We start from the raw sequence: 124,985 nt of genomic DNA, 5'->3' as shown, positions 1-124,985 counted from the left end.
ATACAGAATAAGGTGATAATTTATACTTTACAGACAAAACAGAAGGAGGACAACACAAGGATTAACCTTCAACTGAGAGGTAACACATTAAAATACCTTACACTTAAACAAGATTTAAGCTCTTCTGTGTTTAAATAAATTATGTTACAGCTGTAATGCTGCTAGAATCAGATATCTAGTTAAAATATCAGTAATGAACAAATTATGTCATTAAGGAAAAGATGGAATAGTAACTTGATCGATACATGTGTGGGAAATGATCCCACGTTTTTAGGTTTAAAAAAAGGATCTTACTCTTTAACAGAAAGGCCAACCTCCTTAAAGATCCTTTCTGTAATGCTGTCAAGACACTTAGAATATTCATATGAGCCGGTCAACGGCAAAACAAGCACTTTTGTGAAGGTAAATACAAGCTGTGCAATCGCCCCATTAACTTACATTGTAGCTTGTTTGTCCACTGCCGACTGCAGCGATCTCGCTTAATACTGGACCAATGTCAGAAATTGTTGTTCCCATCAGTCACTTAGACACAGAAACATGGGGACATAGGGGTTGAAAAAAACAGTAGTTACCCTTTAACCCTTTTCACTATCTGCAAAACCACGTGGCAAACTAGTCATCCCTGTGTCTGTACTTAGGTTTACTTCTAACTGTTTTGAACGTGTATAGAGACTAGTGCCAACTACTCACAAAAAGCAGAGCTTTAGCTCCAGTCATGTGATCATGTGTGCCTTCATATTTGGCCTGTTGTTGAATCTTTTCCCACACTGATAGCAGCTATATTTCAGACTACCAACACACTTGTCTTCAGTCTGGTTGTGAAAGTTCCCGAGCAGGTAAGGTGTTCAGCATAAGTTACCACAGCGATTTAACTCGGTAACAAGGGATCCACCATCGTGATACACAAAACCCTGGGTTGAACCTGAAGTTACGTGCTGAGTGCTGAGCTCCGGACGCAGTGATGATGGCTCTGCTAAATAGTCTCAGGAAAGAACTTGTTTTGGTGGAACATTTGCAACCCGCAAAATAAGACGCCATATACAATATTAAATTAAGTTAACTGTTGACACAATACAGTGAACATGAACTTCTCTGTATAATAACAGGAAACTAGTGGTCTGCTTATAACTTAAGTGCTTTCAAATCAACTCTTCTCTGTGCTTGGACCTTAGCCAATATATTATCCTTATTCCAACTATTCTTACTACTTCACCTTCTGTTTTTACATTGAAGACAGCAATCCAGTTTAGCTTTTCAGCATTCACACTTATTTTCTGCAGGATATCTATTTTCTACTTCAGTAACTTCATGCAGCCAAATTAACTGGATTCCATTTACATGAATGTTTACTTCAGACTCCCTGAAAGCAGTACAGAAACTATTCTTGTAGAAATATGGAGATATTTTTCTCAATTCCCGTCCATTATACTCCAATTATCAAGCATCCAATCTTTCAGCATTCACACGCATTATCTGCAGGGAATGCATTTTGATTTTGCATTTTGACATTGTCATTTATTATCATGTGCACAACAATCACAAAGTAGCAGTCATTATATCATAGGCTCCAACAATGCTTATTAAATATGTACTAAAACAAATTCATAGTAAAAATCCTAGGACAGTAAATAGTACAGAAGTTAAATATATGTACAAAATAAAATATATATATTTGTGGTAATGATAAGTGACTTCTGGAAATTCAAAACAAAACTGAGGTGAATAGATAATTATTACATAAAAAAGCTGTATGGCCCCAATCACAGAACGTGCATCCGTTAATCACACGTCAAAAATTTGTTCTATATAAAGAAATTTGCCTTCTCAGATTAGTGAGTAGAAAAGAAGATCCTTTTTGTATTCCCAAAAGCATCTCGTCTTGATCTGAAAAACCTGAACAACGTTTCATGTGATAAAATAAGTTTTTCCTCTCCGAATATCGGCTCCCGCAAAGCAGGCAGCAGAACAACTTCTCGGTGTGAATGATCATGTGCACCATCAGATTTGGCCTGTTGTTGAACATTTTCCAACACTCAGAGCCTCTTAACACTTTTTTCCCAGCGGTATCAGTCATATGACTTACCGGGACTTCAGTATTTTTTAGAGAGTTTAAAGCTGACTGAGGTTCTCTGGTCTCCTTCCAATCAGCACTGTCATCAGTCTCAGGATCAGAAGAGTCTCCAGTCTGGTCTTCAGTCTCTGGTTGTAAAAGTGGATGCGAGTTCCTGGCTGGTTCTGGTCCTCCACAGTCCTCTCCATCAGCTTCTGTTTCCATGTGTTGAGTTTGTCTCTGATGAAGTTGTGAGGACTGAGCTTCCTCTTCATCATCTTCACTCTTCACAGGGACAGGAGTGAATGGGAACTTGGTGATATCAGCCTCCTCCAGCCCTTGAAGCTGCTCTTCCTCCTGTTCCTCTTTAATGTGGGGGCTCTGGCTCCTGCTGGTCCACACTGGAGCTACACTCCTGCTGCTCAGGGGGAACCTCTTCTTTAACCACCAACAGCTGCTCAACATCTGCAGGAAACAAAATCAAATACAGACAACTGTTTAGTCAATACTTGTAGCTAACCATTTCAACCATTTAGACATTACTTTTAGCTAACTATTTCAACTGTTTAGTCAGTACTTTTAGCCCACTAGGGAGTAGAGTTTCTGCTAGGAAAAAATCTGAGTTTTACTCCTCGAGGCAGAGGGTTGCGGCCCTTTGCTGCGTGTCATTCCCCCTCTCGTTCCCCTTTCATGTCTTCAGCTGTTCTATATAAAAAAAGGCCCCAAATGCCCCAAAAATAACCTTTAAAAAAAACAAAACACAGAGCTGGAAAATAGGCAGTTTTACAAAAATGTATAGTGGTAGAAAAGCCTGTCCACTTCCTCCACAGGTGGACGGCGACACTGCAGTCTGATGTCGGTTGAGTGCGTGGCACGTGCGCTTTGATGTCTGTCTAGAGAGCCAGCGGACTATTTTTTTTTTAAATTCCTTTTCTAAGTCCATATCTGCCGCCTCAACCAGTTAAATTGTGGGAAGTCACATCCCTCAGTTTCATGGTCCTTCGAGCCGGATTGAGTGCACACCCTTAGCCAATATGGACGACATACAAGCAGAGAACAAGGAACATCCCCACCTCATCCACCTGCTAACTTGGATACTTTCCCCGACTGGATCTCCCTCCAAATTTTACTTAACATTTTTACTTACAAAATGTTCAGTATATTATCATACACACATATACATACATATATATATATATATATATATATATATATATATATATATATATATACACACACACACATACATATATATATGTATATATGTGTGTGTGTGTGTGTGTATGAGCATATACTGAACATTTTGTAAGTAAAAATGTTAAGTAAAATTTTATGCTCAAACTGAACAAAAAAGGTGGCACAACAAACTTAAATATCAATATCACACATTCATAATGAACACACACACACACACACATACACACACATATATATATATATACACACATACATACAGTACAGGCCAAAAGTTTGGACACAACTTCTCATTCAATGTGTTTCTTTATTTTCATGACTATTTACATTTTAGATTCTCACTGAAGACATCAAAACTATGAATGAACACATATGGAATTATGTACTTAACAAAAAAGTGTGAAATAACTGAAAACATGTCTTATATTCTAGTTTCTTCAAAGTAGCCACCCTTTGCTCGGATTACTGCTTTGCACACCCTTGGCATTCTTTTGATGAGCTTCAAGAGGTAGATAGTCATTTATTTTCATGACTATAAATAGAAAACGCATTGAATGAGAAGGTATGTCCAAACTTTTGGCCTGTACAACAACCTTCTCTGGAGTATTTTGTGATACATTTCTCTATGTAATTATAACATATTTCTTGAGATAAATATAAGCAAAAATTATGCATGTTTATTTTTGCAAAGTAATCGTTATAGTTCAACCATTAGGTGAGCAGTTATAGTGAGGTAAGTATGGAAACACTTCTCTTTGTATAAAAGTATTAAATGTTTTTAGCAAAAGAATATTCCCTAAAATTATGCATATGATTATTTTTTCAAACTACGTGTTGTAGTCCAACCAGCAGGGGGCTTCTACGTGTGGAGTAGTTTTGGAGACATGACTCTTTGTAACATACAATCAATATTTTTGGCAAAACATATTTACCAAAATTATGAATACATGTTATTTTTTTTATTTTTTTTTAACTAAGTGCTGTAGTACAACTGGCAGGAGACAAGTTATAATTGAGGTAAGTTTGGAGACATTACCTTATATAAATCATTCAATTAATAAATATTTTTGTTGTATCTCTTTTGGTGTTGTAGTTTGTAGACAGTCCCTAAGCACTCGTCTGCATGGGTTATGCTAGATGCACATTGCAAAAAGTGTGTATGTATCTGGAATTGTTTATTAGCTGTGTGTGATATCTGTAAAGCTGAACGGACTCACAGTAGTAACATCAGGCTAAACGACTCTTTCTGTGAGAGAGGACAGAGAAGAGACACTAACATTAAATTCTGGCTTGTAATGGAAGACATATGATGCTTTTGATAACCGATTGCAAATAAAGCAAACTGTTGCAAAAAAGAACCGTTACTGTTGTCGTTTGTTTGTTTATACCATCACCAAACCCACCAGACTCCATGTAAATAATCAGGACTTTTAGCGTGTATAGAGCCAGCATATCTCCACCAGACTCCATGTAAATAATCAGGACTTTTAGCGTGTATAGAGCCAGCATATATCCACCAGACTCCATGTAAATAATCAGGACTTTTAGCGTGTATAGAGCCAGCATATCTCCACATTTAAATGGCTGCATTAAGAGTTTATTTCAACCAAACCAGAGTGTTGATTGTTGGAACAGTGGAAAGACGAACCAAGACGGATTTTGATAGTTTTATTTAGTTTCTGTCCACTTTGAATGCAGTGTGTTTTACGATGATACAAGTACGGATTATTTACATGGAGTCTGGTAGGTTTGGCGAAGGCCTGTTAAAGAGCGAAGATTACAATAGATCTTATGAACAAATGCTTATTTCCATACGTCCTATCGTCATATCGCTGCTGAGAGAAGAGATCCCAGGAAGGAGAGAAAGATCAACTGAAGGTTTAATGACCAAACCTGCTCTGTGTAGCCGAAGCTGAGGGTTGTAAACAGCGTCCGGTGTTAACTGGTGATATTTGCATGAAATCGGTGAATATTCAACAAGGCCCTGCCCTGCTTTCTGCCCTGCCTCCGCCCCTCGAGTGGCAGAGGTTCACATTTTCACAAAGTGTTTGCAAGTAAGACCAAATAATGGATATCACTGAAACCATCGTCAGTTGATTAGTAATACATGTCCGTTTAAGCATTATCCACACAAATACGACACATACTGTATTAACGGAAAAAAATAAAACGAAAGAAAAACGCACCAGAGATCTAGCTTTTTTTTTTTTTTAGGCTAATTTGAAGGAAAAAAAAACAGGAAAATAAAGGATTAAAATACACGTTTGAAGAAAGACAAATATTTCAATGTATTTTCAGAGCTCTGAGAAAACCAAACTAAAGACGATGGTAGTTTGTTTCCCTTTTTCTTTTAAAGTGTCAAACAGAAGATAAGGTTTAATCTTAGAGTGTAAATGTAAGTTGTCTGTTTTTGTTGCTCGTCTAAAGGTGAAGTTAATGTTTACATTTATATTATACTGATTATTATCATATAAAGTCAAACCACTTTAAAAACAAATTTACTGACCAAAGAACCAAAAGTAAAAAGAAATTGTTTCTAAAACTTAGTCTATGTGCAATCTATCTATCTATCTATCTATCTATCTATTTCACAAACATACAAAACACACATTTTGTCCCTCAAGTTATTCATTTATTATTATTTATATATATGTGAATAGAAATCAAATCGATTAAGAACATCATTGGCACCCCACACGTGCATTAACAGCTGTGAAAAAACAATAACTCAAGAGTGCAATAACATAAAGCCCGATGTCGCTGTGACTGAGCTGGTCGATTCTCCAGAGGCTGGTTTTAGAACGTAAGACACGTCTCATGTTTCAACAGGCCATAGAGAAGGCGGCTACAAACTATTAAAACAAAAAAAAAAAATCCAGAATCCATTTTGTTTCTATGTTACAAACTGTCAGCTGGTGGAAATGACAAGTTTGTATGAGGCGCCATCAGGGACATTATTCCCAATTACCTTACACACGCACAAGTGAAATGCTCTCACACACACTACTGAGCTACTCTTATCATATCATGTGCAAAAAGAAAATAAAACTAGGTCATTTATATAAATAAGAGGCCAAGAGGGCCTATGATTGACCCCAGTGGGACCCCACACAAAAGGTTTGCTTTGTGAAAAAAGATCTTTCGATTGTGTTTACGATTACATAAAGGTCCTATGACAATGCTGCTTTTTGAATGCTTTTATATAGGCCTTAGTGGTCCCCTAATACTGTATCTGAAGTCTCTTACATGAAATTAAGCCTTGGTGCAGAATTTCAGCTACTAGAGCCAGTCCCACAACAGGGCTCCAGACTGCGACCAAATGGTCAAAAATTTGAGTGTGCGACCAGTAAATTTGCCCCCTTCTTTTACACGTTAAATGTCGGTACCTGAGCACGTAAGCGCAAGCTTATATGTCCTCTCTGAAAATTGACAGAGAGCAGAGCTCTGACACAAACACACACACACACACACTTGCACACACGCAGAGGTGCAGACGGAGCAAACTACGTCGGCTCTGCAGTTTGGTTGAAGTCACAGTGAGTCACGGCAATGCCGATCAAGCGGAAGCGGTTGCAAGTATGGTTACAGTTTTTAAAAACTTCACGCAGGCAGCGCTTGCTGCGATACGATATTTATGGCGAGCCGAAAGCAGTCACGGTGCTGTTGACGTTACACTTCCTCTGAGACAATCAGCAGGCACAGTACTTTCTGTGCCCTGGTGACTGACTGACAGGCTGAGGTTGAAAGGCAAGGCAACTTTATTTCTACAGCACCTTTCAGCAACAAGGCAACTCAAAGAGCTTTACATGAAATATTAAAGAGCAATTGAAAACGGTCATAAAAATAAAATAGGTTAAAAAAGTTACAGTGAGTAAGAAATGAATAATTATTCAATTAAATAGGTTGCAGGGACGGGTTTGGGAGGGGTTTTATTTTTATTTTTGTTTAATTTCTTTAGAGTGTAACATATTCTAATAAAATATCAATGTCCTAAGTACATAGGATAAATAGGTTTGGAATTATTTTTACAACTGAAATCATTGTTTTGTAATTACACAGGCAAAGTACCGAAAAAATGTACCATTGGGTACTGGAACCGAATTTTAGGTACCTGTACCAATATTGGTTCAGATGCGAAAAGGTACCCAACCCTAAGGCTAGTAGCCTAAACAATGCATGTTTAATTTTAAGTTGAATTCATTGTAGTTGTAGACTAGAGCTGGTATATTTTTTAATAGTTTGTTTACTGTCATGACAGCGATGGTGCCTTCTATGTTGAATCTTCAAAAGTGACTCTGAATTTGAAACATCACATTGTAATTTCTGCATCTATTATCAAAGTATTTATTAGTAATACAGTGGAAATTAGTAGAAATGTGAATATTTGGTTAGCATGTTGATTTATGGTGTGTGCCCCTAAATTTTCTGGTTGCGTCCCTAAAATTTTCAGTTGGAGCCCTGCACAATGAGCTTTACGTAGGACGTGCCATTTCTGTGTCTGTAGTTTTAAATGCAATTGGGAAGGAGAGGGGGGGCAAGGTGGAGGGTGGGGGGTAATGCCATTTCGAGCCGCTGGGGGACCACAGGCAGGCTGGGGGAACTCATGTTAATGTTAAAAAACCCTCATAAAGTGACATTTTCATGCCATGGGACCTTAGGCTTGGGACACATGTAACCATTGAATAACTGAAACTTGAAAACCGCAGGAACTTAGCAAAGTAAGTTTATGATTAACTATATCAATGCTGATTTAATCCGATCAATAAGTTGTAAAATAGCCCCGAAAATAATGTTGTTGCCCGTATAAGATGATGTATTCTCTTTTCAGTTCAACTGCTGACTGAAACTCCTTCCAATCAGCACTGTCATCAGTCTCAGGATCAGAAGAGTCTCCAGTCTGGTCTTCAGTCTCTGGTTGTAAAAGTGGATGTGAGTTCCTGGCTGGTTCTGGTCCTCCACAGTCCTCTCCATCAGCTTCTGTTTCCATGTGTTGAGTTTGTCTCTGATGAAGCTGTGAGGACTGAGCTTCCTCTTCATCATCTTCACTCTTCACAGGAACAGGAGTGAATGGGAACTTGGTGATATCAGCCTCCTCCAGCCCTTGAAGCTGCTCTCCCTCCTGACTGCTCCACAGTTCCTCCTGTTCCTCTTTAATGTGTGGGGGGGGCTCTGGCTCCTGCTGGTCCACACTGGAGCTACACTCCTGCTGCTCAGGGGGAACCTCTTCTTTAACCACCAACAGCTGCTCAACATCTGCAGGAAACACAAATTGAGGAAAACTGGGATGTCAGACAAAACCAAGACAACTGCACCATTCAACAACTTGCCTCCATTAGTCAGTCCCTCCAGGATTTCGCGATGTCGCAATTGCAACAATTCACGCAAATTCAACCAATCACCGTGAATCTGGCGGGCAATTTTGACCAATCATTGCAACGATTCCGCAAATTTGACCAATAACTGGAGTTTCCCGCGACTTCAACCAATCCCAGCAGTCCCACGTGTCAGACTTTGTATCAGTATGTGACTCTGAGAGCCACTGACCAAGCGAGGGTGAAAACGGGTTGACGAAACACACGTACGTCGCCAAATTCATTTCCTTGTTTCTGATATGATGACGAAACACGTGTGACTCGAACATCTCACAATTACCAACATGGGCTCAAATAGGTATAAATGGGATTGGGACAGCACTTCACACGAGATCACATGTTACCTTGGCGACGTTTAATAAAAAAGATGTTGCTGACACTTGCCGGTTTGGAAATTTTCATTTTAAGTTTGTTGCTTTCCACACGGCCAAGGCACAGGAGACGGCTGCGTGATTCCTTTAGTTTGCTGGCTCACTAGCTAACTGGTCAGCTACAAATAAAAATCTAATCAAGAAAAAAAAAATTTATGTTGGGGAAACTGCAGATATTTTATTAGAATAACATGAATAAACGTAACGTGAATAAACTTGAATGGGTAAACTCGTCCGTGAACTGATGCATTCTAACCGGCAGCGAAGGTGTTTAACACTAAAAACTCCCATAATTCCACGCAACTTCACAACGTCATCAAAAGTCCAGTTTTACCGTCCATTGTTTTGGTTGAGAGACCCCTAGCGGCAGAAAGTTACATATTGTACGTTTAAACTTAACAGGAAGATCTGGAGGTCATTGAAAGCGGACTGTAGCCTGGAGAAGGCCTGGCTGGTTTGTGGTGAACAGAATGCTATCATCTGCATAAAAATGAGCATTACAACAATGAGCCGGAACATATATATGATTTCAAGGGATGTAAAATTGAACCGTTACAATCAATCAATCAATCAACCATCAACCCGTGGTTGATGGTTGATTGATTGCTCTCAGTTTGAGGTGAACGGCAGAGAAGATTTTCAAATTTATTCAAACCTCTGTTTTTTTAGAAAGAATATTCAAACGCCATTTTTGGCCAATTTTGACAGCACTAAGATAAACCAACATAACCTTATCACGCTCTTGCCGACAGGGCTACCCTTTAAAATGGTCAGTGCTCCCTGAAAATTCTATCGCCCCCATCAATTTTAATAACACCACTCATGTCATAGTGTTGTATGCTGATTAGGGTTGTCTCTAACGATTATTTTTGTCATCAATAACCCTAACCCATTTGAATATTATTCTAAAGATTTTTTATTATTATTACTTGATAAATATAACAATTAAACCAAAATGAATATAAAAAACATCATTCATATATTTCAATATTTTATTATTAAAGTTCTAATGACTGTGACCGGCACACACAAGACCCCCTTCATTTTTCATTTCATCTGATCAATCACGTAGAGCTGTCAAAACTGGTCAAAATGACGTTTAAATGTTCCTTCTAAAAAACAGGTTTGAACTATTAGAATAACTATTTTTGCACATTATGTCCTGTAACAGTAGGGGGTAATGGTCGTAAATCACTCAAATTAATTTTGAGTCACTTTGTGCATACGCAAAGACAATGTCGGACTCAGTAGTGTTCTCTGGACCCCTGCCAAACCTGACCAATGATGAAATGTACAGCCGTACGTCATCCTTCCACCGCTGGTTGTCGGGGTGGTGTCCAGCTAATGATGTGGGCTATGTGAATAACTGGGGGGCGTTCTGGGGAAAGCCTGGTCTGATGGAGAGAGACGGCATTCATCCCACCTGGGACGGTGCCGCTCTCATATCAAAAGATCTGACCGAGTTTATCAGACATAAACCATGACAACCCAAGTTTGATATTAGTAATCAGGGGTGCAGTACTACGCGCCCCTCTGTGCTTCCGTTGGAGCAGTCACCCACTCATAGTCTAATAAGCACGGTGTCTGTTCCCCGGATCAGATCGGTTAAATCAAAGGTAAACAAAAGATGCGCTATACTTAACAACCTAATTGGAATTAAAACGACTGCAACGATAGAACAAAATAGGAAAATTAGATGTGGACTATTAAATATTAGATCTGTCTTCTAAAGAAGTATTGGTAAATGATTTGATATCAGATAATAAAATTCATTTATTTTGTCTTACTGAAACCTGGCTGGGCCATGAAGACTATGTTAGTCTAAATGAAGCCACTCCTCCCAGTCATATTAATACTCAAATTCCTAGAGGCTCAGGCCGAGGAGGGGGAGTTGCAGGCATCTTTGATTCAAGCCTGTTAATTAATCCTAAACTAAATTATAACTCGTTTGAAAGTCTTGTTCTTAATCTTCAACATTCGAAATGGCAAAACATTACAGCCAATTATATTTGTTGTTATTTACAGGGCTCCAGGTCCGTATTCTGAATTTTTATCTGAATTCTCAGAGTTTTTATCATGTTTAGTCCTTAAATCAGACCAAGTACTTATTGTAGGTGATTTTAATATCGATGTGGACATTGACAATGATAGCCTTAGTACTGCTTTCAACTCATTACTGGATTCAATCGGTTTCAGTCAGAGTGTGCACAAGGCGACGCACTGTTTTAACCACACCCTCGACCTTGTGCTGGCATATGGTATTGAAATTGAGGATTTAATAATATTTCCGCAGAATTCGGTATTATCAGATCATTCTTTAATTACTTTTGAATTCTTACTACCTAACTATACTAAATTAGATAAAAGCTTCTACAATAGATGCCTATCTGACAGTGCTATAGCTAAATTTAAGGAAGATATTCCAATAGCATTCGACTCTATGTCATGCCTTAACACAGTGGTTCCCAACCTTTTTTCCTTGGCGCCCCCCCTACTCATGTCTAAGAAAAGCTGAGCCCCCCCCCCACCCGAAACCGAAGTTGAGGTAACTCTCGAGATAGAGCCTCTCTTTCTTTTTTGATACAGAGGAGTTATCAGCACTGTTTCTCCGCCATGTTTCATTCATAAAATAGTGATGCCGTGGCGGCAGAAAAATTGAGGATACAACAAAATATAGTTTTCATACAGACTTTTGTATACATTAGATATTCTAGTGTATTATAATTTGTTTAACATGTGCAAAACATTTTTTTTTTACCTCAACCTCAAACCAGATAAAGACTCGCGCCCCCCCTGTGATCTTTGCCGCCCCCCCTGGGGGTGCCCGGACCCCAGGTTGGGAACCACTGCCTTAACATAACAGAGGACCTCTATGTTAACCTCAGTCCCTCTCAAATTGATACTTTTGTAGACGGTGCTACGACTTGCCTACGGACGACCTTAGACTCCGTTGCTCCCCTGAAAAAGAAGATGATGAAGCAAAGGAAATTAGCACCTTGGTATAACTCCCAAACTCGCAAATTAAAACAAATCTCGCGAAACCTCGAAAGTAAGTGGCGTGTCACCAAAGTGGAAGAATCCCGTTTGGATTGGCAAGAAAGTCTCAAAACCTATAGGAAGGCCCTAAGAAAGGCCAGATCAGACTATTACTCATCACTAATAGAAGAAAACAAGAACAACCCAAGGTTTCTTTTCAGCACTGTAGCCAGGCTGACAGATAGCCACAGCTCTACTGAGCCATCTATTCCTCTAGCTCTGAGTAGTGATGACTTCATGAGATTCTTTAATGATAAAAATATAACAATTAGAGATAAAATTCATCACCTTTTGCCCTCAACTTCTAACGGTTCACCTTTCAACCCCGATGCTGTGCCATGTAATGTGTGTGAATGTTTACCTGATGAGCAGGTGGCACCTTGTACGGCAGCCACGGTTCACAGTGTGTGTGAATGGTTCCTGTACAATGTTAAAGCGCTTTGAGTAGTCGTTAAGACTAGAAAACTGCTATATAAGAACATGCCATTTACATGTCTCTTAGACCCTATCCCAACGAGGTTACCCTCGTTCATTACTAGATCAGTCATTTAAAGTAGCTCTTCTGACAAAATCCACCCTCGATCCTGAGGTCTTAGACCTATATCTAACCTTCCCTTTCTCTCCAAGGAAAGGGAAGGTGAGAAGGTGGTTGCTAATCAGTTATGTGATTTTTTTTACATAGCAATAGTTTATTTGATGACTTTCAGTCATGATTTAGAAAGCATCATAGCACAGAGACGGCACTGGAGAAAATTACTAATGACCTTTTAACTGCTGCAGACAAAGGACTTGTCTCCGTACTTGTCTTAGTAGATCTTAGTTCTGCTTTTGACACTATTGACCATACAATCCTGTTGCAGAGATTGGAACACTTAGTTGGCATTAAAGGAATTGCTCTAAGCTGGTCCTATTTCTCTGATCGATCTCAATTTGTTAATGTTAATGATAAATCCTCAAAGCACGCTAAAGTTAGCCATGGCGTTCCACAAGGCTCAGTGTTTGGACCAATTCTATTCTCCTTATACAGTATATGCTTCCTCTTGGTAATATGATTAGGAAACACTCAATTAACTTTCACGGTTATGCGGATGACACCCAATTATACTATATATACTATACTAGTCAGCTAGCTAAACTTCAAGCGTGCATTAAAGATATAAAATCCTGGATGACCTATAATTTTCTGATGTTAAACTCAAACAAAACTGAAGTTATTGTGCTGGGACCTAAACACCTCCGAACTTCATTATCTAAAGATATAGCTACTCTGGATGGTGTTGTCCTGGCCTCCAGCACTACTGTCAGAAATCTAGGGGTTATTTTTGATCAGGATATATCCTTTAAACGAACACTTAAAACAAACCTCAAGAACAGCCTTTTTTCATCTTCGTAACATTGCCAAAAAGTAGTCCATGCATTCGTTACTTCCAGGCTGGACTATTGTAACTCCCTACTGTCAGGTTGCTCAAATAAGTCCCTTAAGACTCTCCAGCTGATCCAGAATGCTGAAGCGCGTGTTCTCACCAGAACTAAGAAAAGAGATCATATTTCTCCTGTATTAGCTTCTCTGCACTGGCTTCCTGTAAAATACAGGATTGATTTTAAAATCATTCTCCTGATCTACAAAGCTCTAAATGGTCAAGCACCATCATATCTTGAAAGGCTCCTAATACCTTATTGTCCCACTAGAGCACTGCAATGTAGAGTTACTGGTCGTACCTAGAGTCTCTAAAAGTAGACTGGGAGCCAGAGCCTTCAGTTATCAAGCTCCTCTCCTATGGAACCAGCTCCCGATCTGGGTTCAGGGGGCAGAAACTGTCACCTCATTCAAGAATGAACTTAAAACTCTTCTATTTGATAAAGGTTATAGTTAGGGAGTGAGGAGTTGCAGTGTCCACCTATCTGGCCCACTGCTTCTCTTCATAATTGTTGGATTAATAACATATAACAAAAGTAGAGGGAGGCAGGCCAGCAAAGCCCGATCCAGCAGGGGGAGAGTTCTAAGCCCGAACAGGCTACCTCTCCTTATGTCCTGTCTCTCTTACGCTGTTATAGTTTTAAACTGCCGGGGGACTTCCTTCCTTCCTTTGACACACTGAGCTGCTCTCTCTCCCTTTCTATTACCATTTGTGTGCATCCCGTCCCAGAAATGCTTGTTACTAATCCTAGCTAATGTTTTTTCCCCCAGCGTATTTCCATGGAGAACATTGGCACCAAGATCCTGGTTCCAGCTGTCGCCGTGGTCCTGCTGCACTCCCTGCTGAGCTCAGCGGTGCCCTGCAATGTCATGCTGCTTCCTGCTGAACCCTGCTGCTTCCTGCTGAACCCTGCAGCCTCCTGCTGCTTCCTTCCTGCTGAACCCTGGGCCTGCTTCCTGCAGCACCCTGATATTTGTTTATTTGAACCCTGCTGCTTCCTGCTAGTCTTCCTGGGGCTGAACCCTGCTGCTTCCTGCTAAAAAACCCTGATTAGAATTCCTGCTGAACCCATAGCTGCTTCCTGCAGCTTCCCAATATTATGATGTTGAATGAACCCTTAGCTTTTTTAAAACCAGTTTTTCCTGCTGAACTGGAAGATTGTTGCTTCCTGCTGAACCCTGTCCTCTTGCTTCCCTATTCGCCCTCTTGTGTAATGTGAGTGCATATCTGAATAGTAAATTATATAGTCATAAAGAAATTTTGGAATCGAGTGTTAATAATTCTATGAAAATATCCCATCCATGTCTCTGCTGGACCACCAGCCAAGCAACGCTCACATTTCTCCACTAGTTCTCAAAGAACAACCAAGGACCCTGCAGCAGCCCTTGTAATTTTTAAATGACATGATGAACTACAACAGAACTAACCATTTGACACAAAACCAAGTCAAACTGTTCCATTATTAATTTGACTATTATTGCCACTGTTCATCACAGCAACAACTTTGCTGATGTGATCAGACCAGACACCGCCAAACCAAGAGCCTTTTTTGGGTCTGTCCGAGGTTTCTTCCCAAGAGGGATTTTTTTCAGATAATCCACTGAACCAAATATTATACTTGCTTTTGAAAGATTTAATTATTGGATTTGTTTGATCCAATTATACAATTTGCTAATTTACAAATTTTAGAGTGTGGTCTAGACCTACTCTATCTGTAAAGTGTCTCGAGATAACTCTTGTTATGATTTGATACTATAAATAAAACTGAATTGAAATTAATAGGAAATCACATTTGTCTTTAAACACATCTTAATATTGACTTGTTTTTTTAGTTTTTAGCAGCATGAACTCTTTACCCCTATGTTGTTATATGGATCCTGATATCCAAACTTTACGTTCTTCTGTTTGTCTAAAGTGCAGAGACTGTTTTTTTTCTACTTCCCATTTCGATCCCTGATTTGGAAGTCAGAGGTCAGATGGAATGATAGTCAGGGCTAGTAATTCACCCCCTCCCATGTGCTGTCAGCTGGTCAGGGCTGTTCATTTTATGCCCCTACCCTATCTGCCAGCTTGTGAGAGGGTTTTTAAGTGAGTGATTCTTCTGTATCTTTGTTCATTCTTCCAGACCTTGTGCTGTGATGTAGCAATGGAGCAATCCCGTAAGTGGAAAGTCGAGGATATAGACTCTGGGGTTGGACATTTTTCCCTCATTAATTAGTATTTATTTTTTTATAATAAAAACTTCCAGGACATCTATAATTTAATATAACCTGATCTTGATTGATGGTCTTACCTCCCAAAATCACTACAAGCTATAGAGTGTAATTTAGCATACCCACACAGATTGGACAATGCATTCTTTGTTCGTATGATACCACATGAAATACGCTGGTCCCGTGACGCCGGGTACTGAGCACCGGGAGGTGACAGTCCTCTTGGAGGCCGTTTAAATTTAAGTTTAGCCGACAAAAGGTGAGCATCATGCAGTGAAGACAGTTAAGTTTAGACACCAATACAACTTGTTAAAAACGACCAATTAGTCGACTAATCCACTCAGAGGGGGCAGCCCTAGACTTCTGCAGAGTGTTTACCCCTTCCCCTAAAAACACGTCCACATTGCTCCTACCTTTCTCTTCATCATCTTCACTCTTCACAGGGACAGGAATGAATGACAACTTGGTGATATCAGCCTCCTCCAGCCCTTGAAGCTGCTCTCCCTCCTGATTGCTCCACAGTTCCTCTTTAATGTGTATGGGCGGTTCTGGCTCCTGCTGGTCCACACTGGAGCTACACTCCTGCTGCTCAGGGGGAACCTCTTCTTTAACCACCAACAGCTGCTGCACATCTGCAGGAAACAGGGAAACACACATTGAGGAAACCGGAACTACATGCTTCTGCATACTAACTTCCAGAGTGTTCAAGCTGTAAAGACCATGGATGTATTAAGATAACTGGATACACTGTTCAACGCGAAGACCCGTTCATTTTAGCTATAACATTGCATCCAGGTTACAGGCTTTATAGCATACAGTGCTCGGATGTATCATTAGATAATACACATGATGAATTACAGCCATTATATCCATTTTTACAGCTATAGGATCTCAGGAGAACCATCATGGGCCTGCAATGCAGGGCGACGTGGGCGCAGTCCCGCGAGTCCGCTTGCGTTCTATATGTGCGTTAAATAATTCTGGATTTGGCTATTAGTGCAATTTAAAACATGATGGTTTGAACAAGGACCATTTAAGTGTTTGGACTGTGGCTCAGATTATGGACAACAACAAAAAAAAGTCACCATATTATGCAGACACACATTTACATAATCACATTACCAGGGGACTATGGTTCAATACAAACACTGAGGAAGTGCATTGAACAAATCAACGATTATCCCCCAGGGTTCAACGTTAAGATTTTTTTTTTCATATTCTAGGTCCAGTCCACAGAAAAAAAACTTGAAAAACAATTTGAAAAACCCATCAAAAGCGTCAAAAATGTAAAAAAGAAAACATCAGTGAGGGGCAGTGAAGAGGGCGCAATTGGTTGTGGGATGTCAGAGTAGGAGCGGGTGAGGGGTGTGAATGTGGGCTTATTCATCCTTCAGTTGACTGATATTTTTGTTGGTCGAATACAGCCCTTATGTACACAGTACTTTAACGTTTATGTCTGTCTTTGTTCAACTTTGTTTTCCTCAAACAGAGTCAGATTCATTGTACGTGTTTAGATACTTGACCATTAAATAGGCCTGTAACAATTATTCAATAATTGTCTAAACGCAATTTCTTTAGGTAATCACAATTTATTTTGTTTAACCGCAATTAAAGCAGTTCCTCCTCGCGTTGGACACATTCACTCCCACAGTTAGCTCATGTTCGTTACATCTTTAGATGCACCTGAACTGGTGATTTTTTTACTTCTAAAAGTCCTGTCTTCCTTTCCTTAAGTACACCTAGGTCGTTGTAATCCAGACAATAACTACTAATGTACATGCTAGTCAACAGATGGTTTACTTAAAATTAATTTTACTTAAATTTCATCCTGGAGGGTACTGAGCATGTCCTTGTGTACCACACCGGTCATATCAAACCATTATATTTCTTTAGTTTTTTAGCTTTACCATGGCCTAATTAGTGGCATAGGAGACACCATACATGTCAAAAGACCTTAATCATTTTGGAAAGAGAGAGGAGCTCAGTGTTTCAAAGGAAGAAAGTCCCCCAGCAGTCTAAACCTATAACAGCATAATTAAGAGCTGGTGCAAGGCAAACCTGAGCCAGTTCTATAATGGTTGGTAGATGAATCTGACGACTATGAAGAGAAGCAGAGAAGAGAAGGGGTGTTGTGTCTGAAGCTATACACGCTCCCCCGGCAGTCTAGGCAGACGCTGCAACTCCTCACTCCCTAACTATAAGTTTTATCAAAGAGGAGAGTTTTAAGTTTACTCTTAAATGCTGCGACGGTCTCTTGACCATTTAGAGCTTTGTAGGTCAGGAGAAGGATTTTAAATTCACTCCTGGATTTTACAGGGAGCCAGTGCAGAGAAGCTAATACAGAAATATGATCTCTTTTCTTAGTTCTGCGTGCGCTGCAGCATTCTGGATCAGCTGGAGAGTCTTAAGGGACTTATTTGATCAACCTGATAGTAGGGAATTACAGTAGTCCAGCCTGGAAGTAACGAATGCATGGACTAGTTTTTCAGCATCGTTTTGAGACAGGATTTTCCTAATTTTGGCAATGTTACGAAGGTGAAAAAAGGCTGTTCTTGAGGTTTCTTTTAAGTGGGCATTAAAGGATATATCCTGATCAAAAATAACTCCTAGATTTCTGACAGTAGTGCTGGAGGCCAGGGGCCATCCAGAGTAGCTATATCTTTGGATAATGAGGTTTGTAGGTGTTTAGGGCCCAGCACAATTACTTCGGTTTTGTTTGAGTTTAACAACAGGAAATTGTAGGTCATCCAGGATTTTATATCTTTAATGCATGCTTGAAGTTTAGCTAACTGACTGGTGTCATCAGGCTTGATTGATAAGTATAATTGTGTGTCATCCGCATAAGAGTGAAAGTTAATTTAATATATATATCTAAGGAGAATAGAATTGAGCCTTGTGGTATACCATGGCTTAGCGTAGAGCTGTGCTCGACTGAAGAAATTCTTAGTCGACTAACACTCATTCAGTTGTATCGACTAATCGATTAGTTGATTTAATCGACAGATCTGTAAATCTGAGTTTCTCCGCAAAGAGTCATGCAAAAGGAAAAAAAGCACCACTTTAATTCTTGTGTTTACCAGAGATGTGCTCGTACGTTTCTTAGAAATTAGTCATTCAGCATGAAAAAAAGCATCAAACATGACTAATCGACTAAAGAAATCTAAGTTGACTAAGACCAAAACGACCGATTAGTCGACTAATCAACTAAGAGGGAGCAGCCCTACTTTAGCGTGCCTGGAGAATTCATCGTTAACATTAACAAATGTAGATCGATCAGAGAAATGGGACTTAAACCAGCTTAGTGCGATTCCTTTAATGCCAACTAAATGTTCCAGTCTCTATAACAGGATGGTGTGGTCAATAGTGTCGAAGTCGGCACTAAGATCTACTAAGACAAGTATGGAGACAAGTCCTTTGTCTGAAGCAGTAAGAAGGTCATTAGTAATTTTCACCAGTGCCGTCTCTGTGCTATGATGCTTTCTAAATCATGACTGAAAGTCCTCAAATAAACCTTCCTTCCTTTGTAGAAAATCACATAACTGATTAGTGACCACCTTCTCAAGGATCTTGGAGAGAAAGGGGAGATTAGATATAGGTCTATAGTTTGCTAAGACCTCAGGATCGAGGGTGGGTTTTTTCAGAAGAGGTTTTAACACAGCTACTTTAAATGACTGCAGTACATATCCTGTTAATAGAGACATATTGATCATATCTAGTAATGAAGTGTTAACCACGGGTAACGCTTCTTTAAGTAGCCTCGTTGGGTTGGGCTCCAAGAGACAGGTAGATGGCTTAGCTGAAGAGACCTTTAACATTAATTGTTGCAGGTCTACAAGATAAAAACAGTCTAAGTATATGTCATGTCTAGTCTTTCTTTCTAGCGGTCCTGTGTTTAAAGGTGAACCGTTAGAAGTTGAGGGCAAGAGGTGATGAATTTTATCTCTAATTGTTATAATTTCTAATTGTTATAATTTGGGTTGGGTTGTATAACCTTGGGTTGTTCTTATTTTCTTCTATTAGTGATGAGTAATAGTCTGATCTGGCATTTCTGAGGGCCTTCCTATGCGTTTTCAGACGGTCATGCCAATCTAAACGTGATTCATCCAGTTTGGTGGAATGCCGTTTACTTTCAAGTTTTCGCGAGGTTTGTTTTAATTTGCGAGTTTGCGAGTTATACCAAGGTGCAAGTTTCCTTTGCTTCATCGTCTTCTTTTTGAGGGGAGCAACAGAGTCTAAAGTCTTCCGTAGCAAGGCCGTAGCACCATCTACAAAATTATCAATTTGGGAGGGACTAAAGTTAACATAAGAGTCCCCTTTTATATTAAGGCACAACATTGAGTTAAATGCTATTGGAATATCTTCCTTAAATTTAGCTATAGCACTGTCAGATAGGCATCTAGTGTAGAAGCTTTTATCTAATTTCGTCTAGTCGGGTAGTAGGAATTCGAAAGTTATTAACGGATGGTCAGATAACAATAGATTCTGCAGAAATCAGGCATGAAAACGGGTCAGAGGTGAAAAAGGTGAGAAGGATATTACCCCTCTAGGGGGGTCTGGGGGCATGCTCCCCCGGAAGAAAATTTTAAATATTCCATATTTTAAAGCATCAATCTGATGCATTTTGGGATGCATTTTTTGCCACCCAACAGTGTGATATATCAATATGCACTCGGTTAATTTGACTGGAAAAAACAGTTAAAGTCCTTCTGACATTACACAATAATAAGTCATAATTTTTAAAAACTAAAAAGTTTTGGATCAATTTTTACTTCTTCCAACCATATGTTAAATAAAGATTCAATGTGGATTTACATATTGCAATAATATCATAATCCTAAAATGAATCATTGTGAAACATGAAAGTTGGCCCAATGATTAGAAATTATGTGCATTAGGTTCCCAAGAAATATGAGCCCAATCGGCCACATAATGGCGCTATAATGAAGGCTTAAAATACGCAATTTTTGAAAAGCCACGCCACTCACACCATAAGTCCGACTGACTTGAAATTTCTAACATAGGTAGCTCAATGTGCTCTACAAAAAAGCCTCTTGGACCGTCCGCCAGGATGTATTTTTTGCTAATTTGCATAATGCAGAGATGGGGACTCGAGTCCGAGACTTGGACTTGAGTCGCAATATCATAGATGTTCTTTTGAACGTACATGTTCCACCAAAACAAGTTCTTTCCCAGACTAATTAGCAGAGGGACCGTGGCACCTTAGCACCGCCCAAGACGACTGTGATTGGTTTAAATAAATGCCAATAAACCAGAGCACGTTTTTCTATCATCCATGAATGCTGTGTGGATAAGGCAGACCTTCCTCTGCAGCGCGGTGGAGGAAGCTCTGGACATGCGAGACTAGTGTGAAAGTAACCCTACTTCTAAAATAAAATAAATAAGGTTCTCTTGAACTTTTAAAACTCTTGACTTCTGTGGATTTTTCCCACTTTATTTCCCCTTAAAACCCTGTTAACGTTGTTCCTACCTTCCTCTTCATCATCTTCACTCTTCACAGGGACAGGAGTGAATGGGAACTTGGTGATATCAGCCTCCTCCAGCCCTTGAAGCTGCTCTCCCTCCTGTCTGCTCCACAGTTCCTCTTTAATGTGTGGGGGGGGCTCTGGCTCCTGCTGGTCCACACTGGAGCTACACTCCTGCTGCTCCTCTTTAATAACAATCCGGCTTTTGTCGTCTGGAGGCAAAACTGAAACACAGACAGAAGTTAATGTCAAATAATGCTTAGAGGTTGCAGGCTTTCCCCCAGAAAAGTTGGTTAGCTCGGTGGCCAGCGCTCCCTACTATGGCCATGCCAAGACCCGAACTTTGGGCGGGTCTTGGCATGGCCATAGTAGGATTCGTAATATCGCGAGCGGGGGCGCCTTGTTGTCTATGGAAAAAGATGGATGAAGCAAAAAAGCTGTCGGGGGCTAGAAATAGAAAAAAAAGGGAAAAGGAGATAGCATGTCAATGGATGCAACAGCAGTTACATAAGTGGATGGTGAAAGGCAACAGGTAGGATTTAAAGTGCAACGTCTGTGCTTGGAGGCTTGCAAATATTACGGCTTAGCTAAGCTTAGAATATGCAAAACCCAGGTTGCTGAGCTGAAAACTGGAAAATATAGGGTAGCGTAGCATGTACAATAAATGACAATAATCTGGAAAACATAACTAATGCAATAACTCTGGTTTACCATGGAATCATTAATAGATTGTGTTTTACCATTAGCTGTCAGACATAGACAGGGTATAGTTACATCTGTTGGGTGACATGGAAGCTGTAATTACAGGGGCACATATCTCTCTCTCTCTCTCTTTAAAAGGTCTGTGCTAAGTGGCTCTCCATATTTGTACTTTCTAAAATCCAAAATGTGAATGTAATTTCAATAGCAGCACAACCTTACTGCATAATAGTTGTCTTATCTGATGCCATCACTAGGCTGATTTAAGAATTGAATTTAAGCTGCTATATTTAACAGTGAGTTCATTTCATTCAGGTGTGAGGATGGTGGATCAGGAAAGACAGGGGAAGGCAACAGGGAGGTCTAACATTAGGTGGAAGTGTAGGGGGAGCCACTTGATACCAACAGATTAATTTCCTAATATTATTAATATGGAAAATCAATTACATAATGTTTGTTTGACAATATGTCTTAGTGGAGAAGAACACAGGCAAGGAGCGAATGAGACAGACATGAGGTCGGCGATGACATCAGGTAGAGCTGAGACCAGTGATGACATCAGGTAGAGCTGAGACCAGTGATGACATCAGGTAGAGCTGAGACCAGCAATGACATCAGGTAGAGCTGAGACCAGCAATGACATCAGGTAGAGCTGAGACCAGCAATGACATCAGGTAGAGCTGAGACCAGTGATGACATCAGGTAGGAGTTCTAGACCACACAAAACTAAATGTCCAGTATGGTTTGAAGGTTCGTTGACCAACCTATTCACGGTGTCCTTTTTGGGGGGAAAATAGTGCAGACAGAGATGGAAAATATAACAATTAGCCTATGTCTGACAGCGGGGGCGTAGTAAACAAATCAGAACGCAAATTTAAACATCTGCAACGCATATGCTCGAATGCCATCAATGATGATTTATTTATTGTAATAAAAAAGTACAGTACAAGAAAAAAGTGGGCTACAATAATGTGGTTACCACGGGGGCAACCAGGGGTGATGATTAGGTTGCCACTTATCACAATATGGTTGTCAAGGGCAACAGTTACTGTCGAGTCCGTATTTATTTATTTATATATGCACATATATACCATATAATTATTTATAATTATGGTAGGCCTACAGTGACTGATATACTTTAAAATAAACCTTTATTATTTAAAGCCCATACATGATGATGTCCGGCACACTTATGTTTGTTTTTTGTGGGGGTGGCACCAAAATTGTTGCTGCATACCCCTCGGACACTGGGTAGTTGCGCCCCTGACTACTATGTAACCATCACCTATACAGTCCTAAGGAATACCTCTTAAATAAGAACCTTTGTTTATTTACGTACACGTTGGCACAGGAAAAGGAGTTGCTTTTAATGTGTATAGCGACAATAAAGGCATTCTATTCTATCTAGAAAACAGCCCCAAAATCACCATGACCAAACCCACCAGACTACATGTAAATAATCAGGACTTTTAGCGTGTATAGAGCCAGCATATCTCCACCAGACTCCATGTAAATAATCAGGACTTTTAGCGTGTATAGAGCCAGCATATCTCCACCAGACTCCATGTAAATAATCAGGACTTTTAGCGTGTATAGAGCCAGCATATCTCCACCAGACTCCATGTAAATAATCAGGACTTTAAGCGTGTATAGAGCCAGCATATCTCCACCAGACTCCATGTAAATAATCAGGACTTTTAGCGTGTATAGAGCCAGCATATTTCCACATTTAAATGGGTGAATTAAGGGTTAATTTCAACCAAACCAGAGTGGTGATTGTTGGAACAGTGGACAGATGAACCAACACGGATTTTGATAGTTTTATTTAGTTTCTGTTCACTTTGAATGCGGTGTGTTTTACGATGATACAAGTACGGATTATTTACATGGAGTCTGGTAGGTTTGGCGAAGGCCTGTTAAAGAGCGAAGATTACAATAGATCTTATGAACAAATGCTTATTTCCATACGTCCTATCGTTGCTGAGAGAAGAGATCCCAGGAAGGAGAGAAAGATCAAGTGAAGGTTTAATGACCAAACCTGCTCTGTGTAGCCGAAGCTGAGGGTTGTAAACAGCGTCCAGTAGCTCCCGTTGTCGCTCGTTCTCCTCTTTTGAACGACAAAGTTCCTCCTCGTACTCTGCTATCGTTCTTTCAAACAGCCCAAATATCTCTTCAGCAGCCGCAGTTAGTCGCTGCTCCACCAACGCTCTCAGCATCTGGACTTTACACATTTTACCTCTTTCTCTACACAGCAAAGACACTCTGCTAACACTCCTTTCTGCTAGACGCCATCTTGTTCAACGTGTGAAGTTAGCCGCAGTAAATACTACAGCTTCCGGTGCAGATAATTTGCAGAGCTTCAAAATAAAGGTCCGGAAGTGTTCCAGTTGCTGAGCTTCAAAATAAAAACCCGGAAGTGTTCAAGACTTCCTCAGAAATACACACAAAAAAGATTAATGATTAAAACACACTTATGAAGAAAGACAAATACTTCATTAAATTTTCAGAGCTCTGAGAAAACAATGAACCAAATTAAAGATTATGGTATTTTGTTTCCCTTTCCTTTCAATGTGTCAAACAGAAGATACAAGTTTTGATCTTACATTGTAATTTCCTCTGATTTGGTTGTTTGTCTGAAGTTGAACATTAACTTCACCTTCATAAAGCAGGAAACACCCAACCAATCAGGTTTTGCATAGGCGTGGGAAGTCCCTGGTGGCGAAGCTTTAAAACTGCGATGACAATAAAATGATAGCTTAAAATGTATTTACAGTATTGAATCAATACTGTAAATACATTTTACTATTTATTCTCTTTACTTATATGTGTTTATTGTTTGTTTAATTTTAGAGTGTCTTGTACTTTTCCCCCTATCCCTTGCTGAAGCAACAGTGTGAATTTCCCCGTTGTGAGAGTAATAAAGCATTTATCACATCACATGTAGCTCTGTGCAGGTCGGACCATATACCATATACTGTGTGTGTGTGTGTGTGTGTGTTTATACAGTATATATATATATATATATATCAGTGGCGTATTTAGATATATATGTATATAAATGTGTGTATATATATACACATTTATATACATATATATCTAAATACGCCACTGATATATATATATATATATATATATATATATATATATATATATATATATATGCGGCTGCTGGTCATTCAAAGAGGCAAAGCTCATTTTTGGCAAAACAATTGTCCATTTATTTATGTTAATATTATAAAATATATATATACTGTATATATATAATAGTAATGCAATAATTTAATTATATAATAATAATAAATAATAATATAATTATTTAATTATATAATAATAATAATTAATAATAATGAATAAAAAAACAATATTAGCATTGTCTGCCATCGTGTGCAGTTTGATAGCTGGCTAGCTCACCCCCACAACACTAGCTTAGCCTACTGTATGAATGAATGAATGAATGAATGAACAAAAGATCTAACAAAACGATATTAAACTCAAAGGAGGAAATGTGGGAATTAGGTTAAACTGAAACAAGGAATATGGTGTATAATTGTATGAAATGTATGATGAAAATTGGCTAGCAATTTCGCCAGGCAAGAAACAGGTTGCAGCAGTTTGTCTTTCAACTAGACTTGTGAAATCCGCGATGGGACTGAGCTGAGCTCTGCTTGTGCTTGAAGTTGAACAGCTTCGGCGACTTTTTATAGTATAAAATCGCTGTCAATCCAAAGGAGATACAAGGTGTTTCTCAATGTCAAGGATCCTTCCTTGGTAGGATCCTTCAGAGGCTAGGCCAGGCTCCTCCTGAGCATTCGGAGAGCGTGTACATTGGAACAGGCTAGCAAGTGCATGCTGCATTTCAAAACACTGGACAAAATGGAGGTGGAACTGTGAAGTTCAATTTTTTTTGTTACGATGGAGAATATGAATCAGCGTCAGTCTGCTTGCAGGAGAATATTCTGTCGGCAACTTTGCCGCAACGTGCCAAGGTAGGTAACGTTACCGACACTGATAGGCTTTAATGTAAGCAATAGTCGTTTTCTCTTATTTATCCCATGTCAATAAAATAAAGAATTCGTGGGAGTTCATGTTTGTAGTTGTCATAACACTTAACTGGTAAGGAGAATTGCATTAATTAATCTTAATTACATTAAGCTGTATACAGTAGTTGTTTACAATAGCTTGTAGTTTACTGCATGTAACATTAGCTCATTGTCCAGTAGCTTCTAGCTTTCAAACAAATGCGGTGCAAAATATGATCAGCAACTACAAGGTAAACACTACCAGCTAATGAGCTACCACAGGCAGTATGATATGCAGTAAACTGCAAGTGAGAAAGGTTAAATAGTACTATAGACACACAAGCTACAAGGCTACAACCAACATATAAAAAGTCATAACAACACCATTGATAAACACCCACTAAGACAGTAAAGGTAGCTAGGTGTAAGTGTGTTAAATGGTCAACAGTTGTCAGTTAAGACTATAATGGAGACCACTACACAGTTACATTAAGTACCTTAATGTTACAGTATGCTTACATATATTTGTGATACAATTCTAATCTTACCAGGACAGGTTGGATAACTACTGGACTAACCTAAAGCTTTCTCCTTCTGTCTGCAGTCTGGAAACACCATCGTATACTACATTTATACAATATACTTGTGTACAGTATAAAGTAATATTTGAATAAATGTTATAATGAAAGATACACGTTTCGTTAATGTCTTTTTAGAGCTTCTATACCTTACAAGTTATTGAAACAGGTACCATCTGAATATAATTATTCAGTTAGAAATAGACATTGAAAAACAGTTTATATTACATACACACCCAAAAACGTAATGACACAGACAAACCAGTTCATTTAATGCATTTATTTTCAGAATGCCAATCTCTAAAAGGCTTTAGCAAATAATCTAGCTATTCATCTGTCTTTGGCCTCTGTCTCCCTGCTTGTCTTTTGCTTTCCCATCCTCAGTGACCTCCGTTTGTCCCTGTTAAAAGACAGCAAACACAAGAACAATATGTTTACCATTATGAATGCTATAACGTAACGTTATATGAAACGTTATACTTTTTACATGGGAAACTACTCATACATTTTAGCCTTCATGTAACGTTGATAGTGAAGTAAATAAGGTGCAGCGTTACCTAGCTACCACCCTGCAGCTACAACTGATAAACACACACATTTCTAAATCTAAACGACACACTAAAGATACTTATGTTTAAATGTTTATTTCGCCGTCAGCGATGCCGCTCCAACTCCCGCTTAGGTCCGCCATTTAATTTTTTTAAACGAGCCGGCAAAGCCGCGCGCAAAGGATTGTGGGTGATATGGGAGTGCGAAGGATACACATACCACATATGCATCCTTTGCCGTCTATGGGGATTTCTCCGAACGAAGGACTCGGTCTTTGGTAGAATTCGGAGGATCCTCGACATCGGAACGGTCCTTCGACAGACGTCGATGACGTAGCATCCTCCAAATTCTGGCTTCGAAGGATCCTTCCTTTACATTGAGAAACACTCAGAGTCCTTCGACAGACCCTCCAATCATCACGCAGAAGCCCAGCGTCCTGGCCAGCCCCCTGCTCCATTGACCCCCAGGACAATTGGGCATTGTGAAATACAGAATTTATCGACCACAGCATGAGTTAACGGGAAATGTGCAATCATCAAAACGAAGTGCAATACGAGGGGGAGGATGTGTTGTGGGTTCTCTTCTGTTCTTCTGTGAATGTGAGGTTCAGTAGGGGGGTATTGTGTGTGGTTATTAGATGTTCATTGAAGTATAGGATGAGATAATGTAGGATTGTGTTCTATGTAGGTTAAAGGGGTACTTCTCCAATTTAGCATTAAGCTTTGTATCCGTATAAACCCGGTAGTATTTTTGAATGAACGTGCTTCCCTGAGACGAGAGATCTCTGTATTGTGGGTCTGGAAAAAAATTTCCGATGACGTAAAATGACGATTTTTGCATCATTGGAAGATTTTTTTTTTGCCCAGAGGCAATGGACTACAGCCATTGACATATATAAAATAGACCAACAGAGCCTGTTGCTCTGGATGGAGACCAGTGAAGGATATTAGAAGCACTTTTCCGGTGATCACTTGCGTTACTGGGCAGCCTCCAACTGACAGAGACAACGTAGATGTGACGTGAGCAACGTGTCTGAAAGTGTGAAGTCTTCTGGTAGCTGTGCCGAGAGAAATCTCAATCATTCCCAATCTCACAGAGACGGAGAGTGTAGGTATATGTAAGGAGATAACATAGACACAGGCTAATTACTGATCACTAACATGCTAGTTAACATTAGTAATTAAACCTAAACAGATAATGGAAGTCCAAACTGCCTGTGAGCTTCTCCTGTACTATACGGTAATTCCTCTACTGTGTGACAGTAAGTCTCGTGGTTATGACCCAATCGTTAGCCTATTTTTATAAAAGCGTCTGCTACGGAGCCATAACGTGAGCTACAAGGTAATGGAGTCTTTTATACATTGTCGTGTTTCTTTAGAAATAAACATGGGATCATGGGGGTCATCCTCAGCGGTGAAACGCGAACGGGGGCTGCGTATAACCTAGCTAGGTGGAAAGCTAACACTAGCCGGCCACCTGTTCCATCAATCCTGCTTGCAAGGTGTCCCGCTCATTAAACAACAAACTGGACTACATCCAACTTCAACGAAACTCCCAACGCGAGCTCAGAGCCTGCTGTGTTTTTGTTGTTGTGGAAACATGGCTGAACACCAGCGTACCGGACTATCCAGCCTGCTGCTCCGTCTGGAGGTGGGCTGTGTTAACACGAACTGGTGCAGAAACCAGCTGCTTGTATCCAACTAACTGCTGGCGGAGTTTGTGACTATTAAATGCCGACCATTCTACTCCACGCAAATTTACCACTGTGTTTATTAATTGGTTTACAGCCCACCAAGCGCTAATGCTAATATGCGTTAGCTGAACCTTACGGCGCATATGTGCGTGCACTAAATGTAGCCTGTTTCGTATGTCGTTTTTATATATTTTAAATGTGTAACACCACTTGAGTCACGGTGAAACGTTGCTTCGTGTATATGGTTGAAATGACAATAAAACATGCCCAAGACAAATTTCTCCAACAGGAGACAATAAAGGCTTAGCTTATCTCACGATGTCATGTTGTCCAACGCGTCTAACGTCACCAGTCCGCTAACCCACTATCTGTTGTATACCCATCAAATGACCATGGCCTTTCTATTCATTTAATTTCTATGCAAGGACACGATGAAGACTCCAGAGACTGTTGATACTCACTCCATGGAGATTTATTTGTTACATTTTAACAAACAATCCGAGCTGCCTCGGACACATCAACTGACCACCGGCGATAGCCAGTCGAATAGACAACTGAATCTAAGTTTCATATGACCTTCTTCTTATACAGCGTTTTGGGCAGTATCATTTGGACACATTCATGCCCAAAGTTACCTTATGTTCGGTACATCTTTAGATGGACCTGAACAGGTGATATTTTTACTTTTAAGTACTCTCATCTTCCTTTTCTGAAGTACACCAAGGTCCTTGTGACCCAGACAATAACTACTAACGTACATGCTAGTCAACAGATGGTTTACTTAAAATGATTTCACTTTATTTCATCCTGGAGGGTACTCAGTATGTCCTGGTGTACCACACCGGTCATATCAAACCATTAAATTTCTTTACTTTACTAGCTTTACTGTGGCCTAATTAGTGGCATAGGACATGTCAAAAGACCTTAAGTAAACAGAAGGCAGCACTTCAAAATTGGGAAAAACAACCAGAACTACTTTATTTACAGTTTTTTTCGATTGGTTAAGCACTATTTTGAAAACAGGGACCGGTTTTTGAAAACTCAACACAATCAGCCGAACACCCCAGACCTTTGCAAAATGAACCACTCTTACAAAAACTATACACTAATTTATAAAAAACGTTTTGTTGCTGTTTGAACCAGTTACACACTGCTGTTGCTAACCTAAAATACTTTTAGCAATTCTACTTGTCAGTAATTAGAGTACTGTAAATGAAGTACACAGAGAAAGTGCAAATATATAATAAGTTCAACACTACACAAGACCAATGCTGCAGACTGAGGAAAATATGATGCATTTCTCTCCATATACACAAATCAGTCAACATGTCAATATGGAGAATCAACAACAACGTACCAGTTTTCATACTACTACAGTAGTGTGTAGGCTATAACACTGTTGACAAACCGTAAAATACTGTATCCAGTACAGGTTACAATTACAGTAAAAATCAGTAAATCCACCAATGTTTTAGGTCTCTTACCCCCGTTGTTGTCCACAAAACCTCAGTGCCGACAAGGAAAGCAAAAAAAAAAGCCATTGCTAACATCACATCCAGCAAGCCAACTCCGTTTCGCATAACAAGAGCGGGGAAAGCCCCGGTGTATCTTTGCCCTCGGACACTGTCACTGGCCTGCTTCTGATCATTTATTTTACTTGTGAAGAGCGTTGTAGAGAAGCATCCATGTTATTTTCTTGACTATTTTGGTTGAAATAAACCCCAAATTTTAGAAACCTTTTGTACAACACAATATAATGTCTTCTATCTAGATGTTGATACATGCAGATTTTTGTTTGATACTTGAGAAGTTTTACTTGGATTTTAAAAGGCACAAACGTTAGTCCATGTCACCAGTCTCAGGTTCAGAAGAGTCTCCAGTCTGGTCTTCAGTCTCTGGTTGTAAAAGTGGATGTGAGTTCCTGGCTGGTTCTGGTCCTCCACAGTCCTCTCCATCAGCTTCTGTTTCCATCCGACCAACACATTTATGTGTTTTGACATGAGAACGCCAAGCAAATCTTTTGTTACAAACACTGCAGCTGAATCTTTTCTCTCCTGTGTGGACTGCCATGTGTGAACGTAAATGTCCTCTCTGTGAAAAATATTTCTTACAAACTGAGCAGCTAAAAGGTTTTTCTCCTGTGTGGACAATGGCCATGTGTGACCGTAAACCTCCTCTACGTGTAAAATATTTCTTACAAACTGAGCAGCTGAAAGGTTTTTCTCCTGTGTGAGTTTTCATGTGTGTCCGTAAATCTCCACTCTGTGTAAAAGATTTCTTACAGACTGAGCAACTGAAAGGTTTTTCTCCTGTGTGAGTTCTCATGTGATTCTTCAGGGTTCCACGTTCAGTGAAAGCTCTACCACACTCAGGGCAGCTGAAAGGCTTCTCTCCTGTATGAGTTCTCATGTGTGTCTGTAAACCTCCTCTCTGTGTAAAAGATTTCTTACACACTGAGCAGCTGAAAGGTTTTTCTCCTGTGTGGATTATCATGTGTAACCGTAAATTTCTAGACATTAAAAACGTTTTTTTACAAACTAAACAGCTGAAAGGTTTTTCTCCTGTGTGGATTCTCATGTGTCTCTTCAGGTGTGGCTTTGTGCTAAATCCTTTCCCACACTCGGAGCAGCTGAATGTTTTCTTACATCTTGATTCATGTTTCAGAGAGTTTAAAGCTGACTGAGGTTCTCTGGTCTCCTTCCAATCAGCACTGTCATCAGTCTCAGGATCAGAAGAGTCTCCAGTCTGGTCTTCAGTCTCTGGTTGTAAAAGTGGATGTGAGTTCCTGGCTGGTTCTGGTCCTCCACAGTCCTCTCCATCAGCTTCTGTTTCCATGTGTTGAGTTTGTCTCTGATGAAGCTGTGAGGACTGAGCTTCCTCTTCATCATCTTCACTCTTCACAGGGACAGGAGTGAATGGGAACTTGGTGATATCAGCCTCCTCCAGCCCTTGAAGCTGCTCTCCCTCCTGACTGCTCCACAGTTCCTCCTGTTCCTCTTTAATGTGTGGGGGGGGCTCTGGCTCCTGCTGGTCCACACTGGAGCTACACTCCTGCTGCTCAGGGGGAACCTCTTCTTTAACCACCAACAGCTGCTCAACATCTGCAGGAAACACATACAGAGAAATGTTGTGGAACTGTATCTTATCACCTGGATTGTGATTGTTATAAAGAAATACTGGTTGCTCAGTCAGTTACTTAGGTTACATCTACACTACTAGTTTTCCTTTTCAGCCTTGGAAAACTGTTGGAAAGGCTGTTGACTGACATTTTAGGGACCTTTTGTGGTGAAATAATGCAACTGCGCTGTTGAGCACAAAGTGGCACAGTCGGTAATTAAAGGGACACTTCCTTCCCAGCTTGTGTATGGCGTAACTTTGACGCTTGAGTCACAGTTACAGCCTCAACAATGCCTTTTTACATCTCTCAGCCCCTTGTCAGTTGAGTTGTACATAAATGTTGAGAAGCATACTGTTGAGAAGCATACTGTTTATCAGACCCCAGATGAGACAAGAAGCTAACGTTAGCGAAACCTGCATTCCCTCTGCCTTTGTATTCCCCCAACTGACACACCGTATTAAGTTACCGTTTAAAACGTTTTCCAGGTTAGGTGGAATGCATATCACTCAAAACCAACATGAAAAATCGTAGTAATATTTCCTCAGCGTTTTGTTGCTAAACTGTTTGTAAAACGAGCGGTGATGTTAAATCACCTGTTTCAGGTAATGGCGCGCACGCACACACACACACACACACACACACACACACACACACACACGTATTTTTCATAGATGTTCTTTTGAACGTACACATGTTCCACCAAAACAAGTTCCTTCACGAGACTATTTTGCAGAGGCACCCGGGCTCCGTCCGGCGCTTGGCACCGCCCAAGACGATTGTGTTTGGTTTAAAGAAATGCCGATAAACCAGAGCATGTTTTTCTCCCATCCAGGAATGCTGTGTGGACTAGCCAGACCTTGGTCGGCAGCGCTGTGGAGGAAGGTCTGGACATGTGAGATTAGTGTGAAAGGAACCCTACTCCTAAAACAAAATAAACCAGGTTCTCTTGAACTTTTATGCTCTTGACTTCGGCAGATCCCTCCCACCCCCCCTAAAAACCATGTTAACATTGTTCCTGCCTTCCTCTTCATCATCTTCACTCTTCACAGGGACAGGAGTGAATGGGAACTTGGTGATATCAGCCTCCTCCAGCCCTTGAAGCTGCTCTCCCTCCTGACTGCTCCACAGTTCCTCCTGTTCCTCTTTAATGTGTGGGGGGGGCTCTGGCTCCTGCTGGTCCACACTGGAGCTACACTCCTGCTGCTCCTCTTCACTAACAATCACTTCCAGAACGTCTGGAGGTAAAACTGAAACACAGACAGACATACATTAAATATCAGTCCCAACAATACTTTGCTAATTAGCGGATTTCACCGTGATAAGGACGCAGCTTCATAATGAAATCGTCCGATTTATTAGCCTGGATGCAAGCTGAACTTAAGGCAAGGCAGCTTTATTTGTATAGCACATTTCAGCAACGGGGCAATTCAAAGTGCTTTACATAAAACAATTTAAAAAAAAAAATTTAAAAACATAAAATATGAGAATAAAAGTTACAGTGTAGTAAAGAAAATAAACAATAAAGAGCAGTTAAAAACAGTTAAACACATAAAAGGCAGATATAGGCCAAACATTTAATGGTTAACTATTTTCAGGAAACCGAAAATTGGATGATCAATATTTTAAACATTGGAGACATCCAGGCCCATATTTTTGTGTCATTATATCCACTATTGGTCCCTCTGGGACGTGTGTCTTACTGTCTTGTTTGCCACCCATTCTGGCGTAGAGAGTACTTTATTTGTGTCTTAAAACAGTGGTTCCCAACATGGGGTCCGGGCACCCCTCAGGGGGGCGGCTAAGATCACAGGGGGGGCGCAAGTCTTTATCTGGTTTGAGGTTGATGTAATTGGTAGTTGGGAACCACTGTCTTAAAATATAGTCGTCACTGTAAGTTTCTTTCTTGGAAAAAATTTGCAAAAACCGTTTAGCTATTACCATCAGGCTACCGATTTATCCCAGTACCCCAAAGATCATCATACAAAACTGAGCTTCCAAAACCCTTAAAAAAAAAACTTGGTGGAGGTTTGAGGGTTTGGTGCGCAAAGGATAGCATCTGCGTGTGTGAAATGATATAATATAATTTGCTGATATAATTTGGGAAATGAAGCTGCCTTCAAGTGCACTCGAAAACATCCAGATCTATAAACCATCTGACGGAAAACATGAACTGTGAAGTATTCATTTAAAGTCTACTTGTGCTACGTTGGGGGTTTAAGGGACACAACAGGAGGTCACACAGATGGGACAATTAAGGACATGTCCCTCCGCCGCACAACCCTGCGGAGAATAACACAATCACTTTTTTCGTGTGAATGCACACTTAAAGTGATGGTTCGGAGTAATTTCACCCCAGGGTCCTTTGCACCATGACCTCGAGCCAAACAACCCTCCAGAAGCTTATTTCACCTGGGTCGAACATTGGGTTGCGTGAATAGCTTAGTGCAGGCGCTAATGGATCCAACTGTGTATTTCCTAAGTTACCCCACTAATAATGCCCAAAATGATACCAAACTTCTACAGTAGTACAAATAGGTTATGTACTCATAAAACGATGGATTGGAAAGTTTATAAGTACACAGGGAGTTTATTTAAATAACACTTGCCTGCTGGATTCTGCTCTCTGCTGCTACTGGCAGTAAGACGAGTGCTTAGGGACCGTCTACAAATTACAACACCGAAAAGAGATGCAACAAAAATATTTATTAATTTAATGATTAAATAAGGTAGTGTCTCCAAACTTACCTCAATTACAACTTCTCTCTTGCTATTTCTACTATAGCACTTGCTTTTAAAAAAGTTAAATGAATAAATATTTTACAGAAAAACGTAGTAGTTGATTCATAATTTCCGATCTAGATTCAAGATTTTAACTGACCAAGTTTTGTTGTTCTCACCTCTGTATTCTGAGGATATTGCGGTTGGAAATATTCGTGCTTTGTGTCATAGTGGCATTTAACATTTCCACTCTTCCCAACGGTCTCGGTGCAAATCAAACACAAGGGGTTCATGCTGGATTGGGGAAAAATGAACGCATATTTTTCAGTCCACTCATCTTTGAAAACTCTGTCAACTTTTCTTTTCTTCACAGATTTGGAAAATGACATCCTCACCGCGACGTAGCCTTCACTGACAGAATACGCCAAAGTCTCACTTTCTGGTGGCCGCAGGACACTTGTGAACACCAGTTAGCCGACCCTGAACTCTCCATGAAAGTTTGGTTTCGCTAATATTGAATGTCTAGCATCGACTTTTATCTATGGCTGTAGCTATCGATTATTTTAGTAATTGAGTATTCTACCTGATATCTGGGAATATCTGGAAATGAGATGGAGACTGAACAAATGCTGAGTACAATGAGTTCAGACTAATGCAGCTTTATTCACACAACAAACAAACATACTTTCATGAAAGAGAGAACAGTTGACATGCACCAAATGTATATGCCAAGGTTTCTCCTAGAAAGGAAGATAACCACGTGTACACCCTCCTAAGAGCATGTACCCATAGTGTCTCTACAAACATCAGAATAACTCCTCCTTTATACTTTTTGTCCTCACAAACTTCAAGCTATCTATTTCAGTGCAACAGTTTACTCTTAAACTACACCTTTTATGGCACGTGCTCCTAATAGATTCCCACATTCCTGGCTCCAATTCCTCTGTGTGAAAGTTGTACCCAAACTCATAATAGATTCTACACATTCCTGTGGGTGAAGGTTGTCCCCAGACTAACCTTCTTGTGTAGTACACTACATACAAGATATAAAATACATTTGAAACATGTAGGCATGTAGACACACACAAACAGAGACACACTCAGACCAGAGATGTTCACAAGTCATTTTTTGGAAGTCCAAGTCAAGTCTCAAGTCTCTGACCATCTGATCTGTCCCTAACACTGTATGGTTGAATCCTATGAATTCAAAGCATGTCCTGTAGCTACCATCCATACAGTACAGTATCAAAATCAGTTGTAGGATAACTTTATGGGGTCTACTTAACACATCCCTCTAGCCCTCGGACCTGGTGAAATAATAACCTAAGTCTGTCACATCATATGGATACAACTATAAATATACAATTAGCTTTTTCCCAGCATTAGCACAACACTTTGCGATGGTTACTTTGTTACCTGTGACAATATATGCTAAATATAACGTCTCTTTCACTCAAAAAAATGTCTAATGTCGAAGTGGAAATCAAGAGAATAGTGGCAGCGCCTCACCAGTTACAGAACAACATGCATCTCACCGTCAGTCCAAATTACACACAATAAGCAGATTGAACTCAGTGATGTAATTAGAGATGTTCCGATACTGCCTAAAACGCTGGTATCGGTATCGGGAAGTACTGGAGTTTATGCACCGATCCGATACCACATAATAAAGCCTTAAAGAAAATCTACGTTAAAGTAGTTTATTTATGTTCTTTTTCCGTTATAACTGACTGGAGACTCCAAACTGGAGAATAAAAGAAAGTTGTGGGGCATTCATTCATGTGTTTGTTCATGTTTCACAAAGAGTTTAACCTGAGCCAGACAGACAACAAAGATAGAAATAATATCACATCCATACAGGGATAGTAGTATACTACAGTAGTACAGCTGTTAAAACATAATGAAATATATGACACACTGGTATCGGATCGGTACTCGGTATCGGCCGATACGCAAGTTCAGGTATCGGAATCAGGAAGCAAAAAAGTGGTATCGGGCCATCTCTAGATGTAATGCCATTTATTTTCTAAGTGTTAGTACGCTCAGTGAAACTGCGAGGCAGACCTGACTCAGAGGAGGAGAGGTTAGTGAGGCAAGCGTCTCCACGGTGACGGCTGCGCCACGCATGGATGAAATCATGAAATAGGAAATAGGATTACAGCAACAGAAATATGTGCAAAATTAATACAATCAAGACGGCCCAGTGTTTGGTGGACCGGGTACACCTTGATCACTTAATAGCCTACAAATCATCCACGGGATCAATTACGCATCACATGAGTTTGACACACACAATCACACACACACACACACACACACACACACACACACACACACACACACACACCTCCAATTTCCTGTTCCTAAAAGTTACAAATCAACCATTTGGACTACTGATGGACTGATTTATTTTTATTTATGAATGATACGTATGGATATATTTTATGTTATTATAACATGTGACAACCCCTCCCCCCTTTGAAGTTGAGTCATTTCTTTGATCATCAACATCACAGATTAAGCCTTCAACTTTTCTAAAACATATATTTCAGCTCGTAGCTTCTTATGTAGCCTGGCAGAGTCAGACTCAGTCTGGAACCTCCCAGTCAACAACTTAGAAAGCTGTGTGTTACTGGATGTACTGGCCCTTTAAAAAGGTATTTCAACAGGTATAAAGTTCAGCATGGGGTATAATCTGTCAGATAAAAGCCTCATTAATAAAATTTAGTCATTTTGAGCCAGAAACAACCTTTTTAAATAGAGATGTTCCAATACCAGTATCGGTATCGGCTCCGATACTGTCTAAAACGCTGGTATCGGTATCGGGAAGTACTGGAGTTTATGCACCGATCCAATACCACATAATAAAGCCCTGAAGAAAATCTACGTTAAAGTAGATTATTTTTGTTCTTTTTCCGTTATAACTGACTGTCAAACTGGACAATAAAAGAAAGTTCTGTGGCGTTCATCGTTTGTGTTTGTTCATGTTTCACAAAAATAGAAAAAATATCACATCCATACAGGGATAGTAGTATACAGCTGTTAAAACATAATAAAATATATGACACACTGGTATCGGATCGGTACTCGGTATCGGGCGATACACAAGTTCAGGTATTGGAATCGGTATCGGGAAGCAAAAAATGGTATCGAGCCATCTCTATTTTTAAACACAAGGCAGAAGCTGCAATCACTTTTTGGCCAGTGGAAAAAAGACTGGATGGTCATAATGTAGGCAGCGCTGGAATGTAACTAAGTACATTTACTCCAGTACTTGTACTTCAGTCCAAATGTTGAGGTACTTGTACTTTACTCGAGGCTTTTCTTTTCATGCCACAGGTATTAGTACTTTAACAGCAGTAAAGGGTCTGAATACTTCTTCCAGAAGTGAATCTAGGACAGCGGATGGTTTTCTTGCAGCTGAAGGACTGGGAGGAGAAAGTTAGCACGCTGATGTAAAAACACGTTAGCTTCAGGAGCTAGCTGCATGCGGCTAACAGGCTAACGTTAGCTTAGCGTGACTATGAGAGCAGTTAGCCTGTCAGACTAACCTTCTCCCCGCAGCTTGGTCTCCTCCGTGTGTTCCCGGTGCCGCTCCATCTCTGATGAACAGACTAAGAAACGCTGTTTGGGATTCCCTGATCTGGATTCAGCTAACGGCTTCCCTCCTCACTGCTCCCGCTGCTCAGCACGGGCTAACAACAACAAACACCACTTCCGGGGGGACCGCTGTCAAAATAAAAGCCCCGTTATTCTATTTTCACTTTTTGTTTTGTTTTGAGTTGTTTCATGAGGATATATTTTGTTACATTTAGGAACCCTGTTTTACTGGTTTACATATCTGTCTATATGGTTCATACTGAATATCCATATTTATTCTGTTTCTCTTATAATATATTCTGTTCCCTCCCTCCCTTCTGACAAACTTTGCACCCTGATTTTGGACATTTAATGTTCCAGGGCTTTGAAATGAACAGCTCTAATGCCCTCTAGTCTCGACTCTTTATTTCATCCTGGAGGGTACTCAGCATGTCCTGGTGTACCACACCGGTCATATCATACCATTATATTTCTTTACTTTATTAGCTTTACCATGGCCTAATTAGTGGCATAGTTAACACTACACATGTCACAAGACTAATCATTTTGGTGTCACTGATCATATTAACTTGGAACATAGCAATGCACAAGTGAGTTTTTATAGTTTTATAGAGATCATATGTCCATCTCAGCTTTGCTTTAACCCAATGTGTATTGAATAAACTCCCATATTGATACATGATTAATAGTGAATCTTGCTAAACATACATTACTTTGAAAGAAGTGAATATATGTGTGGGCCCTATAAAATACTGATTGATTGATTCTAATAGAAAGAAGAAGAAACTGTATTATGAATCTAGGATTGATTGTATAAAACATGATGGAAAAAAAGCTTTGGAGCACCTTAAATAATATCACGGGTAGGAAAAGTAATTTGACCCCATCATGGATTGAAGTGGATGGATCGTTTATAACTAAACCTGTAGACATTGCAAATTATTTTAATGATTATTTCATTGATAAAGTTTGTAAATTAAGGCAGAAAATGCCAACATCATACTGTAAGTCAAATTATTAATGTATATCACAAGAAATAATGAATGATAAGAACTGTTCATTTAAATTTCAAGAAGTGTCAAGAGAAGAAGTAAAACAACTATTATTGTCCATTAATAATGACAAGCCATCTGGGACGAACAACCTTGATGGAAAGCTATTAAGGATGGCAGCAGACCACATTGCCACTTCCATATGTCATATTTTTAATCTGAGTCTTGAGAATAGAGTGTGTCCACAAGTGTGGAAAGAAGCAAAGGTAATCCCCTTAACGAAAAATGCTCGTGCAATTTTTTCTGGCTCTAATAGTCGACCAATTAGTTTGTTACCTTCTATAAGTAAACTTTTAGAAAAAATTGTATTTAACCAGATACAAGGTTATTTCATCAAAAATGAATTGTTAAGTAAATACCAGCATGCTTATAGAGAAGGACATTCAACTTGTACCGCTCTGCTACAAATGACAGATGATTGGTTAAAGTATAATGATCACCAAAATATTGTCGGAGCAGTATTATTAGATTTTAGTGCTTTGACATAATTGACCATAGTCTTTTATTGGGGAAACTCAAATGTTATGGTTTATTACTTTAGTTACTCCACTACATTCATCTGTTACAGCTTTAGTTACTAGTTACTTTAGTTACTCTGCTACATTCACCTGTTACAGCTTTAGTTACTAGTTACTTTAGTTACTCTGCTACATTCACCTGTTACAGCTTTAGTTACTAGTTACTTTAGTTACTCCGCTACATTCACCTGTTACAGCTTTAGTTACTAGTTACTTTAGTTACTCCGCTACATTCACCTGTTACAGCTTTAGTTACTAGTTACTTTAGTTACTCCGCTACATTCATCTGTTCCAGCTTTAGTTACTAGTTACTTTAGTTACTCTGCTACATTCACCTGTTACAGCTTTAGTTACTAGTTACTTTAGTTACTCCGCTACATTCACCTGTTACAGCTTTAGTTACTAGTTACTTTAGTTACTCCGCTACATTCATCTGTTACAGCTTTAGTTACTAGTTACTTTAGTTACTCCGCTACATTCATCTGTTACAGCTTTAGTTACTAGTTACTTTAGTTACTCCGCTACATTCATCTGTTACAGCTTTAGTTACTAGTTACTTTAGTTACTCCGCTACATTCATCTGTTACAGCTTTAGTTACTAGTTACTTTAGTTACTCCGCTACATTCATCTGTTCCAGCTTTAGTTATGTGGCGCGATGTGACAGTTATCGAGGCTTCGTATCACTTTTTCTTTTAAAGCCAACCCCTTTTTGCCTTCCCCTCGATAACCCCCGCTTCTATGCCCTCTTCTGCCGTACAGCAACACCAGTTACTGTCAGCGAGGCGGATGGTTATGCCTATATTGAAAGGAGTTATTTCAGATACTTTCCTATATTTTAGTTTATTTTTAGAGAGACACACACACCCGTTTTAAAGGGCTCTCGCCTCGGCAGGAAACCCGGTGGCGAGACAAGAGGCTTTGATTAAAATCCCCCGTATGTGAAATACACAGCACCCATGAGATCTTTACAACCAAATGATTTCAATTGATTACTCACGTTCTGACAGCCACTTCTGCCTTGGTCACAGAAGGTTCAGCTCAGCTGGAGGATCAAAGGTCTGCTTATCAAGTCGGTCCCCGGGGTTGCTGCAAACCACAAGCAGTTAAAGAGGAGTCCCCGCTCCCCCCAACATGAACATGGGTGTTTTTATTTTAGTTAAAGCAAAAAGAAGAAAGAAAATATATGAATATATGAAAAAGTGAACTGAGTTCAATCACTCAAAATGCTCTTAAGCACGGGATGCCCCAAAAAAAGCAAGAGAGAGGTCGAGAAAGCTCCCTGTTGGCGAAGCACCTATATTTATTTGTACATTTCATAGGGTTCAACCCCCATCGCAGTGAGGTGTGTTTTACCATTTTGTTATGACTTTACATGGCAATACAGTCTTAATGCAAGTATCAGGCTGGACATACATAAAAACATCTCATGTGACGATGTTTCCTCTCTTATGCATATGCATTACTCTATCTAACATACAAGCTAACGGACCAGTTCATCACTAGGTCTATGCAGCCACCTTTCTCTCTCCTATGTGGACTCAAGGTCTCAACCCCAAACGTATACGCACCCAGGGCCCCCACAGACACTTCCTCTCTACGGCTGCAGGGTCAGGCAGACAATTACACAAAGTAATTCACACTAAGATGTCTCTAAACATGTTTAGAATAATATCAGTAACACAACGTTTTAGCAGGATTATATTTCTAAGCAATCATATAGTCAAGAACCAAAATCAAAAGCAAAAGTCTAGTTTTAGCTGTTTTTGGGTTAATACACTTCAAAAAGCAGTAATACATTTCAAGCTGTTTTGGGGTTTTCAACAAATCGAAAGTCAAAAACCAAAATCAAAAGCAAGAGTATAGTTTTAGCTGTTTTTGGATTTTCAACCCAACCTCATTCAACAGTTACTAGTTACTTTACACATTAAGATTCCTGCACACAAAACACATGTAGTTTATAACATCTGATGTTTGATTCTAAAGTAAACTAGCCGACAATATAACGGCTACAAGTCACGCTGAGAGGATGAGACCATTAAACACACAGCTGGTTGGATCCTTTACTCTTTCTACAATGGTTTAATACTTTAAATACATTTTCCTGATGATTCTTACTGACTTTTACTGAAGTAACATTTTCACTGCAGGACTTTAACTTGTAACAGAGTATTTTTACAGTGTGGTATAAGTACTTTTACTGCAGTAATCTGAATACTTCCTTCAGCGCTGGTGGATCTTAAGAAAGAGAGAAGAAGTTTTAACAGAGTAACTTTAACTAAATTTAATAAAACGTTTCTGTGAAGTGTGTTTGTACTTTAATAACATAATTAAGTTAAAATATTTGTTGCATTTAGAGCTCTACTAACTAAACATACAATATACATTTCTCATCAATCCGGTGAACTTTGAGAGCAAAAAAAAAAAAGAGGCTAAATCTACGTAGAATCTGTCATCTTGTAAACAATGCTGTGTTCTTGTAAGCGATTTACCCATAAACACATTTTGGTGTAGTATAGATTTGAGTCATCAAAAGGACAAGCTTTGCACGCCAAATTTGGACATTTAGTTTCATAAATACTTATTACATATAGAGCATCCAATCTGTACATTTGATATTCATTTTGTGAAACGAGGACCTTAAGCACTCATTCTTTGAAAAGTGCACAACAGGTGTCAGAGGATGAAAATGTCATGCTGAAGGAAAGCATTTCATTCTCACGTTATTAGATCGTTCTGAGAGACAGCAAAGGCAAGATGATCTGCAGCTTAAGTCCAAAGCATCACTTAAACCTAACTTACCGGCCTGCTGACCCACTGCCACCGAGTCTGACATTAGCAAATCGTGGGTGAATCTTGCTAAACATACGTTACTTTGAAAGAAGTGAACATATGTGTGGGCCCCATAAAATATTGGGTGGTTACATTTTTCTGATTTCTTGATTATAATTGATTATATGACAGACATTATAAGACAAAACAATATCTAATAAAATATTTTAAGTAAGAGTGTACTTTTTCCTACCAGACAATATCATGTTTTCTATCTAGATACATAACATAACATAATCATTGATACATAAAGATTTTTGTTTGATAAGTTTAGCTCGGACTTAAAGGCACAAATGTTAGTCCATGTCATCAGTCTCAGGATCAGAAGAGTCTCCAGTCTGGTCTTCAGTCTCTGGTTGTAAAAGTGGATGTGAGTTCCTGGCTGGTTCTGGTCCTCCACAGTCCTCTCCATCATCTTCTGTTACCATCGGACCAACACATTTATGGGTTTTGATCTGTAGACGCCAGGCAAATCTTTTGTTACAAACACTGCAGCTGAATCTTTTCTCTCCTGCGTGGACTGTCATGTGTGACCGTAAATGTCCTCTCTGTGTAAAAGATTTATTACAGACTGAGCAGCTGAAAGGTTTTTCTCCTGAGTGGATTCTCATGTGTTGTTGTAAATATTCACTCAGTGTAAAAGATTTATTACAAACAGAGCAGCTAAAAGGTCTTTTCCCTGTGTGGGTCATCATGTGTGTCTTCAGATCTTTCTTATGGACAAATCTTTTATCACAAAGTGAGCAGCTGAAAGGCTTCTCTCCTGTGTGCACTGCCATGTGTGACTGTAAATTTGCCTTCTGTGTAAAAAATGTCATACAGACTGAGCAGCTAAAAGGTTTTTCTCCTGTGTGAATCATCATGTGTCTCTTCAGATCTCCTTTCTGGATAAATCTCCTCCCACACTCAGAGCAGCAGAATGTTTTCTTACGTCTTGAATCATGTTTCAGAGAGTTTAAAGCTGACTGAGGTTCTCTGGTCTCCTTCCAATCAGCACTGTCATCAGTCTCAGGATCAGAAGAGTCTCCAGTCTGGTCTTCAGTCTCTGGTTGTAAAAGTGGATGTGAGTTCCTGGCTGGTTCTGGTCCTCCACAGTCCTCTCCATCAGCTTCTGTTTCCATGTGTTGAGTTTGTCTCTGATGAAGCTGTGAGGACTGAGCTTCCTCTTCATCATCTTCACTCTTCACAGGGACAGGAGTGAATGGGAACTTGGTGATATCAGCCTCCTCCAGCCCTTGAAGCTGCTCTCCCTCCTGACTGCTCCACAGTTCCTCCTGTTCCTCTTTAATGTGTGGGGGGGGCTCTGGCTCCTGCTGGTCCACACTGGAGCTACACACCTGCTGCTCCTCTTTAATAACAATCTGGCTTTTGTTGTCTGGAGGCAAAGCTGAAACACAGACAGAAGTTAATGTCAGCTATAGCTTAGAGATTGCAGGATTTCCTCCAGAAAAGTAGTTTAGCTCGGTGGCCAGTGTGAAACTGAGACTCTAAAAAAGCTACAAGACTCCATAGGGCCCTACATGAAGTCAGTACTAGAAGCTAACTGGAGATTTTAAAATATTACTACGTCTAAGTACCAGTTAAGATGACTTGAATTGTCATTATGTTTTTGTATCTTGTATTTGTTCTTGTTATAGACACACACACACACACACACACAGTGGTTACAATACCGTGCTGTTGTGTTCCAGGGTGACCATCACTACTATGTAAACATCACCTACATAGTCCTAAGGGCTTACCTATTAAACGGTGCTGTATGTGATGCATTTTTTAGGCTACAACATTTTTCGTCATATACGGCAAACATCTCCTCACTATCTGCCAATTGCCTGTCCCCTGAACACACTGTAAAAAAACAAACGCGGTCTCTGTACACAGCCCAGGCTCCCCAAACGGCAACAAAAACAAACTGCACCAACCTGCACCACGAACCATAACAAACAGAGTTCCAGCCAATAACCGACAAGAAGGAGCTGGTTGAGTCATCACTGCAGCAGCGTTAGCACGTAGGCTACTTCCACAATGTGTATTCATGACTCAACCAGCTCCTTCTTGTCGGTTATTGGCTGGAACAGTGTTTGTTATGGTTCGTGGTGCAGGTTGGCGCAGTTTGTTTTTGTTGCCTTTTGGGGAGCCTGGGCTGTCTACAGAGACCGCAGGTTTTTTTTTTTTACAGTGTGTTCAGGGGACAGGCAGCTATATGTATGTGACAAAAAATGTTGTAGCCTAAAAAAACGCGTCACATCACTTAGAGCACCTTTAAATAAGAACGTTTGTTTATCTAGAAAACAACACCGAAATTGCCATCACCAAACCCACCAGACTCCATGTAAATAATCAGGACTTTTAGCGTGTATAGAGCCAGCATATCTCCACCAGACTCCATGTAAATAATCAGGACTTTTAGTGTGTATAGAGCCAGCATATCTCCACCAGACTCCATGTAAATAATCAGGACTTTTAGTGTGTATAGAGCCAGCATATCTCCACCAGACTCCATGTAAATAATCAGGACTTTTAGTGTGTATAGAGCCAGCATATCTCCACCAGACTCCATGTAAATAATCAGGACATTTAGCGTGTATAGAGCCAGCATATCTCCACCAGACTCCATGTAAATAATCAGGACTTTTAGCGTGTATAGAGCCAGCATATCTCCACATGTAAATGGGTGAATTAAGGGTTTATTTCAACCAAACCAGAGCGGTGATTGTTTGAACAGTGGAAAGACGAACCAAGACGGCTTTCGGTAGTTTTATTTGGTTTCTGTCCACTTTGAATGCAGTGTGTTTTACGATGATAAAAGTACTGATTATTTACATGGAGTCTGGTGGGTTTGGCAAAGGCCTGCTAAAGAGCGAAGATTTAAATAGAGCTTATGACTTATGGTAACCAGTGTTGCCAAGTCCGCTTATTTTAAGCGACTTTGGGCTTGCGGGTCGCGTCTTTTTTGGGCTTGTTTCTAAAGTGTAGTTGCTTATTTGGGCTCCATAATAAGTTGTCAAGCGGTCTTGATTGTTCCCTCTGTCCCTCCCCTTTCCCCATACACACAGGAGACAGCAGAGTTTTTTCCCCACCCACATCCTGCTTCTAATTGGCTCTGACCCAGATTGCAACGAGTGCTAGCCAATCAGAGGCACAGCAGGTCAATCCGTTTTTCTGATCTTCATAACCACTAAAAACTGTCAAAAAAATGTAACCCAAAGTCCAATTATTATGGACGTTAACTGACTGATAACTAACTGATATATATATATATATAAAAAACGTTCATGGTTTACTTAAAATTATTTCACTTTAATTCATCCTGGAGGGTACTCAGCATGTCCTGGTGTACCACACCGGTCATATCAAACCATTATATTTCTTTACTTTATTAGCTTTACCGTGGCCTAATTAATGGCATAGTTAACACTACACATGTCAAAAGACCTTAATCATGTTGGGGTCACTGATCATATTACCTTGGAACATAGCAATGCACAAGTGAGTTTTTATAGTTTTATAGAGATCCTAATATGTCCATCTCAGCTTTACTTCAAAGAGAAAACTCCTCCTCTCCCTGACAGGAAACACCATGCTAGGCTAACTTCCCGATGCTACCTCCATCACATCTCCCTTGTTTAAACTAAAGATAGATTCAACCTGCACTTCCTGTCTCCCTGACACAGAGAGAAAAGTCTCCTCTCAGAGACTGCTGGGCCTAAATTGTGCTTAAACATGAGACATCAAATTAAAACATGAACCCAATGTGTATTGAATAAACTCCCATATTGATACATGATTAATAGTGAATCTTGCTAAACATACGTTACTTAGAAAGAAGTGAATATATGTGTGGGACCTATAAAATATCGGGTGGTTACATTTTTCTTCTTTCTTGATTATAATTATTGCTACCACACAATATAATGTCTTCTATCTAGATGTTGATACATAAAGATTTTTGTTTAGTACTTGAGAAGTTTAGCTTAGACTTGAATGCACAAACGTTATTCCATGTCACCAGTCTCAGGTTTAGAAGAGTCACCAGTCTGACCAACACATTTATGTATTATGACATCAGAACGCCAGGCAAATCTTTTATTACAAACACTGCAGCTGTATCTTTTCTCTCCTGTGTGGACTGCCATGTGTGACCATAAACCTCCTCTCTGTGTAAAAGATTTCTTACAGACTAAACAGCTGAAAGGCTTTTCTCCTGTGTGGATTCTCGTGTGTTTCTGTAAATCTGCTTTCCGTGTAAAAGATTTATTACAACCCGAGCAGCTGAAAGGCTTTTCTCTTGTGTGGATTATCAGGTGTTCTTGTAAAGATCCACTCTGCGAAAAAGATTTCTTACAGACTGAGCAGCTGAAAGGTTTTTCTCCTGTGTGAGTTATCATGTGTCTCTTCAGGGTTCCACTTTCAGTGAAAGCTTTACCACACTCAGAGCAGCTGAAAGGTTTTTCTCCTGTGTGAGTTCTCATGTGTTTTTGTAAACTTCCACTATGTGTAAATGATGTATTACAAACTGAGCAGCTAAAAGGTTTTTCTCCTGTGTGGATTCTCATATGTATCTTCAGACGTGACATGAAGCCAAATCTTCTCCCACACTCGGAGCAGCTGAATGTTTTCTTACATCTTGAATCATGTTTCAGAGAGTTTAAAGCTGACTGAGGTTCTCTGGTCTCCTTCCAATCAGCACTGTCATCAGTCTCAGGACCAGAAGAGTCTCCAGTCTGGTCTTCAGTCTCTGGTTGTAAAAGTGGATGTGAGTTCCTGGCTGGTTCTGGTCCTCCACAGTCCTCTCCATCAGCTTCTGTTTCCATGTGTTGAGTTTGTCTCTGATGAAGCTGTGAGGACTGAGCTTCCTCTTCATCATCTTCACTCTTCACAGGGACAGGAGTGAATGGGAACTTGGTGATATCAGCCTCCTCCAGCCCTTGAAGCTGCTCTCCCTCCTGACTGCTCCACAGTTCCTCCTGTTCCTCTTTAATGTGTGGGGGGGGCTCTGGCTCCTGCTGGTCCACACTGGAGCTACACTCCTGCTGCTCAGGGGGAACCTCTTCTTTAACCACCAACAGCTGCTCAACATCTGCAGGAAACACATACAGAGAAATGTTGTGGAACTGTATCTTATCACCTGGATTGTGATTGTTATAAAGAAATACTGGTTCCAGTTCAGTCTAGTTTTCTGGACTGAAGACTGAGGGTGTTTGTTTGCAGATGTGTGTGTTCAATAGAGCTAATGTTATATTTCTGGCCAAACAGTGGGTGAAATATAGTGTGACAGACTAGATTTAAGTAGCTATAACACAAGAACAAGATGTGACTTATTTATTTGCTCTGTGATTTTAGGGCTGTTAAGAGAATAGTTATGAAGAGAAGCAGAGATATTCAGAGTTTTTTCATCAGTCATGGTTATTGTTTTTACTACTTCAGGTACTCTAGTGAGCAAAGTGATGGTGACACCGATGACCGAGAGGCTCCTCATGTTGCACAAAGTACATGCTGCCCCACCTGGACCTCACGGTGTGTTGTGACATTTTATCTTTCAGTTTACACGACATTATGAGTGCCTTCCATTTAAATAACATGGAAGTTGTTATACTGACCACAAATTCACTTTGTAACTAATCATTTTCAATGAAACTTCATAAAAACTGAAATAAGGACTGATCATGATTATTTATAATTTACAGATGTTTCACAGTCCAGAGCAGCAGGTCATACACAGCCTCAACTTTAAGGTATTTCCGTGAACCATGCTAGGCAACAAGAAGAGGTCCTTCAACACGAGTGGTATAAACAACATCCATGGCTCGAGTACTCCCAAAGACAAAACTCTGCCTATTGTTTGGCATGTTGACACTTCTCTTTGCCAAACACCCCAGCATCTTAACCATTTATGATTCTAAGTCTTAACTGTTTGATTTAAATAAACTTTCTAATGTATGCCGAATCAAAGCCAACGTTTCAATTTATACCTTCATCAGGGCCTTGGACATGAATACTGTCTGGGTTGAAAACCACTTTTTGCACATTTTCATACATCACAAGGCATCCTATAGAATGACATTCAGTCATCAGGACATCGTCTGTGTTACCTGTATTGTTACCTATGTTTGCTTTACTAATTTAAGTGCCATCTTGTGGTTAAATAAAAACACACCTGGCAAAGAACAAACCAAAAACTTCAAATTCCAGTATCTCCAACAAATTATATTTAAGCTTAAAATAAGAACATAAACTAAGCATGTAAAGAACAACAAATATTTCAGTTTTATTCCTTACAAGCTTAGTTTATCTTTTGCTTACAGATACACTTTTTAATAAGGTCTGTTCTGTTGCCTGGATTGCTGTTTTTAATGTAACCACAAGATGGTGCCTCAATTAGTAAAGCAAACACAGGTAATACAGGTGACACAGATGATGAGCTGATGAATGATAAATGTTATTCTATAGAATGAGTGATGAGCAGTTGGATTTTGCTACTCTAACTTGTGAAGAGACGAGGACTTTAATCCACTACAAGGAAAAAGCTCTTAGAAAATGTGTGCCCTATCATGAACATAATTAATAACCAGAGATATTTGAGGACTGTGATAGGTGGAAATGGAATAAAAAAAATGACTTTTAACAGCATAGACACCTTTATTTGACAGTTACAAGACAGAAAATCATGGGAGAGAGAAGGGATGGGACATGCAGCAAAAGACCAGGATTCGAACCGGCGTCGTAGGTATACGCATTAAACTTCGCTATGCCGTGGCCACCCCAGTAAAAATGTCCTGGATACGCCACTGGAAACACCAGAGCAGGGGGAATGAGAAGGGGAAACGCCAGAGCAGGGGGAATGAGAGGGGGAGGGAGGGATGCCAGAGCAGGGGGAATGAGAGGGGGAGGGAGGGATGCCAGAGCAGGGGGAATGAGAGGGGGAAATGACAGAGCAGGGGGGGAATGAGAGGGGGAGGGAGGGATGCCAGAGCAGGGGGAATGAGAGGGGGAAATGACAGAGCAGGGGGGGAATGAGAGGGGGAGGGGGAAACACCAGCGCAGGGGGAATGAGAGGGGGAAACACCAGTTTTATGATGATAAAAGTATTGATTATTTACATGGAGTCTGGTGGGTTTGGCAAAAGGCCTGTTAAAGGGGTGATAGAATGCAAAACCGATTTTACCTCGTCATAGTTGAATAATGAGCGTTTAGTGGTTAACTAGGACATTCATAGAACCTTAAAGTCCCATTGACACCTCTTTCCTCTGCAAATCTCACAATTTGAAACTCTGAAAACAGGCAAATCTCAACGAGCCGCCTAGTTGACGTCAACTATTGCGGCTCCTCCTCATTTGGCTCTAGTCTCTGTGTTTGTCACGCCCCAACATTTACACAGTCTACACAACTGACCTGAGATCTTTAAACAATCTTTTTAAACAAAAATTAAAACAAATCTCGCGAAACCTCGAAAGTAAGTGGCGCTCCACCAAAGTGGAAGAATCCCGTTTGGATTGGCAAGAAAGTCTGAAAACCTATAGGAAGGCTCTAAGAAAGGCCAGATCAGACTATTACTCTTCACTAATAGAAGAAAATAAGAACAACCCAAGGTTTCTTTTCAGCACTGTAGCCAGGCTGACAGATAGTCACAGCTCTACTGAGCCATCTATTCCTCTAGCTCTGAGTAGTGATGACTTCATGAGCTTCTTTAATGATAAAATTACAAAAATTAGAGATAAAATTCATCACCTTTTGCCCTCAACTTCTAACGGTTCATCTTTAAACGCAGAGTCGCTAGAAATAACGACTAGCCTCGACATATACTTAGACTGATTTTATCCTATAGACCTTCAACAATTAATGTTAAAGATATCCTCAGCTAAGCCATCTACCTGTCTCTTAGACCCCATCCCAACGAGATTACTCAAAGAAGCGTTACCCGTGGTAAACACTTCATTATTAGATATGATCAATATGTCCTTAATAACAGGTTATGTACCGCAGTCATTTAAAGTAGCTGTGATAAAACCTCTTCTGAAAAAACCCACCCTCGATCCTGAGGTCTTAGCAAACTATAGACCTATATCTAACCTTCCCTTTCTCTCCAAGATCCTTGAGAAGGTGGTTGCTAATCAGTTATGTGATTTTCTACATAGCAACAGTTTATTTGATGACTTTCAATCAGGATTTAGAAAGCATCATAGCACAGAGACGGCACTGGTGAAAATTACTAACAACCTTTTAACTGCTGCAGACAAAGGACTTGTCTCCATTCTTGTTTTACTAGATCTTAGTGCTGCTTTTGACACTATTGACCATTCAATCCTGTTACAGAGATTGGAACACTTGGTTGGCATTAAAGGAGTTGCTCTGGGCTGGTTTAAGTCCTATTTCTCTGATCGATCTCAATTTGTTAATGTTAATGATAAATCCTCCAAGTACGCTAAAGTTAGCCATGGGGTTCCTCAAGGCTCAGTGCTTGGACCAATTCTATTCTCCTTATATATGCTTCCTCTAGGCAATATTATTAGGAAACACTCAATTAACTTTCACTGTTATGCGGATGACACCCAATTATACTTGTCAATCAAACCAGACGAAACTAGTCAGCTAGCTAAATTTCAAGCGTGCATTAAAGATATAAAATCCTGGATGACCTATAATTTTCTGATGTTAAACCCTAACAAAACTAAAGTTATTGTACTGGGACCTAAACACCTCAGAACCTCATTATCTAAAGACATAGCTACTCTGGATGGTATTGCCCTGGCATCCAGCACTACTGTCAGAAATTTAGGAGTTATTTTTGATCAGGATATATCCTTTAATGCCAATCTAAAACAAACCTCAAGAACAGCCTTTTTTCATCTTCGTAACATTGCCAAAATTAGGAATATCCTGTCTCAAAACGATGCTGAAAAACTAGTCTATGCATTTGTTACTTCCAGGCTGGACTATTGTAATTCCCTACTGTCAGGTTGCTCAAATAAGTCCCTTAAGACTCTCCAGCTGATCCAGAATGTTGCAGCTCGTGTTCTCACAAGAACTAAGAAAAGAGATCATATTTCTCCTGTATTAGCTTCTCTGCACTGGCTTCCTGTTGAATCCAGGATTGAGTTTAAAATCCTTCTCTTGACCTACAAAGCTCTAAATGGTCTAGCACCATCATATCTAGAAGAGCTCCTAATACCCTATTGTCCCACTAGAGCACTGCGCTCCCAGAATGCAGAGTTACTGGTGGTACCTAGAGTCTCTAAAAGTAGAATGGGAGCAAGAGCCTTCAGTTATCAGGCTCCTCTGCTATGGAACCAGCTCCCGATCTGGGTTCGGGGGGCAGAAACTGTAATCGCTTTCAAGAATGAACTTAAAACTCTTCTATTTGATAAAGCTCATAGTTAGGGAGTGAGGAGTTGCAGTGTCCACCTAACTGGCCCACCTGCTTCTCTTCATAATTGTTAGATTAATAATACATAACAAAGTAGAGGGAGGCAGGCCAGCCAAGCCCGATCCGGCAGGGGGAGAGTTCTAAGCCCGAACAAGCTACCTCTCCTTATGACCTGTCTCTCTTAGTTACGCTGTTATAGTTACGCTGTTATAGTTCTAGACTGCCGGGGGACTTCCTTCCTTCCTTTGACACACTGAGCTGCTCTCTCCTCTCCCTTTCTATTACTATTACTATTTGTGTGTATCCAGTCCCAGAAATGCTGGTTACTAATCCTAGCTTCTGGGGAGTTTCCTCCCTGGAGTCCTTATGTTTTTTCCCCCAGCGTATTTCCTTGGAGAACGTTGGCACCAAGATCCTGGTTCCAGCTCTCGCCGTGGTCCTGCTGCACTCCCTGCTGAGCTCAGTGGTGCCCTGCAATGTCATGCTGCTTCCTGCTGAACCCTGCAGCTTCCTGCTGAACCCTGCAGCTTCCTGCTGAACCCTGCAGCTTCCTGCTGAACCCTGCTGAACCCTGCTGCTTCCTGCTGAACCCTGCTGCTTCCAGTCACTGTTCCATAATTAATGTGACTATTATCGCCACTGTTCATCACACCCCCAACCGGCCCGTCAGACACCGCCTACCAAGAGCCTGGGTCTGTCCGAGGTTTCTTCCCAAGAGGGAGTTTTTCCTCGCCACTGTCGCACTGCTTGCTCTTGAGGGAATTACTGTAATTGTTGGAATTGTTGGGGCTTTGTAAATTATAGAGTGTGGTCTAGACCTACTCTATCTGTAAAGTGTCTCGAGATAACTCTTGTTATGATTTGATACTATAAATAAAATTAAATTGAAATTGAAATAGATCAGTTAGTCTTCTGAATCTAGGTCGTGCAGATCTCAGAAATTGTATACATTGTTCATCTGCTATTTTACCATTAAATTCACTTCTGAGACTTTTTTAGGCGAGAAATCAACTATGTAGAGGTCAAATATATAAGGTCTAACTGCAAATTATTGGCAGCCCACGGCACTCCATACCCGCGCAAAGTCACCGTTTTTTGGGTTAGTGGACTACCAAACGACAGAGCTCCAGGGCCTGCAGCTCCCCTCTTCCTGCTAAATGGCCGGTGTGTGAGAGTGAGAGCTTGTTACGCCAGCAATCTCTTACCAAAAGTTACAGTTAATAAGTTACTTATAATGTGTGTAATTATAATGTGTTGAGTTATTTAAACAAATGATCGGTGAAATAAACGCATCTTGTCCGCGAGTCTCATTGATAGAGCCTGCGGCTGGATGGAGCTCTATCAATGAGAGCTAGCTAGCAAACTGTAAATATACTCTAATTACGCCGAAAATGAAGCTAACTAGCTGCAATCTGTACACATAGGATTGAAGGGAGAGTCACAGCTAACCAGTGTTACCACAGTTACTTTGAAAAAGTAACTTAGTTACTTTACAGATTACTTGATTTTAAAAGTAGTTTAGTTACTTTACAGATTACTTGATTTTAAAAGTAGTTTAGTTACTTTACAGATTACTTGATTTTAAAAGTAATAAGTTAGATTACAAGTTACTTTATTAGTTACACTAAGCAGCTGCCGACAACCCCCCCACAGCCTCAACATAAACATGACCCCCTGTTTACTGTGAGGCAGCTCAGCATTACCAGTAGTAGGATCTGGTTTATTATGGCACCAAAGAGAGCCAGTCAGCCGTGTTTAAGGGCAGCATTTCCTCTACAACATACTGCCAGACCAACTTCTTCAACTCTCCCCCACTTACTGGTTTAGCACCAAAGTCCAGCTTTAGTTGTTTGGGTGGTGGGGGGGCCTCCTCTCTGCTTCCCACCACCTGCTGGGAATTGCTCTGTAGGTTTGACTGCAGCGCTGCGACTCCAAATGTTTCTTCAGATGTGACGTAGTCGCCACCAGCACAGAGTGTACAACCAACCTTAATATTGCCGTCTTTAGCTGACACAAACTCTAAATAGTGACTGGATTTCCATCTCTCTCCTCCCTCCATTGTTGTTTACGTTTGTGTCGCTGCGTGGTAAACGTGACCTGTCCTCACGCTGAAAACGTGACTTGTCGCATGCGTGACTTCACTCCCCGAGACGCAAGAAGAAAGCTAAAATATATATTTTTACTAAGGAAAATGACAAATAGTAACGCACAGTGACTTGGATAAGTAACTTTAATCTGATTACTGGTTTGGAAATAGTAACGCGTTAGATTACTCGTTACTAGTAACGCGTTACGTGGCATCACTGCAGCTAACGAAACCCCTAGTGTTCACAAAAATTCATTAAATTGAAATCTGACCATTGTTAGCTGTATAAGACCTTGGGGTAGATGTTATATAAGTGGCGTGACGAAATTCAAACTGTAAATATACTATAGTTATGCCGAAAGTGTAGCTAGCTAGCCGCGATATTTTCCCATTGTATTGAATGGGACACATAGCTAGCTAGCTGCTCCTCCTAACAAGTCCCCTCACATTCATAAAAATGCCTTAAATTCAAATCAGACTGTTAGCTTTTGTTAGCTTTGTAAGACCTTGGGGTAGCTGTGATATAAGTGTTGTGACAAAATTAAAACTGTAAATATATTATAGTTATGCCGGCAGCCGGCCGCGGAGCCCCGGTAGTGCAGTGATCCACAAAGGGTGACTTTGGGTATGGAGCCCAGCAGGCTGCCGCTTTCTCGTCAGACTGTGTGGAGCTCCTAAAGTCCGACACGTCTTACCAAATTTTCAATTAGCCATCAATTTTCGTAAAAAGGGCCCATATTTGAGCTTTATATAGTTGATTTATCACATATTAAAAGTCTCAGAAGTGAATTGGTAATGAAACATTGCAGTGTCTGGAATATGAGATTCTGTCACGTCTCTAATGTGTGTGTATGGGGATTCACTCAACAACCAATCAGCGCGCAGCTCATCTAAATATTCATGAGCATAACATATTTGGAAGAAAAGCTCTTGTTACAAATAGGGCCAAAACACAGGGATGCATAAGGGCCCATACAATATCAACCAGGCCATTTTCAGCCCAACCAATGTTACATACCCCATTAGGAGACCATAAGGAACAATGTGAAATACTCTATATAATCATTCTATCACCACTTCAAAGAGCGAAGATTACAATAGATCTTATGAACAGACGCTTATTTCCATACGTCCTATCGTCATATCGTTGCTGAGAGAAGAGATCCCAGGAAGGAGAGAAAGATCAACTGAAGGTTTAATGACCAAACCTGCTCTGTGTAGCCGAAGCTGAGGGTTGTAAACAGCGTCCAGTAGCTCCCGTTGTCGCTCGTTCTCCTCTTTTGAACGACAAAGTTCCTCCTCGTACTCTGCTATCGTTCTTTCAAACAGCCCAAATATCTCTTCAGCAGCCGCAGTTAGTCGCTGCTCCACCAACGCTCTCAGCATCTGGACTTTACACATTTTACCTCTTTCTCAACACAACAAAGACACTCTGCTCACACACCTTTCTGCTAGACGCCATCTTGTTCAAAGTGTGAAGTTACCTGCAGTGAAGACTACAGCTTCCGGTGCAGATAATTTGCTAAGCTTCAAAATAAAAGTCCGGAAGTGTTTCCAGATTTCCTCTGAAAAACACACAGGCATATAAATGATTAAAACACAAGTTTGAAGAAAAGACAAATACTTCATTAAATTTCCAGAGCTCTGAGAAAACAATGAACCAAATTAAAGATGATGGTAGCAGTGGCGGTTTCTCTAGGAGGCCAAAGGTTGCTCTTCCCATAAAAATATAAAACATAATTTAAAATATAAAATAAATTTAATTTTTAAGGCTGCTGAAGTCCAAGGCTGGTACTCCATAAAATGTGATGAAAGAGTCAACAGCACTGTTAAGGCACTGAAAGCTACCCAAAGTAGCAAAACATTCAACCGGCTGTTTGAGAACATGCTGGAGACTGTTGGAGCACCAAACCGATTCCAAGACATGAAGAATCTGAGTTTTTTTCATGTCCTGGATAATGCATTGTTCAAGACGTACTCCCAGCCTTGCAGGATTCCCGAGCCGTGAGATCACTCAGCTGGTTGAGACGTAGCCACTGTTTGATGAACAGAGACTGAGAAATTAACTATCTGCACTATCTATGCAGATGCCCTCTTTCACAAGCCACCAGCTGAGCTGCTGGATACGCATCAATGGAAGCCACTGTAACACAAGGCCTGAAGTCCCGTGGAGAGCTATATGACAGAGTCATTGAGCATTTTGCCAAAATGAAGGATAGGAGAATGTCTTTCCTCTACAAGTAGAGGTGAGTTAAAAAAAAAAAAAGTGGACTCACACAGTGACTGTCTGTCCCGTGTCTACAGTCAGCACCGCGGACAGCGACATGGCCAGCTGCGTAAAATAATATGCTCCTCCATCTATTGTTTTATTGCTATTTTGCAAAAAGTTATACAGTATACATTGTTTTATATACTGTATGTGGAGCATAATCACTTGTTGTCTTAATGAGGCTATTTCACTTTAAGACTGCACATAAATGGCATTCTCTCGTATGCAGTCCGTAGCTTGTGTAGCCTATAGTGCCACCTATGTAGTCTGCTGTCATGCTTCAAACAGCCAGTTTGTTGATTATGTTTAATGTTTAGCCTGTATAGATCGAACAAAATTGTTGTTTCTTGTTGACTGCAGTTATATTGTTGTATGTCCCTCATATAGGCACATACTTTCATTTTTCCTACGTGTTGTTGTACAGTATTTTGGAGAGCGAAAATTAATCGCACTTTTTGTTGTTTTGTAGGCTTTGCATTGTTCCCTACGAATGGGATACAGGGGCGAATGCAGGTTCTTGATATTTAAATCTCCTTTTTCTGTAGCCTAATCATATGTCCTGATATTTCATTATTTCATTGTCATCAATTTTTTTATTTAACCAAATTGAGTAATTATTTTTGTTTTAGTTATTTTATGTCGTATTTTTTATCGTAAATTAATTTCTAGTGACCTAGAGGTTTCCCACGGATTTCTGACCTCTCCAGCACACACACTCTCTTTCCATGTGAAGGACATTTGATTTGTTATGTATTGTTTTCTTTGAATGTGTGCCAATCAACCTTCCTGCACATTGTTGCTTTTACGTCCACAAACAAAACACAAAATGAACAGACAAGAAAACAAACAAACAAAAAACAACAATACTAATAAAGTTTTATATATATATATATATATATATATATATATATATATATATATATATACCGAAAAGGTGTAGGCTGAAGCCTGAGTTTATTACACCTAACCTTTTTATATGAATTATAGTCTTTCATACGAAGATGAAAGTTACAGAAACTAAGGATACACTATATAACTCAGTACAACACAAAAAATCCCATTCGTTTTGTGTACCTTTTGGAATTCACATTTCTGTTTTATATAAGATAAGATAATGCTTTATTGTCTGTTACACAAGCTCTGCTATGTGCATGTACTATATTCTGTGTGTTTACCACTGCACTTTAGCCTAGCAGCTAGCGGATATTCCTTCTGCTTATAGCTTTATCCCAACAAAACTGCACGGTTGAATTTCAGCCTGCATGCACGTTTTGTAGCCTATATTGTTTCTATTAGAGAGGGCAACAAGTTAGCGGACTGCCGTCTGTCGAGTCACCCTCTTTGCTATCTGTCTGCTCAGCTGTTCTGGCTCGATAGTGTTTTAAGCCCCCAACTAAGCCTTCAAGGCAACGCTGCGACCGTTGTCTTCAACCATAACCATTGCTAATCCTAGTGCCGCCTGGAAGACGACGTCGGGGGCTTCAAACAACAAACTCTGTGGTGCAAAGCATCTTCCCTCAGGACTGTCAGTAAACTTTTTTTTTCTTTTTACTTTGACAAATTCAAGTCAAGTTTCCAATTACCTAAAGATATGTTATTGTTGATATGTTATGTTGTTAATAAATGTTTTAAATTTGACAATGTAATGTGGTATATTGTGAACAAAGGTCAGATATTATATTACATATAAGTCTAGTCTAAAAAGGGCATAGCAACCTGTAACCTTTAAAAAAAAGTACAAATCGAGAATCGAATCGAATCGTGACATTAGAATCGAAAATGTTATCGAATCTAGAATTTGGAGAATCGTGACACCCCTACTTTGTACATTATTGATGCTATTGTAAGGTTGACAAGTTCACTAAATTGAATTGAATTGTACCTTTAAGTTTATAAATAACCGATTTGTCGGTTCACGATAATTTGCCCCATTTATGATTCTGATTGCTCTTTTGAAGTAAGAAAATTGGATTTGTGATTGTTTCATATGTTGTCCCCCAAACTTCCATAAGTTAAATATGGCAGTATGAAAGATTGATTTCATAAATGTAATGAATTTGTATTAAGAATGTCTTTGGATTTGTTCAGAATTGCTATGGACTTTGTTATTTTAGTTTTAATATGATTAACATGTGGTTTCTAGCATACTTTTTGTGATCTATGACAACTCCCAGAAATCTGTTTTCATACACTCTATTTCAATATTATCTAACATAATATGTCAAAAATTCTTGAAATTCTGATGTCCAAATATTATGTATTTAGTTTTATTTATGTTCAGTGACACCTTGTTAGGATCAAACCATTGTTTTAAAGAGTCTAGTTCAATTTCCACTGTATCCAAAAGCTGCTCAAGGTTTTTGCCAGGACAAAACCAAGTTGGTGTCATGAGCAAACAAAGCCCAATTTTATATTTTAGACACATTACAAATGTCATTTATGTACAAAAGAAACAATTTTGCACTGACCCTTTTGGGACCCCACATGTAACCCTCAATAAATCAGACTTCTTGTTGTTTAATTGGACATATTGATATCTATTTTCCAGGTAACTACTGAGCCATCGGTGTGCTACTCCCCTAATCCCACATTTTTCCAGTTTGTTCATTAACAATTTATGGTTAATTGTATCAAAGGCTTTTTTTTTTTTAGATCTTTGAAAACGCCTACAGTGAATTCCTTATGATCCATAGCTGTAGATATTTGTTCTATTAGCTCCATCACTGCCATTGTAGTGGACCGGTTTGATCTGAAGCCATATTGATGTTCACTCAGTAAATTGTGTTTTTCTATGAAATGATCAAATCTATGGATAAAATTCAATTCAATTTTCAATTCAATTTTATTTATAGTATGAAATCCTAATAGATTTATCTCGAGACACTTTACAGATAGAGTAGGTCTAGACCACACTCTATAAATTCCAAAACCCCAACAATTACAGTAATTCCCTCAAGAGCAAGCATTAGCAGTGGCTATTGCGACAGTGGCGAGGAGAAACTCCCTTTTAGGAAGAAACCTCGGACGGACCCAGACTCTTGGTAGGCGGTGTCTGATGGGGCCGGTTGGGGGTGTGATGAACAGTGGCGATAATAGTCACATAACAGACAATGGAACAGTGACTTCGAGATAGTCCTGGAAGTTCATGTCATAGCAGGGCACATCGTGTCGTACTGTAGCAGTCTCCTATACCGGATCCTGACTACTCTGTGCGTATGAACATCACAGCAGGGCGTAGCGGATGTAACGTGGCGCTGCAGAGCACGGGTGGATGCAGCAGGACGCGGCAGGACTCCCCAGAGCTAGGTTAGTAACAAACACTTCTGGGACAGGATGCACACACAAGGAAACAAGTGTAAACAGAGATGAGAGAGCAGCTCAGTGTGTCGTAGGAAGGAAGGAACTTCCCCGGCAGTCTAGAATTATAATAGTATAGCTAAGAGAGGCAGGTTAGCTTACTTGCTAGGCTAACTTCCCGATGCTACCTCCATCACATCTCCCTTGTTTAAACTAAAGATAGCTTTCAACCTGCACTTCCTGTCTCCCTGACACAGAGAGAAAAGTCTCCTCTCAGAGACAGCTGGGCCTAAATTGTGCTTAAACATGAGTCATCAAATTAAAACATGAACCCAATGTGTACTGAATAAACTCCCATATTGATACATGATTAATAGTGAATCTTGCTAAACATATGTTACTAAGAAAGAAGTGAATATATGTGTGGGCCCTATAAAATATTGGGTGGCTACATTTTTTTGCTTTCTTGATGAGAATTGATTATCTGACAAACATTAAAAGACAAAACAATATCTAATAAAATATTAAAATAAGAGTGTACTTTTTGCTACCACACAATATAATGTCTTCTATCTAGATAAGGACCACAATGGAAACAGGCCTTTGGGCTTTATTGTGTTTTTATCCTTTTGAACACCTCTTGTTAATTGTTGTTCAATCAAGTTTTCAATTCAATTCAAAGATGTTGATACATAAAGATTTTTGTTTAATACTTGAGAAGTTTAGCTTGGACTTAAAGGCACAAACATTATTCCAGGTCACCAGTCTCAGGATCAGAAGAGTCTCCAGTCTGGTCTTCAGTCTCTGGTTGTAAAAGTGGATGTGAGTTCCTGGCTGGTTCTGGTCCTCCACAGTCCTCTCCATCAGCTTCTGTTTCCATCGGACCAACACATTTATGTGTTTTGACATCAGAACGCCAAGAAAATCGTTTGTTACAAACACTGCAGCTGTATCTTCTTTCTCCTGTGTGGACTGCCATGTGTGACCATAAACCTCCACTCTGTGTAAAAGATTTCTTACAGACTGAGCAGCTGAAAGGTTTTTCTCCAGAATGAGTCATCATGTGATTCTTCAGGGTTCCACTTACAGTGAAAGCTCTACCACAGACTGCGCAGCTAAAAGGCTTCTCTCCTGTGTGGATTCTAATGTGTTTCTGTAAATCTCCTCTCCATGTGAAATATTTATTACAAACTGAGCAGCTAAAAGGTTTTTCTCCTGTGTGGATTCTCATGTGTGAACGTAAATCTCCATTATGTGTAAAATATTTATTACAAACTGAGCAGCTATAAGGCTTCTCTCCTGTGTGGATTCTCATGTGTTCCTGTAAAGATCCACTCTGTGAAAAACATTTCTTACAGACTGAGCAGCTGAAAGGTTTTTCTCTTGTGTGAGTTATCATGTGTCTCTTCAGGGTTCCACTATCAGAAAAGGCTTTACCACAGACTGAGCAGCTATAAGGCTTCTCTCCTGTGTGGATTCTCATGTGTTTTTGTAAATGTCCACCTCGTGTAAACGATTTATTACAAACACTGCAGCTAAAAGGTTTTTCTCCTGTGTGGATTCTCATATGCATCTTCAGACGTGACTTGAAGCCAAATGTTTTCCCACACTCGGAGCAGCTGAATGTTTTCTTACGTCTTGAATCATGTTTCAGAGAGTTTAAAGCTGACTGAGGTTCTCTGGTCTCCTTCCAATCAGCACTGTCATCAGTCTCAGGTTCAGAAGAGTCTCCAGTCTGGTCTTCAGTCTCTGGTTGTAAAAGTGGATGTGAGTTCCTGGCTGGTTCTGGTCCTCCACAGTCCTCTCCATCAGCTTCTGTTTCCATGTGTTGAGTTTGTCTCTGATGAAGCTGTGAGGACTGAGCTTCCTCTTCATCATCTTCACTCTTCACAGGGACAGGAGTGAATGGGAACTTGGTGATATCAGCCTCCTCCAGCCCTTGAAGCTGCTCTCCCTCCTGACTGCTCCACAGGTCCTCCTGTTCCTCTTTAATGTGTGGGGGGGGCTCTGGCTCCTGCTGGTCCACACTGGAGCTACACTCCTGCTGGTCCACACTGGAGCTACACTCCTGCTGGTCCACACTGGAGCTACACTCCTGCTGCTCAGGTGGAACCTCTTCTTTAACCACCAACTGCTGCTCAACATCTGCAGGAAACACATACAGAGAAATGTTGTGGAACTGTATCTTATCACCTGGATTGTGATTGTTTTAAAGAAATACTGGTTGTTCAGTCAGTTACTACAGGTTACATCTACACTATTAGTTTTTCTTTTCAGCCTTGGAAAACTGTTGGAAAGGCTGTTGACTGACATATTAGGGCGGAAGAGGTTGTGGTGAAATAATACAACTGTGCCGTTAAGCACAAAGTGGCGCAGTCGGTAATTAAAGTGACTATGTAACTTTTTAGTCTTTCTGTAACTGTAATTTTTCATATTATGATCTGAAATGAGCTGTAACAGCAAATGAGACTAACAGTGCACAGAACGCTATATTTAGGTAGTTTTTATATTAGTGCCATTGCTAGGGTTCAATTTTTACTGCATAGTCACAGAATGATTTATGGCAGGTAGACAGCGCAACAGTAACACATTCTGAATGGTCAAAGATTTCTTTGTAACACCGGAAAAGTCTGTGTTAGTGTATCCAGCCAGCTATAACGTAGCGGAAGATTTATTTTTATAGGCTAGGTGTAGTTGTATTTTAATGTTATTTAAGAAGTTATCTGCTTTAGTGATGACTGATACTGGGGCAGGACCATCACAGAAAAGAAGGAAATTAAATGAAGAACAACTAAAAGCTAAAAGGGAAAGTGACGACAGGCCAAAACGCGAGTCAACTTCGGTGGGGCTTTCAACAGATGGAGACAATTACGGGATTGTATAGGATTACATAAATACCCCGAATAGGCCCTCAGGTAAGTAGGCTAAGTTACCGTAAACAACACTTGAAATGCAGCGATGCAACTGTAATGTATTCTCTTATTGCAAATGAATGATTTTCTGTCTGAGCAAAACATTCATCGCGACTATATGAACTCCCGTTAACGCTAACTCAGTAATACAGTGGGCAATAAAGCAGTGGAAATAAAAGACCTTTACGGCAGGTAAAACACTACCACTTGTGTCCAAAGCGGCCGCTATAATCAACACAAACAAAGTTACAAATAGCCACATTAAGAGGCATAACAAGAGACAGGTCAGAATCACAGAGTGTGACGTGGACTTTACTGCATTCAAATGGTTCAAGTAGTGTGCGTCTCTGATGAACCGTGAGTAAAACCTGTCATTTTTGTCTGACCTGGACATTACTTGAGTCTTTCACTGTGTTTTTGTGAGACTTTTGCTGATGCAGAGCTAATCGAATCACCATGTGGCTTCTTAATGCTAGGTTAGCTGTACATTTCTAGTTAGAGTAAGACTGTTGTATTTGGACAATGTTGACATTCTCCTATGTAAATGACATGGATGTCTGTTTTTATTGCAAATTAATGGACCAATCAGTGTTATTTCTTTCCCCAAGCAGTACACCCCTAAATGTAACCATCACCTATACAGTCTTAAGTGAATACCTATTCAATAATAATTGGTCCTCCGAGCTCGAATTGAAGTTTTCCTCGGTTCTCAGGATGCAGCCTAGTTTCAAATACAGTGGGGCCTTGCGAGAATCAACACCTCCAAAGAGGCAGTTACAACATCCTATACCTATATCCTCTACAAATCTATAAGCGGACCACCACCAATAATTGGTCCTTCGAGTCGGAAGCCTCTGTGCCTCTAACCTGTTAACAGAGAACAACTGGAAATGCATGGAAACGCGCTGTGTGTGTGTACTGTATGTGTGTGTGTTAATCATACACTCTAAGAAGTAACTGTGTAATAACAGTTGTACGACAGTATATTTTAACAGAATTGTCCATAGAACATGTTTCACAGTTGTATTTCTGTTTATTTGCATAATGGCACAAAGCGTCATACGTCAAAAAAGCCTTTAAAGCATCAAAATAAGCGTCAAACGTCAAAGCATAAAAAAGCGCTGAAGCAGGGGGAAAAAGGCTTTCTACAAAAAAAAGCTTTTCTGAAAAAAAACGTTTCTGTTTTTAATTACGGGACAAAGTGCGGGTAACGAACTGCCACAACATTCTGTTATTCTACAGATTTATTTCTTAGAGTGTAGCTGTGGAGCAAAAAGTTTCATTTTAAACCGTAATCTGATGTAACATAAAATGAAAGTTAGAACAACAAGTTAGACATTTTCAGCGATAGTGGAGACTCTGCTGGTAAACGTTGGCGTCAGTGTCGGTGTTGCCAAAAGTCTCCGTTTGGAGCTGTTGAGACTGAAACACAACTCTGCAGATTCCAAACCAAAACGGGTCAGAAGTGTTTCCAAATGTCTCTGGTTTAGTGGCTCAGAAAAGCCAGAGCAAGGGGAAATGAGAGGGGGAAACACCAGCACAGGAGGAATGAGAGGGGGAAACACCAGCACAGGAGGAATGAGAGGGGGAAACACCAGAGCAGGGGAAATGAGAGGGGGAAACACCAGAGCAGGGGAAATGAGAGGGGGAAACACCAGCACAGGGGGAATGAGAGGGGGAAACACCAGAGCAGGGGGAATGAGAGGGTGAAACACCAGCACACAAGGAATGAGAGGGGGAAACACCAGCACAGGAGGAATGAGAGGGGGAAACACCAGAGCAGGGGGAATGAGAGGGGGAAACACCAGCACAGGAGGAATGAGAGGGGGAAACACCAGAGCAGGGGGAATGAGAGGGGGAAACACCAGCACAGGAGGAATGAGAAGGGGAAACACCAGCACAGGAGGAATGAGAGGGGGAAACACCAGAGCAGGGGAAATGAGAGGGGGAAACACCAGAGCAGGGGAAATGAGATGGGGAAACACCAGCACAGGAGGAATGAGAGGGGGAAAACACCAGCACAGGAGGAATGAGAGGGGGAAACACCAGAGCAGGGGGAATGAGAGGGGGAAACACCAGCACAGGGGGAATGAGAGGGGGAAACACCAGAGTAGGGGGAATGAGAGGGGAAACACCAGCACAGGAGGAATGAGAGGGGGAAACAGCACAGGAGGAATGAGAGGGGGAAACACCAGAGCAGGGGGAATGAGAGGGGGAAACACCAGCGCAGGGGGAATGAGAGGGGGAAACACCAGAGCAGGGGGAATGAGAGGGGAAAACACCAGAGCAGGGGGAATGAGAGGGGGAAACGCCAGCACAGGGGGAATGAGAGGGGGAAACACCAGAGCAGGGGGAATGAGAGGGGGAAACACCAACACACGGGGGAATGAGAGGGGGAAACACCAGAGCAGGGGGAATGAGAGGGGGAAACACCAACACACGGGGGAATGAGAGGGGGAAACACCAGCACACAGGGAATGAGAGGGGGAAACACCAGAGCAGGGGAAATGAGAGGGGGAAACACCAGCACACAGGGAATGAGAGGGGGAAACACCAGAACAGGGGAAATGAGAGGGGGAAACACCAGAGCAGGGGGAATGAGAGGGGGAGGGGGGAATGCCAGAGCAGGGGGAATGAGAGGGGGAAACACCAGAGCAGGGGGAATGAGAGGGGGAAACACCAGAGCAGGGGGAATGAGAGGGGGAGGGGGGAATGCCAGAGCAGGGGGAATGAGAGGGGGAAATGACAGAGCAGGGGGAATGAGAGGGGGGGGGGGAATGCCAGAGCAGGGGGAATGAGAGGGGGAAATGACAGAGCAGGGGAAATGAGAGGGGGAAACACCAGAGGAGGAGGAATGAGAGGGGGAAACACCAGAGCAGGGGGAATGAGAGGGGGAAACACCAGAGCAGGGGGAATGAGAGGGGGAAACACCAGAGCAGGGGGAATGAGAGGGGGAAACACCAGAGCAGGAGGAATGAGAGGGGGAAACACCAGTGCAGGGGAAATGAGAGGGGGAAACACCAGAGCAGGGGAATGAGAGGGGAAACACCAGAGCAGGGGGGAATGACAGGGGGAAACACCAGAGCAGGGGGAAGGAGGGGAAAATGAGAGGGGGGGGAAACACCAGAGCAGGAGGAATGAGAGGGGGAAACACCAGTGCAGGGGAAATGAGAGGGGGAAACACCAGAGCAGGGGGAATGAGAGGGGGAAACACCAGAGCAGGGGGAATGACAGGGGGAACATAGCAGAAGATATACTTTTTTAAACCAAAACGTAGCAATGTCAATGTAGCCTCATACTCCTACTACACAATAAACCTGGTTCTCTTGAACTTCCGTGTTTCCCCCTAAAATCCCTGTTAACGTCGTTCCTACCTTTCTCTTCATCATCTTCACTCTTCACGGGGACAGGGGTGAATGGGAACAGTTCCTCCTCTTCCTCTTTAATGTGTGGGGGGGCCTCCGGCTCGTCTTCTTTAATCGCTGCAGGAAACAGAACAGACAATCCGAGAGGCTGCATGTAGAAACAGATTTAAAACGATGTCAAACATTCAGTCATCACGACTAAGTTCTGATACCGCCTAGATCATATCTGATACCGCCTAGATCATATCTGATACCTCCTAGATCATATCTGATACCGCCTAGATCATATCTGATACAGCCTAGATCATATCTGATACCGCCTAGATCATATCTGATACCGTCTAGATCATATCTGATACAGCCTAGATCATATCTGATACCGCCTAGATCATATCTGATACCGCCTAGATCATATCTGATACAGCCTAGATCATATCTGATACAGCCTAGATCATATCTGATACCGTCTAGATCATATCTGATACAGCCTAGATCATATCTGATACCGCCTAGATCATATCTGATACAGCCTAGATCATATCTGATACCGCCTAGATCATATCTGATACAGCCTAGATCAGGGGTTTTCAAATTGGGTGAATGCGAGCCTCCCCTTAGAGTAGGTAAGGACAGCCGAGCCGCTGAATTTTAATATACAAATATTAATGATTAAATCGATAGTAGATCGTTAATTCTCCCGACGATCGACGAAGAAAATTTTATCGAATGCCCATCCCTAACCTGCACCATATTGTTACCATATCGAGATTATTCTTTTTGAGAAAACTTAGATCATTCAACATCAGCAAGAAGCTCTTAAATGTTTTTATCAAGGGATTTTGACTAGTGTTCTTTTTTATGCTGTACTGTGCTGGGGGGGGGCAGTATATCTGTTGAGGACAAAAATAGGATAAACAAGCTAATCAAGAGAGCTGGTTCAGTTATTGGTCTTAACCCGGATGTACTGGAGGTTACTGTAGAGAAGAGGATTAGTTCCAAACTAAAAATGTTCTTGCTTTTTGAAGGCCATCCACTACACAACTTGTTCAAATGACTCAGAAGCTCTTTCAGTGAGCGATTGGTAATGCCTCGGTGCTCTAGTGAGCGATTGGTAATGCCTCGGTGCTCTAGTGAGCGATTGGTAATGCCTCGGTGCTCTAGTGAGAGCATGAGAAGGTCTTTTGTTCCCGCAGCGGTTAGATATTTTAACCAACACTGTTAACTGTTGGATATTATTCTTGTCTTCTATAGTGTTTGTTTTTTACATTTATGTATTGTGAAATTGAATTTTTCTTAAAATTGTTTCTCTTTATCAGGGTCTATTAGTCTCCTAATGCAGAATTATTTATTTATTTATTTGTCTGTTAGTTGTGTATTGTGTTCGATTGCTGTATGGTTGGTGGCAAACCAGTTTCCCTATCGGGATTAATAAAGTTTTTCAATTCAATTCGATTCAAAGCGACGCACAGACAGTCAACTTTTCAAAATACATTTGGGGCTACACTCAAAACATTCGGGGCTGAAGCCCCAAATCAGCTGACGCCACATCTGCATTTAACAGTCAACTGCATTGAAGGCATGTTATCAGATCGAACAGATTCACATATTTTCATCACATTTTTTTAACGATTTCAGCCACATAAAACGTCAGATTTAAACAACAAACAAAATGCGGCATTCAAGTCATTTGCACTACAAGAGCAGCATCAACACTATGGCCCAACCAATTCATGCATTCAAGACAACACAATTTTGAGTTTCAATTTAATCATCCACATAAGTGGGAACAAGGAGGCTTTTGATGCACAGAGGTATTCGATGTGGTGCTGCACTGCAGAGAGAAATAAACGCAAGTTGTTCTCCACCTGCAGCCTTGATCTGTATTTGTTTTTAAATCAGGGTCAGTGTGGACAATCCACACTCACACAAGTAGGTGGAGGTGAAGGGGATTAGGACTTTCATAGCCTTAGTGGAGATCTGGGGGAACTTGCTCTCCACAGACAACCAAATCGGCATTTTTCCCCAGTCTCTCTCTCACTCACACTCTCTCTCTCTCTCTCTCTCTCTCTCACACACACTCTAAGCCTCAGTGGATACAATACTGTGCTGTTGTGTTCCAAGGTGAACATCACTACTATGTAACCATCACCTATACAGTCCTAAGGCAATACCTATTAACCTTTGTTAATCTAGAAAGCCCCGAAATCACCATCACCAAACGTGTATAGAGCCAGCATATCTCCACCAGACTCCATGTAAATAATCAGAACTTTTAGCGTGTATAGAGCCAGCATATCTCCACCATGTAAATGGGTGAATTAAGGGTTAATGTCAACCAAGCCAAAGTGGTGATTTTTGGAACAGTGGGAAGAATAACCAAGACGGCTTTTGGTAGTTTGATTTAGTTTCTGTCCACTTTGAATACAGTGTGTTTTACCATGATAAACGTCCTGATTATTTCCATGGAGTCTGGTGGGTTTGGCGAAGGCCAGCTAAAGAGCGAAGATTACAATAGATCTTATGAACAAATGCTTATTTCCATACGTCCTATCGTCATATCGTTGCTGAGAGAAGAGATCCCAGGAAGGAGAGAAAGATCAACTGAAGGTTTAATGACCAAACCTGCTCTGTGTAGCCGAAGCTGAGGGTTGTAAACAGCGTCCAGTAGCTCCCGTTGTCGCTCGTTCTCCTCTTTTGAACGACAAAGTTCCTCCTCGTACTCTGCTATCGTTCTTTCAAACAGCCCAAATATCTCTTCAGCAGCCGCAGTTAGTCGCTGCTCCACCAACGCTCTCAGCATCTGGACTTTACACATTTTACCTCTTTCTCTACACAACAAAGACACTCTGCTCACACACGTTTCTACTAGACGCCATCTTGTGAAGTTAGCCGCAGTGAAGACTACAGCTTCCGGTACATATCATTTTCTGAACTTCAAAATAAAAGTCCGGAAGTGTTACCAGATTTCCTCTGAAAAACACACGAGTATAAATGATTATAACACACTTTTGAAGAAAAGACAAACACTTCATTACATTTTCAGAGTTCTGAGAAAACCATAAACCAAATTAAAGATGATGCTAGCAGTGGCGTTTTTTTCTAGGAGGCCAAAGGAAGCCTGGCCTCCCCATAAAAATATAAAACATAATTTAAAATATATAATACATTTTTATTTTCAAATAAAATTTCAAAAATAAATTTTATAATAAATGTTATAATTTAAAATATTTTTTATATTTTAAATTGTGTTTTATATTTTTAACTGCAGGAATTATAAAAATGTACGGTTTTGTCTTTTACTGATTTTGCAATTTCCCTTTCCATTATAATTTTCTTCTGCTGGTAGAGCGAAACAGCGCCCCTCTGTCACACTGCGTGCATGGTGCAGTCCTGTCTGTACTCTGTCTAGAGGCTAGTAAAATGCTACGAACGCTAAAAGGAGGCCAGCTTTTCCTGGCATCCCTTAAAAAAAAAAAATATTTGCACCCCCGGTACTGGGACGGACTGGGGCTACAAAATAGCCCTTGACTTCCTCCCAAATAGGCCCATCATCCGGCCATTCGCCCCTAGCCGTGTGCGACAGACACTAGCCAGGAAGTCCTGATACTCTGCCACAATACTGTAGCCTATCAGACAAGGTATTCACACCAAGTAACATCTCAAAACCAATGATGATAATTAGGGTTGTGTTTATTAGTCATTTGCTGTTGGTACCATCTTAACAACTAAACACTCTCTGTAGAGACAGGTGTTTAGGCTTTTGCTGAGGGTGGTAAGCAAAAAATTGTTCCAGGCTGTGACTATCTGACTTGGGCCGTGTGAAATATTGTGATGTAGAGCATCCTGGGACATCCTGGCACTTCCCTGCACTCTCCCTGTCATCTTTTGTGCTGCAACTATCTTCGTCCTGAATAAACAAATGATTTTAAAGATAGGTTATTAGCAATTATTGATATAACATGTGTTGCTTTGTGTTTAACAATTAGCCTTGAATAACCTATTTAATATTTTGTCAATGTCATATTACACTTTTGATTCGATTTGATTTGATTGATATTAAGGCTGTGAAATGATGAAAATGACTAGGCCCTATCAATTTCAATCTAATCAACATTAGAAATGAATCGCGGTCAACCCGCGATTAATTGCTAATGAGTTTAATGTTTCAAATTAACCTAACAGAAATTATGTAGGGATAAAGGCAGCCTAATATAATGTGTCCTGCTCCTGGCACTTACCAGTACCTCTTGCTGATGTGAAATTAACTCTGCTGCTGCCTGATAGCCAGACTAGTAGGCCTACTCTTCTTCGTCAGTTTCTTTTACACGTAACATATACAGTAAGTGATTGTATTTTTCACCCCCTACTGTTGGCTGTTAATATCGCCAACATCCTACTTTTTTTATACAGTATGGTTACCTAACAACTGAGGCTTGAAGACATCAAGTCGTAAACAGTTGTACAACATTCCACAAGAACTGCTAGGTGAGTGATTAGAACGCTGAGCTATGGTCTGGGAGTCTGGGGTTTGATTCCCTGATGGTGAGATCTTGTTTTTTTCATTTTGGATTGGATAATTTGCATGCCATTGCGCAAGTCAGGGCCCGCGAACGCAAATTGTTTTTTTTGCAGGGTGGTAGGGGAAGACTCATGAATATTCATTAGGGGACTCTTTCCTGAATGGCTAGTAGGCTACTCGTTGCCTGCTCCGGTTGGGTTGGTTAGGTTTAGGCAAGAGGAGTGGGACTGGTTATGGTTAGGGTAAGAATGTCAGGGTGAGCCAATCAGTGATGAGTTCCCTAATGAATTTCCATGAATCTTACATTAGTACATTATTGGTGTTATTGTAAGGTTGACAAGTTCACTTAATTGAAGTACCTGTAATTTTATAAATAACCGATTTGTCGGTTCACGATAATTTGCCCCATTTATGATTCTGATTGCTCTCTTTTGAAGTAAGAAAATTGGATTCGTGATTGTTTTATATGTTTTCTCCCGAACTTCCATAAATTAAATATGGCAATATGAAAGATTGATTTAATAAATGTAATGAATTTGTATTAAGAATGTCTTTGGATTTGTTCAGAATTTTTATGGACTTTGTTATTTTAGTTTTAATATGATTTACATGCGGTTTCCAGCATATTTTTTGATATATGACAACTCCCAGAAATCTGTTTTCAGACACTCTTTCTATTTCAATATTATCTAACATATCTCTAAAATTCTTGAAATTCCCATGTCCAAATATTATGCATTTCATTTTATTTATTTTCAGTGACAGCTTGTTAAGATTAAACCATCGATTTAAAGTGTCTAGTTCAGTTTCCACTGTATCCAAAAGCTGCTCAAGGTTTTTGCCAGAACAAAACAAGTTTTATATTTTAGACACATTACAAATGTAATTTATGTACAAAAGAAACAATTTTGGACCCAGAACTGAGCCTTGTGGGACCCCACATGTAACCCTCAATAAATCAGACTTCTTGTTTAATTTAATCCCACATTGTTCCACTTTGTTCATTAACAGTTTATGGTTAATTGTATCAAAGGCTTTTTTTTTTTAGATCTATGAAAACGCCTACAGTGAATTCCTTATGATCCATAGCTGTAGATATTTGTTCTATTAGCTCCACCACTGCCATTGTTCTATTAGCTCCATCACTGCCATTGTTTTCTAATATTTATGAGGTCTGTGGAAGGAGAGACGTTGGTCTGTAGTTAGAGAAAGAGTGCTTATCTCCATTTTTGTAGATGGGAATGACCTTCGCAACTTTCATTTGATTTAGAAAAAGGCCTGTTTGTAATGATTGATTAAATATATGAGTCAGGGGTTTCACAATACTATGTACAATGTTTTTAACTAAAGCCATATAATAACAATAACTTATAACAATAACTTATTTCACCAGCAAATTCCTGTTAAACGAAAAAAACAACCACTGGATGGGAAAAGGGTATTTTACAACAACTTCAAATGCAGCACAAGGATGTTGTGCTCAAGTCAACACAACATCGGTGTTGATTTTCAGACAATGGAAGCTATAGACTGCTGTTGGAATCCTCTACAGTGAAATACAGACACTTTTACACCGTTTAGCTGTCAGCATTTTAACCGTGTTTACTGGTAGCTAACGGTAGGCTAAGGTTACCTGCTGTCGAGTGTAGTGTTACTGTAACTAGCATCCCGTGCGGCGATGTTTCAGTTGACTCTAACGTCAATTTTCAGAGCATCAGAGAGAAGCGCAGGCATCTAAATAAGGCACCGGAATCAGAGTTGCTATTCGGTCCGGTAGATAACGGTTGTTAAGGCACTGGTGCCGTATTAGCACCAGGTCTCAGTTACCTCACGTTCGTTACATCTTTAGATGGACCTGAACTGGTGATATTTTTACTACCAACTGTCCTCTCATCTTCCTTTTCTTAAGAACAGTTAAGTCGTTGTGACCCAGACAATAACTCCTAACGTACATGCTAGTCAACAGATGGTTTACTTCAAATGATTTCACTTTATTTAATCCTGGAGGGTACTCCGCATGTCCTGATGTACCACACCGGTCATATCAAACAAATATATTTCTTTACTTTATTTATTGATACATGATTAATAGTGAATCTTGCTAAACGTGCGTTACTTAGAAAGAAGTGAATATATGTGTGGGTCATATAAAATACATTTGTCTAATTTGTTGATTATAATTGATTATATGACAGACATTACAAAACAAAATCAAATAAAATATTTAACCCTTGTGTTGTCTTCCCGCAACTTTTTCTGGGTCAAAATTTAAAATTGAAACCTTTTTTTTTTTCCAATGGAGTTTTTGTCACTTTTTTCAACAATCCTTCATAATTTTTTTTTCAAATGCTACAAAATTGAATAAAACACCCAAATTCAATGAAAGTAGTAAACTAATCATTTATTTTACTTGTGAAGAGTGTTGTCACCCTAACCACCCACGTTATTTTTTTTTAACAATTTGGTTGAAAGAAACCCAAATTTCTCATATCGAAACTTTTTGAAAATTTGACCCGAGGAAAACAGGAAGGTTAAAATAAGTGTACCTTTTCCTACCACACAATATCATGTCTTCTATCTAAATGTTGATACATAAAGATTTTTGTTTGATACTTGAGGAGTCTTGCCTGGACCTAAAAGTCACAAACGTTATTCCATGTCACCAGTCTCAGGATCAGAAGAGTCTCCAGTCTGGTCTTCAGTCTCTGGTTGTAAAAGTGGATGTGAGTTCCTGGCTGGTTCTGGTCCTCCACAGTCCTCTCCATCAGCTTCTGTTTCCATCGGACCAACACATTTATGTGTTTTGACATGAGAACGCCGGGAAAATCTTTTGTTACAAACACTGCAGCTGAATCTTTTCTCTCCTATGTGAACTACAGCCATATGTGACCGTAAACTTCCTCTCTGTGTAAAAGATTTCTTACAAACTGAGCAGCTGAAAGGTTTTTCTCCTGTGTGGACTACCCTGTGTGACTGTAAACTTCCTCTCTGTGTAAAAGATTTATTACAGACTGAGCAGCTGAAAGGTTTTTCTCCTGTGTGGACTACCATGTGGGACCGTAAACTTCCTCTTTCTGTAAAAGATTTCTTACAGAATGAGCAGCTGAAAAGCTTTTCTCCTGTGTGGACAACCATGTGGGACCGTAAACTTCCTCTTTCTGTAAAAGATTTCTTACAGACTGAGCAGCTGAAAGGTTTTTCTCCTGTGTGAGTTCTCATGTGTTTTAGTAAATCTCCACTCTGTGTAAATGATTTTTTACAAACTGAGCAGCTAAAAGGTTTTTCTCCTGTGTGAGTTCTCATGTGTGACCGTACATTTTCACTCCGTGTAAAAGATTCATTACAAACTGAGCAGCTATAAGGTTTCTCTCCTGTGTGAGTAATCATGTGTCTAGTCAGATTTCCCTTTTGGCCAAATCTTTTCCCACACTCAGAGCAGCTGAATGTTTTCTTACATGTTGAATCATGTTTTAGAGAGTTTAAAGCTGACTGAGGTTCTCTGGTCTCCTTCCAATCAGCACTGTCATCAGTCTCAGGTTCAGAAGAGTCTCCAGTCTGGTCTTCAGTCTCTGGTTGTAAAAGTGGATGTGAGTTCCTGGCTGGTTCTGGTCCTCCACAGTCCTTTCCATCAGCTTCTGTCTCCATGTGTTGAGTTTGTTTCTGATGAAGCTGTGAGGACTGAGCTTCCTCTTCATCATCTTCACTCTTCACAGGGACAGGAGTCAATGGGAACTTGGTGATATCAGCCTCCTCCAGCCCTTGAAGCTGCTCTCCCTCCTGACTGCTCCACAGTTCCTCCTGTTCCTCTTTAATGTGTGGGGGGGGCTCTGGCTCCTGCTGGTCCACACTGGAGCTACACTCCTGCTGGTCCACACTGGAGCTACACTCCTGCTGGTCCACACTGGAGCTACACTCCTGCTGCTCAGGGGGAACCTCTTCTTTAACCACCAACAGCTGCTCAACATCTGCAGGAAACACATACAGAGAAATGTTGTGGAACTGTATCTTGTTTTATTGAAAGTGACGACAGGCGAGTCAACTTCGGTGGGGCTTTGAGCAGATGGAGACAATTACGGTATTGTATATGATTCCAAACCCACCCCGAATAGGATATCAGATCAGTAGGCTAAGTTACTGTAAGCAATGCATCTGTAACGTATTCCCTTATGGTAAATTAATGATGTTCTCTCTGAGCAAAAACCTTCATCGCGACTATATGACCTTCCGGTAACGTTAACTCAGTAATACAGTGGGCAATAAAGCACCGTAAAGAAAGGACCTTTACGACAGCAGATGTGGTAAAAACACTACCACTTGTGTCCAAAGCGGCCGCTAGAATCAACGCAAACTGAAAGTTACATATAGCCACAATAAGAGGCATAACAAGAGACTTGTCAGAATAACAGAGTGCGAAGTGGACTATTCTGCATTCAAATGGTTCAACTTGTGTGTGTCTCTGATGAACCGGGAGTAAAACCAATCATTATTGTCTGATCTGGACATTATTTGAGTCTTTCACTGTGTTTTGGTGAGACATTTGTTGATGCAGAGCTAATCTAATCACCATGTGGCTTCCTAATGCTAATGCTAGTTTAGTTGTACCTTTATATTTCTAGTAAGACTGTTGTATTTGGACAATGTTGACATTCTTCTATGTAAATGACATGGATGGCTGTTTTTATTGCAACTTAATGGACCAATAAGTATTATTTCTTTCCTCAAGCGGTACATCCCTATATGTAACCATCACCTATACAGTCCTAAGTTAATACCTATTCAATAATTGGTCCTTCAAGCCGGAAGTAAAGTTTTCCCCAGATCTCAGGATTCAGCCTAGTTTCACATACAGTGGAGCCAGAATCAACACGTCTAAAGCAGCAGTTACAACATCCTCCACCTTAGAGACCATGAAATGAGTTTTGTCGGCCACAGGTAAGCCATTACAACTCCTAGTTATCTTCACACAGCACACTTTGCTTTCCTCCAACCCATTAAGTCAGATAGGCAAGGCAGCTTTTTTTGTATAGCACATTTCAGTAACAGGGCAATTCAAAGTGCTTTACATAAAACATCAAAGAGCAGTTAAAAGCCAAGAGAAAATCACCCTATGATCTGATTCAACCACTGTCCTCAGATTGCTTCATTCCACATCCTGGCAACTTAAAATGACTAAGGGGGCAAGTAAATTGTAATTTGCGAGGGGGCGATTAATTTTCATAAAGTAGGCTAAAAATAGCCAAATTACATAGGCTTTACCCACTGTAGCAACAGGGTCAGCACTCGCAAATGTGGCATTTCTTGAAGCAGTTGAGTTGTCCATTTTTATCTATTTTTGAAAATAATAAGAACGACTTGACAAAGAAACTATTTCAAATTCAGTTTATCAGCTTTAGGCTATTTCATACTCATACATGTCTCATACAGGCTGTGACTGCGCTCTAGGTGTGTGTTCCCAGTTAGACATTTACGTCCCTTAATGGTTAAGCAGACACTAAAGAATAAAATAGTTATAGTGTTTAGCTAGTGCAGTAAGCTTACGCCAGAAACTGCTAACGTTAACACGAGTTACCTCTAACTAGGATGTGTATCGCTGGACTGTAACTGTAGGCACCTGTCCCGTCAGCGAGGATACGGTATGCTTGATGCAAAACCCCTAGGGTATGAAATGGTATCGGAGCATCTCTAGTGTGTACTTTATCTGAAACTGTGGTTTATTTTTACACAGATTGATGGCTCTGTAAGTGATACAACTGATGTTTAAAGTTTCTCTATTCGCACCGACTGCAACAGCTCACATAAAGTTAGCATTTAAATATTTACCACGCTGTTTCTTCAAAGAGATCAACAATTTAATCCGTTTTATTTTCATGAACATTTATGAAAGAGAATGTGCAGTAGTTTTCTCCAGGGAAACACTCTCAGTTTATATAATAGTTGCAGCTTTAGACCTGTGAGAGCTGGAAGAACCCGACTTTCTGGTTTTACAAATGTTTCTTTCAGGGTGGAAGTGAGTTCATGTTACACACACACACACACACACACACACACACACACACACTAAAACAAGTTCCTTCCCGAGACTATTTAACAGAGGCACCGTGGCTCTGTACGGCACTTTGCGCCGCCCAAGACGATTGTGATTGGTTTAAAGGAATGCCAATAAGCCAGAGCACATTTTTCATCCATCCAGGAATGCTGTGTGGACTAGCCAGACCTTTTTCTGCAGCACTGTGGAGGAAGGTCTGGACATGCAAGACTAGTGTGAAAGGATCCCTACTCCTAAAATAAAATCTCTTGAACTTTTATGCTCTTGACTTCTGCAGATCCCCCCCCCTTTATTTCCCCTAAAGCCCTGTTAACGTTATTCCTACCTCTCTCTTCATCATCTTCACTCTTCACAGGGACAGGAGTGAATGGAAACTTGGTGATGTCAGCCTCCTCTCCCTCGTGACTGCTCCACATTTCCTGCTGTTCCTCTTTAATGTGTGGGGGGGGATCTGGCTCCTGCTGGTCCACACTGGAGCTACACTCCTGCTGCTCCTCTTTAATAACAATCTGGCTTTTGTTATCTGGAGGCAAACCTCAAAAACAGACAGAAGTTAATGTCAGCTAAACCTTAGAGGTTTCAGGGTTTCCCCCAGAAAAGTTGTTTAGCGGTGGCCAGTGTGAAAATGAGACTCTAAAAAAGCTATAAGACTCCATAGGGCCCTACATGAGTCAGTGCTACAAGCTAATTGGAGATTTTAAAATATGACTAAGTCTACGTACCGGTTAAGATGACTTGAATTGTCATGTTTTTTTTATGATATATATATTTTTTTTTATGTCTTTGAACACACACACCATACAGAACAAACAAATACAACTGAACAGGAACCAAAACCCTCACCCACCCCCCACCCTCTGCGGTCTTGAGGAAAACAAAACAAAACAAAATACGAAATAAGAAAACAAAAATCACATCTTGCCTAGTTGCTCTCTTCTAATTCTTGTGGTGTTGAGGTCTCCAGGACCGACACCTGTGCTGCTGCGTTTCTCCATAGGTCTACAGTCAGTGACTTGGCTTTGTTAATTCTTGCTGTAGAGAGCTCAGGCATTACTACGTCTCTATGACCGGAATTAATGCAGTGTTGGTTTGTTGATGAAAGGTGCCCCTCTCTATGGCCGAGGTTAAAGTTTGTAAAATGGTAGGTCCTAGTATGTCAAAGTACTGTAGAAGTTCTGATGGAATTCCGTCCAACCCTGGTGTTTTCCCTTTCTTAGCTGTTTTTAACACTGATTTAAGTTCCTCTAACGTTATAGGTTGACCCAGTTCTTCAGCCTTCTCTGGGTCAAGAAGAGGCAGGTTTAGCTCTTTCAGGAACTTTTGGCACTGTGTCGGATCCGGATTGCAGGTGGATTCATGCAACTTTGAATAAAAAGGACTGGAAAGTAGCAGCAATATCTTTAGGATTTGTTGAGATACCTCTGCCTGTGAGGATGCTGTTGATAGCAGCTCTGGATTTGCTTTGTTTTTTGCATTATGAATTCAGCTCTCCTTAGCAAATCATTTAGCTCTGCTCGATTTGTGACTAAAAGAGTATGTGTAGATTTAGAAAAACACGTATTTAGAGACTGCTCTAATGATTTGCAACGTTCTTCCAACACCGCAATCCTTGCCTCGCTCTTTTTCTTCAAATTGACCGCAAAGGAAGATGTGAAATCTCTAATAAATCCTTAAGTGGCTTGCCAAATGTACTCCGAGTCCAAAACTGAGTCAGTATTGACTGATATAAACTCCGCCAGCTTGGCTCTAGACTCTACATCAAAATCTGTGTTTTGGAGAAGGGAATTATTAAATTGCCATCTCTTAGATCTTTCTCCTAACCTATCACAACGGAATTTGGTTATCAGCGCATTGTGATCAGACAGAATTGCTGGTTCTATTGCTATTGTGTGGAACATTGCCTTAAGCTCACTGGAGCACAAAATATAATCAATGCGGGAGTGGGTGAGGTGATGTGTGGAAAAGAAGGTGTAATCCTTGCTAGTAGGATTGTGCATCCTCCATATATCTTTAAGATGGTGGGATTCCACAACTGCTTTAAACATGTCCGATATGCGTTTTTGGGCTTTCGTGTGGTTGACCCCTGATCTATCCTGATTTAAGTCTAGTACTGCATTCATGTCTCCCCCTATTAGTGAATATTCATTGAGATAAAGCAATTCATTGTTAGGCGTGGGAAGAAACTTTCGTCATATATAGCCGGTGCATATACCGAGACAAATGCTATTTTCCTACTTCTTGTCGTGGTACATATATAAGATATCCTGCCTTAAAAGTCTTTACTGCTTTTGTCTATGGTAAGTGTGCATTTCCACGACAGCAACACGATGGAGCCCTTGGTTTTGGTTTCGTCACTAGTGAGTACCCTACTGGATTTTGCTGGCAAATCTGTAGCAAAGGGTGAACTGTTAGCTCTGTGCAAGGTGTGGCAAAAACATAAAAAGTTAAATAATTCCCCTAACCCTCTGAGACCCCCTCCCCTATTTGTAAGATGCGTGACCACATCAAATGCAGTTTGCGCAAAACTCCAGCTCAAAACTACACCTTCTGTCTTAAGTCACAGGTTAATTGAAACAGGTCTAGTGAATTCTTATGTTAAACATGAACAATATTATAAACCCCTTCGAACAATTTCTGGACTAAGCTATGTGAAAAACAGACCAATCTAGTTGGAGCAATAAGCAGACTATGAGCTGAACAGACGGTGTCCCTCATGTTCTTTCAGTCTAGCTTAAATGTTAAACGGACTGTAAACTGACCAGCCAGCATTTATCATTTATTTTCTGTCTGGTTAAGTTACCTTTTAAAGCTTGGCTTCGAAACTTACATACAGTATCCTTAGGATTACCAGCCAGTATTTGTCATGTATTTTCAGCCTCGTTAAAGTGATGGCCCGAAATGATACCAAACTTCTACACTAGTACAAATAAACTCATAAAACGATGGATTGGAAAGTTTGTAAGTACACCAGAAGTTTATGAACACTTGCCTGTTCTCTTCTGCTCTCTGCTGCTGCTACCTGCAGTAAGACGAGTGCTTAGGGCCGTCTACAAATTACTACACCGAAAAGAGATGCAACAAAAATATTGATTCATTTAATGATTAAATAAGGTAATGTCTCCAAACTTACCTCAGTTATTACTTGTCTCCTGCTAGTTATACTACAGCACTTAGTTTAAAAAAAAAAAAAAAAAGTTAAATTAATAAATATTTCTCTTTTCGGTGTTGTAATTTGTAGACGGTCCCTAAGCACTCGTCTTACTGCCGGCAGCAGCAGAGAGCAGAATCCAGCAGGCAAGTGTTATTTAAATAAACTCCTCGTGTACTTATAAACTTTCCAACCCATCGTTTTATGAGTAGATAACCTATTTGTACTACTGTAGACGTTTGGTATCATTTCGGGCATTATTAGTGGGGTCAGTAGATCCAAAGCCGCTGGATCGTAAATGTGACGCAGTCAGATTGGTCCGGTTCACATACCATGATTTCCCTGCATCTCTGGTTCTGCCCCGATGTGTTGCTGCGAGGCATTCATTTCAGCCAGCACTCCCCTCAGTGCGCTGTAGATCACTGATTTAAGCACACTTATCTGCTTCTCCAAGACCCGGTTGATTAATTCCTCCATATTAGGGAACGTTTTCACATCAGTTGCTCCGTTAGCCACTACTCCATTAGCCGCCGACACGCTAGAAAATTTCTCTGAACGAGTAGATAGTTTATGGGACAACGAGACCTGCATTTTCGTGCCTGCAGGCATTTCACAGAGTCACCGTGATAACGGACAAAACAATTTGGCGCCGAAGAAAAAGTAACAGACCTGATTATTTAATGAAATACAGAGGTGAGTGCCGGAGCTCAGTCGCTTGCAACCATAGCGGGTGCTGGTCACGTGCTTCTCCCTTGTCATCATGTTTTTGTATCTTGTATTTGTTCTTGTTATGGACACACACACAGACACATGCACACACACATGCGCACACACACACACACACACACACACACACAGTGGTTACAATACTATGCTGTTGTGTTCCAAGGAAAACATCACTACTATGTAACCATCACCTATACAGTCCTAAGGGAATACCTATTAAATAAGAACCTTTGTTAATCTAGAAAACAGCCCCGAAATCACCATCACCAAACCCACCAGACTCCATGTAAATAATCAGGACTTTTAGCGTGTATAGAAACAGCATATTTCCACATGTAAATGGGTGAATTAAGTAGAGGTCAACAGATTAATAATAATTTTTTACATAATCGGCATCGACGGATATCCGAGTATATCAAGCCAATTAATAGGCAGGCGCAGCTGCGGGCAGCTTAGAGTTAAAAACATGAATAAGCGACATTTTTGACAGCGCACCCAGACCAGCTGCCTACAGCCCCTCCCCTTGTGAAGTCATGCGCTGCAACAGCAATGCACTCTAGGCTCAGAGGCTATCGTTAGTAGCAGCATGTTGCTGGTGGTTTTGCCGTGGGATTAACTGTACTTATAAAACCGTAGAAACACCGCGGCCACACCGCGGTGAAAGCTCCCTGAACGTCATTCATCAGAGTTCGGTTGTTACCCTTATCCGTGGCAGTGTCCTTCACTCCTTTATAACGGAGCTAACCGGAGCTAACCGCTAATGCAGCTAATCGTTGCTATCAGAGCCTTCAGTTCTCCGTGCCATTATCCATTAACTGCATTTACGGACTCGAGCACGAATAAAACCCTTAATTTTATTAAATTGGCTGGACGAGTTTTAAATTACAACTTAGAGATCTAAATGAGTGCAACATGACAAGTAACAGCAGGATCCCCAAAACACAGATATAACACTTCAACAAATGAAAAATGATCTAACAAAGTGAACAAGAATTTACTTTAGATAGCCCTAGTCTTATGTGATTCAACAGGAGTTAGGAGGAAACAGTGTTGAGGTTAATAAGATGTTACTTTCTGTATGGATCAAACTATTTTTAATACTATAATATATTTTTATAATATTTGTAATAAATAATTAATAATATACATTTATTTTATTTATGAAAGTTTGCAGATTTGTGTTCTTAGAAGTTTGATAAATGCTGCTAAGTGCACTAAACTTTATTTTGTTTCAATGAAAAGTATTTGACAAAGTATTTTCTTCTTACCTGTTTCATTCATTTAATATATTTTTATACATAATTTATACAATCTATGTTTTTACATTATACATTTTTAATTTAAGTATACAAGTTCAGATTGAAGTGTGCAATTAATGTTTTTGTTGAGAAATTTTGTGTATATTAGTGTTACATTTTATCTTTCAAACAGAGGTTTAAAAACAAGCACATATCGGCCAAAATAAAATCAGCAGCATTTACCGGCTGACCCTGATTTCTAAAGATCGGCGTCAGCCAGAGAAAAAGCCATATCGGTCGACCTCTAGAATTAAGCATAGCATATCTCCACATGTAAATGGGTGAATTAAGGGTTTATTTCAACCAAACCACAGTGGTGATTGTTGGAACAGTGGAAAGAGGAAACAAGGCAGCTTTTGAACTTTTATGCTCTTGACTTCGGCAGATTTTTTCCTCCCTAAAAAAAACTCTGTTAACGTTGTTCCTACCTTCCTCTTCATCATCTTCACTCTTCACAGGGACAGGAGTGAATGGGAACTTGGTGATATCAGCCTCCTCCAGCCCTTGAAGGTGCTCTCCCTCCTGACTTCTCCACATTTCCTCCTGTTCCTCTTTAATGTGTGGGGGGGGCTCTGGCTCCTGCTGGTCCACACTGGAGCTACACTCCTGCTGCTCCTCTTTAACAACAATCTGGCTTTTGTCGTCTGGAGGCAAAGCTGAAACACAGACAGAAGTTAAAGATTACAGGGTTCCCCCAAAAAAGTTGTTTAGCTCGGTGGCCAGTGTGAAAATGAGACTCTAAAAAAGCTAGAAGACGCCTAAGTCAGTGCTACAAGCTAACTGGAGATTCAGACAGACTACGTCTAAGTACCGGTTAAGATGACTTGAATTGTCATTATGTTTTTGTATCTTGTATTTGTTCTTGTTATAGACTCACACATACACACCCTCTAAGCCTCAGTGGTTACAATACTGTGCTGTTGTGTTCCAAGGTGAACATCACTACTATGTAACCATCCTAAGGGAATACCTATTAAATAAGAACCTTTGTTTATCTAGAAAATAGCCCCGAAATCACCATCAACAAACCCACCAGACTCCATGTAAATAATCAGTACTTATAACGTGTATAGAGCCAGCATATTTCCACGTGTAAATGGGTGAATTAAGGATTTATTTCAACCAAACCAGAGTAGTGATTGTTGGAACATTAGAAAGACAAACCAAGACGGCTTTTGATAGTTTTATTGTGTTTCTGTCCACTTTGAATGCAGTGTGTTTTACGATGATAAAAGTAGTGATTATTTACATGGAATCTGCGTATGAACAAATGCTTATTTACATACTGTACGTGCTATCGTCATATCGTTGCTGAGAGAAGAGATCCCAGGAAGGAGAGAAAGATCAACTGAAGGTTTAATGACCAAACCTGCTCTGTGTAGCCGAAGCTGAGGGTTGTAAACAGCGTCCAGTAGCTCCCGTTGTCGCTCGTTCTCCTCTTTTGAACGACAAAGTTCCTCCTCGTACTCTGCTATCGTTCTTTCAAACAGCCCAAATATCTCTTCAGCAGCCGCAGTTAGTCGCTGCTCCACCAACGCTCTCAGCATCTGGACTTTACACATTTTACCTCTCTCTCAACACAACAAAGACACTCTGCTAACACACCTTTCTGCTAGACGCCATCTTGTTCAAAGTGTGAAGTCAGCCGCAGCAAAGACTACAGCTTCCGGTGCAGATTGGTTGCTGAGCTTCAAAATAAAAGTCCGGAAGTGTTCCAGACTTCCTCTGGAAAACGCGCAGGAATATAAATGATTAAAACACACTTTTAAAGAAAGACAAATACTTTATTAAATTTCCAGAGCTCTGAGAAAATAATGAACCCTTTCCTTTTAATGTGCCAAACAGAAGATACAAGTTTTGGTCTTGCAGTGTAATTTCATCTGATTTTGTCGTTTGTCTGAAGGTGAACATTTATTTATTGTTTATTTTGTTCAGCCGTCTGTAACTCACAAAAGTCAATGCACTGATAACAAGCAACATACAAAACAAAACATTGTTGCTTTTACGCAGTGGCACAAAAAGTGGGTATGCGCTATATGCAGCGAAGCACCGTGGGGGCGCCAAAGCGATGGTAAAAAAAAGAAAAATATTAAAAATATTTGTTTGGGTGTTTTCTATATGTAGCTGCTTTTGTGTGTTTCTAAATCATTTCTTAATTTCCTCAATGTTATTATATAACATTGTAGAGGACTAACAGGCTTGAGTAGGCGCCCTGTCTCATAAGATTCCATCATAGATGAGAAGAGGGAGTGGGGGAAGCTCCCTACTATGGCCACGCCAAGACCCGGGCTATTGGCGGATCCGGTCTTGGTGTGGCCATAGTAGGATTCGTAATATCGAGAGTGGGGGGCGCCGTGAGCGCTGAGCGAGCAGGTACAGTAGTGAGTTGTCATCTGTGAAAAAATATGGATAGAGCAAAAAAGCTGTTGGGGGCTAAAAAATAGAAAAAGACAGAGGGAAAAGGAGATGACATGTTAAGGGATGCAACAGCAGTTAAATAGTGGATGGTGAAAGGCAACGGGTAGGATTTAAAGTGTAACGTCTGTGCTTGGAGATTAGGTAGCGTTAGCTAACACTGGGAATGTAGCAGCCAAATATTCATGTTAACAGACCAGCTAGCGTTAGCTAACACTGGGAATGTAGCAGCCAAATATTCATGTTAACAGACCAGCTAGCGTTAGCTAACACTGGGAATGTAGCAGCCAAATATTCATGTTAACAGACCAGCTAGCGTTAGCTAACACTGGGAATGTAGCAGCCAAATATTCATGTTAACAGACCAGCTAGCGTTAGCTAACACTGGGAATGTAGCAGCCAAATATTCATGTTAACAGACCAGCTAGCGTTAGCTAACACTGGGAATGTAGCAGCTGAATATTCATGTTAACAGACCAGCTAGCGTTAGCTAACACTGGGAATGTAGCAGCCAAATGGGGGTTTACGGCTAGCTTAGAATTGCTGAGCTGAAAACTTGAAAATATAAGGTAGCATGTTCAATAAATGACAAGAATCTAGAAAACATAACTAATGCTATAACTCTGGTACCATGGAATCATTAACAGATTTTATTTTACCATTAGCTGTCAGACATACAGGCTAGGCCTAATTACAGGGTCACATCTCTCTCTCTCTCTCTCTCTTTAAAGGTCTGTGCTAAGTGGCTCTCTCTATATTTGCATATACAGATTCATTTCTTAATATTATTAATATGGAAACACTAATATGGAAAATCTATTACATAATCTTTGTTTGACAATATGTCTTAGTGGAGAAGAACACAGGCAAGGAGTGAATGAGACATGAGCCCAGTGATGACATCAGGTAGGAGTTCTATTAGTTGGACCACACAAATCTAAATGTCCAGTATGGTTTGAAGTTTTGTTGACCAACCTATTCACTGTGTCCTTTTTGGGGAAAAAATAGTGCAGACAGAGATGGAAAATATAACAATGAGCCTACGTCTAACAGCGGGGACGTAGTAAACATATCAGAACTGGGAGCACACTTATTTATTTATGTTTTTTGTGGAGCACCAAAATTGTTGCTGCATAACCCTCTGACACTGGGTAGTTGCGCCCCTGCTTTCACGTCCACAAACAAAACACGAAATTAACAGACAAGAAAACAAGAAACAAACGGGAACGAAAAGGTGTAGGCTGAAGCCTGAGCTTATTACATCTACCCCTTTTTATATGAATTATATTCTTTCATACGAAGATAAAAGTTACAGAAACTAAATATACACTATATAACCCAGTACGACACAAACAATATCATACGCTTTGTGTACCTTCTGGTATTCATACTCTTGTTTTATATTTGTAAATTATTGCGATAAACGATAATATTCTCGTTGAGAGACCATTTTCATCTAATACAATGATAATGGCATAATAATGCAGGTACACCTTATCAAAGCTCAATAAACTTTTATTTCTAAAGAATATTTAACACTGGAACTGGAAGACATTTTAAATATCCACAATAAATGAACAAAACAACCAAAAAAACAATAAATAAAATGGACTCTCAGTCTCCGTTAACAAAAAAAGCACTGGAATAAAAACTAAAACACAATCAAAATATTAACGTTACCTGAAGACAGCGTGTAGTTTCTTTGAAGCATCTCACATCACACTTTCAGTCACTATGACCACTACTACGGTCAGAAAAATTGTGCCAAAATATGAACAAATAACGTCGCTGTCAACAGGCTTATCTGCTAATGTTAGCTACCGACTGTTAGCTCGAAACCATCCAGCAACTAGACGGTACCGTAGTCCGTAGGGTGCAGTTACCTGAAACCGGTGATTTAATGTCTCTGCTTATTTTACACACAGTTTAACAACAAAACAAAACGCTGAGTCAACATTACTAGCTAAGTTTTTCATGTTGGTTTTGAACCTTTTACTTTTTTATTAAGAAAACCGTCTCAAGCACAGTACAAGTATCAGAATGTTGCATAATGAAATGAAGGGGGAAACAAAAAGCAAAAAATTATACAAGCATAATAAATACATACAAATGAACATATAATCACAGTAACATATGCATATACATATAAACAACTAAATAAATCAGAGAGAGAAAAGAAAAAAGAGGTTGTCTCCTTGAAATAATCCAAAAAAGAGCTCCAAGATTTCAAGAAAAGTTCGGGTTTCATTCTAACTCCAAATTTAATCTTTTCAAGTTTGAGGGCAAAAAGTAGGTCAAAAATCCGTTTGACGGAGATGGCAGCTTCCAGTTAATCAGTATAAGTCTTCTAGCCAACAGTGTGCAAATTGAAATATTATCCCTCTCTAAAGCTGTAAGTTTAACATTTTCCGGAAGGACCCCAAATAAAGCTGTCAATGGGTTGGGATCTATTACTGGTGGTAAGGATTTCTGAAATACAACTAAAGATTCCCCCCCCAAAACATTAATAACTTAGAACAGGACCAGAAAGAATGAAAAAGAGAGGCTGGCTCTGCAACACAGCGTGGGCAGGTGGGGTCTAAGTCAGGAAATATCTTGGCAGGTTTCACCCTAGACCAATGAATACGATGCACTAACTTAAATTGAATAAGCCTCGAGCTACCTGGAAAACGGTTTTAAAACAGTAACGTTAATACAGCATGAGAGGCAGAGGGACCATCACCGCAGCGTTCGCTAACGTTAGCTTCTTGTCTCATCTTGGATCTGATAAACAGTAGATTCATCAAATTCAGTGTCCACAACGCTATTTTCCAATAAACTGTAGCTGTCATTGTTGTTTAATTAATATCGATGGTGCGTTGCTGTGTAGAGAGGAATCGGCCGACACTGTTTCTTGATTATAAAAGTTTATTTACATCAAAGAAATTCAGCATCAATTTACAAGCCCTGCAGAGCTCGGAGAGGACCGCTTCTCAGATTCTCAAAAGTCACTCTGCCTCTTCTTTGTTTGAACATGGTGTATCTATTCTTCATAACTTAGGCTGGGATCGGAAGCTGACCAATGGCTACAAGCCAACGGGCCTTATCTCAACATCCTGGGGGCCCATTGATAATGCATGCCAGATGTGTTTTGTGGCCAGTTCCTGTGGCCCTTTTCCTATAGAAGTATCCCCCGAAAGTAAAGTTCATCACTTCTAGCTTACATATAGATAGTTCAGATATGGCCTAAATACAAATTATAGAATGATCAGATAAAATAGGATGACAATACACCTCATCATATTTCCCAGGACCTGCGTGAGTGCGGATTTCATGTTGCGGCTTTCGTCGCTGTTTGTCACTTTGCCTGAGATTGAGTGACGAGTAGTACTCGCCCTGTTGTTTATTTGGTTGCCATGACTTGGTGAGTGATGACATCCTGTCACTGTTCCAGTTGCTCAGTAGAGCACACAGCCAAGCAGAGTCATGTAATTACGACTTTATGATTTTTCATAAACGGCTGAAGGAGCAGCGGTGCGCCCTACATGTACATAGCGGAAACCCTGTTGTGCATCTGCCCGATATTTTTGATACCGTGGCGGAAGAGGAAAAAATAAAACAAGCACGCAAATGGTAATTATCACGGCCGGGAAAATTATCGAGCTCATTTCTATTTATCATGCGATTAATTGATTTATTGACTATCGCGGCCTATAAATAACTGATTTGTCGGTTCACGATAATTTTCCCCATTTATGATTCTGATTGCTCTCTTTTGAAGTAATAAGTAAACTGGATTTGTGATTGTTTTATATGTTTTCCCCCAAACTTCCAGACCATAAGTTATATATGGCAGTATGAGAGATTGACATAATAAATGTAATGAATGTGTATTAAGAATATCTTTGGTTTTGCTCAGAATTGCTATGGACTTTGGTATTTTAGTTTTAATATGATTAACATGTGGTTTCCAGCATATTTTGTGATCTGTGACAACTCCCAGAAATCTGTTTCAATTTCAATGTTATCTAACATAATATGTCTAAAATGCGTGAAATTCCGATGTCCAAATATTATGTATTTAGTTTTATTTATGTTGGTTACTCCGCCCAAACAGCTGACCAAGGTTTCAGAGGAAAGGACATCTCATTTCCCTTTTTCCTCGCATGATTTCATCTCGTCTCTCCCGTGCCTCATCAGTGGGAGGGACTAAGAAGCGAGGAAGGGAGGCAAGTGGAGGAGTCGAGGAGGCAATTAAACGGCTATGGGATGCACCTACAGTTTGAGGGAGACAGAGGCTAGGTCATTTATCTAAAAAAGAAAGATTAATGCTAAAACAACTTTTGAACGTAAACATGTATTTTGCAGAGGCCCCGTGGCTCCGTTTGACGCTTGGCACTGCCCAAGACGATTGTAATTGGTTTGAAGAAATGGCAATGAACCTGAGCACATTTTTCTCCCATCCAGGAATGTTGTGTGAACTAGCCAGATCTTCCTGCGCAGCGCTGTGGAGGAAGGTCTGGACATGCGAGACTACTAGCATGGTAAGTAGACGTTTGTTGTATCGTTGCATTAAGTAGAGCTGTGTAAGTTAGCATTTAACGTTATCTAACTGCTAACTTTAACGATCGCTAGCTAAGCCAGGTAATGTTAGCCTACTGTACGTTACTATACACATTGTGTGACCTGCAGGACCCGAGCAGAGATACGATGCTGTCCCGGGTAGGTCAGTATATGGTCTATTATGGAAAATGATGATCCAGCTAACTACAAATTGTTGCGGTGATCTGATACACAATGTTAGGGTATTGGTTAAGTTGTACAACGTAGAAGCTGTCACTTGTGTTTTTTTTTCTTGGTGGTCGTCTTTTTTGACACTTCTGTCGCTTTTCCCCAAAGTTAATTATACATTTTTTTTTTCACTTCTTACCGATGTTTTTGTCACATTTTTCCTGCGCCTTTTCATCTTGTTTTTCCCCCACGTTTTTGAAGCTATTTCCAACATTTTTGTCACTTTTTTTAACGGTCTTTTATCATACTTTTCTCTTCAAATGCTATAAAACTGAATAAAACAACCCCCAAATTCAATAAAAGCACTGAGCTGATCTTTTATTTTACTTGTGAAGAGTAATGGTTGTAGGGAACCTCCACGTTATTTTTTGACAATGTGGTTGAAAGAAAATCTAAATTTCTGATATAAAAGCTTTTTGAATATGGGAGGGTGAACTGGAGGGTTAATCGCAGGCTACACACCATGTTTTAAGGTGTATGCCGCCAACTACTATAACAACATTAAAGGTCCCATGGCATAAAAATTTCACTTTATGAAGTTTTTTAACATTAATATGAGTTCCCCCAGCCTGCCTATGGTCCCCCATTGGCTAGAAATGGTGATAGGTGTAAACCGAGCCCTGCAACATGGCATCAAGACGTTGCATAAACATACACGCCACTTTCCTAAAGCCAAATGGCGTGTTATCTGTACGCATTTTCAGCTATCCGCGTGTAAGTCTACGCGGTATACAGCAGATGTAAACATACCCACCACGTGGCGTCGCCACGTTGCGTGTTATTGCAAGAACGTGACGTACTATCACGAGAACGACACGCATGTAAAAAAAATAGGAAAAGTAACACAAAAAGCGACAAAAACACACTTAAGTAAACAATAAACGGTTGGGTTTAGGAAAGAAACATTGGGGAAGGCTTAAAAAAATGAAAATGGCCACACGTGAAAGTCCTGTGTTTTACCCATCCACCACCCTAACCAACCTCCTTATGCGGACCTTTATACTACTCGCTATGGCAAATATTCACTCGTAATGTAGGTCTATGGCGGCCGAATTACGTTGATAAATATGCTAAAAACCGATTATGCGTCTTGATAACACACCTAAATGGCATACGAATTGGCGTGTCGTACATACGCCACTTCATGAGATCAGTCTGAGCCCTGGGTATCCTGCTCTGCCTTTGAGGAAATGGAAGCTCAGATGGACCAATCAGCAATCTGCTCCTTATGAGGTCATAAGGAGCAAGGTTACCTCCCCTTTCTCTGCTTTGACCGCCCAGAGAATGTGGTCCACCTATGAGAGAGAGAGACATCATGGCTTTCAAACGAGCAAAGTGGCAGTTGGTCAAGGCCACACCCCCACCCTCCTCCTAAATAGCTACAGACACAGAAATGGCACATCCTAAGGAAAGCTCATTGTGCTACTGGCTCTAGTGGCTGTAATTCTGCACCAAGGCTGAATTTCGGGAAAGAGACTTCAGATACAGTATTAGTGGACCACTAAGGTCTATATAAAAGAGACTTCAGATACAGTATTAGGGGACCACTAAGGTCTATATAAAAGAGACTTCAGATACAGTATTAGGGGACCACTAAGGTCTATATAAAAGAGACTTCAGTTACAGTATTAGGGGACCACTAAGGTCTATATAAAAGAGACTTCAGTTACAGTATTAGGGGACCACTAAGGTCTATATAAAAGAGACTTCAGATACAGTATTAGGGGACCACTAAGGCCTATATAAAAGAGACTTCAGAAACAGTATTAGGGGACCACTAAGGTCTATATAAAAGAGACTTCAGATACAGTATTAGGGGACCACTAAGGTCTATATAAAAGAGACTTCAGAAACAGTATTAGGGGACCACTAAGGTCTATATAAAAGAGACTTCAGATACAGTATTAGGGGACCACTAAGGTCTATATAAAAGAGACTTCAGATACAGTATTAGGGGACCACTAAGGTCTATATAAAAGAGACTTCAGATACAGTATTAGGGGACCACTAAGGTCTATATAAAAGAGACTTCAGATACAGTATTAGGGACCACTAAGGTCTATATAAAAGAGACTTCAGATACAGTATTAGGCGACCACTAAGGTCTATATAAAAGAGACTTCAGATACAGTATTAGGGGACCACTAAGGTCTATATAAAAGAGACTTCAGATACAGTATTAGGCGACCACTAAGGTCTATATAAAAGAGACTTCAGATACAGTATTAGGGGACCACTAAGGTCTATATAAAAGAGACTTCAGATACAGTATTAGGGGACCACTAAGGTCTATATAAAAGAGACTTCAGTTACAGTATTAGGGGACCACTAAGGTCTATATAAAAGAGACTTCAGTTACAGTATTAGGGGACCACTAAGGTCTATATAAAAGAGACTTCAGATACAGTATTAGGGGACCACTAAGGTCTATATAAAAGAGACTTCAGATACAGTATTAGGGGACCACTAAGGCCTATATAAAAGAGACTTCAGAAACAGTATTAGGGGACCACTAAGGTCTATATAAAAGAGACTTCAGATACAGTATTAGGGGACCACTAAGGTCTATATAAAAGAGACTTCAGAAACAGTATTAGGGGACCACTAAGGTCTATATAAAAGAGACTTCAGATACAGTATTAGGGGACCACTAAGGTCTATATAAAAGAGACTTCAGATACAGTATTAGGGGACCACTAAGGTCTATATAAAAGAGACTTCAGATACAGTATTAGGGGACCACTAAGGTCTATATAAAAGAGACTTCAGATACAGTATTAGGGGACCACTAAGGCCTATATAAAAGAGACTTCAGATACAGTATTAGGGGACCACTAAGGCCTATATAAAAGAGACTTCAGTTACAGTATTAGGGGACCACTAAGGTCTATATAAAAGAGACTTCAGTTACAGTATTAGGGGACCACTAAGGTCTATATAAAAGAGACTTCAGATACAGTATTAGGGGACCACTAAGGTCTATATAAAAGAGACTTCAGAAACAGTATTAGGGGACCACTAAGGTCTATATAAAAGAGACTTCAGAAACAGTATTAGGGGACCACTAAGGTCTATATAAAAGAGACTTCAGATACAGTATTAGGGGACCACTAAGGTCTATATAAAAGAGACTTCAGATACAGTATTAGGGGACCACTAAGGTCTATATAAAAGAGACTTCAGATACAGTATTAGGGGACCACTAAGGCCTATATAAAAGAGACTTCAGTTACAGTATTAGGGGACCACTAAGGTCTATATAAAAGAGACTTCAGATACAGTATTAGGGGACCATTAAGGTCTATATAAAAGAGACTTCAGAAACAGTATTAGGGGACCACTAAGGTCTATATAAAAGAGACTTCAGATACAGTATTAGGGGACCACTAAGGTCTATATAAAAGAGACTTCAGATACAGTATTAGGGGACCACTAAGGTCTATATAAAAGAGACTTCAGATACAGTATTAGGGGACCACTAAGGCCTATATAAAAGAGACTTCAGAAACAGTATTAGGGGACCACTAAGGTCTATATAAAAGAGACTTCAGATACAGTATTAGGGGACCACTAAGGTCTATATAAAAGCATCCATAGAGGACCATGTCATGGGACGTTTAAACATTTAAATAATGAACTTTTCGTCTCAGTTTGACTTTCTCCTATTTCAAATATTCCCTTGATACTCCATTCCCTCCCTATTTCTACCACTTTGTCTTTTAATATTTACTACGGCAAGCCAAGAGGTACAGGAGCACTCAAAATAGGATAAGGGCGCCATCTGTAGGCCAGTATTTAGCACTTCCTTACCTAAAATTAAACAGTATCTTCTGTGTAAAAATGAATAATGTTACAGCTGTAATGCTGCTAGAATCCGATATTTAAGCCTCCTGTTGTCCTCGGGTCGAATCTGACACTTTTTCAAAGTTTTCAATATCAGAAATGTGGGTTTACCTTCAACAAAATTGCCCAAAAATAACATGGATGGTGCAATTAAAATAGCCCCCCCACATCATCACATAGCCTTCACCATACCTAGAGATTGGCATGGTTTTATGTTGGTTAGCCTAATAGCTGGTTTGATTTGCATTAAGAGATGATTTTATGGAAAGTACCCCATGCCAATCTCTAGGTATGGTGTCCCGTCACTTATAATGTACAGACAATCTGACCCAATACGGCTCAGTTTTTTTTATGTATCTTACTCTGTCAAGCGGTAAGGTGCTTCTGAATAGCCATACTGGGTTGTTATGTTATCCAGTCAGGGGTAAAGTATTGTTTCCCCCCATGGCGACTCCGCCACAAGCCACTAACTCAGAGCAGCTGAATGTTTTCTTACATCTTGAATCATGTTTTAGAGAGTTTAAAGCTGACTGAGGTTCTCTGATCTCTTTCTTATCAACACTGTCATCAGTCTCTGGTTGTAAAAGTGGATGTGAGTTCCTGGCTGGTTCTGGTCCTCTACAGTCCTCTCCATCAGCTTCTGTTTCCATCGGACCAACACATTTATGTGTTTTGACATCAGAACGCCAGGCAAATCTTTTGTCACAAACACTGCAGCTGTATTTTTTCTCTCCTGTGTGAGTTCTTCTCTTCGTGTGTGACCGTAGATTTTCACTCTGTGTAAAAGATTTTTTACAGACTGAGCAGCTAAAAGGTTTCACTCCTGTGTGGATTCTCATGTGTTTCTGTAAATCTCGACCCTGCATAAAGGATTTATTACAAACAGAGCAGCTGAAAGGTTTCTCTCCTGTGTGGATTCTCATGTGCATCTTTAAAGCTCCACTGTGTGTAAAAGATTTCTTACAGACAGAGCAGCTGAAAGGTTTCTCTCCTGTGTGGATTCTCATATGTTCCTTCAGAGCTGAGTTGTAGCCAAATCGCTTAGTACAAACTGAGCAGCTGAAAGGTTTTTCTCCTGTGTGAGTTATCATGTGTTTCTTCAGGGTTCCATTTTCAGTGAAAGCTTTACCACACTCAGAGCAGCTGAAAGGTTTTTCTCCTGTGTGGATTCTCATATGTGACCGCAAGTTTCCACACAATGAAAAAGCTTTCTTACAAACTGAGCAGCTGAAAGGTTTTTCTCCTGTGTGAGTTCTCATGTGGTTCAGCAAATCTCCTCTCTGTATAAAAGATTTCTTACAGACAGAGCAGCTGAAAGGTTGCTCTCCTGCGTGAGTCATCATGTTTGTCTTCAGAAGTGACTTGAAGCCAAATCTCCTCCCACACTCAGAGCAGCTGAATGTTTTCTTACATCTTGAATCATGTTTCAGAGAGTTTAAAGCTGACTGAGGTTCTCTGGTCTCCTTCCAATCAGCACTGTCATCAGTCTCAGGATCAGAAGAGTCTCCAGTCTGGTCTTCAGTCTCTGGTTGTAAAAGTGGATGTGAGTTCCTGGCTGGTTCTGGTCCTCCACAGTCCTCTCCATCTGCTTCTGTTTCCATGTGTTGAGTCTGTCTCTGATGAAGCTGTGAGGACTGACGACCAACACAATGATGAACTTTAAGGCTGGTGGACCTGGGGAATCTTTGCTCACACACAATGCAGTTGTATGGTTTCTCTCCTGTGTGGTGGGCCATGTGTATCCGCAAACTTAGTTTCTGTGAAAAATCTTTACCACACTCAGAGCAGCTGAATGGTTTCTCTCCTGTGTGAACTCTCATGTGTTTCTGTAAACTCCAACTCACCCTAAAAGATTTCTTACAAACTGAGCAGCTGAATGGTTTCTCTCCCGTGTGGATCGTCATGTGTTTCTTTAAACATCGTCTCCGTGCAAAAGCTTTCTGACACACTGAACAGCTGTAAGGTATTTCTCCTGTGTGAGTTCTCATGTGTTCTGACAGTTGTCCCTTCAGACTATATATTTTACCACAAGCCGAGCAGCTGAATTGTTTCTCTTCTGTGTGAACTCTCACGTGTTTCTGTAAACCTCCACTCTGCGTAAAAGATTTCTTACAGACTGAGCAGCTGTAAGCTTTTTCTCCTGTGTGACATTTCATGTGTGTCTTCAGATCTGCCTTGCAGGCAAATGTTTTCACACAGTTAGAGCAGCTAAATGATCGCTGTCTTGTCTCCTTCCAAAAATCACTATCAACACTGTCATCAGTCTCTGGTTGTAAAAGTGGATGTGAGTTCCTGGCTGGTTCTGGTCCTCCACAGTCCTCTCCATCAGCTTCTGTTTCCATGTGTTGAGTTTGTCTCTGATGAAGCTGTGAGGACTGAGCTTCCTCTTCATCATCTTCACTCTTCACAGGGACAGGAGTGAATGGGAACTTGGTGATATCAGCCTCCTCCAGCCCTTGAAGCTGCTCTCCCTCCTGACTGCTCCACAGTTCCTCCTGTTCCTCTTTAATGTGTGTGGGGGGCTCTGGCTCCTGCTGGTCCACACTGGATATACACTCCTGCTGCTTCTCTTCACCAACAATCACTTTAAGAACGTCTGGAGGTAAAGCTGAAACATAGACAGACAGCCGTTAATTGGAGTCTAAACAATACTTAGCTAATTAGCTGATTTCACAGTGATAAGCACGGGCCAACTAGTTGTGTGCTAAACCAAAAAGACAGGAAACTGTTTTTCACACTGTAATTACACAACACTCAGAGCAGATTTAGGCAGATTTGCTGACTTTGAGATTCTGATAAATTCCCCCAGAAGCAAAGAGTCTCATATTTAGGCTGTGAAACAGGCTGCTGGGATTCAGCTTTGTGGTAGTTGTTTATAAAAATGAAATCTTTGTTTTTCTTGATTAGCTAAATTCTACAATGGCTAAGAAACTTTTTTGCTGACTTTTTTAGGGCATTAGGTCGACCAAGCTGTAAGTGAGAAGACTATATGAGACATGCAATAACATGTTAATAAACTATACATATCTGGTTCTTGATGTGATTCTCATTTCCTGTGTGACACCCCTGGCTTATAGTCAAGGTCAAGTTTATTTATATAGCACATTTACAAGCAGTCACTCCTGCCTAGAGATGTTCCGGTATCGGTCTCGGCTCCGATACTGCCTAAAACGCTGGTATCGGTATCGGGAAGTACTGGAGTTTATGCACCGATCCGATACCAAATAATAAAGCCCTAAAGAAAATCTACGTTAAAGTAGTTTATTTATGATCTTTTTCCGTTATAACTGACTGTCAAACTGGACAATAAAAGAAAGTTCTGTGGCGTTCATCGTTTATGTTTGTTCATGTTTCACAAAGATAGAAATAATATCACATCCATACAGAGATAGTAGTATACAGCTGTTAAAACATTATAAAATATATGACACACTGGTATCGGATCGGTACTCGGTATCGGGCGATACACAAGTTCGGGTATCGGAATCGGTATCGGGAAGCAAAAAATGGTATCGGGCCATCTCTAGTCCTGCCCCAAAGTGCTGTACAGATTCCAATACAGGTAACAGCATTAAAGCATACTAATTAACCAAGAAGAAAAAGTAAAAACCCATTAAAAACATAGTATCCCCGAAATAATAATTAAAACACATGAAAAACATGATTACAAACCGTATTAACAATGTCACAGCTCAGCTTGTGTTAAAAGCCATTTAAAAGAGAGGAGTTTTTAAAAGTGATTTAAATGACTCAATAGAGCTAGCTGCTTTAATATTGAAGGGAAGAGCATTCCAGAGCTTAGGACCTGCAACTGAAAAAGCTCTGTCCCCTCTGGTTTTCAGACTGGATCATTTGACCTAAGTGCTCTGACTGGGGTATGTAAAATCAACATATCAGCTAAATAAGAAGGTGCCAAACCATTTAAAGATTTAAAAACAAATCATAAAATCTTAAAATGGATTCTGAGAGCGACAGGCAACCAGTGGAGAGACGATAGTACTGGGGTAATGTGGTCAAAGCGCTTTTTCCCTGTCAGCAGGCGTGCAGCTGCATTTTGAACTAATTGCAATCGGCGAACAGAAGACTGGTCGAGACCATAGTATAAAGAGTTGCAGTAGTCCAGGCGATTTGTGATCAGGGCATGTACAACTTATTCCAGTTGACTTTGGCGTAGGTACAATTTCACCTTCCCAAGAAGTCTAAGCTGAAATAACCCTAACCCTGAATTTGTTTATCCAGTTTAAACAAACTATCAATAATAACTCCAAGACTTTTTACACATGGGCTGTAGTTAGAGAGTAATAGGCCAAGAGCACTATTTAAATCTGAGATATCAGGCTCCCCAAAAGTTATAATTTCATTTAAGTATGCGTTAACTACCGCTGACATCAGGGCTAGCCACAATACAAGCTTTTTAGACATGACTGTGTCTAGGGTTGGGTACCGAAACCCAGTTCCACTACGGAACCGGTTCCTACGCAACCAGTAGGAATCGGACCGGATTAGAACGCAAATTTCGGCTGATCATTTCGGTTCCACTTAATGTGTCGACTGAAATATTTTCCCTCTGTCGCTCTGAAACGGATGTAAAAATATCACACTTTCTCTGTAGTCTATCGTTAGCTAGCTACCATCAATGTAGGCTTCTTTTAAAATGCCGTATTCTCCCTCTGGGCTCCCCAAAACGGACGTAAAAGCATATTAACCGTTCACTGCATGTGATCGCTAGTAAACATATTACTTACAAGAATCGGTTTAGGAATCGGAATCGCTTTAAAAGTACCGGTTAGGTATTGCAATCGTAAAAATCCAAACAATACCCAAACCTAACTGTGTCATGAACCAGCTCAAATTCAAGACAAAAGAAGGGACACCACACAGAATTAAGGATTAAATTAAAACCAATTTATTTAACCCATAATAAATCTTACTGAAAACTAGTGATTGACCAATTATCGGCCCGGTTTTTTGGCAGTTTGCAGATTATCTGTATTGGCTTTTATTTGCCCGATAACCGATAAAGTTACTTAATTAAAAAGTGTTCTACTTTGGCTCGGCTACAGCTCTGTGTCTGTCCCTCTGCTCCAGCTTCTCTCATCCCCTGAGTCTGACTTAATGTCCCGCCCACAACACCGTCTGACTGGATAGATGTTGTACGTAGCAAATCAGAACTCAACCCCCCTGCTAACAGCCAATCAACCTCACAGCAGTGGAGATGCAGCAGCCTGGAGCACAAGGGTCTCCTTCTCTGTGCAGTTCCTCGCGCTTAGCTTTAAAAGGTAAGGCTTCAGGTATTTCCAAAAGTTAAAAACATTATAATCTTTCACACTAAAGTTCCAAAAACACACCCCAACCCTGTGATCTATTTCTATAATGATAAGCCTGCCAGGCTTTATCACTTAAAAAGCCAGAATGAACTTTTTGTGGTGATAGCGTTAGCTTGCAGTGTTACTGTAACTACACCGTCAGCATTATTAAGATAGAGCGATAGTTACGTGTTTAATCTTTAAATAACTTTAGTTCCAGTGCAACAGGGACATATTTAAGCTTCCACCCTGCAAATGGAACATGACTCTTCTGTATGAGACGATGTTTTTACATGTTATATGCAACGTTAGCCAACAATAACGTCTAGTCTCACAGCTATTCTGAACGCCTTAGCCTCCATTAATTCACTCGCTGGTTCATTAGGCCTATAGACAGATGAGTAGGAGAGAAAAACCCAGAAGCCTATCATGATATAGCTTGCACCTCAAACTATGACTTCAAATCAATTAAAATTAGCTCCAGCTGCAACAATATTTATATTTTATATACAATATTTAAATGCATAAGTAGTTATATATTATTTAAAAATGAAAGTTTACTGTAGTAAAATTTAGTATTTTGAGTTTGTTACAATAACATTTACTAAAGATTTTTAAATCAAGACATATGCGCTGATTTTGGATCGGAGAGGACGACAGCGTGTTTCCGTGCTGAAGAGGACTTTGCCGTAGCTGGTGAGTGGTTTTCATGGTGGACCTGTGTTTCTTGGACTAACAGCTAACTGTAAGTTCAATTTCTGTGTGTTTGCTTCAGTGAAGATAAAGTTGGACGCATCGCACACAAGCTGTGTGCGTGTGTGTGGTAACAGTGGTTTAAGTTTGAGTATGTTTTACATTGAAACTGCTGTAAGGAGGAATCATTTTGTGTAGCTGGAGTGTTCATTTGAAGACATATTGCAGTTAGCATATCTGAAGGGTGTGATTTGTGTTAAATGTTTTTTCTGACTTAATGTTCTAGGGCTAGGCAAAATATCGATATTATATCGATATCGTAATACAAGATTAAATGTCTTAGATTTTGGATTTCATTATATCGTAAAATGGCATAAGTGTTATCTTTTCCTGTTTTTAAAGGCAGCATTACTGTAATTTTCTGAATTTACCAGACTGTTCTAGCTGTTATACTACTTGCCTTTACCTACTTATATCCACATTACTGATGAGTATTTGTCAAAAATCTCATTGTGTAAATATTTTGTGAAAGCACCAATAGTCACACCTACAGTATCAATATCAAGGGGTTTGGTCCAAAATATCGTGATATTTGATTTTCTCCATGTCGCCCAGCTCTATAATGTCTTGCCCTCAACACCGTCTGATTGGCTAGATGTTGTACCAGTAACAGCCAATCAACACTCATCAACCTCACAGCAGCTGACATGCAGCAGCCTGGAGCACAAGCATCTCCTTCTCTGTGCAGTTCCTCGCGCTAAGCTTTAAAAAAGGTACCTAATGTTTTTAACTTCCAAAGTTAAAAACATTAAAATCTTTCATGCTAAAGTTGCAAAACCACCTAGCCTGGTTGACACCAGACCCTTCTCAGCTGTAACTGAGAGGGGGTCTGGGAAAGGTTCACTGACAGTTCATTTCCAAAGGGGCGTCACCAACGGACGCCACTCAAATGCCTCTGGGCGCATTGGATAGTCCTTCAACCAATCAGACCAACGATCCGGGTGATGCTGCGCTTCTGTAGCAGTCATGTTGAATGTAAGCAAAAAGCTGCTCGCCGTCGCTGCGCTATCGTCGTCGCGTAAAGCCCGCCTCAATGGTTGTGATTGGTGCCTCAATTTTGGGGACATTGGAAATGGGTTTGAATGGGCTCTGGTCTTACAGAGCAAATCTCAAATTTACCGGAAGTTCGTCAGGGTTTACCCAGGCTAAAAACCACCCCCAACTCGGTTGGCTATATCACTTAAAAAGCCAGAATGAACTTTTTGTGTTTTTTTTTTGTTATTCAATCTAACGGCGAAATATTATTTGTACATTTAAGTTATCGTTCAGTAAACGATACCTTTTTTTGTTAAAGAGTTGTCTGGGGTCAGTTATTCCGATACAGCACAATAGAGTTGCAGGTTAAAAGTAGGGTGGTATATGACTAATCCAAAATAGGTCAACCTTCGTGGTAGCTAGGTTAACGAACCCAAACACCTCATCATTACAGCCTAAAGTTACTTAGACCTAACAAAAATAATTGTTTGGTTCCGGTTTCCGACCGACTCTGTCAATTTATGTGCGACCCAAATTTATTTTATGAGCTTGGGGAAGAAATGATACAAATTAAATAAATACACAAATAAAAAGCTTGAGGCGAACTATAATTACATTTTTGTACAGCACTCTTGCGATGCAAGATGCCTGTTGTCCTCCAGCAATGCTGGAAGAGGACCCGATGTCGCCGCAGCGGCAGCAGCGTGAGGACGGCGCCTTCAACCAGCCCTCACCGGCCAGCTACAGCTACCGGCGAGCTTCAACACGTTAAACAGGGCCGATGAAACCACTCATGAACTATATGTTGTGTTTAATGTCGTTCAAGAGGATGGCAACGTAGCGAGCAAACCCGATCAAATGAAAGGTAAACCCCCTTTAGAGTGCTCTAACGTTACAGCAAGTCCCTGGGGCTCAATGGAGGTGGATACAAGCGTAGCATTATGGAAGATAGACAGGATTCTGAACAGCGATGCTGTGCTGCGGACACACACACACACACACACACACACACACACACACACACACACACACACACAGGAGAGCCGATGTGTGTGCGTTACTTCACGCAGCACATGTAACTGATTGGAAACGATACAGCTTATACATTATTTACTGCCGCTGGCGCAGATGAACTAACACTACACTCGTTGCTGTAAGTAGCCTACAATAAGCCCTACATGATTAAAAAGTCAATATCAATACCCACCTACCTGTTCTACAGGTAGAAACCGATATTTCAGTCTGCTCTGTCTGCGCTGTCCACTCCACTCTTGTCCACCGCGCTGTGCAAACACAGCTCTACTCTGCAAATAGTGACTTTTTACAAACAAGCTAAAATGAAAGATGTCAGTTTGTAGTCTTAACTGTTAATCTTAGTTTGCAACGAATCTTGATTTTGACAAACTCTTGTAAACTTGGCTGCTGTCTAAACCAGGGATCTTCAACAGGGGGTCCGGGACCCCTAGGGGATCCTCAGAGTCAATGCAGGATTGAGAGAGTTATTAGGCTATTTTAATAGCTTATTATTCTAGGAAAAACATGTAAAGGTTTAGGCTGCCATATACGTTATTGTAGGCCCAGTTTAATATGCAACTTCATTTTATACAATATATGTAGTAGGGGGTCCCTGCTCCATCCCTCTTTCAGTTAAGGGGTCCTTGGCCTAAAAAACATTGAAGACCCTTGGTCTAAACGAACCATCCTCTCCACTGGAGCGGTATACCTGTGGATGTATAAGACCAAAACAGATACATGTGGCTCCTTAATATGCACGTGAACGATGCCTCACCATGTTTTCAATTTACTAAGCGACAACTGTACATGTAGTAACAGGTAGGCTATGTTATGAAAATATAGAGTATCCATCGCTACTGTAAAGGAGAAAAAAATGTCCTACCTATCCCTTACTGCCACTGGGGGAAAAATAAAAAATAAAATGAATTCCCTATCGACCCATGACCTCAACTGACAACCAACCAGAACCAAACATTTTTTTGTATGCCTTATTGCAGTAGGAACCTCTTCTTTAACCACCACTTATCAAAACGAAGACATGATAGAATATTCACACCTCTACCACACACACAGACACACAGACGCGCACAATTCTCCAATTTCCTTTTCCCAAAGTTACAAATCAACACTTTGGACAACTGATGGACTGATTTATATTAATTCATAAATGATATGTATGGATATGTTATATTATTATAACATGTGACACCCTCCCCACTTCCAGCTTTGACAGCATCACAGATTAAGCCTTCAACTTTTCTAAAACATATATTTCAGCTCGTAGCTTCTTATGTAGCCTGGCAGAGTCAGACTCAGTCTGGAACCTCCCAGTCAACAACTTAGAAAGCTGTGTGTTACTGGATGTACTGGCCCTTTAAAAAGGTATTTCAACAGGTATAAAGTTCAGTGTGGGGTATAATCTGTCAGATAAAAGCCTCATTAATAAAATCTAGTCATTTCGAGGCAGAAACAACCTTTTTAAACACAAGGCAGAAGCTGCAATCACTTTTTGGCCAGTGGGAAACAGACTGGATGGTTATAATGTAGGCAGCGCTGGAATGTAACTAAGTACATTTACTCCAGTACTTGTACTTCAGTCCAAATGTTGAGGTACTTTTAAGTTACTTGAGTCTTTTTCTTTTCATGCCACTTTCTACTTCTACTCCGCTACATTTCAGAGAGAAATATTGTACTTTTTACTCCACTACATTCATCTGTTACAGCTTTAGTTACTAGTTACTTTAGTTACTCCGCTACATTCATCTGTTACAGCTTTAGTTACTAGTTACTTTAGTTACTCCGCTACATTCATCTGTTACAGCTTTAGTTACTAGTTACTTTAGTTACTCCGCTACATTCATCTGTTACAGCTTTAGTTACTAGTTACTTTAGTTACTCCGCTACATTCATCTGTTACAGCTTTAGTTAGTAGTTACTTTAGTTACTCCACTACATTCATCTGTTCCAGCTTTAGTTTAGTTAGTTACTCCACTACATTCATCTGTTCCAGCTTTAGTTACTTTAGTTACTCCACTACATTCATCTGTTCCAGCTTTAGTTACTAGTTACTTTAGTTACTAGTTACTTTAGTCACTCCGCTACATTCATCTGTTCCAGCTTTAGTTACTAGTTACTTTAGTTACTCCACTACATTCATCTGTTAAAGCTTAGTTACTAGTTACATTAGTTACTCCGCTACATTCATCTGTTACAGCTTTAGTTACTAGTTACTTTAGTTACTCCACTACATTCATCTGTTCCAGCTTTAGTTACTAGTTACTTTAGTTACTAGTTACTTTAGTCACTCCGCTACATTCATCTGTTCCAGCTTTAGTTACTAGTTACTTTAGTTACTCCACTACATTCATCTGTTAAAGCTTAGTTACTAGTTACATTAGTTACTCTGCTACATTCATCTGTTACAGCTTTAGTTACTAGTTACTTTAGTTACTCCTTCTACATTCATCTGTTACAGCTTTAGTTACTAGTTACTTTAGTTACTCCGCTACATTCATCTGTTACAGCTTTAGTTACTAGTTACTTTAGTTACTCCACTACATTCATCTGTTACAGCTTCAGTTACTAGTTACTTTACACATTAAGATTCCTGCACACAAAACACATGTAGTTTATAACATCTGATGTTTGATTCTAAAGTAAACTAGCCGACAATATAAAGGCTACGCTGAGATGATGAGACCATTAAACACACAGCTGGTTGGATCCTTTACTCTTTAATACTTTAAATACATTGTCCTGGTGATACTTACAGACTTGTACTGAAGTAACATTTTCACTGCAGGACTTTTACTGTAACATAAGATTTTTTACAGTGTGGTATTAGTACTTTAACTGCAGTAAAGGGTCTGAATACTTCTTCCAGAAGTGAATCTAGGACAGCGGATGGTTTTTTTGCAGCTGAAGGACTGGGAGGATAAAGTTAACACGTTAGCTTCAGGAGCTAGCTGCATGCGGCTAACAGGCTAACGTTAGCTTAGCGTGACTATGAGAGCAGTTAGCCTGTCAGACTAACCTTCTCCCCGCAGCTTGGTCTCCTCCGTGTGTTCCCGGTGCCGCTCCATCTCTGATGAACAGACTAAGAAACGCTGTTTGGGATTCCCTGATCTGGATTCAGCTAACGGCTTCTCTCCTCACCGCTCCCGCTGCTCAGCGCGGGCTAACAACAACAAACACCACTTCCGGGGGGACCGCTGTCAAAATAAAAGCCCCGTTATTCTATTTTCACTTTTTTTGTTATGATTTCTTTCATGAGGATATATTAAAAAAATTTAAATTTATAAATCAATCCATCATATTTATGGATGGAATGATTTATATATTTTAGTTGGACAACCTATATATATATATATATATATATATATATATATATATATATATATATATATATATATATATATATATATATATATATATATCTCCATCCATCGGCTCACCAGACGGATAAACATACAGAAAACATCTCAGACATGGTAAGTTGAATATAAAAAATAATATGAAAAATAAAAATCACATAAATATGCTTAAATTCATTAAAATAGCAGCTCGATTTGATGTTGTCACTTGGTTTGGTTGAGGATGGCATTTGGAATAAAAAAAAAACACATATACAGCTTCACTTTCATTTGGCTCTTTGTAGTTTGGCTTATTTTAAGTTAATGTACTTACACTTAGGTGCAAGGTTGAAAGCACTTAATTAGAGGTCGCTTTGGATAAAAGTGTCAGCTAATTGACATGTAATGTCAAGTAAAAAGTTTTCCTAATAGTACCAAATAGTTGAGAACAAAATCTACCTTCTTATCTTCACCAAACGTTCTGGTGTTGGCTGTCAGAGCTGGTATCTCTGTTGGCTGGTCTGTAGCTCTGCAGATCTTTCAAGAAAGACGTTAGCCAAGTACCTGAGGGGTAGGACTGCTGATGTTAATGGTTGATTTTGTTCAAATGTACCAAATTGTAATTATGTAAGGGATTATTGGAGGTTGAGCTAAAGCTCTGCTAGTTGTTGGCACTTGAGCCTAAACATGTTCATAGCAACACACATGACAAAGAAAATAATATCTATAATAATGTTTTATTATTATAAAGACGCGTTGTTTACTTCATAGGCTGTGTACCTGTGTTATTATATCATCTGGGTCACATGAGTTAGAAATAACCAAAAGACTTATACTGGAATTCATGCAAACTTTAATTTGTTAAATTGTTTGTAAATTGTAAATTTGTTAAATAAATAAATGTTTTCAAATTTGACAGAAAGAGATAATTTTATTGTTAATCACAATTATATCAAAGACAATTAATTGTACAGAAACATTTTGAACTGTTCCAGCTCTAGGACAATGTGTTGCATGTGTGTAGTAGTATGGGAGCTCTGCAGCATATGTTGGTGGGCAGTAGTTGTTGCATGTTGAGCCCAGTAGAGGGCAGCACATACCAAGCTATTATAGCAGGCTGAGGCAATGATGATTTAGAGATAGATAGATGGATAGGTAGGTAGGTAGATAGATAGACGTTTATTAATCCCAAAATGGGAAATGTCAGTTCTACAGCAGACAAAATATCAGACACACAGCACGCATACAGAATATACATGAAATAATAAATAAATAGGATAGATTACAAGAACAAATATTAAAAAAATAATGACCGCTCACTTAGCTCACCCTTACTTAGTAACGCCCTCATACTCCGCTTCTGACTGGCTAGTAGTCCTTACCTAGGTACTGTCAGGGCACGCTCTCATACTCTGCTTCTGACTGGCTAGTAGTCCTTACCTAGGTACTGTCAGGGCCCTCATACTCTGCTCCTGACTGGCTAGTAGTCCTTACCTAGGTACTGTCAGGGCCCTCATACTCTGCTCCTGACTGGCTAGTAGTCCTTACCTAGGTACTGTCAGGGCCCTCATATTCTGCTTCTGACTGGCTAGTAGTCCTTACCTAGGTACTGTCAGGGCCCTCATCCTCTGCTTCTGACTGGCTAGTAGTCCTTACCTAGGTACTGTCAGGGCCCTCATACTCTGCTTCTGACTGGCTAGTAGTTCTTACCTAGGTACTGTCAGGGCCCTCATCCTCTGCTTCTGACTGGCTAGTAGTCCTTACCTAGGTACTGTCAGGGCCCTCATCCTCTGCTCCTGACTGGCTAGTAGTCCTTACCTAGGTACTGTCAGGGCCCTCATACTCTGCTCCTGACTGGCTAGTAGTCCTTACCTAGGTACTGTCAGGGCCCTCATATTCTGCTTCTGACTGGCTAGTAGTCCTTACCTAGGTACTGTCAGGGCCCTCATCCTCTGCTTCTGACTGGCTAGTAGTCCTTACCTAGGTACTGTCAGGGCCCTCATACTCTGCTTCTGACTGGCTAGTAGTCCTTACCTAGGTACTGTCAGGGCCCTCATCCTCTGCTTCTGACTGGCTAGTAGTCCTTACCTAGGTACTGTCAGGACACGCCCTCATACTCTGCTTCTGACTGGCTAGTAGTCCTTACCTAGGTACTGTCAGGGCTCGCCCTCATACTCTGCTTCTGACTGGCTAGTAGTCCTTACCTAGGTACTGTCAGGGCCCTCATACTCTGCTTCTGACTGGCTAGTAGTCCTTACCTAGGTACTGTCAGGGTACGCCCTCATACTCTGCTTCTGACTGGCTAGTAGTCCTTACCTAGGTACTGTCAGGACACGCCCTCATACTCTGCTTCTGACTGGCTAGTAGTCCTTACCTAGGTACTGTCAGGGCTCGCCCTCATACTCTGCTCCTGACTGGCTAGTAGTCCTTACCTAGGTACTGTCAGGGCCCTCATACTCTGCTCCTGACTGGCTAGTAGTCCTTACCTAGGTACTGTCAGGGCCCTCATATTCTGCTTCTGACTGGCTAGTAGTCCTTACCTAGGTACTGTCAGGGCCCTCATCCTCTGCTTCTGACTGGCTAGTAGTCCTTACCTAAGTACTGTCAGGGCCCTCATACTCTGCTTCTGACTGGCTAGTAGTTCTTACCTAGGTACTGTCAGGGCCCTCATCCTCTGCTTCTGACTGGCTAGTAGTCCTTACCTAGGTACTGTCAGGGCCCTCATCCTCTGCTCCTGACTGGCTAGTAGTCCTTACCTAGGTACTGTCAGGGCCCTCATACTCTGCTCCTGACTGGCTAGTAGTCCTTACCTAGGTACTGTCAGGGCCCTCATCCTCTGCTTCTGACTGGCTAGTAGTCCTTACCTAGGTACTGTCAGGGCCCTCATACTCTGCTTCTGACTGGCTAGTAGTTCTTACCTAGGTACTGTCAGGGCCCTCATCCTCTGCTTCTGACTGGCTAGTAGTCCTTACCTAGGTACTGTCAGGGCCCTCATCCTCTGCTCCTGACTGGCTAGTAGTCCTTACCTAGGTACTGTCAGGGCCCTCATACTCTGCTCCTGACTGGCTAGTAGTCCTTACCTAGGTACTGTCAGGGCCCTCATACTCTGCTCCTGACTGGCTAGTAGTCCTTACCTAGGTACTGTCAGGGCCCTCATACTCTGCTTCTGACTGGCTAGTAGTTCTTACCTAGGTACTGTCAGGGCCCTCATCCTCTGCTTCTGACTGGCTAGTAGTCCTTACCTAGGTACTGTCAGGGCCCTCATCCTCTGCTTCTGACTGGCTAGTAGTTCTTACCTAGGTACTGTCAGGGCCCTCATCCTCTGCTTCTGACTGGCTAGTAGTCCTTACCTAGGTACTGTCAGGGCCCTCATCCTCTGCTCCTGACTGGCTAGTAGTCCTTACCTAGGTTCTGTCAGGGCCCTCATACTCTGCTCCTGACTGGCTAGTAGTCCTTACCTAGGTACTGTCAGGGCCCTCATACTCTGCTCCTGACTGGCTAGTAGTCCTTACCTAGGTACTGTCAGGGCCCTCATATTCTGCTTCTGACTGGCTAGTAGTCCTTACCTAGGTACTGTCAGGGCCCTCATACTCTGCTCCTGACTGGCTAGTAGTCCTTACCTAGGTACTGTCAGGGCCCTCATATTCTGCTTCTGACTGGCTAGTAGTCCTTATCTAGGTACTGTCAGTCCTCTGCTTCTGACTGGCTAGTAGTCCTTACCTAGGTACTGTCAGGGCCCTCATACTCTGCTTCTGACTGGCTAGTAGTTTTACCTAGGTACTGTCAGGGCCCTCATCCTCTGCTTCTGACTGGCTAGTAGTCCTTACCTAGGTACTGTCAGGACACGCCCTCATACTCTGCTTCTGACTGGCTAGTAGTCCTTACCTAGGTACTGTCAGGGCACGCCCTCATACTCTGCTTCTGACTGGCTAGTAGTCCTTACCTAGCTACTGTCAGGGCACGCCCTCATACTCTGCTTCTGACTGGCTAGTAGTCCTTACCTAGCTACTGTCAGGGCACGCCCTCATACTCTGCTTCTGACTGGCTAGTAGTCCTTACCTAGGTACTGTCAGGACACGCCCTCATAGTCTGGTGTGGTGGTTGAAGGAGCAGGGGAGGTGGTCAAGTTGTTGTAAATGGTGTTGATTTTGGATTGAAAAAATGAGAGCACGGATTTGCATTTGTCCACTGTGAAGGTTGTAGAAATGTTGCCAGGGAGGTTAAGAAGTTTGTTTATTGTAGAGAAGAGAGTCTTGGGGTTGTTGGAGCCGGAGTGTATGAGCTGGGAGTGGTAGTAGGACCGGGCAGTCTTTTGACATCAGGACAGCTGCAGTCTCTCTCCTGTGTGGATGCGTACGTGTCTCTGTAAACTATCCCTCTGTGTAAAAGATTTCTGACACACCGGAGCAGCTGAAAAGCTTCTCTCCTGTGTGAGTTATCATCCTAATTCTTCTGCTCTCAATAAAACCTTACCACACTCTAAACTGCTCAAGGGATTTTTGTTTTGGTGAGATTTCATGTGTCTTTTTAAACTTCCTCTTTCGCTAAAAGATTTCCTACAGACAGAGCAGCTGAAAGGTTTTTCTCCTGTGTGAGTCATAATGTGTCTCTGCAAATCTCCTCTCTGTGTAAAAGATTTCTTACAGTCTGAGCAGCTGAAAGGTTTTTCACCTGTGTGAGTCATCATGTGTTTCTTTAGATTTCCACTTGAAGTGAAACCTTTGCCACACACTGAGCAGTTAAAGCTGGGAAGCCTCCCTCCCTTGTGGATGATCAAATGTCTTCGTAAATATTGTCTCTGTGCAAACGACATCTGACACACCGGGCAGCTGAAAGGTTTTTCTCCTGTGTGGATTCTCGTGTGTGACAGTAAACATTCTCTCCCTGTAAAAGATTTGTTGCAGACTGAGCAGCTGAAAGGTTTCTCTCCTGTGTGAGTTATCATGTGTCTCCTTAGAGATGACTTGTGGCCAAATCTTCTCCCACACTCAGAGCAGCTAAACTTTTTCTCACCTGTGTGGTGGGCCATGTGTCTCTGTAAACTTAGTTTCTGTGTAAAGTTTTTGCCACACTCGGAGCAGCGGAAAGGTTTTTCTCCTGTGTGGATTCTCATGTGTGACTGTAAATTTCCACTCTGCGTAAAAGATTTCTTACAGACTGAGCAGCTGAAAGCTTTTTCTCCTGTGTGACATTTCATGTGTGTCTTCAGATCTGCCTTGCAGGCAAATGTTTTCCCACAGTTAGAGCAGCTAAATGATTTCTCATCAGCACAGCTTCTATCATCTGACAAACGCTGTCTGGTCTCCTTCCAAAAATCACTATCAACACTGTCATCAGTCTCTGGTTGTAAAAGTGGATGTGAGTTCCTGGCTGGTTCTGGTCCTCCACAGTCCTCTCCATCAGCTTCTGTTTCCATGTGTTGAGTTTGTCTCTGATGAAGCTGTGAGGACTGAGCTTCCTCTTCATCATCTTCACTCTTCACAGGGACAGGAGTGAATGGGAACTTGGTGATATCAGCCTCCTCCAGCCCTTGAAGCTGCTCTCCCTCCTGACTGATACACAGTTCCTCCTGTTCCTCTTTAATGTGTGGGGGGGGCTCTGGCTCCTGCTGGTCCACACTGGAGCTACACTCCTGCTGCTCCTCTTTAATAACAATCTGGCTTTTGTTGTCTGGAAGCAAAGCTGAAACACAGACAGAAGTTAATGTCAGCTAAAGCTTAGATATTGCAGGGTTTCCCCCAGAAAAGTTGTTCAGCTCTGTGGCCAGTGTGAAAATGAGACTCTAAAAAAGCTACAAGACGTTGATGTTGAGGGCTTAAAACATCGATAAACCACAAAGACACATACACAGAGACACAAAGAGACACAGACACACACACAGAGAGACAGAGACACACACACACAGACACACAGACACAGACACACACACACACACACACACACACACACACACACACACACACACACACACACACACACACACACACACACACACACACACACACACACACACGATGGATACCCGCTGGGTTCGGACAGATATTTAGAAATGATGTTCGGATTCAGGTCAGGCTTATGGTGCGTTCTTTTTGTCTTGTAGCTCGAGTGTGACGTCACATCCGTGTCGGAAAACGAATAACCGCGGAGTTGTTGCGTTCTCTTTGTCACACGATACTACGAGTCGGAGAAAAAGATGTATTTTTGTAACATTTTTAGTAACATTTAGGATTCTATTCACCCAGTTATTGACATATTACACAAATATATTTCACAGTTTGATAGATGAAAATTACGTTTTGGTTAACGTTAACGTTAGGCTACTGCTCTGCTTTCTGCTCCAGACTCGGCTTAAAGCCGTTGTTGTCATATAGCAACCGAGCGTCTCTAGCCAATTTCAGCTGCACAAGCTCCAAAATAACTAATCAGGCGATATTTAACTCCTAATAAGACTGTAGAGACATGTCTATAGGTAGCAGTATACAGCACTATGTTTAACTCCTAATAAGACTGTAGAGACATGCCTATAGGTAGCAGTATACAGCACTATGTTTAACTCCTAATAAGACTGTAGAGACATGTCTATAGGTAGCAGTATACAGCACTATGTTTAACTCCTAATAAGACTGTAGAGACATGCCTATAGGTAGTAGTATACAGCACTATGTTTAACTCTATGTTTAATAAGACTGTAGAGACATGTCTATAGGTAGCAGTATACAGCACTATGTTTAACTCCTAATAAGACTGTAGAGACATGTCTATAGGTAGTAGTATACAGCACTATGTTTAACTCCTAATAAGACTGTAGAGACATGTCTATAGGTAGTAGTATACAGCACTATGTTTAACTCCTAATAAGACTGTAGAGACATGTCTATAGGTAGCAGTATACAGCACTATGTTTAACTCCTAATAAGACTGTAGAGACATGTCTATAGGTAGCAGTATACAGCACTATGTTTAACTCCTAATAAGACTGTAGAGACATGTCTATAGGTAGCAGTATACAGCACTATGTTTAACTCCTAATAAGACTGTAGAGACATGTCTATAGGTAGCAGTATACAGCACTATGTTTAACTCCTAATAAGACTGTAGAGACATGTCTTCATTTGGTTACAACAACGACAAAAGTGCTTAAAATTGTAGAAAACCACAATGTTTACTACGTGTGATGCACGACGTAGCCATCTTTGAAAGTGAACTCGGGGTCCTCTGAGTTCAGACGACTTGACGAGTTGTATATACGACCTTGGGGGGGCTCTTTTTGCAACTTCCGGTTCGTAACTCCGGAAAACAACTCGTAAATCGACTTCGGTGGACAAAAAGAACGCACCATAAGTCACATCAGCGTCATCAGGCATTTGTTGTAAAATGGTGCAGCGGCTCCTTTAAGAGAGCTTAGTGCGTGTGGGGAAAGTGGGCAGAAGAGAGATAGAGAAAGCAGACGTGTTGTAGATGCGACCGGAGCACAGTTGGTGGAATAAGTTTAAGTTTTGTACACTGTGTGCGGTCTCCGAAATAAACCCCAGACTGATAGCCAGAAGTAAAGGTACCAAACCTGCTCTGTGTAGCCGAAGCTGAGGGTTGTAAACAGCGTCCAGTAGCTCCCGTTGTCGCTCGTTCTCCTCTTTTGAACGACAAAGTTCCTCCTCGTACTCTGCTATCGTTCTTTCAAACAGCCCAAATATCTCTTCAGCAGCCGCAGTTAGTCGCTGCTCCACCAACGCTCTCAGCATCTGGACTTTACACATTTTACCTCTTTCTCTACACAACAAAGATACTCTGTTAGCACTCCTTTCTGCTAGACGCCATCTTGTTCAAAGTGTGAAGTCAGCCGCAGTGAAGACAACAGCTTCCGGTGCAGATTAGTTGCTGAGCTTCAAAATAAAAGTCAGGAAGTGTCTCAGACTCTTTTAGATCAACACAAGGAAGATAAATGATTAAAATACACTTTTTTTTCCTTCTTTTTTTTAAATGGCATCTGAAGCAATTTACAGTTTCATCACTAGTATCACTTTGCGAAACACTCACTACTTTTTACTTATTTAACCAACTTAGTTTGCAGAACAATACATATTTGTAACACATTTTCAGGGCTCTGAGAAAACAATGATTCAAATTCAGAAGATGATGGAAGTTTGTTTTCTAGTTTCTTAAAGTTTTATGAGAAAAGTGCGGAAGCCGAGACTGCATTTAGTTTGACCTGTTCCCGTCCATATATTAAATGTACTTTTAAAAATAACAAAGGGTTTGAAAGTGCTTTAATTAACTTTTGAAACAGCAAAAGAAAAATCACATGGACAGTTGTGCAAAGAGACTGTACGCCAAGCTGTATGATATATTGTAACATCTCGCCCTTTAAAAAGAGGAATAATAATAATGTCAGTCTTTTAGTCTGAAAACTGTTCCCCACAGGAAGTGGACCCAGACTGTAACTCCTGGTTTCTGACAGTAGAGGGCAGAACAACAACAGAAAATGTGAATACATAAAAGTCTTATATCAGAGTTTCTGCAGGTTTCAACCAGTCAAATTTTCAGACTTTTAAGACTTGTAAGTATTCAATTTTGAGTAAGTCAATTTTGACTTTGACATTTTTAGACCACGCGGAAACCCTGTAATATCAGAGTTACAACGGGTAACACTTTCATCTTCACTTTATATTTCCACTGAACCAAAATATTGAAAATATTGAATTGATATTAATAATAAAATACAAACAGATGCTAGAAGTGATAAGATAAAGTAATCGTAAATTTAGCCGCAGCAGCACAGACAGAAATAAGTACAGATTAGTGATCGACCGATACTGGGTTTTCAAGGCCGATACCAATACAGATTATTATTGATCACCGATATTTGGAACCAATATGTATGTACATCGTAAATGAAAATCTGGAGATTGTGGATTGATTGTGGAATGTTACAAACGCCAACAAAAAACTTTGTTAAATGCTTTAAGCAATTATTTAATACATGAGAAATATTCAACATAATACCCAGTAACAGAGAGTCAGATAGTGTTGTGGGGGGGACATTAAATAGAGTAGTAAGAAACCAAAGCAGAGGGACAGACACGGAGCTGTAGCCAAGCCAGTACAGTACAGATACATAAATAAGTAGTATACAGTGGTGTAGTCTAATGTATTGTAGTGGGTATACGATCTGGGGGTCCTCCCCAAGGGAAATTTTGAGCGTCAAAGACTTAAATTCCTGCATTCTGACTAGAGGTTGCCCGATACCATTTTTTGCTTCCCGATACCGATTCTAATACCTGAACTTGCGTATCGGTAGTGATGGCCAAATGAAGCTTCGTGAACCATTTTCTTTATTTTCTGAGTCCACTAGATGGCGGTCTTGGTTTTAAGAGAAAGGCCTTAGGCATTGCAATTCAGTGTATTCTCAAACCTTTGTTGAACAGAGAGCGCCATCTAGTGGGCTCTGAAAATAAAGACAATGCTTCACGAAGCTTCATTTGGCCATCACTACGTATCGGCCGATATGGAGTACCAATCCGATACCAGTGTGTCATATATTTTATTACGTTTTAACAGCTGTATACTACTATCCCTGTATGGATGTGATATATTTATATCTTTGTTGTCATTCTGCCTCAGGTTAAACTCTTTGTGAAACATGAACAAACACAAACAACGAATGCTACAGAACTTTCTTTTATTCTCCAGTTTGACAGCCAGTTATAATGGAAAAAGAGATATTTCAAAAGTATAATGGAAAGTATGTTGTTACATGCCATTGCACATTTTTAAATGGATATATGGAAATCCTGGATCTTTCTTAGTGGGTATACCTGCGTATCACATAGATAGATAGATAGATAGATAGATAGATAGACAGACAGACAGACAGACAGACAGACAGACAGACAGACAGACAGACAGACAGACAGACAGACAGACAGACAGACAGACAGACAGACAGATAGATAGATAGATAGATAGATAGATAGATAGATAGATAGATAGACAGACAGATAGACAGACAGATAGATAGATAGATAGAAGGGTTGGGTACCTTTCGCATCTGAACCAATACCACTACAGATACCTGGATTTCGGTTCGGGTACCCAACGGTACTTTTTTCGGTACTTTCCCTCTGTAAATAAATACTTTTTTTTAATATATATTTATATAATTCCAAACCTATTTACTTAGAACATTATGTTATTCATTTAGAATATTTTACACTGACAGAAATTAAACAAAAATAAAACCCCTCCCTCTCCCCTCTCAAACCTGCCCCTACAATGTTTCAGCACTTTGAATTGCCTTGTTGCTGAAAGGTGCTGTAGAAATAAAGTTGCCTTGCCTTTCAACCTCAGCCTGTCAGTCAGTCACCAGGGCATAGAAGCCACTGTTGTGCCTGCTTGTGTCATAGGAAGTGTAACAGCAACGCGACTGCTTTCGGCTCTCCATTAATATCATATCACGGTGAAAGGTGCTGCGAGAAGTTTTGAAAAATTGTAACCACACTTGAAACCACTTAAATCGGCATCGCCGTGACTCACTGTGACTTCAACCAAACTGCAGAGCCCACGTTGCTCCGTCCCCACCTCTGCGCTCGCGTGTGTCGGACCTCTGCTCTCTGTCAACATGCAGAGAGGACAGATAAGCTTGCACTTACTCTCAGGTACCGAAATTTGGCACCGTTTGATTTCACGTGAACCAATACTCTGTAGTACCGACGTGATTCGGTCGGTACCGGTAAAAGTACCGGGTTCGGTACCCAACCCTTTATTTATTTTATATATATATATATATATATATATATATATATATACACACATTTAGGTTGTTGAATTTTGTTTCCTTCATTATATGATGCATTATCTTCCTTGTTAGTTACAAAGTTAAAGGCTGATTGAAATATTATGAAACAAAATAAATCATTAGAATAAAATATATTCACCAAAACTACAATCCTCCAGAGTTGGCTCGATCAGCTTCCGCTCATCTCTGTTAAGTTTGTCTTTGATAAAGCTCGGAGGATTGAGGATGATCAGACTTGTGAGTTTGGAGCTGAGATTGCCAAGTGAATCTTTTGCAATAAACTGCAGCTACATGTTTTTTCTCCTGTACAGATTCTCATGTGTGACCACAAACTTGTGTAAAATATTTTTTATAGAGCAGCTGAAAAGTTTCTTTCCTGTGTGAGTCATAATGTGTCTATTCAGACATCCTTTGCAGCCAAATCCTTGTGAATTTTTTTCTTACGTCTTGAATCATGTTTCAGAGAGTTTAAAGCTGACTGAGGTTCTCTGGTCTCCTTCCAATCAGCACTGTCACCAGTCTCAGGTTCAGAAGAGTCTCCAGTCTGGTCTTCAGTCTGTAGTTGTAAAAGTGGATGTGGAAGTGAGTTCCTGGCTGGTTCTGGTCCTCCACAGTCCTCTCCATCGGCTTCTGTTTCCATGTGCTCAGTTTGTACTAATACACTACATTAATTGTCCTTAGACAAAATTCAAAACAACATTTAAGTAGAGATCAGCGTCCACAGTTTACAGATTACAGTGTTCAGAGCATAGACTAAAATAGATAGAAAGGCCATTGAACAGTTTCCCATGGTCATTTGATTGGCACACATCAAAATGGCGATCGTTCTAAGTTGTCATGGTGACAATGCGCGTCAGCGAGGCCGTAAACTTTGCCAGCTCTAAGGGAGATGTCACAAGTTTTGGCCAAGGTGGATGCCTTCATCCAGGACCATCTACTGGAAGAGTCTGAACAGGAGGCACTCCTCGCAGCTCGCTAGGAGGAGTGCCTCCCAACGCAGGTCAGTAGACATTCTCGGAGTTTCAGGGAGAAAGGAGGGAGAGTCAGACCCAGTGACAACGGGTCAGCGGGCCACCAACGTTAGACCCTGCCAGTTACGGACTGGCCTATGGTCTATGGGCCACTACTGATAACAACAATAATCTGTCTTTGGTTTATTTTGATAAATTGTTTTATGCATGCACCCAAAAATATTCAAGATTTTAGTGCAGCGAGCTGCGTGGGAGGGGTTCTCTCTGTAGGCAGAGTTACTAATTTCAAAGCTATGTTATTGACATTCAATGCGTGTACTACTCCAAGGTTGAGTGAGCATTGCTTTTTCCCTGTTTTTGAGGAGCTGTTGTATTATTTGCTGTGCTTAAACGTCGAGCCATTTTATTAGTGCTGAATGTGCCTTTAGTGAAGCATATCATGTCGTAGATCTGCTGACGCTCTTAGATGTTAAATTGTTGTTGGCATATGTCACCGACTGTAGCAATGTCACTGTGTCCTTTCAGTGTGTGTTCTAAGTTGTTGCATTCTCTGTATTTTGTTTGGGCTTTCTATCTCAATGTTTGGGTGAGGTTGGTGTGGTTTGAAAATTGGGCCTGTGTGTTGCAAATGCCAGGGCCGTTTTTTGATACCAGTCGGTCACTGGACCCAGCCCACTGTTCAGCTCATTCTCTGTAACCGATGCAGCATGGCAGCACGGTGGAACTAGCCAGCTGGAGAACAACTTGTTATTTGGCTAACATTAACTTGCTAACTCCGCCTTAATGTCACCAACTCGCCACATCATTCACAGAAAACAAGCCGAATAAAGCGGTTACTCGTGGCGATAGCAGTGTGCTTTGTGTGGATGAAGCATGAAGTTAATGTGACTCATTTAGCCTCAGCTCCGCAACTCGCCGGAAGTCGGCTTATACTGAAGTTTATAAGTTACCATGGCAATGGTACACATAAAAATGGCTTACACTCCGACCATTATGCTACCTTGATTTGAACGGAAATGGCCTTTCTATCCATTTTATTTCTATGGTTCAGAGAGTTCCAACCTGGCTGAGATTCTCTGGCTGCTCCTGGTCCACATTGGAGTTTCACTCCTGCTGCTTCCTGATGTCACTAACACAGGAAGTAGATGGTTCCTCTCCTGTGTGTTGTTTCATGTGATATTTTAAATGGCTACTCTGTCTAAAAGATTTCTTACAGACTGAGCAGCTGAAAGCTTTCTCTCCTGTGTGAGTTATCATGTGAGTCTTCAGATGTGCCTTGAGGCCAAATCTTTGATCACAAACTGAGCAGCTGAAAGGTCTTTCTCCTGTGTGAGTTCTCAAGTGTTTCTTCAGATTTGAGTTGTGGTTAAATCTTTTTCCACACTCAGAGCAGCTAAATGGCATCTCCCCTGTGTGGATTACCATGTGTGTCTTTACACTTCCTTTCTCTGTAAAAGATTTCTTACAGACTGGGCAGCTGAAAGCTTTTTCTCCTGTGTGAGTTATCATGTGTCTCTTCAGATCTCCTTTCTGGAAAAATCTTTTATCACAAAGTGAGCAGCTAAACATTTTCTCTCCTGTGTGAGTTATCATGTGTCTATTCAGATCTCCTTTCTGGAAAAATCTTTTATCACAAACTGAGCAGCTAAAAGGTTTTTGTCCTGTGTGGATTCTCATGTGTTTCTGTAAATCTCCACTCTGTGTAAAAGATTTCCCACACTCAGAGCAGCTGAAAGGCTTCTCTCCTGTGTGAGTTCTCATGTGTCTCTTCAGATGTTGCTTGCGGCTAAATATTTTCCCACACTCGGAGCAGCTGAATGTTTTCTTACACGTTGAATCATGTTTCAGAGAGTTTAAAGCTGACTGAGGTTCTCTGGTCTCCTTCCAATCAGCACTGTCATCAGTCTCAGGATCAGAAGAGTCTCCAGTCTGGTCTTCAGTCTCTGGTTGTAAAAGTGGATGTGAGTTCCTGGCTGGTTCTGGTCCTCCACAGTCCTCTCCATCAGCTTCTGTTACCATGTGTTGAGTTTCTCTGCTGGCTGGAGGCTCTGCCTCTCTCTTCTCCTCCGTTTGACTCTGTTGAAGCTGTGACGACTTATGACCAACACATTTATGTCTTTTGACCTGATTTAGCCACTTAAATGTCTTGTCACAAACACTGCAGCTAAATCTTTTTTCACCTGTGTGGACTGTCATGTGTGAGCCTAAATTTGCACTGTGTGTAAAAGATTTCTTACAGACTGAGCAGCTGAAAGGTTTTTCTCCTGTGTGAGTTAGCATGTGTCTATTCAGACTTTCTTTGCGGTCAAATTTCCTCCCACACTCAGAGCAGCTGAAAGGTTTCTCTCCTGTATGAGTTCTCATGTGTGTCTTCAGATGTTGCTTGGTCCCAAATCTTCTCCCACACTCAGAGCAGTTGAAGGTTTTCTTACGTCTTGAATCATGTTTCAGAGAGTTTAAAGCTGACTGAGGTTCTCTGGTCTCCTTCCAATCAGCACTGTCATCAGTCTCAGGATCAGAAGAGTCTCCAGTCTGGTCTTCAGTCTCTGGTTGTAAAAGTGGATGTGAGTTCCTGGCTGGTTCTGGTCCTCCACAGTCCTCTCCATCAGCTTCTGTTTCCATGTGTTGAGTTTGTCTCTGATGAAGCTGTGAGGACTGAGCTTCCTCTTCATCATCTTCACTCTTCCCAGGGACAGGAGTGAATGGGAACTTGGTGATATCAGCCTCCTCCAGCTCTTGAAGCTGCTCTCCCTCCTGACTGCTCCACAGTTCCTCCTGTTCCTCTTTAATGTGTGGGGGGGGCTCCGGCTCCTCCTGGTTCACATTTGAGCTACACTCCTGCTGCTCAGGAGGAACCCAATCTTTAACCACCAACAGCTGCCGAACATCTGCAGGAAACACAAATTGAGGAAAACTGGGACGTCAGACAAAACCAAGACAACTGCACCATTCAACAACTTGCCTCCATTTAGAAACAATCACAACCCCTGACATTTTCATAACTGTAACTGACAGTGGTGAGAACAAGATTTAAACTTAACAGGAAGGTCTGGTGGTCACTGAAAGTGGATTTTAACCTGGAGAAGGCCTGGCTGGTTTGTGGTGAACAGAATGCTATCATCTGCATAAAAATGAGCATTACAACACTGAGCCGGAACATATATATGATTTCAGGGGATCTAAGATTGAACCGTTACCGCTGTCTTCCCGGCGGGGAGTGAAGTAGAGGGAGCGTAGGATCTGTACTCTACTCTTGCAAACACTGTTGTTGGTATCATAGCAATGTTATCTGGTTTTTGTACTGCGTGCGCAGGACGTACATTGGACTTGGCCGTCGGCTGTAGTCACTGTGTTATGTTAGAAGTGATATTTTTTTTGGCCAAGACGACCGGCGACGAGTGCCGTTGTCGTCACTAGTACCCGGCCGTCAGCTTGGTGTGTCAGGGCCGGGGGCTGCCATCTTTCTCTATTCCGATGCAAGTTATGCAAATCAACGTATTTTTGTAATCAATGATGATGAATCGTCCCAACCCTAATGCGGATGATATTTTGTTATACTTAAACAAAGCTGCCACTTCAGAACCTCATATTTAAGATAATTCAGTTCCCTGTCCTGTTATAAAACTTAACTCAACAAAATCAGCACTATTTCCATTAAATTCAAAACTGGACCCTAGCTCATTGCTCGTAAAACGTATTCCTATCGTCAAACAATTTAAGCAATTGGGGTTTAGTCTCTCTTTGCCAGTCCTTCCTCCACAGCAATGCGGACGAAGGTCTGGCTTGTCCACGCAGCATTCCTGGATGGGAGAAAAATGTGCTCCATTTATTGGCATTTCTTTAAACCAATCACAATCATCTTGGGTGGTGACAAGTGCCGGACGGAGCCATGGTGCCTCTGCAAAATAGCCTTGAGAAGGACCTTGTTTTGGTGGCACATGTGTACGTTCAAAAGTAGTTTAAGTTGTGCAACAGAAAACTCAGATTGGACAGATAGTCTACCTAGCTGTCTGGATTTACGCTGCAGATATCTGAGGAGACTAGATATAGACTACTTGGGGGTGGACCTTTTGCCCTCATTAAAAGGGATGATTATATAGGGTATTTCACACTGTTCCTTAAGGTCTCCTAATAGGGTATGTAACATTGGTTGGGCCGAAAATGGCCCGGGTGCTATTCTGTTGGCCCTAATTTTACCCTCTGGAATGGTCCTATTTGGAACGAGAGCTTTTCTTCCAAAAATTGTATGCTCATGAATATTTAGATGAGCTGCGCACTGATTGGTTGTGCGAAGCACATACACACACAGTGGAGACGAGACAGCAGGTCTCATATTTCAGACATTGCAATGTTACACATTGCTTGTCTGCTATTTCATTATTAAATTCAATGCTGAGATTTCTTTATGCGAGAAATCAACTATGTAAAGCTCAAATATGGGCCGTTTTATGAAAATTGATGGCTAATTGCAAATTTGGTAAGACGGTGTCCGACTTCAGGAGCTCCACACAGTCTGACGAGACAGCGGCAGCCCGCAGTGCTCCATACCAAGGGCAAAGTCACCGTTTCCGGGTTACTCTACAACCGAATGCGTGAGATTTGCATAGGAAAGGGATGTCAATGGGACTTTGAGGTACTATGTCTGCCTATTTTACACACCCAACTATGACAAGGTAAACTCGGTTTTGCTTTCTATCACCCCTTTAATTAGTATTGCTAATAAAAACTTCCAGGACATCTATAATCTAATTGAACCTGATCTTGATCGATGGTCTTACCTCCCAAAATCACTACAAACTTGGGTGTCAATAGTTAAGATGGACATACTGCCACAAATTATTTTCTTCTCCATGTTACCTTTACCACCTTCAAATGATTACTGGGACAAAATTTATTTGGGGTGGGAAAACGCGGACAACTCTCCAATATCACGAATCAGAGAGTGGACTTTTAATTCATAATTTTAAACATGGCCATTATTTTGGACATTTGCTTTGAGATCATTATCAGATTAACTTAGTCCTAACTCAGTTACTTGTTGGAAACCTATATAGTGTAATTTAGCATACCCACACTGATTGGACAACGCATTATTTGTTCATATGATACCACATGAAAAAAAACAGCAGGTGACAGTACTCCAAGAGGCCGTTACATTTAACTTTAGACACCAATACACCTTGTTAAAAATGATTAGTCGACTAATCCACTCAGAGTGGGCAGCCCTAGACTTCTGCAGTGTTTCCCCCTTTCCCCAAAAAACACATTAAACACGTCCACGTTGTTCCTACCTTTCTCTTTATCGTCTTCACTCTTCCCAGGGACAGGAGTGAATGGGAACTTGGTGATATCAGCCTCCTCCAGCCCTTGAAGCTGCTCTCCCTCCTGACTGCTCCACAGTTCCTCCTGTTCCTCTTTAATGTGTGGGGGGGGCTCTGGCTCCTGCTGGTCCACACTGGAGCTACACTCCTGCTGCTCAGGGGGAACCTCTTCTTTAACCACCAACAGCTGCTGCACATCTGAAGGAAACAGGGAAACACACATTGAGGAAAACCGGGACTACATGCTTCTGCATACTAACTTCCAGAGTGCTCAAGCTGTAAAGACCATGGATGTATTAAGAGAACTGGATACACTGTTCAACGCAAAGCCCCGTTCATTCTAGCTACCGCTGAAGATACCTAGCCCTGGCAGTTTGGGAACAGAGACGTTTATAAGATTGCATCCAGGTTACAGGCTTTACAGCATACAGCACCTCGGATGTATCATTAGATAATACACATGATGAATTACAGCCATTATATCCATTTTTACAACTATAGGATCTCAGGAGAACCGTCATGGGCCTGCAGTGCAGTCCTGCAGGTCTGCTCGCGTCCTATATTTGCGTTAAATAATTCTGGATTTGGCTGTTAGTGCAATTTAAAACATGATGGTTTGAACAAGGACCATTTAAGTGTTTGGACTGTTAAGTTGATGTATCCCCAAAAGAATTATCCACATGACATATAGAGGTTTCTTTTTTGACATGTAAAGTGTATCGGAAATGTCTTTCTGGGCCAGCTGGTTGACAGACCTTGCAATTCCACTGTTGGCCTCTAAGCCCATGGTTGTTTCAAGACAAGGCTCTGTTCCTGGGGGCTTGGTAAAGACTGACAATTACACCTAAGGCTTATCTTGTTCTTATTTCATTGTTTGCTATATAACTGGTTTGAATACTACTTAAAGAACAGGGACTACTTTGTGTCTATAGATAAACATCTGATCAAACATCAAATATTAAATGCAGTGTTCTCCAAGGCTCCATTCTGGGGCCTCTTCTGTTTAACATCTACACGCTTCCACGTGCTCAGATTATGGACAACAAAAAAGTTACCATATTATGCAGATACACATTTTCATAACCACATCATCAGGGGACTATGGTTCAATACAAACACTGAGGAAGTCCATTGAACAAATCTACGATTAGCCCCCCGGGGTTCAACGTTAAGTTTTTTTTTTTCTTTTCATGTCCGGTTGGGCAAGGGAAAACCTTTTACTTGCCCCCACACAAAAAACATTTGAAAACAAGTTTGAAAAACCCATCAACAGTGACAAAAAACGCAATTAAAGCAGTTCCTCTTCATTCCCTCCGAGAACGAGCGAAATTTGACACAGTTTACGGCCACACTGACGCATATTGTCACCGTGACAACTAAGAACAATCGCCATTTTGTTGTGTACCCATCAAATGACCACGGCAAACTTTCAATTCAATTCAATTTTAGAGTTAGCTCAAGACACTTTACAGATAGAGTAGGTCTAGACCACACTCTATAACATACAAGGACCCAACAATTCTAGTAAATCCCCCAAGAGCAAGCATTTAGTGCAACAGTGGCAAGGAAAAACTCCCTTTTAGGAGGAAACCTCGGACAGACCCAGGCTCTTGGTAGGCAGTGTGATGAATAGTGGCAATAACAGTCACAATAAAGATAATGGAACAGTGACTAGAAATAGAAGTTGTAGTAGTTCATGGCAAAGCAGGGCATTACAGGACGTAGCAGGACACTACAGGGCACCGCAGAGCATAGCAGGGTGTAACTGGGCATAGCAGGGCGTGCATCCGGACCACGGCGACAGCTACAACCATGATTTTGGTGCCACCCTAATCCAAGGAAACGTGCTGGGCAAAAAAAACAAACATAAGGATTCCGGGGGAATAAGCTCCCCAAAGCTAGGTTAGTAACAAGCATTTCTGGGACATGGATGCACACAAATGGAAAGAGAGAGGAGCGAGAAGTGTGTTAAAGGAAGTCCCCCGCCAGTCTAAAACTGTAACAGCACAATCAAGAGAGACAGATTAAGGAGCGGAGCCTGGTCGGGCTAGAACTCTCCCTCTACTTTGATTATATTATTAATTATATGGTAGAGGAATCTGACGACTACGACGAGAAGCAGGTGGGCCAGGCAAGGCGAACGCTGCAACTCCTCACTCCCTAACTATAAGCTTTATCAAAGAGGAGAGTTTTAAGTTCATTCTTAAATGTGGTGACGGTTTCTGCCCCCCAAAACCCAGACTGGGACCTGGTTCCACAGGAGAGGAGCCTGATAGCTGAAGGCTCTGGCTTATAAGAATATTTAAAATAAGAGTGTACTTTTTCCTACCACACAAAATAATGTTTTCTATCTAGATGTTGACACATAGAGATTTTTATTTGATACTTGAGAAGTTTTGCTTGGACTTAAAGGCACAAATGTTATTCCATGTCACCAGTCTCAGGTTCAGAAGAATCTCCAGTCTGGTCTTCAGTCTCTGGTTGTAAAAGTGGATGTGAGTTCCTGGCCCTATGATTGGAAATTATGTGCATTATGTCCCCAAGAAATATGAGCCCAATCTGCCACATGGTGGCGCTATAGTGAAGGCTTAAATACTCGATTTTTGAAAGGCCACACCACTCACACCGTAAATCTGATTGACTGAAATTTCTAAAAACATATGTAGATCAATGTGCTCTACAAAAAAAGGTCCGCCATGATGGATCTTTTGCTAATTTGCATAGTGTGAAAAACAGTTAAACGAATAGAACTTTCAATTTTGATTCTATCAAGACCAGGATTGGGATTGAGATCCACATTTCTACTATAAATGAGCAAGATTGGTCAAAAAACATGGCCACCATCAATCAAAGAACTTCTTAAAGGGCAGGGCTAGCAGGGAATTGCCTATAACTCAAGTTCTGCCACAGCAATCTTGTCTAAAATTGATGGAGACATCTGACACCACGACTGGAACGTACGTACCACATTGGGTTAAAATCCAATTAAGGGGGCGAAATCGTAGGACTTGCTACATTTTATTGATATATAGAGCATAAACCATCTGAAGTGGTTTCGATCAGCTTTGTGAAGCTAGAAACCCCCTCAATGCTGCTTGCTATTTTAACTTTTGGTGATTGTGCTGCTTCCTAAGCCTGCGGTAGAGCATTTGTCTAATGTATGAATGTGAGTGAAAGGACTAGAAAAGGGAAATGGATATGCAGTCCATTTACATACCCGCAAATTGCCGCTTGTTGCTATATTTGTGCTTTCATTTGGAAGGCTGGCTGCCAAAAATCGCAACTTACAAGCTAATTAATTAGCCTGAGGTAAACTAACAGTTGGCTGGCGTCTGGTATGTGCACCAGTGTTTGTGTGTCGGCCCGCCCCAGTGAAGCTCGGATAGTATAGATAACAGAGGAACAGAAGAAATTAGCTGCAGCTTTACCAAAATGAAGGCTGAACAACAGAACCATTTTGGTACAAACATTTACTCGCCATGTGGCGGATAGCCCTCTACAACTGTCTTTCCTCATGGCCAGTAGGGCTTTGACTCCGAACTTCGTTATTGGAATATTTAAAAAAAATAATGATATTCGAACGAATATTAGCCAGCCCTTAATCTTCAAACCTGTTATAGCCATTATTTTTTGTAAATGTGGGTTCTCTTGGCCGTGGCTTGGTAGCGTTGCATTCACCCCTCATTCCCAAAGAAGGCTGGCTCGCCCAGGGCCAGGCCAGCTCATCTTTCTCCCGTTGCATGCCGCTGTCTCTCCTACCTAACACCGGCCACCGCACCGCTCCCTTCTCCCCTTTCTACCTGGCTGCGCGCAGTGCTGCTGCACATGAGAAGTATATACATATATACATATATACAAGTATAAACATCAGACCACTTACGTAGGCTACGGTGAGCTCCGAACTTCCTGTCGAAAGCTACACTCTGTGTTT

General features: G+C 40.7%; 6 protein-coding genes across 6 annotated transcripts; all 6 read right to left on the bottom strand.

Annotated features, from left to right (window-relative positions):
• Positions 1–26,755: 26,755 nt before the first annotated feature.
• Positions 26,756–31,360, bottom strand: LOC114568495 (gastrula zinc finger protein XlCGF49.1-like; the record flags this gene model as incomplete). Its single annotated transcript, XM_028598108.1, has 2 exons — positions 26,756–26,833; positions 30,656–31,360. Coding segments are annotated over 2 exons (783 nt in total), but the record flags the coding sequence as incomplete, so codon positions are not given.
• A 10,862-nt stretch (positions 31,361–42,222) lies between these two features.
• On the bottom strand, positions 42,223–62,833 carry LOC114568493 (gastrula zinc finger protein XlCGF8.2DB-like). Its single transcript, XM_028598105.1, has 3 exons — positions 62,826–62,833; positions 60,384–61,212; positions 42,223–42,915 (listed from the first exon to the last, which is right to left on the bottom strand). Exons 1-3 carry the CDS (start codon positions 62,831–62,833, stop codon positions 42,808–42,810), a joined length of 945 nt encoding a protein of 314 aa, XP_028453906.1. The 3' UTR covers positions 42,223–42,807.
• On the bottom strand, positions 45,809–47,188 carry LOC114567663 (gastrula zinc finger protein XlCGF49.1-like). The gene has a single exon (XM_028596773.1). It carries the CDS (start codon positions 47,086–47,088, stop codon positions 46,507–46,509), a length of 582 nt encoding a protein of 193 aa, XP_028452574.1. The 5' UTR covers positions 47,089–47,188; the 3' UTR covers positions 45,809–46,506.
• A 947-nt stretch (positions 62,834–63,780) lies between the features above and the next one.
• On the bottom strand, positions 63,781–79,994 carry LOC114568492 (gastrula zinc finger protein XlCGF8.2DB-like). The gene is made up of 5 exons (XM_028598104.1): positions 79,850–79,994; positions 73,114–73,814; positions 68,242–68,296; positions 65,814–65,921; positions 63,781–63,932 (listed from the first exon to the last, which is right to left on the bottom strand). Exons 1-5 carry the CDS (start codon positions 79,992–79,994, stop codon positions 63,781–63,783), a joined length of 1,161 nt encoding a protein of 386 aa, XP_028453905.1.
• A 3,175-nt stretch (positions 79,995–83,169) lies between these two features.
• On the bottom strand, positions 83,170–94,489 carry LOC114568491 (gastrula zinc finger protein XlCGF17.1-like). The gene is made up of 3 exons (XM_028598103.1): positions 94,431–94,489; positions 93,173–93,964; positions 83,170–83,266 (listed from the first exon to the last, which is right to left on the bottom strand). Exons 1-3 carry the CDS (start codon positions 94,487–94,489, stop codon positions 83,170–83,172), a joined length of 948 nt encoding a protein of 315 aa, XP_028453904.1.
• Positions 94,490–115,378: 20,889 nt separating this feature from the next.
• Positions 115,379–117,569, bottom strand: LOC114567661 (gastrula zinc finger protein XlCGF57.1-like). Its single transcript, XM_028596771.1, has 2 exons — positions 116,796–117,569; positions 115,379–115,438 (listed from the first exon to the last, which is right to left on the bottom strand). The coding sequence occupies exon 1, from the start codon at positions 117,492–117,494 to the stop codon at positions 116,838–116,840; it is 657 nt and encodes a 218-aa protein (XP_028452572.1). The 5' UTR covers positions 117,495–117,569; the 3' UTR covers positions 115,379–115,438; positions 116,796–116,837.
• Between the last annotated feature and the right edge of the window lie 7,416 nt (positions 117,570–124,985).

This window comes from Perca flavescens, chromosome 14 (genome assembly GCF_004354835.1).
Source record: "Perca flavescens isolate YP-PL-M2 chromosome 14, PFLA_1.0, whole genome shotgun sequence".
Lineage (NCBI taxonomy): Eukaryota > Metazoa > Chordata > Actinopteri > Perciformes > Percidae > Perca > Perca flavescens.
This window is presented reverse-complemented; position numbering and strand designations above follow the sequence as displayed.

What these genes read in the sequence shown, in the direction of transcription:
- LOC114568493 (XM_028598105.1), bottom strand. An exon ending in AAACAGAAGCTGATGGAGAG is followed by an intron (nt 42,916 to 60,383) that starts GACTGTGGAGGA and finishes GATGATGGAGAG; the next exon opens with GACTGTGGAGGACCAGAACC.
- LOC114568492 (XM_028598104.1), bottom strand. Translation starts at nt 79,994, where the DNA reads ATGGAGGAATTAATCAACCGGGTCTTGGAGAAGCAGATAAGTGTGCTT. An exon ending in ATGTCAAAACACATAAATGT is followed by an intron (nt 68,297 to 73,113) that starts GTTGGTCCGATG and finishes TTCGCTCTTTAG; the next exon opens with CTGGCCTTCGCCAAACCCAC. An exon ending in TGAAGATGATGAAGAGAAAG is followed by an intron (nt 63,933 to 65,813) that starts GTAGGAACGACG and finishes GGCTTTTCTGAG; the next exon opens with CCACTAAACCAGAGACATTT.
- LOC114568491 (XM_028598103.1), bottom strand. Translation starts at nt 94,489, where the DNA reads ATGTTTAAAGAAACACATGACGATCCACACGGGAGAGAAACCATTCAG. An exon ending in ACCATTCAGCTGCTCAGTTT is followed by an intron (nt 93,965 to 94,430) that starts GTAAGAAATCTT and finishes GAAAACATTCAG; the next exon opens with CTGCTCTGAGTGTGGGAGGA. An exon ending in TGTAGAGGACCAGAACCAGC is followed by an intron (nt 83,267 to 93,172) that starts CAGGAACTCACA and finishes CGCGTTTTCCAG; the next exon opens with AGGAAGTCTGGAACACTTCC.
- LOC114567663 (XM_028596773.1), bottom strand. Translation starts at nt 47,088, where the DNA reads ATGTCACGTCTGAAGATACATATGAGAATCCACACAGGAGAAAAACCT.
- LOC114567661 (XM_028596771.1), bottom strand. Translation starts at nt 117,494, where the DNA reads ATGAGAACTCACACAGGAGAGAAGCCTTTCAGCTGCTCTGAGTGTGGG.